The sequence below is a fragment of the Cornus florida genome, unplaced genomic scaffold, assembly GCF_030987335.1.
Source record: "Cornus florida cultivar Cherokee Brave unplaced genomic scaffold, ASM3098733v1 CherokeeBrave_3.0.0_Hap2_Chr09, whole genome shotgun sequence".
NCBI classification, from domain to species: domain Eukaryota; kingdom Viridiplantae; phylum Streptophyta; class Magnoliopsida; order Cornales; family Cornaceae; genus Cornus; species Cornus florida.
In genome coordinates, this window is record NW_026775579.1 from 45,064,626 (window position 1) to 45,190,305 (window position 125,680).

The window sequence follows — 125,680 nt, forward strand, 5'->3', positions numbered from 1 at the left end:
TGCAAATCAAAACAACTTTATAATCCTTTTTGAGTGGACCGGCATCAAATATGTTGCTATCTAAGCTAACTAAAAAAATGATCACATCTTTACCCTCAAGCTAGCACACAAATCTAGTACCGATCATCAAGACAAAGAGTGGACCTTTTATTAAAACTTTATTGTTCTAGGTGCACTTATTCTTTTCACTCGATTTTTTTTTTTTTTTTTTTTTTGCCTATTCCTAAAGATCAAAGATGGAAGCATGGTGTAATGCATTGATCTATTAAGCTTTCTAGCGATCCATGAGGTCGAATGTTAGGTCAATGACTCCCAAACCAGACGGCTTTAGGGCATTAGGTGTTAAAACACCCTTAAGGACTTACAAGCTCAAATCAACTAGACTACAAATCAAAACAATCTCCATCTAATCATTTCCCACTTCTCACCTTTTAAAAGAAGTCCTCACTTTTTTATTTTATTTTATTTTATTTTATTTTTTTTGTAATTCAATTATTAACCTAGAGTTTGGGCCCTCCACCTGTCGGCACAAGAAATTCAGTGCTTGATGAAGCTAGAATCCCAGCTACTTAGTGAAAAGGGTTTGTTATCCACCTTTATCAAGAATGAAAGCTTTCAATGCACTATTAGCCTAATTGGGATATAACCAATTCAATAATCAACAAAGCATGTACCCCACAAATAAATGCTAGTGTGCGCCTGTGCTAGTGTAAAATCTTAGAGTGAATCTCAAAATAATCACAAAATCAGGATGATGTGGACCACAAATGCAAGCAAAATATCAAATTTTCGAAAAATTTACTTCTAAATGACATCCACAAGGCATACAAGGAGTATTGGACTGTCAATTCAAGCAATTTTTAAATTTTAAGCAATATAGTCCTCAAAAGATCAAAATCACAGCTAGTCATGGACCAATCATAGAAAATCCCTCAAATACACAAGTTATGCTCAAATTTTTGAATTAAAACCGAACACTACAAATAACACCCATTACCCCCAAACTTAAACGGCACAGTGTCCTCAATGTGCAAAGAGAACAAAGGAAAGAGTATACCAGTACAGCTAAGACAAAAAATGGTCGGAACATAAGTATCCAAAGTGGGTAGTACAACCCCCCCCCCCCCCCCCCCCAAACTTGGAATTGACTGTGGTCCTGAAAAGATAGCACTAGGAGAAAAGCTAATCAGAAAACAAAGGGGATAATAACAGTGCACAGTGGACATGCAAGTGTAAATGGGATAATAAATGAACTAAGGAGAGAGGAAAAAGGATGGTCCTGAATAATTTTGGGTAACACTCTCTCACTGAGTCACTGGAATGCACCTGATAATGGAGTCAAGAACAGATAGATGTATCTATATAAGAATCTGACATCCAAACATAGCATGCATAGAAAGAGAAAAATAATGTACAGTACATCACAGTATCAGGGCCAACAGACTGGCTGCAAAAATATCGTAACAGTATAAAAAATAGCAGGTATCACAGATATATATAATAAGATGAAACAGAGGTATAGAGATCAGGCAAAGGAAGTAGGGCGAGCGGGGTGTGATCCCTGGATATCTCTGGATAAATCCTGCAATGCAGCCAAGACGTCTAGGCGGAGAGTAGTCACATCAGTGCTGAGGGAGGCCACATCTGACCAAAAAGAGATAACCACGACTTCCAAAGTCTGTATACGCTCTCCTAAGCCAGGTGTCAGAACTAGAACGTCAAGGATAACTGGATCATGAAACTGAGGTATATCCTGACCCTGCTCCTGAGAATGCAATGGCAACCCTGCCGGAGAGTGATATGGTGACTCCTCTGGAGGCTCTTGCTCTAGATCTATGTCCGTATGTGCGTCCGTAGCCGCCGGTGGGTCTGCTGGATCATCTGCTGCTGCCTACTCTGCCATCTCTGTCTCTGTTGCCTCCTCTGCTGCCAAGATGGTCTCCTTCTATAAGCTCTTGATAAGAGCATTGTAACTCTTGTTCCAATCCTTCTTGCCATAGTGGCAAGCCCCTGACTCAGTATGCTCCACTGGATGGAAAGGGTAGTGCTGATCTCGGAGGATCTGAGTAATAAGATGTCCGAAGGGGAGGAAAGTGGCTCGGCCAGGCTTGGCTTTGCTGATGTAGCTCGTATAAAATCTCATCATAACACTCCAAATGAGTGCAGGAACAGAGAACCAATGGCCTGTATAGAAGGCATAGAGGGCTGCAAGAAAGTCTGAACGCTATTGGATCTTATGGCCTGCCATAAATACGTTTTGGTACAAGACCGAATCAAAGAACCATAAATCATTGGGCAGATAAGTTCGAGTGGCGAATGTCTCGCCACACTGTAATGGCTAGTCAGAGCAACGGCTATATCTGCATCAGATAGCCGCCTGAGAATAGGATAATGAAGGCTGGGAGGGCAGATATGCGGGCATTGAAAGGATGTGGCCAATGACTCAATAGGAATGTGGATGAGATGGTCATCAATAGTAGTCCGCAGCTTTGATAGGTTACTTGGGGCCGGCCGGAGGTTCTGGAAGAACAACTGAACGAGCCTCGGGTAAACTGGATAAGTGACTGGAGCAAAAATGGCTTAAATGCCCCGCCGCTCAATATCATCAAAGGCTGCCCAGGTCAGAATCGACCGGGAAAAGAATGCAATGTCGAAGACCAACTCATGCGCCACCTGAAGGCGTGTATATCTCCTGCTAAGTCTGTCTCGGATCTGGCCTGGCAGTGCTGGTGTTGGTGAAGGAGGTGGTACATGCTCAATCTCATCAGAAGAAGATGATGTGGATGCAGAAGACTGTAGTCTGGTATCAGCTGATGAGGACTAAGCTGTAGCTGGCTCTGGAGCTGGGTCCTGAGCATGGGAAGGCTCTGTGGGCTCCTCTATACGCTGTCGCACTCTGCGCTTATACTGCCTACAGGCGACAGTCTTTACTCGAGCCATGGCCTACAAAAAGAAAAGAAAACCTGCAGATAAAGTTAGTACAGGAATAAAGAATTAAAGTACAATATATAGAAACATATATGTCAAGTAAGATAGACAACTCAGAATAATTGACATGAATCTATGCAAGTTGTAATGTAGCCAAGTATAGACAATGAATAAGTAAAACATGCTAAATATGACAGAATAAAATGCACCTAATGTGGAAAACACAAGCATTAGGCAAATATAAGATAGCATGGAACACAAAAGATGGCATGTGAAGTGGGTATGCAAATCTATGATGTTCGATCGATCATGAAAAAATGAGATCGATCCAAGTTGGATCGATCAGGAATTGAGTGAGATCGATCTTTCTCTGAACGATCAGAGAAAAACGTGATCAATCAAACTCTACAAAAATATGAAAAGTCACATATCTGTGATGTGGACAACACGGGGGGCACCTAAGCAAGCTTGTGGGTCCCTCTACACTTCAACACATCAACATTGGTCACTTATGTAGGCACGTGGCCCCCGAAAACAAAATCGGAATAAAATATATACAAATATATATATATATATATACATATGTATCACATGCTTTGAGACTTCAAAAATAGGTAGAAATCAAACATGGAAACTCAGATCTAACATGGAAAACACGGAAAAATCAATATTGAAGCTTAAAGTTGAAAATAAAACTTAGAACTTACCAAACCGAATGAGAGAAGTGGAGATGAAGAGATGAAATGAAATCGGAAGCGAAAGATGGAGTTCGAATACTTGGGATGGTCGCCGGAGGTTCGCCGGAGGTGGGAGAGATGATGAGCAGCGGTGGAAGAAGCTAGGGTCTGAGATCGATCTTGAAATCGATCCAAATGACCTTCGGCTTCTATTTTTAAAAACTGTTTCCGACATATTCGATCGATCACTAAGAAATCGGATTAATCGAACAAAGATCGATCTGAAAGGGACTCAGATCGTTCTAACCTCACAAAACGACAAGTACTTTTTGAAAATTTTTGAATTTTTGAAAATGAAACAAATTTCAAAATTAAAAATATTTTTGGAGTTTTTGGAAATTAAAACAAAATGTTTTTGGATTTTTGGAAAATAAATAAAAAATAAAATAAAATAATTTTTTTTGGATTTTTGAATATATATATATATATATATATATATATATATATATAATTAAATTAAAAACACAATTAAAAAAGATGTCAAAGTCAACAGGAAGCAATGAGATCGATCGAATATAGATCGATCAAAGTTTGATCAATCCAACAGGTGAAAACCTGCAGACAAGTTCGATTGATGCACAGAGAGGTGATTTTTCATGGGTTCAAAATTTTTTTCTAAGTATGGATTGAAGATCAATCTGAGGAAAATCTCGATCGATCTTGGAACACTCAGATCTATCGGAAATGAAGTTCGCACGATACATAGAGAGGTGAAATATGCAGGAAAATTACGCACGATGGAACAGAGATGATTGGATGCAGGGTTGGTAGTTCGATCACCGAACCTCTTTCGAGATCGATCGAACAGGCACAAAATGCTTAATTTGAAAATGACAGTGCATGCATTCTCAACCAAAGTTCCTAACAATGTGTATGAACCCAGAATATATCTAGACGACGTAAGAAATGAAAGTTTAAATAGAAATGAGGGAGGAATAGGGTTGTAAACCCTACGAAGCGCTAGTGTTTAACGTCTCTAGCAAGACGTTGGGCTCTTTTAGCCTGGATCAAAAATCTTGTTGTGCATCCCCTCCTTGACGAAGTAAATGTCACTTTGAATCCCACCCAACAAATTGTTCCCTAAGCAACTTGTAGGATTTGAATCAAAGGAGATTAACGATCCTTTGTCCATGCTATTCTTGGGCTTCCATGCCCTTTCAACACTAGCTTTGCACACATTTTTCTTTGAGCTCTTTTTGGTTAGCAAACCATGGGAATGTTTAACATCAATCAAAGACTCAACTTTATCAAGTTCATTTTCAACACACTTCTCCACAACACACACTTCTTCATACTTAGCCATTGAATTCGGGGTTGGATTAAAAATGTTCAATTTCACTTTCATATGCCCAAATGATATTTTCATTATCCCCGTCCTACAATTTATATTGGCATTTGTGGTTGCCAAGAAAGGACGGCCAAGGATAACGGGAATTTGGCTTTTGGGATTCGAAACTGGTTCTGTGTCAATGACAATAAAATCAACAGGGAAGAAGAACTTATCAATCTTAATAAAAACATCCTCAATGATACCCCGGGGCTTTTTAATGGATCGGTCGGCAAGTTGCAAAACCACCAACGTCGGTTTTAAGTCTCCTAAGCCCAATTTAACATACACCGAGTATGGAAGAAGATTTACACTTGCTCCTAAGTCTAAAAGAGCCCGATTAATGACATGGTGACCAATGATACAAGAAGTAGTAGGTGAACCGGGGGCCTTAAACTTTGGGAGAGTGTTGTGTTGTAAGATGGAGCTCACTTGCTCGGTCAAGACTACTTTCTTTGGTGCTTGGCGCTTATTCTTCCTCTTTTGGGTGCAAAGATCTTTTAAAAACCTGGCATAAGCCAAAATTTGCTTAATTGCATCCAAAAGTGGAAGATTGATCTTCACTTGCCTAAACACTTCAATTATTTCATTCACTTTGGTCTTTTGCTTTTCAAGAGAAATAGACCCTTTCAAGGCGTCCGGAAATGGAGCCTTTGGCTTAAAGTTTTTTTCAAAATCTTTTGTCATAACATCTTCAACACAAGTATTCTTCAAACCATTGTTTAAATCACTTTTCAAATCATTTTTTAACATTTTCTCACAAAGATGATCATGCACATGCAATGAAGGAGGAATAGAATGTGAAACGGGATGGGTGTCAACTTTTGGTTGTACCGGTTCATTCTCTTCATTGGAAATGCCAATTTGATTTTCCACAATTTTCCCACTTCTTAAGGTTGTCACCGTATTAACATGTTCAATTGTGTGACCTTCATTGGTTTCTACAACAAATTGTTGTTTTGGTAGGGCATTTAGAGACGTCTTCCCTTTCTCTCTAGCATTTAAGGTACTAGCTATTTGCCCGACTTGGGTTTCTAGCTTAGCAATGGATTAAGAGTGGGAATAAAGCAATTGAGTGTTTGCCTCCAAAGTACCCAAAGCGGTCAACACTTTCTCCTCAAAAGTGGGACTCCTAGAATTTCCTTGGAAATAAAATGATTGATTAAGAAAATGAGAATTAGAAAATTGGTTTCCATGTGATGATTGAAACGAAGATCTATAACCTTCGGAACCTTGGCTTTGTATTGGAGGCGAAACATACTTTCCTTGAAAACCACCTTGGGGAGGGTTTGAAACTTCCCCTTGGCTTTTCTAAGAGAAGTTTGGATGGTTCTTTAATCCAAGATTGTAGTGTGAGCCATAGGGATTATACCCTTGATTGACAAATGCAGCATTAACTTGTTCATGATATTCATTTTGCACATGTTCATAGGGACAATTGGAAGTAGTATGTAAGACACTAGAACAAGTCATACAAGATTCATTAGATGCATGATGATGAACATGATTAGGGGAGGAAGACAGTTGATTTTCCGAATTGTGGTTAACCAAAAATTGATCAAACCTTTGAGTTAAAGATTTCACCTCAACGGCAATGTCATTCGAATTGTCATCTTGATATAAGCCGACATTCTTCCTTCCACCTAGAATTTTACCAGTTTTAGAGGACAAAGATCTATGCATGGAATTTTCACTCATACTTTCATACAATTGCTAAACATCATTCTCATATTTATCAAGGTAAGAACCACTCATAGATGCATCTACCATTCCTTTTTTATTATCCCGTAAACTTTTGAAGAAGTATTGGACTAATTGCCATTTAAGAATGTCATGATGTGGACACTTCCTAAGCAAGTTATTAAATCTTTCCCATGCCTCATGAAACAGTTCCCCTTCCCCTTGAGAAAATTCACGAATGGAAGTTCTCATAGCATTGGTCTTTGATACCGGGTAATACTTCTTCAGGAACTCTTGTTGCATTTCTGCCCAAGAATTTATCAAAAAAGGTCTAAGATTGCTGAACCAATATTTTTGCTTTATCCTTAAGCGTAAAAGGAAAAAGTTTGAGTCTTAACACTTTTTCTGGCATGTCCGTGTATTTCACGGTGGAACACACTTCATGAAACTCATCCAAATGTTTTTACGGTTCTTCACTTAGAAGTCCATGATAGTTAGGAAGCATTTGAATGGTTTGCGGTTTAATCTCATAGTGATATGCTCTAAAAGGGGGCAATTGAATGCATGTCAGTGCATTGTATTCATTTGGAACATAATGATCACACAAAGCAATGGGAGGATTCCCAACCGATGGTGCTAAACGAACACCGTGATTAACTTGAACCATGGGAGGTTGTGGAACAAAAATTGGCCGAGGCATTCCCAATGGAATTTGGCCTTGTTGTTGTGGTGGGATGAATGGTCTAGGCATGCCTAATGAGACTTGAATGTTGTCATGATGCACATTAGGGTGGAGGATGCCTTATTAGTCTATGTGACCAAGGTCCTCCACATGGTCATCATGTTGCTCCTCCATTGATCAAATAGAGTGATAAGAACTACCTTTTCCCCTAGGATTACGAACAACCGATTCAAGATGGAAATCAAATGGGACAAGGGTAGGATTTAATAACCTACGACCATGCATGCACTAACAAAACAAATAACAACAAAATAGCAATCACTTCGCCTCCACAATAAATCAATCAACAAATCTCCACATACAATGATTCCATACTCCCATGCTTGAACAATATGCCAAGAAAAGTAAATTGCCTCCATGCGGGCTTACGATTTATCTAAGAATTGAAAAACTTGCCACCATGCGGGCCGACGATTTAATTAGAGATTGAGTTAGAAAGAACTCACAAAGGGTCCTTAAGCAACTTCAATTCATTTTTCAATTTTTCCGCTTAGTTTTGCAAATTTTAGATTTTAACCCTTTTTATGCTTTACTTAGCTTAGCTCCTTGCTTTCAATTCTCCTTTGCTTAACTTCTTTTGCTCAAATTCACCAAGCCAATCAAGAACAAACACAATAAGTAACTAAAAATAAAGTAAATAAAGACACGATCAAAAGAGTACTAATTCCTAATTGTTTCCAAAACACGGCGTTGCCAAATCAATCCCCGGCAATGGCGCCAAAACTTGGTGTGTGTCTTGCCGTAGTCGTGTTAACACCAACAAGTTGCAATAAAAGTGCGGCCAAGTTTAAATTTATAAAGTGCCACTATTAACTCTAACTACTAATATAACTAGGGTGAGTATGGATCGTCCTAAGGGATTGAGGGCTATGTTAATATGGAAACAAGATCGGATTAGTAGGTCGAGTGATTAAAAGATTGTTTGTTGGTTAATTAAACTACAATGTTAATGAATTTAATACTAAACAACTAAAGTAAATAAAAGGGTAGAGAACAAGAAAGAGAGAGAGGTCTTGGGATCTAGAGGTTACCACTAAACATCACCATTCTAGACATTCAATGTGTAATAAATGAGGGGAAACATGTGTTACAATTCAAAGAGGTGTGATTAATTGAATCAACAAGTATGGATTGACTAATTAAACACACATTGTCTAGACAACCTAGTAAATAGCACAATATATCAAACTAAGCCATTAATCCTTCCTTTAAACTCATAATCAACACACTAACAAGTTAGAGAATTATACTACTTGCATTCATAAGTATGGAACATCAAACAACAAACATGGATTGTCCTCACATCTAAGAAAGTAAAGCAACTACACTACTTCTATGCTAAGGACATAAAAATTAAACTAATTAAACTAAGGTAGAGGCATAATCCATCAAGAAATGAGTATGAACCATTAAACAAACCACAAGAGTATTATATTTAAGCACTATGTTTTGACAATCTCTAGATTCATAGCATCAATATACATAGACATGCATCAATATCACAAAACCAAGAGATAAACAGATGAACATCTACTTTAGCATACATAGACATATGGATAGAATGAAATGATCAATTGGAAGTATTAATGAATACAAATCATTGTAAAAACAAGATTCATATATAAATCAAGTGTCAAGACAACATTACAACACAAATCCCCTCTAAATACAAAGCATTAAAGTCTAGAAGGCATGCTTAGGGCTAACTCTAGCCCCAAGAAGATGTTTAGCCACTTATTGATGTAGTCATCCAACCCTTAAGGGCCATTTCCATGGTAGAAATGCTCTTCTTTTTGATGGAAACCCTAGAAGAATGGAAGAACTCCCAAAATAGTGTATGTTTCTCTAAGTTCTAGCATCCTCTCCAAGATATGTGATATGAGATTCTAAGTTATGTTGAGATATGATGTAAAAATGGCTCAAAATCCTTATATAAGTAGCTCAAGTGTCACACCCAATAGTCAAGTCTCGTGCACTAGGGTCCCTTCAATGATTGCACCACAAGCCATCTTTTAATGAGATGGACTCTGTTTTAATTCAGACTTAAGGAGGTTCGATCGATCAAATTCAGATGAGATCGATCGAACTGTGGCCAGATCCATCGAATTATGGCCAGATCGATCAATCCATGGCGGCGCCTTTTTGGAATAAGACAAATCTGAGATATTTTTAGGATATTTTGGGAAAAGACAAAAGTGGTAGGTGGGGAAAAGATCAAAGAAGTTCGATCGATCTGGAGAAAGTTGAATCAATTGAAGATGGAAATTCTTTGAGGATAAGGACAAGGGGTCTGATCCATCTTGGTGAGGTGAGATCGATCAATGTGAGATCGATCGAAAATATTCCTGATCGATCAAAGATGCTGATTTCCACCACTTTGCTTCCACTTTCCTTCATTCTTCCATTCAGCTTGAGATTGTTTCTTTTATGCTCTAATTTGGATGAATTGACTTATTTTGGGGATAAGCACCTGAAAAGGGCAATAACATGAAATTAGTCTAAAACGGGAAATTAAGATAGATAAAGGTCCTAGAATACTTGAGCTTAAGGGGTTTAAATGCGCACTTTTCAGCGCTCATCAGCAATCATGTCCAATCGCTGGTATAGGGTCCCCAAAAACAATGGCCCTAAAGGGATCGCTATTCCACTTGATATTTTCACTGCTATCAGGCACCATAGACTTATTGGCGCATCGTCCGGTGTCCCTGGGAATACATACTTTGACAACCAGCACAGTACATACGCTGCCAGTTTTGCAAGGTGCCTAATTTTGTCCCCCTCAACGGATGAACGCTTTGACTTGTCCCCTTTGAACGATGGTTGTAGATCTTTGAACCAGTATCATATCCAGGACCCTGCTGCACTCTTTCTGGCCCCTTCTGCCCTCTCGTTGCGCATGGCTCCCTTCGCACTAAAGAAAGAACCATAATTTTTGGTCTTCTCTAGACCCTATTTTAGCGCAGCCATTATACCCTTCTTTACAGCATCCATCACCAAGGGCATTGTAAACCCCCTTCCCATGACATGTAGGCCCAGCAATTGGGCCACATCCCCTAGCATGGGTGTAAATTCTCCCCATTTGGCAACAAAGGTGTGTGTTGCACTACACCTTGACAACAATAACTCTAGCCCTGGACCGTCGCGGGGCACCTTCAACTTACGAAATAGACGCATGGCTAGCGCAACTCGTGCTTGACGCAGCCACTGTATGTATATCTTGTGACTAAAAATGTGCTCTGACCATTCCTCCCACCCAGCACGGTCGTGTCGTAACACCCCAAATTGCAATGAAAGTGTGGCCAAGTTTAAATTTATAAAGAGCCACTACTACCTCTAACTACTAATATAGCTAGGGTGAATAGGGATTGTCCCAAGGGATTGAAGACTATGTTAATATGGAAACAAGATTGGATTAGTAGGTTAAGTGATCAAAAGATTGTTTATTGGTTAATTAAACTACAATGTAAATGAATTCAATACTAAACAACTAAAGTAAATAAAAAGGTAGAGAACAAAAGAGAAAGAGGTCTTGGGATCTAGAGGTCACCACTAAACATCACCATTCTAGACATTCAATCTATAATAAATGAGGGGAAAAATGTGTTGCAATTCAAAGAGGTGTGATTAATTGAATCAACAAACATGAATTGACTAATTAAGCATACATTGTCTAGACAACCTAGTGAATAGCACAATATATTAAACTAAGCCATTAATCCTTCCTTTAAGCTCATAATTAACGCACTAACAAGTTAGAGAATTATACTACTTGCATTCATAAGTATGGAACATCAAACAACAAGCATGAATTGTCCTCACATCTAAGAAAGTAAAGCAACTACACTACTTCTATGCTAAGGACAAGAAAATTAAACTAATTAAACTAAGGTAGATGCACAATCCATCAAGAAATGAGTATGAACCATCAAACAAACTGTAAGAGTATTCTATTTAAGTACTATGCCTTGACAATCTCTAGATTCATAGTATCAATACACATAGACATGCATCACTATCACAAAACTAAGAGATAAACACATGAACATCTACTCTAGCATATATAGACATTTGGATAGAATGAAATGATCAATTGGAAGTTTTAATGAACATAAATCATTTTAAGAACAAGATTCATATATAAATTAAGTGTCAAGACAACACAAATCCCCTCAAAATACAAAGCATTAAGGTCTAGAAGGCATACTTAGGGTTAACTCTAGCCCCAAGAAGATGTTTAGCCACTCATTGATGTAGTCATCCAACCCTCAAGGGCTATCTCCATGGTAGAAATACTCTTCTTCTTGATGGAAACCCTACAAGAATGGAAGAACTCCCAAAATAATGTATGTCTCTCTAAGCTCTAGCCTCCTATCCAAGATATATGATTCTAAGTTATGTTCTCTCAACATATAATTATATAAAGATATGATGTAAAAATGGCTCAAAATCCTTTTATAGGTAGCTCAAGTGTGACACCCAATGGTTAGGTCTCGTGCAATAGGGTCCCTTCAATGATTGCACCATGAGCCATCTTTTAATGAGCTGGACTCTGTTTTAATTCAGACTTGAGGAGGTTCAATCGATCGAATTTAGATGAGATCGATTGAACTATGGCCAGATCCATCAAATTTAGGCCAGATCTATCAATCCTTGGTGGTGCCTTTTTGGAATAAGACAAATTTGAGATATTTTTGGGATATTTTGGGAAAAAGACAAAAGTGGTATGTGAGGATAAGATCAAGGAAGTTCGATCAATCTGGAAAAAGTTGGATCGTTCGAAGATGAAAATTCTTTAAGGATAAGGACAAGGGGTCTGATCCATCATGGTGAGGTGAGATCGATCAATGTGAGATCGATCGAAAGTGTTCCTGATCGATCGAAGCTTGCTGATTTCCACCACTTTGCTCCATTCTTCCATTTAGCTTGAGATTGCTTCTTTTATGCTCTAATTTGGCTGAATGGACTTATTTTGGGGATAAGCACCTAAAAAGGGCAATGACATGAAATTAGTCTAAAATGGGAAGGTAAGATAGATAAAAGTACTAAAAAATTCTAGCTTATGGTGTTTAAATGCGCACTTTTCTACGCTCATCACATCCCCAAACTTAAATATTGCTAGTCTCTAGCAATGAACTACAAAGTAAAGGAATGAAATGAATAACTAATTAACTATGAACTAGAAAGCAACAAATGGAAAATGCCACTTTCGTAGGGAACACGATTGCATTTAGCATATGCAACAAGCCTTTTAAACCTCTAGGTTACCCCTAGTGGATGAGTGAAGTCTTGTGAGGGTTTCCAGAAATGATACCCTCAAACATTAAGCTCATCTGACTAAAGAGGCACCAATATTGCAAACAAACATTAGGAAAAAACTACCTCAAGTATGCAATTTTTCAACACTTTCCAAGCAATATTCCAAAATCTCAACATCAAACAAGCAAGTATGGTCCTCCACACATCAAGAAAATGATCATGCAAATCAAAACAACACTAGAATCCTTTTTGAGTGGACCGGCATCAAATATGCTGCTATCTAAGCCAACTATAGAAATGATCACATCCTTACCCTCAAACTAGCACACAAATCTAGTACCGATCATCAAGACAAAGAGTGAACCTTTAATTAAAGCTTTATTGATCTAGTTGCGCTTATTTTTTTCACTCAATTTCAATTTTTTTTTTGTTTAATCTATCCCTAAGGATCAAAGATGGAAGCATAGTGCAATATGTTGATCTATTAAGCTTTCTAGTGATCCATGAGGTCGAGCGTTAGGTCAATGACTCCCAAACCAAACGGTTTTAGGGCACTAGGTGTTCAAACACCCCTAAAGACTTACAAACTCAAATCAACTAGGCTACAAATCAAAACAACCGCCATTTAATCATTTCTCACTTCTTACCTTTTGGTAGAAGTCCTCACTTTATTTTTTTATTTTTTAAATTCAATTATTAACCTAGAGTTTGGGCCTTCCACCTTTCGGCGCGAGAAATTCGATACTTGATGAGGCTAGAATCTCGGCTACTCAATGAAAAGGGTTTGTTATCCATTTTTATCAAGAATGAAAGCTTTCAATGCACTACTAGCCCAATTGGGATATAACCAATTCAATAGTCAACAAAGCATATACCCCATAAATGAATGCTAGTGTGCGTCTATGCTAGTGTAGAATCCTAGAGTGAATCTTAAAACAATCACAAAATCACGATGATGTGGACCATAAGTGCAAGCATGATATCAATTTTTTGAAAAATTTACTCCTAAATGGCAACCACAAGGCTTACAAGGAGTATTGGACTCTCAAGTCAAACAATTTTTAAATTTTAAATAATATAGTCCTCAAAAGATTAAAGTCACAGCTAGTCATGGACCAATCATAGAAAATCTTTCAAATACACAAGTCATGCTCAAAATTTGAATTGAAAGCAAACAATACAAATAAACACCCATTACCTCCAAACTTAAATGGCATAGTGTCCTCAATGTGCAAAGAGAACAAAGGAAAGAGTATACCAGTGCAGCTAAGACAAAGAATGGCCTGGACATAAATATCTGAAGTGGGTAATATAACTCCCCCAAACTTGGGATTGACTGTGGTCCTGAAAAAATAGCACTGGGACGAAATCTCATCAGATAACAAAAGGGATAATAACAATGCACAATGGACAAGCAAGTGTAAATGGGATAATAAATGAACTAAGGAGAGAGGAAAAATGATGGTCTTAAAAATTTTTGGGCAGTACTCTCTCTCACTGAAGTCACTGGGATGCACCTGATAATGGAGTCAAGAACAGATAGATATATCAATATAAGAATCTGACATCCAAGCATAGCATGCATAGAAAGAGATGAATAATGTACAGTACATCACAGTATCAGGGCCAACAGACTGGCCGCAAAAATAGCAGTATCAAAATAATAGTAACGTATCACATATATATAAAATGATGAAAGAGAAGTATAGAGATAAAGATCAGGTAGAAGAAGTAGGGCGAGCAGGGCATGATCTCCAGATATCTCTGGATAAATCCTGCAGCGCAGCTATGACATCTGAGTGGAGGGTAGTCATATCAGTGCTGAGAGAGGCCACATTCGACCGAAAAGAGACAACCGCGTCCTTTAAGGTCTGTATACGCTTTTCTAGGCTAGGTGTCGGAGTTAGAGTGTCAGGGATAACTAGATCATGAACTGGAGGTATATCCTAACCCTGCTCCTGAGAATGCAATGGCGACCCTACCGGAGAGTGATATGGTGACTTTGCTGGAGGCTCTCGCTCTAAATCTATGTCCATATATGCATCCGCAGCCGCCAGTAAGTGTGATACCCCTCAGATCCGAGACATGGGTTGATCAGTCCCAAGCCCAAACCCGAGGGAATATCAAACAATTAATATTTAAAACGAACACAGACTATAAAATAAATTAAGAAAAAATATTAAAAGCTGAAAGATCTCTAAATATAAATCCTTAAATATTTAAGATTAATAAAATCCAAATCCTTCCAAAACCTCCAACAGTTTAAACAACTCGGGAATCCATCTCTAGTGGACCCCTAATAAAAATCCAAACTGAAATGTAAATAACTGAAAGAACATCCAAAGCTAAACCATGGAGAGAAGTCCTACATCGTCGAAAGAGTGAGTGATAGTCTCTGCTCAGCACGATCAAGCCTACGACTGGAACTGTCGAACACCTGAAAAATAGAAGTGGGTTAGGCCCACAAACAAGTTCTATCCTACTACAATCCGAACAGAGACTTGATACGCATGTACATCCTAAACAACTCAACAATAGCTATGTAATCCGTACATATATATATCCACACTACGGGACTCTCACTGGACTATGAAGAGGGTCTCAACCTGAACAGAAGGCAACATGCAAAACGCATTTGAGTGGGCATGAGTACCTAAGCCTAAACAGGGTATACCTCAACCAACATAGCCAGCTACGCATCTTACTACATATATGCTCCCTGACCGTCGATCCTGAGACTCAAGCTCATATCGCAGTACCAAAAATATATACTTAAAGTCCCATCATATCCATCCAAAAGCAATCCAGTTTGTCATTCAGCTTGTGCAACTTCTTTAACTTAATATAGATGGCAAGTAGTCCAGTTAGTTATTCAGCTTGTGCAGCTTCTTTAACTTAAATATAAGTAGGATTTTTTTATAATCCATTCCCTTATTCCATATAGGTAGGATTTAGTATTTTGAAACTAATCCATCCCTAATATGCCATCATCCCATACCGATGCATACAATCCATCCATCTAGCAGTTGATAATACAGTCCATGCATGTAAATATCAACTAATCCATAAATCCAACAATTGAGAATAAAAATATTAAATTTAAACATCAATTGTTCCATAATGAGCATACCAAAGTTATGTATTTTAATATGTTGATTTTACACTACACAACCAAAAATCCAGCAATTGACAATACAACAATATATATAAATATCAATTTATCCCCATAATCCGTACAATTGAGAGAACATAAATAAATTTCTACATCAATTAATTCCATAGCAAGCATAATAAACATTGGCTAATTATCATGCTCATATTACCAGTCCAACCATTGATGCGATAAATGCTGAAATTTAAACATCAATTATTCCTTAACAAGCATAATAAAAATATATAGATTTTAACATGCTTATTTTATACCACTAATACATGATTAGAATTTGATAATTATTCACAGGAAATTGCTAGAACAACATAAGCAATTTGAACCACTTGCAACCACTTACAGTTTGCATAACTTGCTAAGAACTGTTTACTGTTCAACCTATAAACCCTAAGTGGTTTATTATTCATTCCCACACCCTCTAGAGCTTTAATACAACCTCAAAACTCATCTAGGTTCCCATGTACAGTCCCTGAATACTCCAGAAAGACCAAAAACCAAACCCAGAAGCAAAAATATGCCAAAAATGCATCAAAATGGGGTGGAGCCGCCTCCCCCACATGGGGAGCCGCCTCCCCCTTGAGTGGAGCAGGCTCCACACCATGTGAAGCTGCCTCTACCTGCCTTAGAGCCGGCTCCACCCTTGTGGGGAGCCGCCTCTACTCATAGAAACCCCTACTGCTTGTTTCCCTCACCCGTTTCACCTACGGCGACTTCCATTCCTTCTGTCCTCCATAGTTAATGTTCCTACTGGTTAATACTAAGTCCCAGTGTATTCTAGAGATTTTAAAAATCATTAATTAACTTCAATTAGAACAAGAAATATGCAAGGAAGAATTAAAACAAGCAAACACTAAACATGTAAACACATATAATCACAGATGAACCTAAACATGCAAACCAGATTAATCTAACATTTATTTACTCCTAGAATTGTAAGAGAGATGTAAAGAACACAAGTTAAAGGGAAAGAGTTAGGAATAGAACTTGCCTTTAAGATTTGGTTCAAAATCTCAGCGTCGTCTTCCTAAGGTTTCCGGCGAACGTTCTGTTTTCTCTCTCTATCTTCTCCTTGGTTCAACCCTGGAACAACACCCCATTAATTCCTCCTTGGTTCAACCTTAGTCCTAGCTAAACCCTAACCAAAGCACTCTGTTTCTCTCTATTTCTCTCCGTCTCTCTGTATACATGAATAGGATTTTTTTATTTCTAAACCCTAAGCCGACGTCTAATGATAAATTTATACAGGCTTAAGGAAAACCTAATTCCAATCTTAAGAAGAGACTAAGTCGGCTAACCGTGAAGAAATTAAAACCCTAAAATAATAATGAATAAGAAACCAATAAAACAATTAAATCAAATTTTCACGTAAAAACATATTAAAGAAAAAATAATAATAATTAAAATAAATATTCAATTAAATAATTCGATTAAATAAAACAAATACTACAATTAATTCAATTAATTAACAATAATTAAAACAAATAAGAAAATAGCCAAACAAATACATAAAAATGCAAAAATTACAATAAAACCATAAAATAAACTACCGTGACTATCCTTTTAAAATTAGGGGTATTATAGTGGGTCTACTGGATCATGTTCTGCCGCTGCTGCTACTGTTGCTACCTGCTCTGCCTCCTCTAACTCCGCCGCCTCCTTAGCTGCCAAAATAGTCTCCTACTCTAAGCTCCTGATAAGAGCATTATAACTCTTATTCTAATCCTTCTTGCCATAGTGGCAAGCCCCTGACTTAGTATGTTCCTCCGGGTGAAAGGGATAATGCTGGTCCCGGAGGATCTGTGTAATAAGATGTCTAAAAAGGGGGAAAGTGGCTCGCTTAGGCTTGGCCTTGCTGATGTAGCTCGCATATAACCTCATCATGACACTCCAGATAAGTGCAGGAAAAGAGAACCAATGCCCGGTATAGAAGGCATAAAGAGCAGCCAAAAAGTCTGAACACCGCTGGATCTTATGGCCTGCCATAAATACATTTCGGTACAAGACCGAATCGAAGAACCAAAGATCATCGGGCAGATAAGTCCTCGTGGCGAATGTCTCGCTATCACTGTAGTGGCCAATCAGAGTAACGGTCATGTCTACATCAGATGGCCGCCTGAGAATAGGATAATAAAGGCCGGGAGGGCAGATATGCGGGCATCGAGAAGAAGTGGCTAATGACTTAATAGTGATGTGGATTAGATGGCCATTTATAGTAGTCCGCAGCTCCGATAGGTTACTCGGGGCCGACCGGAGGTTCTGGAAGAACAACCGGACGAGCCTCGGGTAAACTGGATAAGTGACTAGAGCAAAAATGGCTGATATGCCCCGCCGGTCAATATCATCAAATGCCGCCCGAGTCAGAACTGACCGGGAAAAGAAGGCAATGTTGAAGACCGACTCATGCGCCACCTGTAGATGTGTATATCTCCTACTAGGCCTGTCTTGGATCTAGCCTGGTAGTGCTGGTGGTGGTGAAGGAGGTGGTTCATGCTTAGCCTCATCAGAAGAAGATGATGCGGAAACAGAAGACTGTAATCTGGTATCAGCTGATGAGGATTGAAATCGGGCAAAATAGATATATATAGATATATATACATATATATATATATGTGAGTGTTTTGAAACTTTATATATAGCAAGAAATCAATAATGGAATCTCAGATCTATCATGGCAGGTCTCAAATATAGAGATGAAGCTTTGGATTCGACAAGAAAGTGCAAAACTTACCAAATCGGGTGAGAGAAGTGGAGACGAATGAGAGCTGACGAGATCGAGTGCGAGGATGGAAGTTTTGAAGCTCTGGAAGCTTGCCGGAGATTCGCCAGAGGTTGGGAAGAAAGTGGGCAGTGGCGAGAAAAAGCTAGGGCCTGAGATCGATCTTTGAAATCGATCCAAATGACCCTTCGCTTCTACTTTTAAAAACTGTTTCCGACGAGTCTGATTAATCACTGAGAAATCAGATCAATCGAACAAAGATCAATCTGAAAGGGACTCAAATCGATTTAACCTCGCAAAACGATAAGCATTATTTATTTATTATATATATATATATATATATATTTGGAAAAGAAAAAAATAAAAATCAAATTAAATCAAATTAAATAAAAGTAAAAATCAAATAAAAATCTTTTTAGAATTTTTAAAAATATTTTTGAAATAAAAATACAATACAATAAAGTAGAGGAAAAATATTTTTGGATTTTGAAAAATTTCTTAAAACTAAAAATATTTTTGGAATTTTTGAGAATAAAATAAAAAATTCAAAATATTTTTGCATTTTTGTTATATTAAATTCAAAATTCAAAGGGCAGTCAAAGTCAAAGTCAACAAAGGAACACAGATCGATCAATCCAAGATCCAACTGGAAGAGACTTCGATCGATTCAACAGGTGAAAACCTACAGACAAGTTCGAACAATGCACAGAGAGGCCTTTTTCATGGGTTCCAAAAATTTTCTAAGTATAGAATGAAGATCGATCTGAGAAAATCTCGATCCATCTCAAAACACTCGGATTGATCGGAAATAAAGTTCGCATGATACTCAGAGAGCTAAAATATGCAGGAGAATTACGCTCGATGGGACAGAGAGATGATTAGATGTAGGGTTGGCAGTTCGATCGATCGAACCTCTTTTGAGATCGATCGAACAGGTGCAAAATGCCTAATTTGAAAGTGAAAGTGCATGCATTCCCAACCAAAGTCCTTATCAATGTGTATGAACCCAGAATATATCTAGACGACGCAAGAAATGAAAGTTAAAATAGAAATGAGGGAGGAATAGGGTTGTAAACCCTACGAAACACTGTCTTTAACAAGACGTTGGGCTCTTTTAGCCCGGATCAAAAATCTTATGATGGATCCCCTCCTTGACGGGGTAAATGGCACTTTGAATCCCACCCAACAAATTATTCCCTAAAGAACTCGTTGGATTTGAATCAAAAGAGATTGACGGTTTTTTGTCTATACAATTCTTGGGCTTCCATGTCCTTTCAAACTTTGTTTTTGAAACAACATTTTTAGAAATCATATTGGAAGATGAACTTTTGGAAATTTAACCTTCAAGCAACGACTCAACTTTGTTACATTCATTGTCAACACACTTCTCCACAACACACACTTCTTTATGCTTATCCATTGAATTTGGGGTTGGATTAAAAATGTTCAACTTCACCTTCATATGCCCAAATGAAATTTTCATTATCCCCGTCCTATAATTTATGTTGGCATTTGCGGTTGCCAAGAAATAACGGCCAAGGATAACAGGATTTTGATTCTTGGGAGTTGGGACCGGTTCCATGTCAATGACAAGGAAATCAACGGAGAAGAACAACTTATCAATCTTAATAAAAACATCCTCAATGATACCTCGGGGCTTTTTGATGGATCGGTCGGTAAGTTGCAAAACTACTGACGTCGGTTTTAAGTCTCTTAAGCCCAATTTAACATATACCGAGTAAGGAAGAAGATTTACACTTACTCCTAAGTCAAGAAGAGTCCGATTAATGACATGGTCACCAATGATGCAAGAAGTAGTAGGTGAGCTGGGGTCTTTAAACTTTGGGAGGGTGTTGTGTTGCAAGATAGAGCTTACTTACTCGGTCAAGACAACTTTCTTTGGTGCTTGGCTTTTGTTCTTCCTTTTTTGGATGCAAAGATCTTTTAAAAACTTAGCATAAGCCGGAATTTGCTTATTTGTATCCAAAAGTAGAAGATTAATCTTCACTTGCCTAAACACTTCGATGATTTCATTCACCTTGGTCTTTTGCTTTCCAATAGAAATGGACCCTTTCAATGCGTCCGGAAATGGAGCTTTTAGCTCAAAGTCTTTTTCAAAATCATTTTCGACACAAAAAGTTTTCAACTCATTCTTCAAATCACTTTTCAAATCATTTTTTAACACTTTTTCACAAAGATGATCATGCACATGCAATGAAAGAGGAATATAATGTGAAACGGGATAGGTGTCAACTTTTGGTTGCACCAGTTCACTCTTTTCATTTTGGACACCAATTTGATTGTCCACAATTCCCCCACTTCTCAAAGTCGTCACCGCATTGACATGTTCAATTGTGTGACCTTCATTGGTTTCTACAACGAATTGTTGCTTTGGTGGGGCATTTAGAGGCGTCTTCCCTTTCTCTCTAGCATTCAAGGTACTAGCTATTTGCCTGACTTGGGTTTTTAGCTTAGCAATGGATTGAGAATGGGAATGAAGCAATTGAGTGTTTGCCTCTAGAGTGCCCAAAGCGGTCAACACTTTCTCCTCAAAAGTGGGACTCCTAGAATTTCCTTGGGAATAAGATGATTGATTAGGAAAATGAGAGTTAGAAAATTGGTTTCTATGTGATGATTGAAACGAAGACCTATAACCTTGGGAACCTTGGCTTTGCATTAGAGGCGGAACATACTTTCCTTGAAAACCACCATGGGTCCCCTTGGTTTTTCCAAGAGAAGTTTGGATGGTTCCTCTATCCTAGATTGTAGTGTGAGCCATAGGGATTATTCCCTTGGTTGACAAATGTAGCATTAACTTGTTCATGATGCTCATTTTGCACAAGTCTATGGGGACAATTGGAAGTAGTATGTAAGACATTAGAATAAGTCATACAAGATTCATTAGATGCATGATAAGTATGATTGGGGGAGGAAGACATTTGATTTGCCGAATTGTGGTTGACCAAAAAATGATCAAACCTTTGAGTTAAAGATTTCACCTCGGCGGCTATGTCATTTGAATTGTCAACTTGATATAAGCCGACATTCTTCTTTCTACCTAGAAGTCTACCATTTTTAGAGGGCAAAGATCTATGCATGGAATTTTCACCCATACTTTCATATAATTACCAAACATCATTCTCATATTTATCAAGGTAAGAACCACCCATAGATGCATCTACCATTCCTTTTTGATTATCCGACAAACTTTCAAAGAAGTATTAGACTAATTGTTTCCTAAGCAAGTCATTAAATCTTTCCTATGCCTTATGAAACAGTTCCCCTTCCCCTTGAGAAAATTCACGAATGGAAGTTCTCATAGCATTGGTCTTTGATACCGGGTAGTACTTCTTCAAGAAATCTTATTGCATTTTTGCCCAAGAAGTTATCGAAAAAGGCCTAAGATTGTTGAATCAATATTTTACTTTGTCTTTAAGGGTAAATGAAAAAAGTTTGAGTCTTAACACTTCTTCTGGCATGTCCGTGTATTTCACGGTGGAACACACTTCAAGAAATTCATCCAAATGCTTGTACGGCTCTTCACTTGGAAGTCCATGATAGTTAGGAAGCATTTGAATGGTTTGCGATTTAATCTGATAGTGATGTGCTCTAAATGGGGCAATTAAATACATATTGGTGCATTATATTCATTTGGAACATAATAATCACGCAAAGCAATGGGAGGATTCCCAACCGGTGGTGCTAAACGAACGCCGTGATTAACTTGAACCATGGGAGGTTGTGGAGCAAAAATTGGCCGAGGCATTCCCAATGGAATTTGGCCTTGTTGTTGTAGCGGGATGAATGATCTAGGCATGCCTAATGGTACTTGGATGTTGTCATGATGCACATTAGTATAGAGGATGCCTTGTTGGTCTATATGACCAAGGTCCTCCACATGGTCGTCATGTTGCTCTTCCATTGATGAAATGGAGTGATGTGAACTACCTCTTTCCCTAGGATCACGAACAATCGATTCAAGATGCAAATTAGGAGGGACAAGAGTAGGATTTAATAACCTATGACCATGCATGCACTAGCAAAACAAATAACAAGCAAATAGCAATCACTTCACCCCTACAACAAATCTCCACACACGATGATCCCATACTCCCATGCTTGAACAATATGCAAAGAAAAAGTAAATTGCCTCCACGCGGGCTCACGATTTATCTAAGAATTTAAGAACTATGCATCACGCGGGCCGACGATTTAACTTGAGATTGAGTTAGAAAGATCTCACAAAGGGTCCTTAAGCAACTTCAATTCATTTTTCAATTTTCCGTTTAGCTTTGCAATTTTTAGATTTTAACTCTTTTTGTATTTAGCTTAGCTCCTTACTTTCAATTCTCCTTTGCTCAACTTCCTTGCTCAAATCACCTAGCCAAATAAGAACAAACACAATAAATAATTAAAAATAAAGTAAGTAAAGTAAAGATACGATCAAAAGAGTACTAATTCCTAATTGTTTCCAAAACATGGCGTTGCCAATTCAGTCCCCGGCAACGGCGCCAAAACTTGGTGTGGTCGTGTCGTAACACCCCAAATTGCAATGAAAGTGTGGCCAAATTTAAATTTATAAAGAGCCACTACTACCTCTAACTACTAATATAACTAGGGTGAGTAGGGATCGTTCCAAGGGATTGAGGGCTATGTTAATATGGAAACAAGATCGGATTAGTAGGTCGAATGATCAAAAGATTGTTTGTTAGGTAATTAAACAACAATGTAAATGAATTCAATAATAAACAACTAAAGTAAATAAAAGGGTAGAGAACAAAAGAGAGAGAGGTCTTGGGATCTAGAGATTACCACTAAACATCACCATTCTAGACATTCAATGTGTAATAAATGAGGGGAAACATGTGTTACAATTCAAAGAGGTGTGATTAATTAAATCAACAAGCATGGATTGACTAATTAAACATATATTGTCTAGACAACCTAGTGAATAGCACATATATCAAACTAAGCCATTAATCGTTCCTTTAAGCTCACAATCAACAGACTACCAAGTTAGAGAATTATACTACTTGCATTCGTAAGTATAGAACATCAAACAACAAGCATGGATTGTCTTCACATCTAAGAAAGTAAAACAACTACACTACTTCTATGCTAAGGACATGAAAATTAAACTAATTAAACTAAGGTAGAGGCACAATCCATCAAAAAATGAGTATGAACCATCAAACAAACCGCAAGAGTATTCTATATAAGCACTATGTCTTGACAATCTCTAGATTCATAGCATTAATGTACATAGATATGAATCAATATCATAAAACCAAGAGATAAACGCATGAACATCTACTCTAGCAAACATAGACATATGGATAGAATTAAATGATCAATTGGAAGTATTAATGAACACAAATATTTGTTAGAACAAGATTCATATATAAATCTGTTGATGTGGTTTGCTCTTTGAATGATAAATACTAAGTCTTTGGGCTAAATGGTATCACCTATCTTGAGGCTTGTTTCTTGAATGACAAATACCATACAAGGACTGAATTGCATGTTGAAAAGGCTGCTGTAGCAAACAGTTTTGGTCCAAGGGATATGTGTTCTCAGCAAGGGCATTTCAGTATTTTTACCTACATCCTCAGGGGTATTTTGATCTATCTAATTTGCAGTGTATGATTGGAAACATTTTCTGAAGGTGCATTGTATCTTTGCTTCAGAAAAATTTGCTGAATATCATCATTTAGCTTGTATACACAAAATGAATCATTCCAAGGGCAATTTTGGTACTACATTGATATCTCAAGGCTGTTAAAGGGTTCACAGCAATGTGCCACGTGCACAGTGGTCCTGGTGAGAGAAAATTATGCACAAAAATACATTTCTTTGCTGTATATTTCAGCATTGTTCATTGACCTGTGAGGGCTGTAAAAAAAGTGGTTGGTGTGACAAAAGCTAGGGTTGTACAGGGATTGTTTGGTCCATTCATGGTATATAATTTCTGTATATATCCCTATCTATGATTGGCTAAATGGGGAATATTCTTATCCACACTAGGGCAACAAATTCAGTGTATAAATATACTGTTATAGAGCAGCAGCTACGTGTGCAAATATTGAGCCTCTTTTTAAATCTTGAGCTGCATTGAGTATGAAACTCGAGAGCTGAAAATATGAGTGACTTTCAGAGTGATTAATTGAAGTTCTGAGCTAATTTAATTTCTGAAATCACTATGAGATGCACTAATTCATTGAAGAGTTTCTGAACCTGTGAAGCAGAATTTTCTGATGCATTTATGTTGATGTTGAGGCTGGATTGAAGGGTCAAAATTGGTTGTAGAGGTTCCAGGTGCTATGTGAAGGTTGGAGCAAACTTGGGACACGAATTTACATCTGCAGAACTCAGGTATATGCGTAAACTTGCACAGAAAATTATTATGAGTTCACATATCTCAGTTTCAAGCTATTTTCTGGTTTAGCCTCTTGAAATGTGAAGAGAATGGTTGTATCTTGCTATAAGTTTCAAGTTAATCATTCTAGCAAGTTTTTATCATTGATTGAAGGCTGTTGAAGTTCACAAATTGCCAGAAATATAACCACCTTGTTGTTTGACCTTGTAAACCTAAGTTTCTAGGGTTTTAAGCCTGAAATTTGAGATTTGAGCAGTGAATATTCTTTACCATGCTATACTTACTGTTCTTACTATCTGAGCATGTGTATTATCATGAAATATGATTGAGGACTTCGAGTACAAGGCTGTGCAACTGTGAAATTACACTTCAGTCCTTGAGAGCAGGGTTTCTGCAGAAATTGATTGAGTACAGATTTTGGAGCTGAGTTTGACCTGTATACTGATGTGCTTAACTTCTAAGCTTTTGTGTGAAGTTGATACAATATTGTGAGAAGATTTTCCAGGTCTGAGAAACTATAAATTTTCATTTATACCCCCTGAACAGAGATGTCTCAGTTGCTGCAAACCTGAACCTGCTGTGAGCAGCTTAATTGATGTATTCAAGCTACATTGTTCTTTCTTGCCTATATTACTTGATTAATGTTATTGAGCAAGCTATATATACTGAGTTGAAGCTATGAATGTCTATGTTGAGAAGGATTTGAAGCTTATTAAGTCTTTAGTTGACAAAAGCTGAGATTTAAGATTTAAACTCTGATTTAGCTGCTGTGAGCTTAGACTTTGTTATATCTTGCTACTTTTAATTGTTTCTATAAACTGAGCAAGTGTATCTTATATATTGAAGTCTATGGGTGCAAAGTTTGGGGTATTATTGAGGCCACATTATTGTTTTACCCTTGAAAGCTTAAAAGGTAGGGTTTGTTGAGACTAAGCCCTTTGTGATCAGAAATTGTTGCCCTTTGTGATCAGAAATTGTTATTCCTTGCTCTATGTATTGAATATATCTCTTGAGCAAGATTGTATGAAGATGTCAAGGCTGTGGATACAGAAGAAAAGTCAGTGGTAAGGCTACAGGGTGATTTGACAGTTATACCCTTGCTTAGGGTTTTGAAGCTTTGTGTGCAGAAATCTGTTGAGAACTTGTTGTTCTTTGTCTAAGATTGTGTTGAGCAAGTTTGTTGATCTAAGTCAAGGCTGTGGGAACCTAGTGAGTACTTCAGTTAAAGCTGGATTCTGCCTTAGAAGGTATATTCAATTAATTGTAGAAAAGAGAAGTTAGGGTTTCACTTTGTTATCAACTTAAAGCTGTGTATTGTACTCTCATTTGTTGTAACAGCTTAAGAACATTGTTCCTGTTGTATTGACATTTTATTCTATTGTTGGTTGAGCTTAGAGAGCTTATTTGGTCCTGGCAGGGTTGCCTAGGACAGGGGGAGTGTTTGTATACACTTTATTGGGCTAGTGTGTGAAAGCTAGTGTCTACTTCTGATACAAGGGTGTGTGCAGAGAGTCAGACAGCTAAGTGTGTAACAGCTTGCTTGCAGCTAGTGGATGATTTATTGGCTGAGGCCATGAACCAAGGTTTTTCCCTATTGAGAGGGTTTTCCTTGTAAACCTTATGTTAGGTGTTTGATTCATGTTTGTTTGGTTTAGCTTTCATTGAAGAAAAAGCTTAAGTTGACCAATTCACCCCCCCCCCCCTCTTGGTCTAACAAAATCAAGTGCCAAGACAACATTACAACACAAATCCCCTCAAAATACAAAGCATTAAGGTCTAAAAGGCATGCTTAGGGCTAACTCTAGCCCTAAGAAGATGTTTAGCCACTCATTGATGTCGTCATCCAACCCTCAAGGGCCATCTCCATGGTAGAAATGCTCTTCTTCTTGATGGAAACCCTACAAGAATGGAAGAACTTTCAAAATAGTGTATGTCTCTCTAAGCTCTAGCCTCCTCTCCAAGATATATGATTCTAAGTTATGTTCTCTCAAGATATGATGATATGAAGATATGATGTAAAAATGGCTCAAAATCCTTTTATAGGTAGCTCAAGTGTGACACCCAATGATCAGGTCTCGTGCACTAGGGTCCCTTTAATGATTGCACCATGAGCCATTTTTTAATGAGCTGGACTCTGTTTTAATTCGGACTTGAAGAGGTTCAATCGATCGAATTCAGATGAGATCGATCGAACTGTAGCCAGATCCATCGATTTTAGGCCAGATCGATCAATCCTTGGCAGCGCCTTTTTGGAATAAGACAAATCCGTGATATTTTTGGGATATTTTGGGAAAAAGACAAAAGTGGTAGGTGAGGATAAAATCAAGGAAGTTCGATCGATCTAAATAAAATTGGATCGATCGAAGATGGAAATTCTTTGAGGACAAGGACAAGAGGTCTAATCCATTATGGTGAGGTGAGATCGATCAATGTGAGATCGATCGAAAGTATTCCTGATCGATCAAAGATTGCTGATTTCCACCACTTTGCTTCCACTTTGCTCAATTCTTCCATTCAGATTGGGATTGCTTCTTTTATGCTCTAATTTGGCTGAATTGACTTATTTTGGGGATAAGCACCTAAAAAGGGCAATAACATGAAATTATTCTAAAACGGGAAAGTAAGATAGATAAAGGTTCTAGAATACTCGAGCTTAAGGGATTTAAATGCGCACTTTTTAGCGCTTATCACAGCACATGGGCCCACTGGCGCCTTGAAATGCATAAAACAATAGGGATATATCCCCTGTTTAATGGCAAATCGGTGCACACAGTCCGCCGGTGGCGGAGCCCCTTCTTCCACGGTGACCTCCTCTTCCATCAACTGGGCCACCCCACTGTCAATCTCGTGTCTGGCCATGTCTCCAGTAGACGTGCAGAACCTATCCCCCGGCCCAAAGAACGGAGCTCTCTTCCATTCTTCCTCTGACGGCACTTCCAGCACTGGTTCACTGGTTTTGGTCAACTGTTTCCTCTTCATCATTTTGTCAAACACCTTCACTGCTCGATACTAATGTTTTCTTTATCACTTTCACACGTACGTGTATCACTCCCAGCAATTAACCAAGCTCTACCCCTCTCACACAGTGCTTTTTTCGTAAATCTCTATTCATAACTTTCTCTTCCTTTCTCCATACCCAACCCTTTATATAGACCACAGTTAAGGCGTTGCAGAAGACGAAGAAACAGTACCGTCGTGTTCACCCACTAACCACTCATTAAAAATATAACTGCCAGTAGCCGAATAGGCATCGTTTCCCAAAAACATCAATCAATGTGTCTTTATGCACGTGTCGTTTTGTCTTTATATTTCAAAATTCAAAACGCCACGTGCAGGGGGACTAAATGTGGATGTGGTTCAGCTACGTCACCAAGGGCTAGGTAAAGATAACCCCACTATAATACACAAACGGTCAACACTTGGACAAAAGCCACGTTAGCGAAACAAGTAATAATTAACCTCTGGGCCTCGAACCTTGGTCCAACTCAGCAATCGGTCGATGGGCCTTGAACCTCAAGTCGACCTAGCCACAAACTGTCGATCGACGGGCCTTGAACCTCGATCCGACCTAGCCACAAAACTGTCGATTGACGAGCCTTGAACCTCGATCCGACCTAGCCACAAAATTATCGATCAACGGGCCTTGAACCTCGAGCCAACCTAGCCATAAACTGTTGATCGATGGGCCTTAAACCTCGATCCGACCTAGCCACAAATTGTCGATCGATGTGCCTTGAACCTCGATCCGACCTAGCCACAAAACTGTCAATCGACGGGCCTTGAACCTCGATCCGACGTAGCCACAAAACTATTAATCGACGGGCCTTGAACCTCGATCCGACCTAGCCACAAAACTGTCGATCGACGGGCCTTGAACCTCGATCCGACCTAGCCACAAAATTGTCGATCGACAGGCCTTGAACCTCGAGCCGACCTAGCCACAAACTGTCGATCGATAGGCCTTGAATCCGACCTAGCCACAAACTGTCGATCGATAGGCTTTGAACCTCGATCCGACCTAGCCACAAAACTGTCGATCAACGGGCCTTGAACCTCGAACCGACCTAGCCATAAGCTGTCGATCGATGGGCCTTGAACCTCGATCTGACCTCTGTCGATCAACGGGCCTTAAACCTCGATTCAACCTAGCAACAAACTGTCAATCGACGGGCCTTAAACCTCAATCCGACTTAGCCACGAATCTCGATCTAAGGTAATCCAAAGTTACTAATTGAAAGACTCGAGGGGTCACGAGTGACAACCTTAGGCTGGAGTAATGAAGAGTTATGGTAGGACTCTCCAGGTGACATTGGGATGTAGAAGGGATTTTGGAATGGAGGATGGAAAATTAGTAATGTCTTGCTCACTAAGGCAAGGCCCAGTTTTAAGATAAGAGCAAAGACAACTGGAATAGTACAATTGCCTTTACAGCCTGCCACTTTTGGATCATTCAACAGGAAAGGTACACCTGGCAGCATCTCCAGAAATGTAGGGATTAGGGCAACATGATCCAAGGGAAACAGGACCCTGACCCGTTCTTAAACTGGAGGCTCCACAATGTACCACCTGACTGACCTATGGCTACAAAAGGAGACACGGACAAAAGAGGAAAGATATAGAGAACTGACGGCAGCTTTTTCCCTACCATTGCTCAAATTCTCTCACTGGACTGGTTTTCTCTCCCTTCTTCCACCTTTCTGCATTCCTCACATTGTTTAGTGGTATATTCCCAGATCTCTTTGACTTTTCCAGGACCCACAAGAAACAGGTATCTACAGTTAATTATTTTTCAAGCTCATTAATTATTATAATTTTTGAATTTTTCATTGTTTGGTCGATGAAAAATAATATCTCTCTTAAAATTTGAATTAATACAAATATATATATATATATATATATATATATATATATATATATATTACTAGTCGCACTCCTGCATGTATGGGAATGACCTAACCATTTATTATAGCCCTTGCATAAATAACTTAAATAATTAATTTTGTTGTTTCTTGAGCACAAGTGGTAATTCATTAAAGTAGATTTCTTCATCTAACCAAAATCTCTTAAGATCTTCACAAGAAATGAACTGAGAAGAGGTGGCAACATCCAGAAAAGAAAAAAATTAAGACGAGATGCCCCAACTTAAATACTTATATGAAATGTTTTCTCAATCAGATGGCTTTAAAAATGGAAAACAAATTTTAATATTTCAGGGTAGATGCTGAATTCCTAATTTGATTGCTTTTGTTAATTTATTTCTTTACCACACACTTTGAAAGGTGACACAACCCATTTTTTTTTTTTTTGGTATAAATTAAATACAAAAAGTAAGAGCATGAAACAACAAGAAGTTCAGATTTGTGAATTGTTGTCTCTCCAATGTTGTTCTTGAAGTTTGTGGACGTGGTTTAGGCCACGTCATCAAGAGTCAAGTCAAACTGACCCCACACCAGTTCCAGCTTTGAACAAAAAGATAAAATGACCAACACCTAGTCAATGTCAGGAACCTATCTCAGCAAAAGCAGTTGTCGATCGATGGGCCTTAAACTTCGATCTGACCAAGCCACAACCTGTTGATTGATAGGCCCTGAATCTCGATCCGACCAAGCCACAAACTGTCGATCTACGGGCCTTAAACCTCGATCTGACCAAACCACAAGCTATTGATCGATGGGCCTTGAATCTCGATTTGATCAAGCCACAAACTGTCGATCGACGGGCCTTGAACCTTGATCTAACCAAGCCACAAATCGTCGATCGATGGGCCTTAAACCTCGATCTGACCTAGCCACAAATTGTCGATCAATGAGCCTTGAACCTCGATCCGACAGAGCCACAAATTGTCGGTCGACGGGCCTTAAACCTCAATCATACCGAGTCACAAATCGTCGATCGACGGGTCTTGAACCTCGATCTGACCTAGCCACAAACTATCAACCGACGGGTCTTGAACCCCGATCTAACCAAACCATATTCTTTCAAGTAAAATGAAAGACGAAGAATAATGGTAAGACTAGGGGGAATGCAGAAGGGACTTTGGAATGGAGGATGGAAAATTAGCCAAGTCTTGCTAAAGCAAGACCCAATTTGAGGATAAAAGCGAAAGATAGGCTAGAGTAAGTACAACCACCTTTACAGCTAGCCCCAATTAGGTCATTCAAGGAAAAGTGTACACTTGGCAGCATAACCGAAATGATAGGGATTAGGGCAATATGACCCATAAAGGGACATGGGCCCTGACTCATCTGATCCGGAGGCCCAACAAATACCACCTGAATGACCTAAGGACTATAAAGAGGTAGCAAAAGCAGGAAAGAAAGGACAAGAATTTCGAAGCTTAGACCATGTACTCCAGACTTTGTCTTCTCTACCATTGCTCAAGTCCTCAGATTGGATTGGTTTTCTCTCCCTCAATCCACTCTTCTGTAATCATCGAAAAACAGGTACATACAAAGTTCTTCTACATGTATAGTTGAATGACATATAACAAAGTGATGTAAGATGTTGCGCTTAGAGGATGAGCCTTGACGCATTGGTAATATTGCTTTATTATGATCACGATTTCGAAACAAGGAAACAGATTACCATGCACTGGATTTGCCCTTGCCCTTTCCCTAAGTAAGATGTTGGGATTGTTACTCTTCAAATACTGAGTTTTGAATTTGTTCAGTCTCAAAGTGAAATCAGAGCAGAGGATGTGCCTTTTGCCTTCACAGTGGCAAGGGCATAGTCGTAATCTGCCTATTCTTGTAATTATGGATTTATTTATTCTACTGTATTTTTTGACACAGAAATTTTGCTTTTATGATTGTTGACTGATATGATATTGAGTTTAGCTCATGGTATTTGTCCATGTGATTAAACCAGCAAATGATGAGTGCCAAATGTATACATACACAACCAAAGACACAAAAAGAACACCCATCCATTGCTGTCTACAAATACATGATACCCCATTGATGAACATGCTTTTTTACTAAACAAGATATTTCTACATATGTAGATGACGTTTATAGCACTTGGATTGGAACAAATTTCTTTTGGGATTTGAAATTGGAAAAGGAAAAGAAATGGGATTGGAAAAAAAAGGGCAAATTTGATAATTTAAAAGCTTACAACTAAATAAATTTGTTCTAATAAAATTTAATTATCTTGATCCAATCCTGAAGTAGCTCAAGTTTGTTCCTCTGCAAAGTTGTGCCTCAGAAAAATTTGAGTCCAAGATACACCAGTTGAAAATACACAGCGCTAGTTAATTGGTCGCTGGAGCAAGTTAAACCACTTTGAATTAAAAGTGAACAGGTTGATTTCTTACTGGACAAATTTGTACCAGTCAAAATGCAAAATATACCAGTTGATTTTACCCATTACATAAATGAATTTACAAATTTTCATACCATTCAGGTTCTGAACACACTTTGTGCTCATTTCTCCATACAATGCTCTAACATCGACACGTCTCTTCTTAATCTAAGCAAATTTTGTGCTTCCTTCTGATGTTTTGGAAACTATTCGCATAAAAAAAATTGACTTCTCACTTTGTTTTGGCTGCTTTTTGAAAACAGTGTGGTTAACAAGAGCATTGCAATTTTTATAATATTTTTGTACACGAAATAAAACAAAATGATCGATAATTTTGAACAGAACCATACATTTTTAATGACAAGACAAACAAAATGAGGTAAGTTTATTCCTAAATGGAAGAAATTCTATAGTCGGCAAAATGATTCTACGTAATATAATATATATACACAAATAAACCATAAAGGTTTCATTGTTTCTGCAATCATCCTAGGCATGTAACAGATAAACCATGGACTTGCACGCAATGCTTCTGAGGCTTATGGTGAAAGGGGTGATACTAGCAGTAATAATAGCTAGAGTTGCTACCACTCAAGGCATGCCTGGCTGCAAAGATAGATGTGGGAATCTCAAAATTCCATATCCGTTTGGGATGAGCGAAGGCTGCTACCTAAACGAGTCATTTCTGATCACACGTACCTACTCCAAAACGTATCTGAACGGTAATTTATCTGTCCTGAACATAGCACTAGAGGGTCAACTGCGAATTTTGTCCCCGATTGCCTCTGATTGCCAGCAGGGTCATTACACCACCAAGGATCAACAGCTTTCAACTAGTTTCCCCCTCTCAAGTACAAGAAACAAGTTCATTGCCGTAGGCTGTAATACTACAGGAGCCATCATTGTTTTTCTGGGGAAAACTTACACATCCGCGAGTTGCAAGTCTTTTTATAACATGACGTATAAATTAATCAATGGATCGTGCTCAGGCACGGGCTGTTGCCAGACCTACATTCCCAAAGGATTACGGGACTTCAAGATAGTGGTAGAGAACTATTTTAGCATTGTGGATGTATTCAACTTCAGCTCGTGCAGCCATGCCTTTGTGGTTGAACAAGAATATTATGACTTCTCATCACTAGATCTTTATAGCTACTTACCCAACCTCAATCCATTCCCTATGGTGCTAGATTGGGCAGTCGGTGAGACAAAATGTGAACAAGCTAAAAAAAACAAGACAGGTTATCTATGTCAGGAGAATAGCGAGTGCTATGACTGGGATGATGGTGCAGGATATCGTTGCAGATGCTCCAAGGGTTACCAGGGGAACCCATACCTCCCAAACGGTTGCAAAGGTACTTATTTTGTATATCGTTCTTCTGGGCTTTGGAGTTTTTGCACAAATATATATATATATATATATATATATATATATATATATATATATATATATATTATATTTTTTTAATTAATCGTTTTCAGATGTCAATGAGTGTGACGATCAAGGCCACAATGATTGCACACACATCTGTAGGAACACTGCTGGGAGATATGTTTGTCTTTGTCCTAAGGGTTACCATGGAGATGGCAGAAAAGGTGGACAAGGTTGCTTGCAAACTAAGGCCACTGTGGGTAAGTAAAGATAAAACTGTTTTGTGAACCTCATAGAAAGTAGTCTCTAAAATAATAAAGAAACATCTTGATAACACTACGCGAACCATTTAGTTATAAACTTGAATGCACTTGATAAAGTGCCTCTGTTTGAAGTAAAACGTGCAATTTTAAGAACCAAACACATGCTTCATTTTTTCTATCCCCCCAATCATACTATTTGTCAATTATAAGCAAAACTATTTGAGATTAATGTTTCACCCCACTTAAATATAGGCATGCGCATGAGCCTTGTGTTTATGTTTGTCATCATCTCTGTCTTTTATTGGGGAGTCCGCAAAAAGAAGATCATGAAGCGCAGAGAAACTTTTTTTAAGCAGAACGGTGGTATAATGTTACAACAACTGTTTTCCAACTGCAAAAGGAAAGGTTCTGCTCAAGGAGCCAAGATTTTTATGGAAGAGGAGCTCAAGAGAGCAACAAACAACTTCGGTGATGGCAATGTTATTGATCAAGGAGGTTATGGCACAGTTTATGCAGGAACTCTAAAAGATGATTTGGTTGTCGCCGTCAAAAAGTCCAAGGGGGTAGATCGAGGCCAAAATGAGCAATTCGTTAATGAGGTAGTTATTCTCTCCCAAATCAAGCATCCAAATGTGGTGAACCTCTTGGGTTGTTGCCTAGAAACACTAGTTCCCCTACTAGTATATGAATTTATCACCAACAACACCCTCTTCCACCATTTACATGATGAAGGTCGTGTATCCTCAATGCCATGGGAACTGCGCTTGAGAATAGCAGCAGAAACTGCTGGAGCACTTGCGCATATGCATTCTTATCCAATAAATATAATTCATAGAGATGTCAAATCTGCCAACATTCTATTGGATGATCATTACACTGCAAAAGTATCCGACTTTGGAGTTTCAAGATTGGTTCCTTTAGATCAAACTCAACTACCCACATTGGTGCAAGGGACATTTGGTTACTTAGATCCCGAGTACTTCTATTCAGGCTTATTAACCAAGAAAAGTGACGTCTATATCTTTGGAGTTGTCCTTGTGGAGCTACTAACTGGGAAGAATGTTCTCTCTCTAGATAGACCTGAAGAGGACAGGGGTCTAGCAATGTATTTCGTTTCTTCACTCAAAGAAGGTCACTGCTTCGAATCCTGGAGGATCAAGTGAAGAAAGAGGGACATGCTGAGCAGCTAAAAGGAGTAGCTGAGGTAGCAAAAAAATGCTTACGATTGAAGGGACGCAAAAGGCCTACCATGAAAGAGGTAAAAGAGGAGCTTGAGGCATCGAGAAACTCCAAAATCAACTGTGGATCAGAATTAGACCATATATATAAGAAATGAAGCCCTAGTTAGTGAACTATTCAACTACACACAAGCAATACGTTTAGTCTAAAAAACCCAACGTATAGAAGGTTGATGGTGGGCTAATAATTGGTCTTGTGGATTGCAGTAAGACACCAATATGCATACTTATCCTGAAAGAGAGAAATTTACTGTTTTCTTTATTGTAATCTTGAATTGATTTCTTCACAATCCCATACAATGAACTGTGTATCCATAAATGACTAAGATCATACATACATGAAAGAATCCCCGAAGTGATAGTTTCAGCTCCAAATTGTAAGACATTTTGATTTGCCCCGGCTTACTCAGAATGAGAAGTCCAATAAATCAGTCCACTGCAAAGAACAATATTTTTGTTATTGGAGAGAATGACACAGGAGGGCATATTTTTGTCCATCTCTTTCTGGTTGTGCTCGAGAATACTACATCATACAGTCATGAATGATGTGAGAATGTTTTCGAATATGCAGTGTGGTTACACATACGTGTGTGTGTGTGAGAGAGAGAGAGAGAGAGACATTTAGACCAATGTAACAGAAAAGAGACCCTGGCAATTAGAATGACATGCTCAGGCAAATGCCATCAAGTGCATTTAGCTTATGCAATCACATGCAGTTTATTTCACACTTGTACAGACAGATTGTCATACCAAACTCTATGTCCTAGCTCGATCAGTTGGTATGACATAATATTGCATAATTATAAGGAGAAGTATAACAAGAGTTTCAAATACTTTGATATAATGAGAAATGTATCATGTCTAGTTTCCAAAGTTCAAATCCATGCGACATAAATCTCAATTATTTCATGTAAAGTTTAATCTTATAAGTTAGAAACACAGAATATTTGATGGACACACGCTAATGTAAGGTTTAATCTCAATTGTAAGGTTCAAATACTTTGCTATTCAACTAATGATTAACACAGGCTCACAACAAAAGGTGATGGCTTGGTCAGGCAGTTCTTTCCCTTGTGTTATCTTATTTTATCCTTTTCCCAACAGAAGAGAGATATTGAAGATGTCTCTAATTGGTGCATGATGTATACATGATGGGGACAGCTTTTCTATGTTTTTAATCTATACAAACAAGTCCACAAACATAATTTTCAAAAAAGAAAAAAAAGAAAAAAAATGTCCACAGACACTCAATAATGTTAACTGGAAAAACGGAACACAGGAAGCAATCTTGAAGCTTAAAAAAAGGCAATTACCTGATCAACACGAACACACACTGCAAAACACCAGCAGTTCCTGTCCACGCTGAAGGACCAGTTTTCACAATTGAATCTTGAGTGAATAACCACCCTAACAATGCAACATGAGTAATAAAGATCAGGAAATTGCAGGTTGAAGATTGAGTCAATTGTGAAAACTGGCCCTTCAGAGTGGCTTAAAAAGATTCAATTGTTGGGATCAACAGAATTAATCCTCATTATTTTTGCAATTTCCGAAATTGCAGGTTGAAGCTCTGGCTTTTCCTTGCTTATGTTGCATCTTTTGTCTCTCTAGCGGCTTCAGTAGGTTAATTAACTCAAGATTCAATTGTGAAAACTGGCCCTTGCTTTTTTAAGCTTTAAGATTTCTGGTTAAGCTTAATTCAATCAGTTCAATTTTCATTTTTATTTCTTTCTCTCTCTCTTTTATTTAATTTAATTTTTTTTTTTTTTTTTTTTGGGTAAAAAACAATAATAGTATTTAAGAAACTAGGCTTCCCACTATTGTTTGATTTGAGCCATTAATGCAACTATAATGAGAGTACCAATTGTTACAATGCACCTTCAGACAAGAGGGAGAAATTAGCATACTTGTATCTTTAGAGCCTTCTTATTAGAAAATGGTCATCAGTATGTCTTCCTTGAAGAGTGGCGAATGACCAAAAAAAAAAGAAAAAAACAAAACAAAACAAAACAAAACAAAACAAAAAAATCAGCATTTCCCATGGTGAGGGTTCGACTCGAGCAAAATAGGTGTGTTAAGTGACGTGGATGAGTTTCTTGCCAATGATTAAAAAAAAAAAAAACATACCTAATCAAGTCTCCATTGCTCCCATGTGTAACTTAGCCACCTTCTCTTCCAATGCTCCTTTCACGCACCCATTTGGGCATTTATACAAGCACCTTGTGGTTTCCATGTTCTCCCAACTCATGGAATGAACTGGTAGCCTGGGGGCATCACACCATTGGAAGGGTAATTCGCGGGATTACAGAGCACCCACATCTCGTCTGGCACTTGCATCCCTTGGGCAGAGCGTAATTGCAGAGTATTCGAGAAGAAAAAGCTTAGGGAAAATTCTCATCCTCGAATCAACCAGATTAAAATTGATGGCTGATACACCCATTGATACTCCGATTGACAGGCTATTGTATGCGAATAGGATATTCCTTGCTCCATCCTTCGTCCTCCACCGCGGCCTCCGGATTGAAACTTCAATGGTGAATAAATTCACTCTGCAATTGCCTATAATTGCTGTATCACCGGAATAGTGACTGCACTGGTCATGGTTGGTTACCTTTCGGCTTTTTGGGTCCATTAGTTGGGTTCCATGTAGCAAGGTCTTGGACACGGATACCGATAGATAGACACGATAAATTTTAAAATAGTAAGACACGTATAGCTTGGACACCACTGTATATATAAATATGAAAATTTATTTATTTGGTAATAATATTATAAAACTTAATTCATTTCTAATTTTTATATTAAGGGTGTAAGGACTTTTATATTATATATATAGTTATTCCACTACTTTGTCACAGTATTTTTATTTTAAATGAACAAATATTATATAATAATTCGCTTTTGATTGTATGTGTATAATGTTAATTTTTCTGCAAAAAAAAAGTTGAATACTTTAAAATATATTAATATTATTTTTAAGATTACCAGTTCGACTTGTATTATAAATATTTTTGAAATGTCGGAAAAGTGTCCAAAATAATAAAAATTTATTTTTATTTATGAACACGTATATGAAGTGTAGGCTACGTATCTGAGGAGTGTCGGTATCCGACACGGGTACGACTCCTTCCTAGAAATGTACGTGTTTCATATTTTAGGTTGTATATACTATATACTTAATATTAATATAATTTTTTTATCTTTAAAATAAAATAGAGAAATTAGATAGTGTAGAAATGAGAGAGTGATTGAGCGAGGAATATCGAATTCTAGGTCAGAGAAACATAAAGGACTTAAAAGAAAGTTTTTGTCAGTAAAGAGAGAGAAATCGGAGTCAAAATGGAGAGAAAGTGATCGAGTTAAGAGAGGGTTTGGTGAGACAATAAATTGGCATAAGTTTGTTGTATGTCCTGGTCGAAGCATTAATTTACAAAAAAATATGTAAAATGAAATCGAAAGGATGGCTAGAGAATTATTTTTCTTGAAGTTTGAATTTTCTTTATCCCAATGCAATGATCTGGTCAAAGAAATGCAATCTTTCTTCATCACCCAAAATTAAAGCCTTCTCACAAAAGAATCTCACCATCATGAATGAACAAAATAAAAAGGAAAAACAAAATCGTATTTTATACATAACACTTAAATTTTAGTCCTTTAACTTGTCAAAAAATATAAATTCAATACTTAAATTTTTAATCTTATTAAACATCACCTAATTCACAAGTGTTGGTATTGAGTGTCTTGTTGAAACTTGTTCTTCGGTCCAAACGTGTTCGTGTTTAACTGCCTTATTCAATTGATTTTCGGTTAAGCTTAACTAAATCAGTTCAATTTTCATTTCTCTCCATCTCTCTTGTTAAAAAAAGATTAATACTCCCTCTGTCTCAAAAAAGATGTCCTGTTTTGAAAACCGTAACTCACAATCTGTGTGTCACGATTTCCAAAACACTTCTTAAATACTACTCCCTCTATCCAAAAAAACATGTCATGTTTTAGAAACTGTGACTGTGAGTCACGGTTTCTAAAATAGGACATCTTTTTTTTTTGTGAGTCACGGTTTCCAAAATAAGACATCTTTTTTTTGTGAGTCACGGTTTCTAAAACATGACATCTTTTTGGGATAGAGGGAGTAGTATTTAAGAAGCTAGGCTCCTCCACTATTATTTGATGGTCTTTGTGAGTTTTCTATGTGAATTTTGTGCTATAGTATGCTAATTGTGTCTTTATTTTGCTAATTTCCCTAGATATATTTATTTCTTGTTAGTTTCTTGCTTCTTGGATACCAAAGTGATGAATTCATGATCGAGTTGTGTTAAAATTTGGCTTAACATACTCTACTTGTTGATAATTTGACAATCATATGTGATTATGATCATGCTTGTGCATTTAAGCTTATTTTCATGATATATAGTTGTAAGTGGAGTAATTCACACTCTTGTTGCTTAATTTGATATTATAGCATATCTAATGTTAGAATATATATATTGTTATCATGTATAGGTTTACCATATAGGGTTTAGGTTTACTTGCTCTCCACACATGTAGTCTCCTATATAAACCCCTATGTATTCTCATATTATTCACATCAATATAATACCGAGTTCTCTATTCTCTCTTTATTTCTAACATGGTATTGGAGTTTTTCGATTATTGGTAAACAGTTTATCAGTTTATTGTAGTCATTAGGGATGGCACCATTAGCTCCATCCTCGGCGGTGGTCAACCAGTAAACTCACGTTTCCACACTCTAAGATCTTCATATGCCCCCGTCCAAAGAAGCCTCGTTGTCTAAGTCTTCTTTCGAAAAACCCAACGAGATGCCTCGTTCAGAGAAGCCCTGCCTAGGATGCCCCGTATAGGGAAGCCTCGTTGTTTAACGAAATGCCTCGTTCAGAGATACTCAACGTGATGGATCAGCTTTGTCACTACACCACCATGCGCCTCAAGTGGTAATCCTACTCTTCCATGTGCTTTCACGCGCACCAGCGGTAATCTCACACCTCAACATGTCGGATCATCTTCGTCACAGCACCACCTCGTGCCATCAATGGTCATTATACGCTTACACGCGCCTTCAACGAGGTGAATCTTCATAAATTCATCACCCATCAGTTTATAGTTATTACCACCGGGGACGGCAATGTCAACTTATTCACGTTCCGCACCTACCTCCAAGATCTTCACAGATCCACCCTACGTCACCTGACATGTCAGCATTGGTGCAACATTAGACACATTCTTCAATGGTACCAGTAGTTGTGCCACATTACCTACCACGTCAGTTGCCACGCAGCAGAGGTGCCAGCAGTAGTGCCAAGTCACCTGCAACTTTAGTTGCCATGTCATCAATCATGTTAACGTCGGTGCCACGTCAACCACATTAGGGTGAAAGGATTATATATGTTCAAACTCAATATGGCTTCATATAACCCACCTTGACTTTGAGGGGGCTGTTATATATATATATATATATATATATATTGTTACTATGTATAGGTTTATCATATAGGGTTTAGGACCACTTTAGGTTTACTTGTTCTCCTCACATGTCGTCTCCTATATAAACCCCTATATATTCTTATATTATTCATATCAATACAATATAGAGTTCTCTACTCTCTCTTTATTTTTAACATCTAATATGTTTGGTAATATGGTTACTAACTTGTTAGCAGGATACTATGTTATTGAATTTGGTATTGGAAAGCATGATCAATACAATGTTATAATCATTTGATGGAATCCATAATAATTTGCGTAATGAACATGTTGTGCTCACTCATCACACATGCATTATGTGGGGGTGTGTAGTGGTTTATATGTAGGGATAAATTTTCAAAGTTTTGTGGACCAATGTTTGTGAAAAATCAAAATTGTCAGCAGATACCGTTTCTGGGTAGGCTAACCGACCTAGAGGGTTGAGTATTCTAGGCCCCAAATGGTGTTAAAGAATTCTATCCCAGAGATAGATTACCAACTTGCTCGTGGTGAAGACAGATACCTTACCGAGTCGTTTTGACGGTTTTGGTGTGGGTCAAGTCGGGATGAGCATGGTGGTTGGTGTATGTGAATTCATGACATGTATTATCCACCTAGCATTGAAGCATATTGGTTCCTTATTTTTTATGTCATACTTTATAAGATTCTGTTATATGATTAATGATGCTCACACATTAAATTTTAAGAATTTTCCCTTCAAATAATGATCCCTTTTTCCTATATTCCTCTTCTCTGGAATGGCTATAGGAGGTGTGTGTTAGAGCATCTCTAATGTTAAAAGCTATTTTCGCATGCCAAATTTATATTTTGACAGGTGTTACAGTGTCAAAATGCTACATTTTAGCAATTCTGTTCCAATAACGCATTTCATGCAAAATGCTATTTTTTGACACAACCATTATTTTTTTTCAACTACCATTCCCACTATTCATATTTGCATTAGTAATATTAATATTAGGCACATTCCATGTCAAATTGTAGACATTAGAAGGAAACTAAAATTAAACCTAATTAAAAAGAAGCAAAAATCTAAAATAGTTAATTGTGTAAAATTAAACCTAGTTCTTGTGATTCTACTGAAAATCCAAATGAAACTGGTTGGGACAGTCAAGTCAATTCATCAATTCCTATTACAGAGAACACAACAACTGAATTAGATGAATTATTTCTTCCAAGTCATTTTAATAGTTAATTGTGTAAATATAGTATAGATCCTCGTCCAACATAGCTTAAAAGTTAAAAGATGATCTAGTTGAAAATAATTGTGTGTGTGGTGCGTAGAGAGAGAATAAATAATTGAATCTCACTTAATTAATCTGATCTATTCACTACAATGTTTTACCAACATTAAAATAGCAAACCAGCAAACATCTAGATTCTATTCCAAAAAAAATAAAGCATCCATATAATTGCATAAACTATTAGCATAAGTTCAACATCCATACAATTGAAGCTTATCCAATAACAAAAACACATTGATTTCCCACAAGATATGATTCTTGGCCAGACAGCAGCATAATAATACACATAATGGAAATTAATCCAAAAATCACTTCATATTAATACACATAATGGAAATTAATCCAAAATTGACTTCATATTAGGAGGCTGGAGCTTAAATTAGCAATTACCCAATAAACATACTTGTAAAACAGATCATTAAGTATCAAAACCCAATTGGGAAATCGCAGAAAGAATACCTAAAGGAAGCCAATCAACAAATCAACACTGAAATTGAATTGAAGACTGCAAAATACATATACACACACATGGAAATCAAATCAACACAAAACATATGCACAGAGAGAGAAATTTGGATCCCAAATACAAAGCCCATGCTGGATTTTTAGAATGAAATTGAAATTTTTTAAACACTGGGCAGAGCAAAAACAACTAGGGAAGTAACCAAACTAACTAACCAATTTTGGGAATAATCATCGCAACCATTACAATGAGTAGAAATAGAAAACAAATATAGAATCAAGAAACAAAATACTAGTGCTTTCACATACCAGTAAAATTGAAATAATACATGAGGTTTGTGAAGAATTTGCAAATTAAAAGATGATGAAAACTTACCCCAGCCTTACCAGGGATTATGCACTGCCACACCATCAGATTCACTGAACCATCGGGAAAAGTCTCTGGCTTTGTAACAAAACCCTACAATCAAACTCCTCGATTATAACGAATTCCGAAAAGCTAATTCAAAATTAAAAACGAAAAGAGAACCTAGATTATATACAATCGTTATATATAAATAGAGAGAGGGGTGAGGGGTGGTGTGCCGAACATGAGGGTGATTCTTCCGCCATGCTTTTCGCTCCTCGGCAAGATGACCACGCGCAATACCTCCAGACATTCTTCAGTTTCTCTCTCTAAAATTCTCTATTCTATATATATATATATATATAATTTTTACAGAAGAAAAAGAGCAGCCCTCTCTCTCTCTCGTCCTCCTCGTCTGTTGCTGCCCTTCTCTTCTCTCTCTCTGTTGCCCTAGAGACATATGAGCGAAATAACAATAGCCATTTCTTGTGCTACAATTGGTACTAGAATTGGCAAAGTTAAAATTTGGCAAGGGAAATGACAGCCCATTGGAGAGCCCAATTGAAGCCCATCTGCTATATTTTACAAATAACAGCCCAAATAGCATTAGGTTGGAGATGCTCTTAGCCACTCTTTACTGGGCAAGTGTTGCTTATCCTATAATATTTTCAGGTAACGGGAAGAAAGTGGACGAATCCACAATCATAAGCTTATAGACTCTTGGTTTATCTTTTGTGCTTGGGTAAAAGCCTGATTTGTATCCGTTCATGATTTGAGTCCTATGGATCAGGGTCGTGAAATGTAGGGTTTGTAAGAATTAAAATTAAAAAAAAATTCACCTAGATTTTAAAAGGGTAAATTACATTGGCGTGCTATGAGGTACAAATAAATTACTTACTAGTAGAATGTTTATCGTTTATTATTTTGACCTCCCCTAAACCTGTTTGCCGACTGCCACAAGGTGATTTTGAGTGTAAAAAGTCAGTAATGCCATTATATAATATAATATATTATATTAAAAATATTTGTTAATCTGAAAATTTACGTGACACGTGTGTAATTTATTCAAACTTTAGAGGAGGTTAATGTAATTTACCCTACTGTCTTTTTATACAAGGAAAAGATAAAATTGTCATTTTATAAAATTTGGACCAGAAGAAAAAAGGTAGGGGTGTTGTTGAACACACATGCCAAATCATAGTAGAAATTAAAATAATAATGCTCAACTACCTAACCGTGTGTACTTTGCTGTAACGTTTCCAATTTTTATCATTTTCCATTTTCTGGGATTTTTCTGATTTTCTGGATTATTTTAAATCCTTGTCTCGTTTTACATGCCGGACATCATTGGGTGTGTCGGGTGTGTTTGAGAGCTGGCTGGAGCATTTCCCTGAGTTCAGGACTCTTGGAAATGCATTGGTTGCCATTTCGGTAATTTTTTTTTTTGTTTTTCAAATTAGGAGGTCCTAGGTGGGACCTGCTACTGGGGTTGTTGTGCACAGGGATTGTGTCATGGGTCCATTGCATTTCTTACATCATTATTTTGTGTACATTTACCTAATTGTATGATTATTGGTGTGGTGATAAAGTGGTTACTATATATATATATATATATATATATATATATATATGTTAAAAGGGGTGAGATATTTATAAAGCTGATGGGACCCACTAATGTTTTCCATTTTTAATGGCCATAAGGCCATTTCTGCTGACTCAGTTCTCTCACTCTCTCACACCACTTCTCCCTCCCTCAAATTTCTTTTCCTTTTTCTTTTTCTTTTTTCTTTCTTTTAAGCTTTAGATTTCTCCTAAATTTTTCGGCCAATCGGTAGGGTTTCTGGTCTTGGTTCCTTGATGGAAAATATTCTTCTCGTTGTTCTCTATTACATAGTCAAATGATTTAATTTTTGGAGGAGAGGTGATTATTTTACGAATTTTTGAAATTTTTAGTTCTAAGGCTTTGGAGGGGATTATGGGTCACTTGGAGTCGGATTCTGGAGACACGCCTTTGGAATAGTAAAATCTCCTCGTTGTCGGCTACGTACCCACCAAACAATTTTCCGTTACGCCATTGTTGACCGGCATTGACGTTGTTGATCAGCGTTGACTTTTCCGACCGGGGATGCATTTTGGCTACTTTTGAGGTAGGAGTGTTTAATTTCTTTAATCCTAGTGAATTTTTCCCCTTAAATATGCTTATAAACATATTTAATTTGATTATTTGACCTATGGTGTTTAGGGTCTTATATGATAATGTGAATTATGTGAATAATTGGCTCAATTACATATTCCTTGAGTTGATGTGATGAAAATATATTCAATTTATACCTTGATTTGTTCAATATGTTTAAATTGTTTATTTAAACATGAGGTATGTGTATATTGTTGAGAATTATTGATTTACTTCAGATTTCATTGTTAATATTAAAATTGTGTAGCATGAAACATTCATGTATTCCATTGGGAAAGGAAAAGGGGAAAAATATTTTTGAAAAGCAAAATAAATTGTTTTGGGATAAAAAGTTTTGGAAAAGTGTTTGCAAAAACCCAGACGCCTAGTGGTCTGCGGCATTAATGTAGTCTAGAGGGGACTAAGGAGAAACCTTAGCGTGGTTGAGCTACCTAGGCCGGATACTATGCTTAGGCGTTGCTTTGTGGTCGTGGATAGTTAGCCAATCCTCTTCTCGTGAAGCCTTGGAGTCTCCTTGGGTCGGATTGCACTAACGGTTTAGAAAGGTGAAACTGTATTATTTCGGAAATGGGGAGCGACATTTCATGGCATGGCATATCATTGGCATATATGGCACACTTGGTAGTCGGATGATTTTTGTATGTATTTGTTGATATTATTACTGTTTTACTTGCTTCCCAAGGCATAATCTCGTTCACTTGTATTCTATTCCTTATGTGGGTTCACGGGGTCGTAAGAGGTGTGTTTTAGACACATCCTACTGAGCGGTTGGCTCACTCCATCATATTATTACATTTTTTAGGTCATGGGAAGGAAGTGACGGATGACGCTCCTCCACAAGTTTGAATGGGTTAGTAGACTATTTTGACATCTTTTGTATTTGTGATATAATTTTTTTGTATAAGCCTTGGGATGGCATGCATATCATGTATCGACGTTGGAATTGACCATAATATCTTTACAGAACCTTAGGTTCGGGTAAGGATCCGGTTAGCAATTCAAACCCTCAAGTTCGGGTCGTTGCATTTACCTAAACTTTACAGGAGGTCAGTGTAATTTACTCATTGTAAAAAGTATTTTAAAGAAAAAAATTTCAAAGAAAAAAAAAAAAAAATCAGAGGCAAAAAAATGGTGACAGTTTTGAAAAAATAATTGATGAGATTTGAAAAATAGCTAAGTGAAAAGATTATACCTTTTAACTTACTAATCTCACCTCTCTACAAACCTCCTTTTACCTATCTACATATATATATATATATATATATATATATATATATATACATGTAAGCACAAAATTTATTTCCTTTTCAATCTTTTTACACCCGCACATAAAAAGTACATAAGAAGTAATTCATCTCATTTAAATTTGAGTTTATTTCAAAAACACAAACGTAATTCATTTTTAATTCCAACTCAAATTCTTTTCTAATTTCAATTCCAAATTTAATAATTTAATCGGCTTAGTAATTAAAAAGAAAGCCAGGTTAATCTTCATTAATTACTCATTTTGCATGGCTAGAGTGTTTTTAAAAAGTAAGATTGGTTAAAATGTAAATATGAACTAGCGGACCAATGGCATAGCGGTACCAGACATCTGTTTTCTAAAGAGAGATTAGGGGATTCAAGTCTTAGTGGATGTATGTGTGTGTGAGTACTAACTAAAAAAATAAATTAAAATGTAAATATGAACAATTAATTGATTTTTTTTTTTTTTTTTTTTTTTAAAAAAAATGGTGTTCATTAACATAAAAAAATTTTGGTTCAAAAATAATTATAGTTGTTGTTGTGGAGTAGATTTAATTACCTAATTCTTTAAATGATAAGCTAATTATTTTTCAAGCTCATTAATTATTATAATTTTTGAATTTTTCATTGCTTGGTCGATGAAAAATAATATTACTCTCTTAAAATTTGAAAAAAAAAAAAACATTTATGGCTAGTCGCGCTTGCATAAATAATTTAAATAATTAATTTTGTTGTTTCTTGAACACAAGTGGTAGTTTATTGAAGTAGATTTCTTCATCTAAGCAAAAACTCTTGAGAGATCTTCACAAGAAATGAACTCTTCTCAGGCGTCCACATCTAGAAAAGAAAAAAATTAAGATGAGATGCCCAACTTAAATACTTATATGAAATGTTTTCTCAATCAAATGGCTGCAAAAGGGAAAACAAATTTTAATATTTCAGGGTAGAAGCTGAATTCTTGATTTGATTGCTTTTGTTAATTTCTCTTTGTTTACCGCACGTTGAAAGGTGACACAACCCTTTTTTTGTATAAATTAAATAGAAAATTGAGCCCATGAAACAATGAGAAGTTCAGATTTGTGAACTGTTGTCTCTCCAATGCTGTGCTTGAAGTTCTTCTACATGCATAGCTGAATGCCATATGACAAAGACATGTAAGATGTCGGTTTTAGAGGGCGAGTCTTGACACAACGGGAATATTGCTCTATTATGATCACGAGTTCGAAAGAAGGAAAAACATTACAGTGCATTGGATATGCCATTTCCCTATGTAATATGTTGGGATTGTTACCATTCAGTAACTGAGTTTTGAATTTGTTCACTGCCAAAATGAAATCAGAGCAGGGCATGTGCCTTTTGCCTTCACAGTGGGAAGGGCAAAAGTCTAAATCTGGTTATCCTTATAATTATGGATTTATGTATTCTACTGTATTTTTCCACACATATTGAGTTAAGCTCATGGTACTTGTCCATGTGATTAAACCAGCAAATGATGATTGCCAAATACATACATACACAAACACACAACACAGACACACAAAAACACACCCATCCATTGCTGTCTACAAATGCATGATACCCCATTGATGAACATGCTTTTGAACTAAACATGATATTTCTACAAATGTAGATGATGTTTATAGCACTTGGATTGGAGCAAATTTGTTTTGGGATTTGAAATTGGAAAAGAAATGGGATTGAAGAAAAAAGGGCAAATTTGATAATTTAAAAGCTTACAACTAAATAAATTTGTTCTAATAAAATTTCACCAATTTTCACGGGATTTGAGGACACTATGTTTTGGAGTTTCAAATTCCGTGAATCCAATTCCATTTTAAATTTGATTCCCAAATCTAGGAATTCCATTTTGAATTCCAATTTCACCAAATCTGAGCATTTCAAACAAAGTCTGTGGAGCTATTAAATTAAGGTGGTAGTTGCACATAAATTTACCATGTGATCAACAACAATCAATAACTAAACAAAAAAAAAATTAGGTGCTAAAAGGCAAACCATCTGATATTAAAAAAGGTCATCCTTTAATTTCCAAACTTTAAATAAAGATTGGCATACAAAAAATTAAGTTTCTTATGATTACTGACCTCTTTTATCCCTATCCCACCAAAAAAATTTAAATTTGAAAAGAGAGAGAGAGAGAGAGAGGGCCATGACCTTTTTGGCCTTTTTTTTTTTTTTCACCATTTATCTAAACTCTACATTTTACTTAGAAAATTAAAACAAATAATTTACATTTTTAATTCCCCCAAGATATTAATTACCTCAAATTAATTGGAGTCTGTCTTGTTCACACAGTGGTTGGTTGAAGAAAATGATTGTTGGGTATATGAATTTGTTGAATCTTTAAACTTTTGAGTGCCACCCCATGAGCAGCAGACCTCCTCTTCCAAAGGTTGACTTCATCACGGCCCTCCCCGGGTTGTTGCACCTTCTTGATCACCGGCAATGGTGGATCCATCTCCGCGACATCCACCACCGGATGAACATAATTATTAGTTCTTCTTTCATAATTATTAGTTCTGGTTTCATCTCTACACTTGGACCTTCTTCTCGGACTACCCATGATCATCATCTCTCTTCTACAACTTACACCAGTACTACTAGTTCTAGTGGTGGTGGTGGCTGTGGTGGAGAGATTTTTGGTAGAAAAGAGCCTTTTGAGCTTGGAGTATGGTGTGAGGTTGTGGTTGTCTTTGGTGGTGGTGGTGGTGGTGGTGGTGGTGGGTCTGGTGGGAGTTGCGTAGGCAATGATGGTGGTTTTGTTGTTTCTGATCTTGACTTGGCCTACACAGCTGACTCTCGGCGACGAAGGGTCCTTTGAGGAGGAGGTGGAGGAGGCGGAGGAAGAGGTGGTGGAGCGGTCGTGCCATCGGGAGAGGTGGACATCTTTGATGGATGGGCGTGAACACAAAATTGGCAAGTATGTGGTGTTGTTATGGAGGTTTTGATGATGATGAAGATGGTGGTTGTATCTATTCCCCATTTTTCCTAGCCTCTTGATCTTGATCTTGATCCTGGTACTACTCTGTGTGTGTGTGTGTGTGTGTGAGAGAGAGAGAGAGAGAGAGAAGTGGTGGAGATGGTGATGGATGAGAGGAGTGGTGGATTGGAGGGTTGATCTTGTAAAAGACTTTCTTATATGCGTGGGGGGAGAGAGAGAGAGAGACTTGATTTTGTCAAATGTAGTTGTATGTTTTGGACAAGGCTATTTCTGTAGGAGTATATTTTAAGATAACATTAGAGTAAAGTCCATAGTAAAACCTTATAAGAAATATATAGAATTTTCTTTTAAAAATCAAATGAGCAATGGATTGTTATTAGTTTACCCCTAAGAGAATGTTATAAATATAAAATATGAAGTTATTCCCATACAAAAATAGTGACACTTGAACAATTATTGATTGAGTTATATAATAATGTTTTTCTAATTTGACAAATTAAAACGATGGCTACAAGGGCAGAATGCATATTAATTAATTTGCTGTATAAGTCCAATGTGTCTATGATGCATTTGTCTCCTTGAAATTGAATGAGTCATGATTTGGATTGAAGTTTTGAAATTTGTATGCTGAGACATTTCAGTTGTTCACTTCCACACCCGAAAAATAAGAAAGTATTGAGTTTGGTGGGAGACAATTCCTAGGGGTGAGAGATGGGGGAGATGAAAACCATTCTCTAGGTTTTGGAGTCTTCTGCAATCTTCATGCACATGCCTGAAGGCTACTTTGTTGGCTTTGAATCTTTTTGATAGACTAGCCTTTCATACAAAAGGGCATTTTAGTAAAATAGACATATTATATTATTTATGACTTAAAATAATTTTTTGTGACCGCGTCTCAATCCTATGATAGAAAAAGTTCAATCCTATTATAGAAAAAGTTCGATATTTATAAAGGGATGTCTCCTACCAACACACATGCATATAAAACGGACAATGTCTTCCTAAGTATGAAATGTTAAATCTTGATTTTTGGTTTAACCTAATGTTGATGAATAATGTAGAGTCTAATAAATACTGTATATTGGTTTAATCCAATGTTAATGGATAATGTGAAGCCTGATAAATACTATATACTTTGCCGAGCACAATACAGGATATTTTGACAATTTCTGTACTTGTTATGTTATCTTTAAAAGGTTTAAAAGAATGAGAAAATTATGGCATAGCCTTTCCATTGAGTAAAATCATATATATATTTATATATATATATATAGAGAGAGAGAGAGAATAACTGAAATTCTATTACAAGTAAAATTTTACAATAAGAAAACTAAATAACATCAAGAAACTACCAGATAAGTATAAGAAATTAAAAAATGTGAGATTATCATATTTTAACTAAGTCAAATCTTACAATAAGGAGACTAAATAATAATTAGGAGACTAGCTAGATAAGTATAAGAAATTCAAACTAAAAAATCCTAAGAATCTAAGATTATCAGATTCTAAATAAGTAAAATTTTACAATAAGGAAACTAAATAATAATTTAAAAATCATAAGAATGCGAGATTATTAATTTTAACTGAACAATAGTAAAAATTTGTGTGCATTTATTGTGTATTTGATATTCTTTATGTGTTTTCTGTTTAATTTCGCAACAAATACTCGTAGTTATGTTTGGCTGCAAGAAATTGAAGTCTTAGAATTGAAATTGGTAGAATTGAAAAAAAAAAAAAAATTAGTTTAATTTTTTAAATTACTATTTTCAAATTTTACCAATTTTAATTTTAAAACTCTAATTTTATAAAACCAAACGCAAGTTAGTATGATTAAGAGGTGGATACAATATATAAATGAAACTATTTATAACAAGATTGTAGGCAAGACAAGCAGTGGATAATGACTTTTTTGTTTTATGAAAAAAGTCTGAGATACGCATCTTAAAATATATAAATAAATACTTGACACTAATAATGACTTTTAAATTGGATGGTCGTGATTTGGCTTGAAATTTGAATGCTGAGACGTTTTTGTAGGTCTCCTCTCCCATACCCAAACAAATATATAAATATATAATTTAGTTTTTTGAGAGATTAATTTACCCAAGCGAGATATGGGGGTAGGAAAACCATTAATCTGGAGTCTTCTGCATTCTTCACGGGCATGCCCGGAAACACTTCGCTGGCTTTGATAGGCATTGCCTTTTCATACAAAAGGACATTTTAGTAAAATATTCATATTGATAGCAAATAATTCACGGGTGTCATCAACACCAATTATGTTTTGTAAGTTTGTCACATAAGAACAGGGGTGATAATTTGCCCCGTGGGAACGAATATTTGCCCTGCCCCGTTTATAATGATCTTAGAGAACCATTTAATGTAATTGGATGGAAATAATTTTTATTAGTAAAAACTCGCACGGGGACGGGGAAGGTCACCCTTCCCATCCAACTCCGTTTATATTTCTTATTTATTAATTTATTCTTATATATATATATATATATAAATATACATTTAAGTTATAAGTGTTGGAAAATATATGACAAAAAGAAGAAAAATTAAACCATCAAAAAATCTGAATGGAAGTTTATGAATTGATGGTTTTATAGGTCTTTCTGTATGAATTTCTCAATAAATTGTGCGTTATGCTTAGAAGAGAAAAGTGTTGAAAAATGTATATTTCAAATGACATTTAAGATATAATTAACCTTATACTAATATGTCATGAGATAATTAATAATATGCTAAAAATAATTAATTAAATATGTAATTCGATATTTAATTAAATATGTAAATTAAAATAATAATAATAAATAAAGAACCTGGACTACGACTAGTATTGAATACTATGTCATTAAGACAATTACAAATGGTACTGATGAACTCTGTGATGCTTGTCTCGTAGGATACAATGGTCTACAACCACCTGTAATAGCACTATAAACTCGTGGATACGGCAAACCTCCTCTGTGTAATACTCTCTCTGACTCAAAAATGTATCTTTCCTACATAAAGAATGAATTGGGTCCGATCCAAACCATTTGGCTTGGACCAATTGCAATATGACTCATTGCTATAAATGTTTGGTCCAATTGTTCGAACCATTTGACCATATAACTTGCAACCACATCCACTTAGGTTGGGTTCATGTTGAGAGAGGGAGAGTGAATGGAAAAATGAAGGAATTGCAAATGGCAGCTCAAGGGGGTATTTATAGAAATAGAAATGCCTTTTCGGATTGGGTGTGTCTCTTTATCATTGGACATAACTATTATATATGTCTCTTCATCATTGAATACAACCATTTATATGTGTCTCTTTGTCACTAGACACAATCATTTATGTGTCTATTTATACCAGACACACCCATTGTAATAGGTTGCAATGGTTTACATTGAATACGTTATGTCTATTGATTTTGGGTTGCATCTCTTCATCCCACAACTAATCAGTGATCACACTTGTTCAGTCAAAGGCATCTGTTGATAACTAATGAAACTATTTTCATTCAAAATTTCTAACAAAAAGAACCCTAAATCCTAATTTCACCATATTTTTCTTCATTTGTTTGGTCTTGTTAGATTTGAGTGCAGAAGTTAGGGAAACAAATTAATGGTGGGAGTTTGGAAGTAAATGGGACAGGGCGGGTGCCCGCGGGGGTGAGAAAACTTAAACGAGTGGGGTATGGGGTAGGAGGGTACCTCGTTTAGTTCATTTTCGGTGGGGGCGGGGGCGGGGGCGGGGCGGGGTAACTTAAACGGGGATAAGGGCGGGAGATGGTACATCCGTCCAAAACTGCCTGTTTGCACAAAGTAAAATGGATTTATATTTTATTAGACCCTATGATTAAGCGTCAATATATAATCAATCTTTGGTGATGCCATGCCATTAATATTGTAGCAGTATGAATGTATTTTTCTACGTTAGCTTACATCGAGTGGTCGAATGATCTCACATTAGTTAGTGAAGAAAGAAGTCTCAGACTTATACAAGATAAGGGTCATTCTATCTAATAGGTTAACCTTTTGAATTAAGTACTCCATCACAACAATTGGTATAAGAGCCAAGTCCAAGAAATTGTATGTGGACTCAAGATCCTTTAGCCGATGGGATGACCGGTGACGTTATATCTATCATAGTGCTTCATTTGAGAGGACATTGTTGGCTAATCGAACAAGTTTCACATCGATTAGCTGACGGATGACCAGTGACGTTATATTAAATTAACATTTTGAGTTGGATTCCCCTAACTCAATAACCTAAGACTTCTAAATATTTCTCTAAATCTTTTTATCAGAACACACACCAACAGAACTACTCATAACTCAAATAATGAAATATAATTTCTATGAGGAAGCATGCCCTAATATATATATATATATATATATTGGTATTCTTTAGTTATTTGTTTATTTATACTTGTGCTTGCAACCAAATCATTATGCCAAATAATTTGAGACCTAGCAAATGAAAGGGTGAAGGGTCTACCCTTTCTTTTCTTCAAAGTTTGTCTGCATGAGAAAAGTGATTAATTACACATGGGTTCACATATATGATGACGTTTGTTTGTCTGCAGTTTTACAGTATCAGTATATCACCAACCCAAGTAAATTACAGTGTACAAAAATGCATCTCACCAGAAATTTTGCTTTTTAAAACAATTGTCTTCATTATATTTGGAGTATTATATATATATATATGACGACACTTGTTTGTTTGCAGGTTTACAGTATCAGTATATCACTAACCCAAGTAAATTACAGTGTACAAAAATGCATCTCACCAGAAATTTTGCTTTTTAAAACAATTGTCTTCAATATATTTGGAGTATTATATATATATATATATATATATATATATATGATGACACTCGTTTGTTTGCAGGTTTACAGTATCAGTATATCACTAACCCAAGTAAATTACAGTGTACAAAAATGCATCTCACCAGAAATTTTGCTTTTTAAAACAATTGGCTTCATTATATTTGGAGTATTATATATATTAAATAGTAGGAGGTTTAGAAGCAAATTGGAGTAACTTAAATGCATTAGTTTTTTTTTTTTCCTCAAAAACAATTTTATTATACACATATATGTATGGGGTATGGTAAATTTTTAACCCACAATAAAAAAAATTAATGTGGGTTTTAGTTAAAAAAATTAATTACATGAACAATGGGCCTCTTTTTTTTAGGGAAAAAAAAAACTTTTAAACTGTATTTTATTTTATTTTTATTTTTATTTTTATTTTTCTAATCATAAAGTAAAAGAAGCCATGTGGGGTTGGAAATGAATGGTTGAGTGCTGAACTCAATCGAAAATTCAATTTAAATTTGAATTCACCTCCTGTAAAATAAAAGACGAACGCAATCATACATATATCTTTCACTCATGAAGAAGAGTGGGACTTGGCTAAACTAGCTCAGTGGTGAGCATGTGTGAGTACATATGTATGTATATATATGTGTATATATATATATATATGTGGATAAGAATCACTACTTGGTATAATTATTAAAAATTGTTTCGTTTGGTTGGAGGGATGGAAAAATGGACTGAAGGGAGAAGGAAATGGATAGATGAGACATCGTAGGAAAGGAAAAACGTCTCCCTCATATTTTGTTTGGTTGAATTAAATGAATTGTAGAAAAGATGGATATGGTGTCACATTTTTTTTGTTTGGTTGGAAGGAAGGAAAATATGATTTTTATTAATATATCCTCATTATATAAAATTACAAAAAAAAATTCCATTCCAACTTATGCAACAAGAAGGTTAAAAATAAAAAATAAAAATTTATTTGTTATTATCTTGTTTTATCTCTCCTTTTCCCCGGTTTTTTGCGGATAGAAAATTACAAACATTGATCCCAATTTTTTTTATTTTATTTTATTTTCAGTTCAGCCAAACATAAAAAATTTCTTTTATCACCCCCTCAATTTATCCCTCCAACCAAATATAAAAAATAATAACTTTGTAAAAGAGAGCGTTTTACTTCAAAATAAAGAACAACCTCTCTATATGTAAAGACAAAATTGTCTATACTAAACCTTGCAATAGTTAAAGTCTCATGTTAACTTTTTTTTGTTTTGTTTTGTTTTTTTTTTTTAATATTGATTTTTTTAAAAAATTGTTATGAATAAATAAATAAATAAAAGATTAAAATGACATAAATTTTCATTTCCTATTTTTCTTGAATTATGACTTGTAGCTGGTTATTGCTTCTTCACTTGGATATACCTAGTACACATGATCAAGCAAGATCTTTTACAATTATTTATATATCTACTAGCAAGATATTAAGAAAAAGTGGGTACTGGTGGGGTAGGTTGGAAAATCTGACCATCCACCGCCAATCGGTTCTGATTATCTCTAAAACCATGTTTGCAGTCCACGTGTACGGCCTTGATTAGTTTCAATGAATTGGACATGACAAACCACATGAATATCACGTGCCAAATAAGAAAATGTATATGAATGAATGAACCTATGTATACAGCCTAAGCCGACACCATGTTTGTCAGCACGTGGGTAGCGCACATTTGGGACCCTTCATCCTCACAACACATTTTCCTTTATTGATCTCAAATATAGATGGGGATGGATACCTTGTGCTGTGGTGGAAGGTGACATGTAAAGCCTCTATTTGGAGTAGTTGGTTTTTAGACTAGAATCAAACCCATTGCACATATTACAGATATGTTATATATGTTTTTTTATATACACACATACATACATACATACAAATATTGCATTGAGATGTAATAATTGATTATTCAATATATATATATATATATATATGTAGGTTTTTTTCATGCTAAGGATTGGCAATGATCCATTAGCTATTCCCACCAAAGTCTAAGGTGCCGAATTGTGTATAGATATGTCTGTGTCTAGATAGATGGTTTTAGACTAGAATCAAACCTATTGCACAGATTATGGGTATGTCTGTATAGATGGTTGGTTTTAGACTAGAATCAAACCTATTCCCACGAAAGTCTAAGGTGTTGTGTTTTTAATTTGGCGTTTAATTATGAAAGGATTAAGTGATTATTCGGTTAAGTTCGTAATTTGAATATTATTGAAAACGTTAAACATCATTATGAGAGGTAAAATTTTAAGTAGCATGAACATCACTCATCACTAAATACTGAATCTTCAAAATTCAAAAATATTTTTAAAAAATTTATTTTTTAATTACCACTTAAAAATTTCAGCATTTAAAATTCAGCTCTTAAAATTTTCAGTACTTAATTTTCAATTTTATAAAATAGCACGATTTCCCTCACTTTCAGCATTTTAAATTCAGCTCTTAAAATTTTTAGTACTTAATTTTCAATTTTATAAAATAGTACGATTTCCCTCACTCTTTTTTTTAAAAAAAAAAAAAAAAAAGAAAGAATTTCACAGTGCTTTTACCCATGGTCATTAGTCAAGAATCTTGAGGTTGGGTGTAACGACCCTCACCCTGGCCAGACACAATATTGTCCGCTTTTGGCTCACCCAGACCAGAGACTTCCCAGGGGGTCACCCATCCTGGTACTACTCCAAGTTAAGCACGCTTAACTACAGAGTTCTAATGGGTTCACGGCCATCACGGCTTTAAAACACGTTGTGTCATAGAAGGGTGTTGAATCTACATATAGCACATGCCCCATCCACACCCAGACGATGTGGGATTGTGCACCTGTAGCTCGCCCAGTGTGGTAGCCTACTGGTGCCCCATGCACACGCTCACACACACCCGCCCACGAGGTCGCCACAATCACCCCCCCTTTGGGGCCCAACGTCCTCGTTGGCCACACTTCCGGCTGGGTCAGGCTCTGATACCATTTGTAACGACCCTCACCCTGGCCAGACACAATATTGTCCGCTTTTGGCTCACCCAGACCAGAGACTTCCCAGGGGGTCACCCATCCTGGTACTACTCCAAGTTAAGCACGCTTAATTACAGAGTTCTAATGGGTTCACGGCCATCACGGCTTTAAAACGCGTTGTGTCATAGAAGGGTGTTGAATCTACATATAGCACTTGCCCCATCCACACCCAGACGATGTGGGATTGTGCACCTGTAGCTCGCCCAGTGTGGTAGCCTACTGGTGCCCCATGCACACGCTCACACACACCCGCCCACAAGGTCGCCACAATAATGTAATACCCCGATATTTTTAAAGGATTAATTAATTAGGACTAATTACTTTATTTTATTCTTCAATGATTTATTTTATTTTATTGAGTGCTAGATTAATTATCTTATTTTAATTAAGTTATATTTCGTGATTATGTATGATGATTGATTGTTTGTGTGGTTGATTATTGATTGAATTATTAGTGTGTTGATTTTATTGGTATTGTGTGACTTAGTTGTAAATTCTTGTTTGTTTATGTACTTCATGTAATTAGTTATTTTAATTTCAGTATTTAATTAATTATCTTATTTATTTAAATTAATTGGATTGGGTTTAAGGAAAGTTGGACCAAAAGAAGGTTATAATTTTAATTCATAATACTAGTTGGAATAGGATTTGGAATTTAAGGTGTATAAAAATACACATAAGGCTTTAGGGTTAAAGGTTTTACACGTTAGAAAAATAAAACAGACAGAGAGAGAGGAAGAAGAAGGGCTGACAAGGAGGAGGTCGGATCTGAAAAGGAGGACGTCGGAATTGGAAGAGATAATTAAAGCTTAAAGCGTCGGTTTCGTTTCGAAACCTTCAGGCGAGTTTTCTCTAACTTTCCTCTTAGAACTCATAAGAATTTCACCTTGAGTATCAAGGCTTTAATTAAATTTATTTGTTTAAAAATTATGGTTAGATCGGAATAATTAAAAAGTATAAACTATTATATTTGATTTTTAGATTATTGGATTTTAATTGATATATATAGGTGTTATGTATATTTTAAAATCAATCTATAGGTGGATTTGTGACCCAAGAGAGTTAATTATGGTTTCTTTATTTTCTAGAATTGTTCTGTAATTTTCTGGAATTTTTTTGATATTTTTAGGAATTTATTAGGATTTATTTTCCTATTATTTGTTAGGATATATATATATATATATATATACTAGGTAACTGGCGCATGTGGAGCGGCGGCACAATAAAGAATTGATTGTATACGCCAATTAGGGCCATTTGATTAATTAAACTTATGTGAATTGATATGGTGCATCGCGGCGCATAAAACTTTGGTGCGCATGTGTATCTGGACCATAAAAGTGGTCTGGTCAACTATGGGATTATTTGGTGTATTGCAGACCATGAGAAGATGGTGCACTCGCTGATCTGGACCTTAGATCTATTATAGTTAATAGAAAATAATCTAGTGTGAGCGTGTTCATTTGCGCACTCATTTATGACCATTGGATGCGGCATAAAGGAAGTGATGGATTCAGTGTGGTGAGCTCACGGTAGCTGAAAGAGCTTAGCCAATACCAGCACACAAGGAGGCTTGAATCCAGCGCGTGCAAGTGCATAGTAAGCACGTGGGCGCGCGTGGGAAACTATGTTGGCCTAATTCGACACTAGAAATTAAAACGGTCATAACTTAGTCATTTTAAATCGAAATTGGGTCATTCTTGAGCTCAAATTCAAGGATTTTTCGTCTTCTTTCCAATGGTACCAATTTCATTATCAGATTCCCATCCTACTAGGAGATATTTATGTTTTAGTGAGAAAGTGTCGGAAAACTATTTAAACCAATATGGAGTATTTAAAGGAAACTATTTGACATATTTAGTTGCACTAATTTGTGTAAATATAATAAATTAATAATTTGTTAGGGAAGGAAGTGTATATATATATATATATATATATATATATATATAATTATTTATATATGGGTATATATAGTTTAATTTGTCTATGAGTTGTATGGAAGGATGAATATATATATATATATATATATATATATATATATATATATATATGTATGTATGTATGTATGTATATTGATTTTAAATAATCAAGGATTATTAAAGAAGGTGTTAAACACATATATACATTAAATAACATATGTGTAGGTATATATATATATAAATCATTTAAGATGATTAATATTATCATTCTTATTTGGCATATCTTAATAGGCTGGTTGTTAAATTAATGATATGCGTATAATATGCATGTGATGGCTATGTATGATTTAGCGTATTGTTAATTTTAAAGTTAATTCATGGTTAAAGTGTAGGCATGGATGAATTGTCAAATGATTAAATATATTACTTAAATATTTGTATGAATAGAATACATATATGGAAAGTATGGATGAATTGCTAATTAAATGTATGAATAAATATACCTGTGGAGGCATGGTTGAATTGCCAATGTATAAATATACATACACGGAGGCATGGTTGAATTGCCAATGTATAAATAAATATACTTATGGAGGCATGGTTGAATTGCCAATATATAAATAAAAATATTTACAATGGCATGGTTGATTTGCCAAAGCATAATTACGTTGTTATGTGTTAGATGATTAAAATATCATCTATGGTTGTTGTATGTATGGATTGGATTAGGGTTAGATATTCTTAAATGAGAATAGTTTAGTACTTACTGGTTAGTGTATTATTTTACATTAATAAAATAATATTGGGGAAGACGTGGATGATTTGTCAAAACTTGGATTTTGGATATGTGATTTAAACAATTTAAATCATTATCGGGTTGGGATTAAATAGAGTATTTCTTTTATTATAATTTGTTGTTTAAATGATTAGACAACTGACTAGGATGGGATTAAGGTCAAAGGAGTTTTTATAAAATGAAATGGTAGATTGGTCTAGGTATGAATATTATTTTAATAATTATTTAATAGGTATGGAAATTTAATAAACCTATTAATGGATGTGATTAGTATAGTATATATAATTATATATAGACATGTATATCGTGCTTTATTAAAGTTAAAACTTTATTAGGTTTGGTTTTGATCAGAGATGATCTGCTTATTGGTTTTCAGAGGCCTGGTAGAGTGAACTTGCTCGTAGGGTTTAACCCACGATTTATTTTTCAGGTTATTAGAGGTTCCAGTCTCGAGGTTGAGGATCCGCAGCTGGGAGACTGTCATTCGTCTATTCATCTTGTGTACTTTTAAATAGTATTGGATTATTGGATAATGTTTTAAGGGGTCCTTGAGTTATAGGATTTCCGAATTGTAATTGTTGGAAAATCATTAAGTAATATTTATTTATTAGTTTTCTTCAGCGGTTTATTTATTCTTTATTATTCATCTTTGTATTCTGTGCTTGTTAAATACTTAAATTGTTTTGATATCCCTTGATTTTGTGCGCGGACTTGATCAATCCGTGTTCCAAAATTAGGGGGTATCACATTGGGTTAGGACTGAATTGGGTTGAGCCAGCCCAACTTGCATCCCTAATCGTGAGTTAGTAAATTTTAGAAAGAGAAATCAGTTGAGTGTAATATAGAATAAATATGTGTTTATTATGTATTGGGTGAAATATGGGTTGAATATAGGTCAACCCATCTTGACCCTCAAATTAAGTGATTAAAAATTATCCAACCCATTTTTGACTCATTTTTGATATGGTTCATCCAAAATCATTAAAAAAAACGGGCGAATATGGACGGGTTGATAGTTTCTGACTCATTTTGCCACCCTTAGTCGAGATTGTATTATCTCTCCTTTTCAAAAAAATAACTAAAATACTAGAGTGTAAAAACAATTAAAACTATATATTTCCTTTTTTCTTAAATTATGTGCTTATTCTCTTCTCTTTTATTCAACTGAAAAAAGAAAAGAAAATACACAATTTTTAGGGATGTCTTGTCAATCCCTTCCATCCAATTTTCTTCTTCCCTACTTGGTAGAGCATTAAACATTTGTATCATATATTTTGATACACCATTCTCGTATAGATACCATGCTATAACTTCTATCATTCATTATATTACAATGACAAGAAAAAAATCAAATTTTGTCTCCACAAATAAATAATTTAAGTAGCCATAACAATATCAAACTATTTCCATACTACTTGGGGAAAAAAAAAAATTTACTGGTCGTGAATTTCAAAGCCTTTGTTTGATTTCTTCTGAATTATCCTGCAATTTAATCCCAATTGACTCCTTAATCCAAAATAATTTTTATTGAATAAATTGAACTCGATTCATGGAATCCTTCATTGACTTATCCAAGTGACAAATAGGGGATCAACTAATCTAGGACACCTACATTTTGACACACATATATAGTTCCTATATATATATATATATATATTTATTTATTTATCTTTGACAAATTAAGAAGATGGGAATTCGAACACAAACACATTCATTTAAAAAGTTGAACCCTCTGTCAACTAAGCTATCTAACTAAAAAAAAAAAAGACACATTAAACCAACTTAGGTATTGGTAATGTCCTATTTGTTCGTCTTTGATTCAGTTTCATAAAGATCTCAAGGGTATTTGATAGTTTTGTCAATGAAAAAGACAACTTGATTAAGAATTTACCAAAAACGATTAGTAAAAAAATTAAACCACTAATTCAGTCATTTCCTAGTCACATTCACTTTGAACCACGTTTCGGGTTACCATTTGGAGAAAGTCAAGTCAATTGTTAGTGGGCCAAACGCGAAATAACATAAGAAAGATAAAGACAGTTATCTTTATCTCATTAGTCAATGCATGTGGTTGGAAAGATAAAGACAGTTGTGACATAAATAAAATAATGTTGTCCTAGTTACACATTTTCTAGGTAATATTTTTGACTATTGACCTTTTCTTTTCAAGTGGTGTGAACTCAACAGAGCCACAGATAAAAAGGGAAAATAATAGCTTAGGAAAACAAATATGTGGAAAATGAGAATATGTTCCCCAAACGTAAATAAAAAACTAAATAAAATTTACACATTTCATATTCATGTTGAATTGTATTAATCCGACCATATAGTCTCAGTACTTACTAGTCACCAAACACCACTTTCAAAAAGAAAAATGAAAATCCTAAAGCGACAGACACTGACATGTATATATATATATATATATGTATAAAATCAGGGAAAAAAAGAAAATCGTTTGATCTTAAAGGAGATTTTCGCAATTCCCAATTACTAAGGTGAAGTTTTGATCAGAAGACTTGATTTGATCCATGTAAAGCTTTAAAAAAAGGTCGAAACAAAACCCACGATGATACAAAAATAACAAAATACACAATCAGCATAATTTCAGCAACCAGGAACAAAATTCACTCCATCCATATCAAATTCATATAAAACATGTATGTATATATGTATGTATATGAATAAAATCATGGGGGAAAGGAAAACCGTTTGATCTTAAAGGAGGATTTTCGCAATTCCCAATTATTAAGGTTAAGTTTTGATCAGAAGCTTTATGAAAAAAGGTAGAAACAAAACCTACGATGATACAAAACTAACAAAATACACAATCAGCATAATTTCTGCAACCAGGAACAAAATTCACTCCATCCACATATCAAATTCATATAAAACGTGAATGACCAAATCAAAACTTAAAAGCTTTGTGTCATCATCTTAAGGAGTCACATTAATGGTACAAAAATGGGAAACAATTGTTGCGCGACAAAACTAAATCAGAAGTAAAATTTATTTGCAAAGAGGCTGTACAATTAGACCATTAACCTCAGTAGCACTTAACCCATATATATTTGAAGTTCACAGGGAAATAAACACATACTATGCACAATTACAAATCACATGGGACCTGTAACTGTTTTATATATTGTTAGGCTTGTGGGTATCCAACCCAAAAGTAAACCTATTAGGTGGAGTGACCCTTGGATGGATAGAACATCACTGGCCTTCCTGTCTTCCCGCTAGCTAGGGGATCTTGAGTCCACATGCGGCTCTTTGGGACCTAGCTCTGATACCAATTATTGGACTTGTGGGTATCCAACCCAAAATGTTAACCTACAAGGTGGATTGACCCTTGCCCTATATAACTCCCAGATTTCTTTGTTTTCTAACTGATGTGGAACTCGTTCAACTACCCAACATATACGACGTTCATTCCCATAGAGGCAATGAGCCTAAGCCTAAGTGCCTAACATACTCGGGTGCAGTCAAGGAGTTCCTCCTATACACAAGACAAGGAGCTAACAAACACTTCCAATACAAATTACATTACCTTTTGTGATTGCTGCTAATCAAAGGTGCTGGGAAGTGTTAGCTGCATATAGACCTAACCGTTTGCATTATTAGGCGAAGTGACTACCCTTGAGCTCGAACCTCCATTCTCAAGCTAGACAGCCCGAGCCTTAAACACTGCAACAAGCAATGGCACTTGCACACTTCCTATCTAGAATGAGAAATTCGATTGGCAACACTTGCATAACCCATGCCATCCTTATATTTCACCACATCACGTACATTGATAAATGAGAAACATATACGAGAAGAAACGAAAAGAATTCCAATTGATGGAGGAAAACAAGAATGGGAATTTAGTTAACATACATTACCTCCAATGCTATATGAATTCCTGCAATGTTGGTCAGTGATTCAAGTGCTGTCAAATCTTCATTGGGGCAAATTTGCATCTTTATGGAAATACAACTTCTCTATATTTTTCTCAGTTGAAATGCCAAATCTTGTTTCTTTCTGATTTCAGCATTCACTGTTCCTATCGCTCTCGATTTTAAAAGAAAAAGTAGCGAGAGATGATAGTTTCTGATTGCTACACAACATACAGACGACCTTACTGGAATAAATACACAACATAGAGACATGATAGTCACAAAAAGCAAGGATATCACAGAAAAGCACCGACAGCCACCATTGCATTGAAACGTTAACATGTCTATTGATAACATGATATGAGATTTGTCATCGCGAAATCTCATCATTTTTCTCACCTTGTGATTCGACTGCTTCATCTTGCAGCAACTTGGATTCAGAATTTTCTACTCTGAACAATGTAAGACCATCTGAATCATCAACTGTCCTACCGGTATCATTGTTTGTTTCATTATTCATCTCTGCTGCTCTGTTATCTTCAGATTCCTTCATGGTCTCAGAATGGAGTTCAGATTGACTTTGTGAAATGAACAAAGGAATTGGAGTTTCAACACCCAATCCTTTAGAAAGACAAATATACTTGAAAACGAGAGCTTTGTAATTGTTTAGTAAGTCTTCCACATCATTGACTGTTAGATCCCCGGATTGGGAGAACAAGTATGGGAAATCCCTTAAGACTTTGCTAACCTGATCCTCCTTCAAAAGCATACTTGCCCCTTTGTTCTCCAGATCTGAGATAGATGGATCATTGGATAGTGATAACTGTTTCGCATATATTTCCTGCTTATTCCCAGATTTCGTTTCAGACAGTTCGGGTGAAAAATGAGGTTGCATTGAAGGCATCTGATGTTTTCTATCACTTTGATTGAACAGATCATCTGAATCTATTGTAAGGCCTGAAAGAAGTGCTTGAGCAAATTCCATGTTCTTTTCAAACTCAGTTTCATCCATTGAAAGGGCATTTGCATCAATACTCAAAATGAAGGCCTCCACCGAGAGCATGTTCGTGAAGAAATATGCTGCTTCTGCAACTAATCGAGATTGACGCCTGTACCGTTGTATATACAGCAAATTCGAGTGCAGTTGAGGGGGGTTTGCCTATATGATAATCATCATGCAAAACCATTTTGTGAATTTAAAGATTATATATGCCAGATAACATCCGCCTTATCTAAGGTGGTATACATTTATTATCATGGTTTCCTTATCTAAGGCCACATAACAGAAGCAAGCATGTTCCACAAAAAGGGAAGGTCATAACACCAGAAAGCTTCCCAAAATTCAATCTCAGCATTACAAAATGAAAAATGACCATCATTACAGCTAACCGTGAGCAAAAGAGGTAATTCTATAGAGATTATTGTACAATCCATCTACTTTACTAGATGACCCTCCAACATTAGTCCAACAAACAAGAAAGGGGAAAAGAGAAAAAAAAAATATGCTAACAAGACTACAAGCCTAAAGTGTCATTTTTTACTAGCCTACTTCGTCCTAGGTTCTAGTCCAATAATTTTTATGTTAAAATAACTAATTTTCCATTTCCTGGCACAAAGACAAGGAATTGAGTGGCTTCTCAGAGAGGGGAAGCAGACTTGGGAGAAACACGAGATAAACATAATATATTCAACACACACACACAAAGAGGAGCAAATTTTCATTTGTGATGAACAAGGAATTAAAAGAAAGTAGCAACCGCAGATGAGAGCGCGAGGGTGGTGTCGGAATGGTATCAGCCAATGCAATTGTGAAATATTTTAAACCTCATAAATCATGCTCAAAATGAACCAAAACATAACTTTTAACTCTAGAATCTAATAAATTTTTTAAATGAATTTATTGAAAACATGTGCAGAATTTCTTTTTTTAATTCAAATTTTTTTTTTTTTTCCTAGAAAAAATTACTTATGTAAACCAATATATGTGAAGTATCAAGTATTTAATTACTTCTTATTTAAATTTAGTTGTCTACAATTTTGATAATTTTCAGATTTTCTAATTTACTTGTTATTTACTTTGTTTTTCCACAAAATAAAGAAAGATTTATGAAGACTAATCTACACATAATACAAGTTACTTATGTACAATATACATCATACATTTTTGTAGTTTAGTAATATACGTACACAAGCATCTTTTAATATAACTAATATAACTAGGTTAAAATATCAGACAAGTAAAAAAGGCACAGAAAACTAAAAAAAAAAAAACTAAAATTAAGTTTACAATAAACAACACGAAAAGAATATATTTTCATGTTGTATGCATGCAAGTCAATTACACCCTTCGTGAAAATTCAAAATATTCGAAAAACCAGTAGATCAGGACATGCGTGGCAAGATCCACAAATATATTATGTTAGATCTAACATAAAATTATGATCCAAACGGTTATTTGCAATATTGGAAAGCTTTGATCGAAGATTTACGGCCAACTCATCTTTTTTGTTGTTTGATGTGTTTGGAAGTTGTTTAGAGGCTGAGAAACTCAATCAGAAGAGAGAAATGAGAAAATTGAGGGGAAAAGGAGGGTTAAACAACTAGATGGATAAAATGGCATGCCATGGTCTTGATGGCACATCCAAAACATGCCGAATTTGTCGCAGTTCCAAGGCTCACCACAAGATCATGCCGGGTAGGTGTTGACCCTAGCTGAGTATCTTAAGGTTTTACTGAACCACACCAAGTTAAATTCCCTCGTTATGAATTCACTCAACGCAACAAAACTTTTTCTCAACTGCTTGAGATCGGGTACATGAATCCTATTTTTCCATTCAAAAGGCTATATCCTTGGTCAAACTACTTTTTACCCTATCTTTTCTTACAAACTCTATCTATATTGATGTTGGTCTTTCCCTTCCCCTAATATTACCCTCGGACCATGTAACTCTTCCTAACTGAAGCACTTAAGGTTTTCTTTGCCCATAACTTTGGTTATTAATATACACTAATAGAAAAAATCCCCTTTAAAAAGCTTGCCAATTGCCATGAATCTTTTTCTTTGCTTGATTAAGGAAGAACAAAATGGGCAACCATGGAAAAATGTCTCATTGTGCATGATATTTGTTAATGATATTGTCTTGATTACTAAAACTGGAGCAAAATTAAGTTCCAAGTTAGAATTTCCTATTCTTAAGTAACAAAGCAATAAGAAGCAGACGGCAGACCCTTATCCTCACCCTCCATTTAAGATTCCAAGATAGCATTTTTACTACGGTGCTACAACTTTGGAAACTTAGAATTGTGAACAGATTTATAATCCCGCAGGCTTATGCAAATCTCAATTTATTTTAGGGTAAATTACATGGACCACCCCTGAGGTTTGACGTAATTACACAGACTAACCCTAATCTCTCTTTCTCTGACTGTGTGTGTGTGTGTGTGTGTGTATACGTATATGTATATGTATGTATAGATATATATATGTATATATATATATATATATATATATATATATATATATATATATATGAGATTACTTGAGAACCCAAGTTACCCAATATAACAGCACCTTCAAGTAAAAGCGTAAAATTACTGGGGAGATTGAAGTCGTCGCTGAATACCCCATTGGAATAGAATTGGATGAAAGTATAATTCACTACGTGAAGGGGGTCTCTATTGTTATTCGTAAGTCACTTCGAGATTTGTTGCATCAGATTCCAAGTACAGAAGCTCAAATTAAGGTAGTGAACTGCTTGTTTGTTAGGATTGGTGATGTTGAAAAATTAGGGTTTGACCTGAATCAATTGCACATGAGATCATTACCACCACGTGGAAGCGAGACAAAGGTGATCAGAACACCTGGTTTCACGTGCGCGACCCATTCCTTAGGCTTATTTTCCTCAACAAACACGATCGGGTCAACTCGCCGGCCACTCACCAACGCCAGTGTACCCTTGCTGCTTGAAATCCCCTTCAGCCCATCCTCCATTTCCTTTCCCCAAGGCCTCAGATTCAACAAGCTCGAGTTCAAGCTCCCTGTCCAAAGGTACCACCACCGGAGCCTCTCCGACGCCAAGTCGGACTTGGCATAGTTGTTGTGTCAGTGCTGCGTCAATGGCCCCATACACATATTGCAGTTACGAAAACCCAAAATTAGACCTAATCCACGCACACTACACAAATAGACATATATATATATATATATATATATATAAAGTAATTGATAATCAATATGAGAATATGAATTTGCCTGAGTAGTGAGGGGTTTCATGACTTGCTTAGAACCTGGTGGGCCATTGGTATAAGGGCAATTATTTATTTATGTTGTGTTCGGTAAGAAGGGAAGAAGAGGTGTGGAGAGAAAATAGGAAGGAAGTAACAAACTTCCTTTGTTCGGTAGAGATGATATAAGGAAAGAAAGGAAAATAGGAAGGATCCTCCTTTACAAATTTTCATCAGCCCAAAAATGGGTGGAAGAAAAGAGGGAATACAAGTGGACTATTATAGAAGTTTTAAACTAAATACTATCCTAAATTATACAAGTGTTAAATTACAGCACTATCCTCTATAAATTAAAATATTATACATATTATTAGATATATAATGATAAAAACAATTAAAACTTTCTCTTTCCTTATCTTTTAACGAACATAGTAAATTATAAGCTTATTATCTTCTCTTCTATCCAACTGAAAAAAAGAAGGAAATACACAATCTCTTCCCTAGGAATGTCTCATCCATCTCTTCATCTCTCCCTTCCATACAATTTTTTTCTTTCCTACCGAATAGAGCATTAAGGTTGAAATGTGTTTTACAATTGATATAAGGGCAATTATGGTATTTAATCATTTAAAGTTGTATGATGTCAGCAATTTCCGTCGTTGACTAACGATGACCGCTAAAAAGGGAGGTCCGTGTTAGAAGGTTTGTTTTTTTAGGGGAGGTCAGAATAATTTTTAAAACCATAGGGGAGGTCCGTATAATTATGGCAAACCTCAGGGGAGGTCCGTATAATTATGGCAAACCTCAGGGGAGGACCGTGTAATTTACCCTATATTTAATATATGTGATATCCTGAATTTTTAACAAAGCTATGTTATTAGTAACATGAGTTAAGGTTTACTTAAATTTATGTTGGATTAAACCAAATGAGATGGCAACTTTTGCATATTTTACCATATCATTGTTTATTGTGAATTATTAGATGGATCATTTGAGCGAAACCCACAGATTTGTACTTATGGGTTTGGTACAACTTATGACGTATTTAATTATAGCACGATGATGAGTGGAATATAGAAATGAAGTAAAATGTGGTAGAAAAGAACAAGATTGATTAGTGGTGGTGAAAAATAGACATTTAGAAGGAAATAAAGATTTATGATCTTGTGGGAAAACGTAAATTATGAGGAGTGATAAAGTTAGAACAAAATAAATAGGAAATGAAAAAAAAAATATTTTGTGTCATCAAATTAAGGAAGACAAAGACACTCGTAGTATGAGTAACTCACATGGCAATACATAGTTACTATGTGTTGCCATGTGTGGTGTTGCATGTGTCCCATATATATACATATGTCATAAAGCTTACAAGAGAAGCTTTGACTAAGTCTCTAGGGTAGTGCATACACACACACATATATATATATATAGTAGAAATGAGAAAGAGAAGAAGAAGAAAAAAAAAAAAAAAAAAACAGGCAAGAAGGAGACACGGCCAGAGAGAGAGGAAGGAAAGAAGAAAGAAAAAGAAAAGGAGAGAGAGGAAGAGAAAGATAGAAGGAGATAAAGGGAGAAAATTGGGGAAAGCTAAAAGAGGTAGGTTTCCTAACTTTCTCAGCTTTTGAATATATATATTTATTTATTTAATTGTGCTAAAAAAAATAGTAATTTTAAATAAGTATTTCTTCACATGAGAAATGTGGATTCCAGTTGTTAAACTACCTTGTTGAGCATGAAATTAGTTGAAGAATTGTTAGATTTTGAAGTGAATTCTTGTGCAGAAAAACTGAACTAAGCAGTATGGTACAAGGGCTGAAATTCCTATACTTAGACTTGTCATTTGTAAATGTAATTTTGAGATATTAAAGAACACTTGTTAAGAGTTTACAAGTTTTTATTTGGCTCCAAATTGTGGAGTTTTGAAATTATTATGGATTTTTGAAGTAGAAGGTATTTTGCAGTGAAATCTGTCTTAATAGCAGAATTTTTCTTACTGTTTTCTTCCCAAACTGACTCAATTGACAAAGTTATTTATTTAAGTAATAGTCAGTGAGAATTCTATTTTTGGTGAATTTTTAAAGAAAACATGTTTTTGCAGAAAATTTATATAAGTTTTGGACAACTATCCCGCCGTATCCTGAAAGTGTCCAAAATGTATCCTTGCTGTGTCCCAGCTGTATCCAACCAGAAAATAAGATATTCAATTTTCAGTATACTTCTAGCCGTATCCAACATGTGTCCGGTCCGTATCCGCGTATCCGACAAGAATCCGAGTGCCCAATACTGCCACAGTACCCTAAGAGAAGCATCCGTGCTTCCTAGGAAGAAGATCAACAGATTAACAGGTTTCTCTTGAGAATGGTTTGGGATGTTTTTGCCACTTGCGGAATTTGATGCTATTTCATGCTCCCGATGAGCGGGGTGTGACAATATATATATGGGGCAGCATTTTTGGGAACAAAATAAATAAAAAAATGTGATTTCAAGAGGGAAAAAGACTACATGTTACCATCATATCCTAAACACTAGGGAAAATACCAATAAAATAATTGAAGTGATGTCCATGCTTACTGAACTAAGCAACAAGCTGACAAAAGGGTACCAATTAGAGAGAGGACTAAATATTTTAATATGAATAAGGAACCAGATACATGGTGTGAACAGAAAAAATAATTATCAAGTAAGCATGCAACATTTTACTGACCTTACCTTTATAGTAACAAAAATAAGAACTGGAAGAAATTCATCAGCTCCAGGAGGATTCTCATTCGAAGCAATAGAAGCATTTAGCAGTATGTTGTTGATGACCTTGCAACAGTTGAGGATACAGACAAGTTTATCTCTTGGTGCTTTATACATATTGATCTTTTGCAGCTCTTTCTGCGCAAGCTGCCAAATGAAAGTACAAATACAGCATGAATTGAACTGAGCTAACAGTTTATTACCATTTATTTGTTCTTAAAATCAGACAGAACGGAACCACTTGGAACGGCAAAGAAAAAATGCCCGGTCGATGCTAGCCTAAAGAAAATAGATTGAAAGAAGAAGAAGAAGAAGAAGAATAAGAATAAAGGATTTAACATGAAAAGCAAGCAAACATCAGTTCTGGAAACTCCACCCATTAACATCGTGCTAAAAATTTGTAATTGATAATTGGACATATTTCCATAAATTTCATGTCAACAGAAAGCAAAAGATTAAATCTGCATTTTTGAATATTCCTATTACCTAAAGTTATAAGATGCTCTTCATGTGAAAATTTGAATAAATAAAGATGCAAATGGTTATCTGTACATAAATTTGAAGGAAATTAACGTTTAGGATAATTGAGGAGATGATAGTTGCAATGAATCTTTAAAAATCAAATTTATGTTATTTTGGACCAGTAAGCAAACAGCAAATGGAAATAAGCCGCATAGAAGTGTCAAGTGGAACTAAGCTGTGTAGAGGTGTTCTTTCTGTGATATGAATTGGAGGAACCTCCTCCAATTTAATGATATGATAGGGAAAGCAAAGGATCGTTAATGTAATATGTTACCACAACACTTTAAAAGGAAAGAGGTAATACACGTTCCAAAAAAAAGCACAGTTTTAGCATTGCTCCTGTCAAATCATAGTGTTGGAAGAGATTGCTCCAACCAGGCAGAATCCCAACTTTTAAGCATCAACCAAACTCACAGGATACAAAACACAGGCATGTATTACAGCAGTGCAGGCCCCTACCACCTATGATATGATGTTAATTACTAGCTCCTCGAAAAGCTTCTACTATTGGAATGGGTGTAAAATAAAAAATATATATCATCAACATTGTAACCCCAGAGCGGTACAGTTCAGCATCATGTATGTGCAATTTTGACTAGAATAGATATATCTAATAGCAATTATAGATACAATTATGTATTGGCAACCTTTGATGTTTCAGCCCTCAGCCCACAGCTCATTATTAGCCTGTTTAGTTCAATATAGAATCCTCATCTTAATAATAAAATAAATACAATTTCCAAACTATAGCTTGCTACAGTTGGTACTGATATACTAGCTCCTCGAAAAGCTTCTACTATTGGAATGGGTGTAAATTAAATATATATATATATATCATCAAAATTGTAACCCCAGAGCAGTACAGTTCAGTATCATTATTCATGTATGTGCAATTTTGCCTAGAATAGATATATCTAATAGCAGTTATAGATACATTTATGTATTGGCAACCTTTGATGTGTCAGCCCTCAGCCCACAGCTCATTATTAGCCTGTTTAGTTCAATATAGAATCTTCATCTTAATAATAAAATAAATACAATTTCCAAACTATAGCTAGCTACAGTTGGTACTGAGATTGAACTAAAAATTGTTTGAAAATGGGAACTCACATGAAAGAAAGGCCTAGGATTCAAGGACAAGGAAAATGTAGCACTCCAATCACAGACAAAAGCATAAAATGAAATACCAAAAATATAAACAAGGGAATGATACAGTCCATAAGAACGTTAGAAAAAGTAAATTTAAAGAAAAGAAAAAAATTAGACTTGCTTCTATTTCAAGACACGGCCCACTTGGGACCTTGCATAAATAATCAGGCTTTAGCTTCAATGGAGTCCCATTTTATGTTAGTTTCATGTCAGAATGCTGGCTACAATAGTGATTCATGAGTCATATTGTGGGTCAACCCATCACATTGAGTCCTTAAAATTAGTATGTTTACAAGAATTTTATGAGTCAAAAAGAATTATAGAATCAAGTCCGCTTAGAGTTAGAATTAGCCAGAAGTTTATTTAGAGAAATGTAATTCTTTCAATTCAATCGAGAACAAGTTTAGGAAAAACTTCAGAATCGTTTGAAACTATTATGGAACTGCATGATACAATTCAACCCCTAGATATGATGCTTACCAACTCCATCTTAGTTCTTTTACTATTTATTCTTCACTTTTTACGCCTGTAAAATCTCACACCCATTTCTACCCTTAAAAATTCTATCTATCTGACAAGCCCTAATCCTTTCCCTTTTTGACTATTATACGCAAGGCTCCAAAATTAAAAACATAACCCTAATTAAGGTTCAAAAGCGAAGTCCGGCTCTTCCATTATCTTATCAAATCCCCTATCAACACTAATCATTTCCATATTCCATAGCCATTTTCTATAACACTCAAAACTCTTCCAATGGATGTTGTCCAGAGATTCCAGCAGTTCTTTCGTTGAAATTTCCCAGATGCAAACACTACTAAACCTTAGCCAACTTCAACCCCTCACCACCCGTAAAGCCTACAACATTTTTCTACATGTTTTAAGACCTACATCTATATCTTCCTTGACAAAAAGTCTAGTACACGGTCAATAGAAAAAGGCTAATCATTCCCTTTACTGGGCTGCCCTGCTTCAATTGGTATCAGAGCTAACAAAAAAAATGTCTTTGTACTTGTCCCACATCCAAGACACAGCAGCAAGATTACCTGTGGTGCAGTTTCAGCACACACAACTACGTATGTGCCCAAAGGTATCTTTGTTTGTTTATGTAAAAGAACCCTACTGGTTGTCCTCCATAATTATGCCTTTCCCCAACAACCCCCCCCTCCCTCCTCTCCTCTTCTTTCCCTTTTTTTTTACTGGGCTGCCCTGCATCAATTGGTTTCAGAGCTAGCAGAAGAATGTCTCTGCACTTGTCCCACATGCAAGACACAGTAGCAAGCATGGGTTACCTGTGGCACAGTTTCGGCACACAACTACATATGCACACGAAGGTATCTTTGTTTGTCTATGTAAAAGAACCCTACTGGTTGTCCTCCATAATTATGCCTTTTTCTTTTCTTTTCTTTTTTGATTCCATGAGACAAAGGATACAATGCTCATCCTCTAATAGCTGTATCATCACAGAAGAAAGTACGAACTTCATAAAGGGTTCCACAATCAAAATTCAGAGTAGAAATGTCATTCTGCATATTCAAATAATCATGGAAGAGGAAAACCCTTAAGGAACTAAAATGATGATCATGAGTCAATATGCCTTTCACGCCAATAAGTCTCCAACAAGCAGACCATTGGTAGACAAAAGGTTTCAGCATTTTACAGGGAAAAAATATCACCTCACACATGCATTTCTCTACTCACCAACCATGATGTTTCATTTTGAAAAGTCGGCTTAATATCCAAATTCTCTGGCCGAATGAATTGTTGAAGTAAAGCCATTTTTTTATGAAGTTGATCATCAACTTTTACATCATCTGGAAGTGAAGCAAATACTCGGGTAAATAACTTTGTCATCACATACTTTTCCAAACCCTGTAATGAAAGATATATGTGCACGTCAAGAAAGATATTTAATTAAAATAAGATATTGACAGGAGAATTGCATAATATGAAAATGAATATATATATAAGAAATAAATTATAGAATAGAGACCTTCCAGAAAAATTGAAATATAAGAAGTTAGAAATAAAACAAACAATGCATTCTTTTACCTTAACGGTAGTTAATAATATGTGACGACACATAATCTAGTTGCATTCCAATAAGGACACGATTTTTCAGACATTGGAACTTTCAAAATTTGGACCTAAAGATAAGACTACATGTTTGTATGCATCTTCTATGTATGCAAATGTATTCTATTGAGTGTCTACTCTACATTAATCCATTACTGTGTCTAAAAAAACCACTAAGAATCAAAATGATAAAAAAATAAGTGGGTCATTTCATTATAGGTTTTGCAGAGGTCTAGTTCACATCTTCTCTAGCACTGTATTGGTGTAAATATAAGGGGTTTCTTCTGAGTGTGTCCAGAGTGTGCCAAAACAAATTGCATGAAGACCGCATATAATGGTCAAATCACATATACTCGCCTTAGTAACAGCATAGGAACATACACACACACAAAGAGAGGGCACACAGAGAGAAACACGTGTTTGCATGGGACACGTACACACACACAGAGCATATGCCAATCAAACCCAATAACAGGGAGAAAAAGATTGAATAGAATATAGAATATACACATTAGGGCTTATGTAATTAGCAAATCTCACAGGGGTTGTGCGGGATATGCGGGGTGTTTTCCTGGTTATTTCCATTATATATATATATATATATACATATATATGAGGCATTAGGGTGAGGAGAATGAGCAAATCGACAGTTTCTTTCAGCCAATTATCCAAAGGTTTTCTCCCTTCATCTAATCCTAATTTCTACATGGTATAGAGCATGATCCTGGGTGATGTCTTGCAGCTCCATTCCAACTCGCCTTCATCAATCGCCATTGTCAGCTTCTAAGATATTGATACCAGAGATCGTCGTCGCCATCATCAACCTCTAAGAAATCAAAACCAACAATACGCAATGGAACTGCTATGGGCAAAAGGAATAAATTGAAAACAGATTGGTATTGTGTCTGCTATTCTGGCAATAGCGAAGATCAACAGGGTATCCCTAAACCACCTTGTTCTTCAAAACCTTTCTTCCAACTCATAGAAAATCCACTAAGAAAGGGGAAGAGATATTTGCTCAAAAGAAACCCTTCACAGAAATGCTATCACCACTTTCCCTCTTCCCGTAACCTTTTTTCTGCTTCAGCATAACATATGTCAAAGAACTATAAGCCATTTCACCTGCACGGCATAGGATAAATCCTTGTGTTTCTGATTCCGGACCTAAAATATGCTAGGTCCATAAAAGACAGGAAATAGCCCATAAAGTTAGCTAGTAAGATTTTTTTTTCCCAATTTCACCATTTCCATGTATTTTTTCAAGGTTTAGACAGCAAAACCATTAAAATTTCTCACATCTAGTTCTGATCTTTTATTAAGATATTATCAAAGATCACATCCTTCACTGTCTTCTTCTTCACTAAAACCATTCCATGACTGCTACACCAGTTCACACACACACGTCATTTGATATCTCTAGAGGCATAAAAAATTAAGGCCCTCCATGTATTTTATTTATTTAACAATCTCTTGACACATCCTCCATTTTTCCTCCGTATTGTTGTTTTCAACCCATTCTCTTTGGTCATAGCTTATTAACGAAAAACAATTCAATCTGATTGAAATATTTAGCACTCCTCTAATGTGTATATATGGCATAATGGATTAAAAAAAATACAAAAATGAAATTGAGTAGCTAGAATTAATGCCTTGTTTTTTATTATTACAATTATATATATGTATATGCCAATCAAATATGTGTGCTATAATCTCACACTCTATTGAAACTTATTAGATAATTCATAATACTGTGAAAAACTACAAAAGGCCGTTCCTTTCATAACTTCAGTGATTAACATGGACAGCTGAAATACTCTTCAATGCTCCATCTTGAAATCATTGTAACCAAATTGGAGTTTCACCGATTCATGTTCATGACAGGTGTGCAGGAAATACATATGTGACTGTGTGTATGCACATACGTGTGCCAAAGGACACAAATCTTAAGTTGCTCATCGTGGGGCAAAAGACAATGCCTCCGGTCCTCGCCTTTGGTAATCAAAACCGTTGAGCAGTAGACTTTCTCATATGCATTGCGGTTTTGTTCTTTGTTATTTATTAAGGCCAGATGCTCCAATTGATATACTTGCACAGGAATCAGAATAATTAAGTGGCATTCATTTCTATTATTACTTATCTGATAAAACAAATTTCTGTGCCCTCTTCCTATACAGAACTTACCCCCTCCCCCTGGGAAAAAATATATATTTACTTTTTTAGGAATGAGAATTTCCGTGAGATAACAATTGGTGACCAAAAAACTGTTCTTAACTCGATTGGTTATTAAAACTCTTCAACAAAGTAATGCAAGCTATAGTGCTATACTACATGTATCAGCACCTTTATCATCGATTGAGCAAAATGTAAATTTTGCCTTCTATGGAAGTTCTATATTGACCACCGCTAATGCTTTCATCTATATCATGAGGTCATGCATGAGAAATTAGAAAAGAAAAAGGGTAAGAAAATTACCAGATAAGAAAGAACGTAATAAATTCATCATCCAATTAAGAAAACAACTAATAAAAAAGTTAACTCACTTCACCAGCACTCTCTAACTCCTCCTCTGAGCAACCAGCCCAAAGTGGGTGAGCTCTGAAAGCTGCTTCCATATTGTTAAGGAAATCCTGTACAGCGGCACTGTCCCTTTCTGGATCAGGAGCATTGTTTGAGAAGGACACAATAAAACTGCCACATTCACATGTTCCATTCAAAACCTTGCATATAATTGCTTTACAACATATATGCATACAAACTTATATATTTAATTATGAAAAAAAAAAAACTTATATTTATGTATGAATTTTGCTACTTATATATATATATATATATATATATATATATATATATAATACAACAAAGTACTGAGTGTCTCTCTTCTATTAGATAGAAGGTCCGGTGTCTCACTGGTTCACATCTCAATGCATCCAAAGGAGTGAGTATGGTTATTCACATCAGTGCATATAGCAACACTCTTTATTTATTAGTACTTTTTTATTTTATTCTTCCAATTAAGTATCTTTTTTAATCATGAAACAGTGTAACGGTCAAATTATAAATAATTCATTTCTTTCTTTCCTCTTTTCCTTTCTATTCCATTAAATAACACAAGAAAATAACGCCTCTTTTTTTTATATCATCATCCTATCCAAGTTCCATCTTTAAACTAGCATAATTGTAGAGTAGCCATTGTTCAAAAGTAATGATAGAAAAGCTGATTAATAAATGGAACTGATAATTCATCATACGGTTACCGCAACAAAGGACCCAATTTGGCGACAAATTGTGTCCATAAATTTTCAGGGGAACCAAGATAAGCTGAATACACACCAATGGTTGTTGCCAAAGGCTAAATGGTATGTTCAATACACAGCATTGGTGATAGCCAAAGGCAAATTGTGTGAATATTATTTCCCTGTAAATGTAAGCTCAAGGGACATTGAGCAAAGAAATGGCAGATTAAATATGATCCATTTCTTATAATTCATAACTTCCAACTTCTTTCAATTCAACCATTTCCATATGGAGCAGTTCTATGCCCAAGGACTCCCCAACATTTGACTGAATTCCTTACAAGTCAGAGAACCCAATAGACCCATATACTGTACAATGCCCACTAATCGAATCTTGAATCAGTTCAAAATGTTCAAAAAAAAAAAATTTCCAATTTTATATATAGAGGTAAATATACACATATATGCAGAATTGACTAAAATAGTTATTAGCATTAATTGTTTTAGCTAAAAGAACAAAATTAATTTATACTTTTAACAAAGGGTCATATTTATGTAATTGTGACTATAATATAGTGTAAATATGGTTTGAATCGGAACCTTTTGATGGATTTGACACAATCGGCGGCGGACGGTTGTCGCATGCGCTCCAGGAAGTCGTGCCACGTCAGAGGCGCCGTCGACGATCCGAACACGTCGGCCGTCTCCATTCTCCGCCGTAAAACCACTGAAGGTCCGAGATTCCAGAATCGCAGTACAGATCAGATCGTCGGAGCTGCGGCCGGCATCGATGATTGAAAACAAGGGAGGTCAGAGCAGTAGCTTAAGTAGATATAGATATATATATATATATATATATATATAGATATATATCTATAGAGAGAGATGGTCATGGACTGCAAAGAAGAGTAGTGGAAAGGATCCCAAGGACAGCCCTCTAAAGAATGGGCCATATTGTTTCAGTGGTCTACACCGAGTCCGGCCCACTATATTTATTTTCTTTTTCTTTTCTTATACCCATGTGATATTCGTGTTTTTTTTTTTCTTTCTCTAATTTTTGTACTATTGCACTGTATTTGGTTTGCTTTTGTTTTTTTAATAAATCATTAAAACTAATCATCCATAAAATATTGCGATAAAAGTCCTCTCCCCGCAACAGTAAATCTGTCATAATCCTAGCCGGTAAAGATAATTTGGAATACACCTTATAAAAATATTGTAAGATTTGACTTTATGTCTCAATATTTTTCTAGCGTACATTTCAATTTTTTCTTCACTGACTGAAATGGATGTATACCATGTACTATTGCGCCGAAGAGGATTTTAAATCCAAAATAATGTGTGAGACTTATTTCCCTTTTTCCAGTAAGTGAAATGGTAGTTAAGACTTAGTTGGTGTTTGGGATTGCTTCTTTATTATTGAAAAACATTTTCATTCAAAAAATTTGTGGTGCAATGTGTTTGGTGAAAAAAAAAAAAGGTCTTAAACAGGCAGAGGTTATATCTAAAAAGTGCGTTTAAGTGAAGTTAGAAATAGTAGTTTTTAAAATGTTTTTAGGTAATTAATTTTCTTGTATACAATTTAATTTCTTTATATTTTTTATAAATACAATTTTATCCTTTTTACAAATAAATAGCAAATGGGACTCTGTAACAAATCCTAGTTTATTTTGAGAGTCTTCGCCGCCTTCCAATCTCAATAGTGCATCACCATAACTTGTATCGTATCATGTATGCATGATTTGAAATGCCAAATAGCTATAGTAGACTTATTCCGGATCTTCTTCGAAGATAACTTCTAGTTTAATTGATTGGGTTGGAAGAATATAATTTCTTATTCGAAGAAAATGCCTAGTAGCCTGCGACAATTGCTTGAGTGGGAACCAGTATTAGAAACCTTTTCGCATCATCAGCATCAACGGCTCAAATTATGAAGTCAGTTTGGACGTGTTCTTTACATGACTAGCCTTTCTTTACATGACTATCATTGTTAAGTTGCATATGTAGTATATCAGAGAATGTCCTCCACCAAAATCTGATTCTCCATCATTCATGGTCTCTCCACCCTATCAGGCCAAATCAGAACCAACTCCAACAGATTCTCCTCCGTTGGAATAACAGATGATGCAGTTAAAATTTAGTTTTATAGTTGAGAGATATTATGAACTCTTCCTGTAACAGATCATGCAATTAAAATTCAGTTTTATAGTTGAGAGATATTAAGAACTCTTCTTGTAACGTAGTCAACAGCTAAGTGTATATATATACACCACCTCATGTAAACTAATTATCAATTAATTAAAAAGAAACCATTCAGTTCATTAAACTCTTTATGGTATCAGAGCGATCACTCCAACGGGATTGATCCTGCCTTCTTTTTTTTTTTTCTTCACAAATGGCATCTGACTCCCCAAACAGCAATTCTCAGCCCATCGTTGCTGTTCCTCCCAACTCTACACATAATTTGAACCCATTAATGCAGCAGCACAGTTACCTCTAAAACTAACAGCATTCAACTACTTCTCTTGGAAGGCTCAGTTCAATGCCCTGTTCTTCGGATTGGATCTCCTCGACTACCTTAATGGTTCATTCCCGTGCCCCTCTCTAACAATTGACAACAATGGTCAATCCGGTGCCAATCCAACTCATCTCTTATGGCGGCGTCAAGACAATCTCATATTGCATGTTATTCTTGCTTCGTTAAGTGAATCGGTAATTCCTCTGGTCTCTTCTGCATCATCAAGTCAGGAAGCCTGGACTCGTCTCTCCCATCTCTATGCCAACCGATCCAACTCTCATATCATCCACTTGAAGGACAAACTCACCATGGTTACTGGTGGATTGTCCTCTGTCACAGACTTCTTCATATCTATCAAGAGGATTGCTGATGAACTAACAATTCTTGGCACTCCCCCAAGTGATGCCGACCTTCTCGTTTATAGCACTATGGTCTCGGCTCTGCTTACAAGGAACTTATCGCTGCTCTGCGAACAAGAGACTCTGTGATACCGTTTAAAGAATTATTTGATAAGATCATCGATCATGAGGCTTTCATTCTTCACAATGAAACACATAATCCTGATCCCAGCCCACATATTGCAAATCTAGCAAAAACCTCTCAGCCGCCCTACCGCTCATTCAAACCTACCATTTCCTCCACTGCTCCTGGTTTATTACCAAATCCTTCATCCGCAACCAAACCTTACAAAACCAGTACTCCTCATCACAATACTTCTCCTCCCAATTCGATTTTTTGTTAGCTTTGTGGCAAGCGTGGCCATGATGCTAAAAATGTTTCAAAATTTTCCCTCACCTACGACCTCAACGTCCCTCAGCTAATCATGTCATAACATCAGCCTCTACTGCAAGCCCGTGGATAGTAGATTCTGGTGCCTCGCATCATGTCACGTCTCAAATGTCGAATCTCTCTCTTCATCAACCTTATGAGGGTCCCAATGACATTGTCATTGGTGACGGTTCAGGTTTGAAAATTACTCATACTGGTTCTCTATCTTTTTCTCCTTCCTTTACTTTATCTAATGTTTTATGTGCTCCTTTCATTAAACAAAATCTTATTTCTGTATCTAAATTATGTCGCTCTAATCACACTTCTATTGAATTTTTTTCTTCTCATTTTCATGTCAAGGATTTATGCACGGGGACTATCCTACTCCGCAGAAAGAACATGCATGATCTTTATGAATGGCCGACTGCTGAACGTACAAATAAAAGCTCCGTCGTGGCTCTCTCTACTGGTGTGGCTGTCAAAGCATCTTCGGTTGTCTGGCATGGGCGGCTCGGTCATCCCTCTTTTAAAATAATCAAGTCACTTGTTAATTCTGGTTTAGTGTCTCTTTCGTCTTCTATTTCTCCTGACTTTATCTGTGAGTCTTGTCTTTGCAATAAAAGCCACCGTCTTCCCTTTGGTGAGTCTAGTCTAGAAAGTCATGGCCCCCTTGATTTGGTTTACACTGATGTTTGGGGGCCCTCTCCAGTCAAATCTGTTGATGGTTTTTATTATTACGTAATTTTTGTTGATCAATTTACAAAATATGTTTGGCTCTATCCCTTGTGTTTGAAATCTGATGTCTTTACCATTTTTCGCCACTGCAAGGTAGTCGTTGAGAAAATTTTCAATTGTTCAATAATCTCTGTTTATTCGGATAGTGGTGGTGAATATACTACACTTACGGATTTTTTAAGTACTATGGACATTCAACATCTCAAAACACCCCCACATACACCTCAACACAATGGCACTGCCGAAAGGCGTCACAAACACATAGTTGACACTGGTTTTACTCTTCTTCATCAGGCAAAAATTCCTCTAAAATATTGGTCTTACGCTTTTCAAACTGCAGTTTACCTAATAAATCGTCTTCCCACTCCTGTAATTAATTTTTCCTTTCCTTACGAAAAATTATTTTCTCGAAAACCAAACTACAATAAACTCAAAGTTTTGGTTGTCTCTGTTTTCCTTGGTTAAAACCTTACACCCCTAATAAACTGGAACCTAAGTCCTCTCCTTGTTCCTTTCTTGGTTATTCTCCTAATCATAGTGCTTATTTTTGTATGGATATTAAGACCAATAAAATTTACACTTCTCGTAATGTTCGGTTTGTTGAAACCCATTTTCCTTTTTCAAAACAATCATCTTCCACTGATTTCTCTTTCTCTTACACTGATTGATTTTTATCTTCCCTTATTTTTTTACGTTCAACTTCTTCAACCCCGTCTTCAGCAACGACACCCATGCCCGTCACTGAGTCACAGTTGCTATTCGAAGACCTCACGGCTGTTCCACTAACACTTCTGCCTAGGCCATCCATAGAATCATCGCCACAAAATTCAGCGGAATCAGGTAACTCTGCGAAATTCCTCCTCTATAAGTACTCCTACGTCTTCATTTCCTATGTCCAATTCTCACTCTACATCACCTCAACAACCTGTTTCTTTCTCCTCCCACCAAGAATCCACTGTACCCACACCCACTCAACCAAAACCACCCTCTCATGGCATGACCACTCGCTCAAAAACATCATCTTCAAACCAAAGCACCCATATCAAGTCTATAGGAAACGTGCTAATTTAAAAAAAATTTCGAGGGATTTTGATTCATAAATCTTGATTCATCACATAGAGACAAGTTTTAAGCAAAAAAAAAAAAAAAAATGATGTATCATTCAATTAACAGATTAAATACTTACATCAAAGGTCTGAGTAAACCTTTAAAACTTTCCTCTAAAGTGAATGTTCTCACTTATTGTAGATCCCTTAGCAAGATGTCTTCTCCTTGGATCTCCATCTTCTTGGTAATTGTTTTGCCTTTACGAATCACTCAAATGTCTCCATGAATGACCTTGGAAAACTAAGCTTGTGGGAGCCTCCATTAGATGAGAACATAAACCCTAATTTTCTAGAGAGAGAAAATATATTCCTTTTCTTTTTTTCTAAAAATCATCCCTAAAATATACATAGACCATGTATATTTATAGGCAACATAAAGATAAAGAAAAGGAAACAACAAATCCTTCTCAATCTTTAATTCACATGTCTCAAATTTAATATGATTCCAATATCAAATTGGGCTATGAGTAAGAATTCATTGGGCCGATTATTTTATTGGCTATAATGAATTAATAATTGGCCCGGTCCATGGACCCAATTCAATTAATTTATAAATTAATTTCTACTCCACTAAAAGAAATTAATTGAACTCCAACTAAATAATAAATAACATCTAAGTCAATATTGCACTTTGACCCCTCTATGCATAATTAGTTATCGGATAAATAAAGCCATCAATCCGACTACTTAATTAATATATTTATTTTGATACCTTTGATTATTTCTGATTCGATCACAATAAAACATTTGTTTAACAAAAATAATAATTTAAATAAATAAATATATAATAAATCATTTTGTCTAAAAACACACGAATGCCTTCGAATTTACTTTGTGATCAACCATAATCAATACAAAATAAATACAAGTAGTAATGATGCAAATATTGAAAATATAACCCTCTAACTGTTAATTATATAACTACCCAAAGTGTCGGTCTAAGGATCCCGAAGAATCCGCCGAACAAATTAAAGTAATTATTAATTAATAAAAGAGTCTATAATTTTCTCATACTTAAGAGTCAAATGCCATGACGGTGATAGAGAGCAATTGCATACGACGACTCTCGCAATATATCTCAACCTAACGCAGATCCAGTTCAAATCTTAATTAATTATGAGTCCATCCATAATTACCGACTATAAACCATTTATGATTACTATTTATATTCATGTATTGATCGCCATCACATACATATATAAATATCTCTTGTAATTAAGAGGACACTATCAATTCTATAATAAATCGAAACATAATAAATTGAATTCACCAATTGTACAAAGCATAAATATTTCAGAAACGTCAGGAACATATGTCACTTTAATCCAAACAAGAATTTGCTATGCCAGGGCTTATAAATCCCAACAAAGTCAACACATGTCATCCTCTGCCTGATTCTATTAAACCCACATGTGTTACTCAAGCAATTAAATATGTTGAATGGTGGCATGCTATGTCCGATGAGCTTACTGCACTTCTTCAAAACGGTATATAGGAGTTCCTTCTTCTCCCTTTTAGAATGTTGTTGGTTGCAAATGGGTATTTCGAATAAAACGCCACCCTGATGGCTCTACCTCCAAGTACAAAGGTCGTCTTGTTGCTAAGGGATGTCATCAACGCCTTAGTGTGGACTTTCATAATACTTTCAGTCCGGTTGTTAAACCTGCTAGTATTCGGCTCGTTTTTAGTCTTGAATTATCCAATGGGTGGTCTCTCCACCAATTGGATGTGAACAATGCCTTTTTATATGGTACACTTTCGTCTATATGCAACAACCTATAGGTTTAGTGGATCGAAATTATCCGGCCTTTGTGTGCAAACTTAGAAAAGCTATTTATGGTCTCATACAGGCTCTGCGGGCGTGGTATAATGAATTGAAGGAGTTCTTGCTCTCCTATGGGTTTGTTAACTCCAAGAATGACACAACCCTTTTTATTTATCATAAATCCTCTATCACCCTTTAGTTTTTGGTCTATGTAGATGACTTGATCGTGACCGGCAACAAAAATGACTTTCTTGTCCGCTTTCTGCATGCTCTAGCCAACAGATTCTCTGTAAAAGATCTTGGCGATCTCAATTATTTTCTTGGCATTAAAGTCCTTCCAACTAAATTCGGGTTTGTTTCTCACTCAACACAAGTATATCCGTGATTTGTTGGGACGGACTAATATGTCTGGTGCAAAAGAATGTGCAACGCCCATGTCCTCCACTCAATTTCTTCAGCTCAATGATGGCTTCCCTCCGACAGATGCTATAAAGTTCAGGTAAGTGATTGGTGCACTCCAGTACTTGTCTCTCACTAGACCAGATGTTTCTTATGTAGTCAACAAGCTAGCCCAGTTCATGCACACTCCTTGTGAGAATCACTGGACTTCTGCCAAAAGAATTTTGTGGTATTTGAAGTCCACCATCCATCATGGTCTCTTTCTCAAACGTCATCAGAATCTTCACGTTTTAGCATTCGTGGATGCAGACAGGGCTGGTAATTGCGATGATCGCACATCCACTTTGGCATACATTGTCTACCTCAGCGGCAATGCCTTCACCTGGTGTTCTAAGAAACAAAAGAGTATTGCCCGTTCCTCTACCGGTCAGAATATAGAGTGCTTGTTTCTTGTGCAGCCGAATTATTTTGGATAAAAAATTTACTCCATGAGCTGCATATTACTTGTTCATTACTTCCGCAAATCTTTTGAGACAACATTGGTGCGACCTATCTCTCTCATCGACAAGTTTAGAATTATGAATTCTGTGGTTACTTTTCTACACCTCGTTCAAAAATAATAAAAGAAAAACCTGCAAAGACTAAATTAACAATTAAATAGTGATAAGCAGGGTCGAACACACATCCAAGATTTGAACTCAAAATTAAAACCAAAATTGAAAGAAGAACACTTTTAAAACAATTTAATGATTTTTTTTTTTTTATACTAATGAACTAAAAATAAAATAACTAAATAAGACGAAATAAATTCTGATCAAATAATAAGAAAAATCTCAGGGAAAGAATCCACCACCACAGTTTACTATAAATAAATTTGTATATTTATCTTTATGTAAATTTTCCTATTGTAAGCAAATCACTTCACCAGTCCAATTACAACTTGGAAGGATGAATGAAAATAATAGCGTGAAATAACAATTGCTTGAAAACATATTTTACTTAATTTGAAATATCTTTGGTAAATAGAAATAGTCATTCTCCAAAAAAACACAGAATAGAAGAGTAGAGTAAGGGTCTCAAAAGAAAATTTCATAAAAGAATTAAACTAAATTTAATTATATTTCAGCCATGGTGGCTTCATCACTCCCTTGAGAAGGGGTGTTTAAGCTAGCATAATAAGAAAACAAAATAAAAAAATAAAAGCAATCTTCATAACAAAAATTATAAGAAATAAATTGAAGACAGAAATTCTCTAAATTTTATTATTTTATCTCACTCACAATGTACCTCAAACCTCCTTTACATATGTCCCTATTTATAGAGTTTACAATGGAACGATCGGGGGGAGAAAATTCTAATTACAGAAGTAAAAATAATATAAAATAAAATAAAATCTGCCTTAAATCTTGCTGCTTTCCAATTTAGCTTGATATCCTTGACTTGACGTACTTTCCAATCTATCTTGATATTTTTCAATTTGGCTTGATCTTTGCTGATTTAATGGAAAAGGCAATTTCTTAATTTGACTTTGATTGATTGTATAATCCCATATTTCTGTTATTTTTGTCTCTTTTCTTCTTATTCCGAAATCAGCTCCTATAAAATATGAAAAGCAGATATAAGCATATTTATTTAATAAAAAATATTAATTAATCATTTATTATTAAGTATAAAAAAACAAGTTTTGTGCGCTTATTACTCATATCTCAATTGACTATCACTTCGTTCGTGATCATGTTGCTCGTTTGGTGTTTCTCACATATCATCTAAGGGTCATCTTGTCGATGCTCTCACAAAGCCTTTGTCCTCCATTCTCTTCCGCCAGTTAAGGTCCAAGATCGGTATCTCCAACAGGAGCACCGTCTTGCGGGGGCATATCAGATAATCTCCTCCACCAAAATCTGATTCTCCACCATTCACAGTCTCTCCACCATATCATGCCAAATCAGAACCAACTCCAACAGATTGTCCTCCTTTGGAGTAACAGATCATGCAGTTAAAATTCAGTTTTATAGTTGAGAGATATTAGGAACTCTTTCTATAACGTAGTCAACAGCTAAATGTATATATATACACCACCTCATGTAAACTAATTATCAATTAATTAAAAAGAAAACATTCAGTCCATTAAACTCTTTATAGTATACTTTATTTATATAGTGTTATTTTATTGGCCAGATTACAGTAGCTTCTTCATGTAGTTCCCACTCCTATTTTTATTTATTTATGTATTTTTTTCTTCTAGAACAAGACAACTGGTATTCTGATTAATCTTTGGAAAGCTATAATTACATTGAGTTAGGAGTTTTAATTTACAAAGTGGTCTTAAATGCGTTTTACTGACAACAATTTTATAACAGTTCTATTATTGATAGTACTTTTATAACAGATTTACTAGCACTTTTATAACAGCAAAAGCACTTTTAATATTTTAACAGCAATCCCAAACGAGCTATTAATAGCACGTAATTTGTAGAGTCTGAAAGTTTTTTAAATAAATCCTCATCGCCTTCTTTGTTTTTTCCTAAGTTAATGGAGCGGACTATTCTGTTGTCTGATCTAGAGCATATTCTATTATACACTATGTTGCCTTTAATATTTAATATTTTAAAATTATTTTTAATTATTTGATTTTATGTTAGTTTTGGTCTGCCTCACTTTCTAATATTACTACAAACTACTCTTTCTTTTTTAATGAGAGCTGAGCCAGGTGACGTTATTAAATTATTAATTCTAAACTCTCTTTCCTACCTTACTCTATCTTTTCTATTCAACCCTACCATTCACATCTATATTCTCATCTCAATTATGGAAATGTATTACAGTATAATATATTTATCAAACACACACACACACACACACACACACACACATAATCTTAATCATAAAATGAGTCCATATTATCCCACTCATGATTTGTTTGAAGAAAGCTGATTTTCTCTTGTAATCTTCAATGTCACTTGGGAGCATTTATGGTCAAATTTTATACTAATGCTTTGTTTGGTTGGAGGGAGAGAAAAATGGATGGAAGAGATAGAGAGAGGTATGGATGAGGAATCCTTAGGGAAGGGAATGTGTTTCTCTGATTTTTTGTTTGGTTGAATGGAATGGATGATAGAAATGATGGATGAGATGATCCTCTTTTTTTATTTGGTTGGAAAGAAAGGAAAATTTTTATATATATTTTACCAATATAATCTCACTACATAAAATAATAAAAGGTAGATTCATTTAAGTTTTTTTGAAACTGTTAAAATTGAAAATTGCATATTTGTAGGTAGTTATTCTTTTTCTCTCCTCCCTTCCCCTCAAAATTGGACGGATAGAAAAACATGAAGAAATGAGACATGCTTCCTCCCTCTCAACCCTTCCCTCCGACCAAACATGAAAAGCTTCATACATCTATCCCTCCTCAACCCTTCCCTCCAACCAAACATAGCATAAAATTAAAAAAGCTTATGCGAGAAACTTTCGCCATAAATGCTCTCAAGTGACATTGAAGATTACTAGAGAAAACATGATTTCTTCAAACAAATCATGAGTGAGATGATATGGACTAATTTTGGGAGGCGATATTCGCACTCCACTTTTCTACAATTGCATGCCAATTTAAAATGAAAATGATTATTCTAACCCTAACTTCACCCCTAGCTTCGAGATATGATCGGTCTCTCTCCCATCTTTAATATTTTTAGTCTCTTCGACGGACCCCAACCCAAAATATATATAAATATAAATAAATTATCTGATCCCCCCCCCCCACAAAAAAAAAAAGAAAAAAAAAAAAGAAAAGAAAAAAAGAGAGTTATCTTTGTTGAAAACTTATCTTTTGAAACTAAAAATATTAGTTATTTGTGTTATCTTTGTTAAAAAATTATCTTTTGAGACTAAAAATATTAGTTATTTGTGTTTGAATAAATTATTTCTTTTGACCAAGTCCCCCCACACCTATCTCTATCTCTCCTAAATAAATCATTTATTTTGATTGGATTAAAAAAAAAAAAAAGTACTAAAGAAGATAAATAAGTTAAAAATATATATAAAATTTATTGTATAAAGAATAGTTATGGTATTTTTAAATACAAGATAGTGCATTAATGAGTTTATGGACTTTTTGTCATTTTATTTAAAAGAAAAAGATAAGTGGAGTGTAAGTATAGAAAAGTGGAGTGTGAATGTCGCATTTCTTATTGAATTAGTAATTTATAATGTCGTTGTCCAACTCACAAAATTATTTTTAATGAGTGTCGCCCTCTTTTTAATGAGTGTTGCCTCCCGCACTCAAATTCTCTCTTATTCCCGCTATCGCTTTATGTAACTCAGGTCTTTCTCGTATGAGTAAGTATAGTGTTAAGTTAAAAGGGAGAAGAAGAAAAATATGTGTAGTGTTAAGTTTAATAAAGGCAAGGAGGAGGAAGAAACAAAGAAGAGTATAATTGACAAATATAAGAATCAAAATGTTGATTAATAATATTTTAATTAAATACAATCACAAATGTATCTGAAAAAAAAAAGAAATTTTTTGAAAAATGAAACAAAAATTAGAAAAGGAAAAATATATGGTGTACTTGAAGAATGGGGAGATATGTAACTTCTTTTTTTTTTTGTTTGAAAAAAAAAAGAAGAGATTAAGCGTTTCCCTATTTTTGTTCGGTTAAATGGAAGAGAATGGAAAAAACCCTCTTTTTGTTCGGTTGAAAACCGGTATGATAAAAGAAAAATAAATTTTTAAGTTTTTATCATTAAACTCAATCCTTACTTTATTTATGAAATTTATTAAATATTATTTATGAAGGATGATGAAGTAGTTTAAAATTTTTGTAATAGAACCGAACATATATAGAGCAAAAATATATACGCATATATAATAGGTTGGAGCAAAGACATGGTGATAAGTCTCTATGCCTCTCATGGTGATGAGTTCTCTTGTTACATTTTATATTTATTAAACATTATAAAACCAAAATTCATTCACAGAGTTGATCCATTTTTTTGAACATGCAATTTAGATGAGTTCTTTTGTTACATTTTAGATTTATTAAACATTATAAGACCGAAATTCATTCATAGAGTCGATTCATTTTTTTGAACATGCAATTTTACTTGAAACAATGAAACCTTACCAAGGAGGGTAAGACAACAGAAGTTACAAACAATTAATGGCTGTTCCACTTTATTATGGAATCGACCTTCAATGCTTTCTCAACCAACCCAACCAAAATTAATATCCAAGATACAAGAAAGAAAGAAAGAAAAAAGCTAAAAACAATTTAAATCTAAACCGATTGTTTGATTAAGAAATCAGATCCTTTGCACCTTATCAGCCTTCACCACCGGATTAGCCTGTGCAATGGCGTCTCGTCCCGCACCCTTATAATCGAAGGGGCATTCGTGCTTTTCTGGGTACCTGTGGTTCCCACAGAACGTGCTCCCGCACTTGCACGCGAACCCCAACACCCCTACCTTCTTCCTGCAACTCCAGCACCTGTTCGACGGCACCTTCGGGGCCTCCGTCTGATGATCAACGCCAACAGTCGGCACAACCAACGGTGCTGATGATGATGATTTGGTCGACGAAGATGGCCCCACACGGACCTCTCCTGAAAACACCGTCTGATTCTGATTATTCACCAGTTTGTCCATGGCGGCTATAGCCGAAGCCGCCTGCTCTTCCTTGACGCGAAGGTCTCTGAAACACTTGGAGCAGAGGTTCATAGTCGCTGGGTTGCCGAAGAAGCCACAGCCGTTGGCGCATGGAGCCGGCTCAGATGGTTGAAAACTAGTGCCGTCGTCCATCTTGTTCCAGCTATCTTCAGAACCCATATATTATCCTTCTTTTCCTTCAAATTCAGAAAACTAGGGTTAGGGTTTTACCAAGTCAGAGAGCAGATTACTCTCAAGTCTTACGCGTTCTTGAATTGAATCCAAAAACTGTGACGCCTTGCGTTTATTTATAATAATTGATGGGCTAGTTGGGTCAAAGTCCTTCTTTATAATGACAGTGGAGTTCTAGTTTCCTAATATACCCCTCCTCCAAGTACTTCTAGGTTGTTTTTCTAGTTCTTTCCAGAAAGGCGACGCGTTAAACCAAAATCCAACTTGCCAAACAAGACACACTTTCCGAACTCCCATCCAATTCTGGAACGAGTTTGTCATGTTAATATACGATACGATAATCCAATTATCAGGATAAAATTTATCAAAGTGGATTTAAGTGTTGAAAAGTTGTAGACATGAAAGCATAAGAATTCGGCCGGAGGGGAAAGGTCCGGTTGAGTTTTTAATAATCATAATATATATATATTTTTAAAACAATGAACTTCTATTCATAACATTGCTCAAGTTTTTAATAGTATGGATACTTTCAAAGTCAGATTAAAGAACGAATCCTTCCAATTTTATGGATGACATAATCCATAATTTTGTAAATTAAATATCATGCAAATCGTTTCGATTCTAATTGAAATTTACTCTTACTCTATTTATTTTTTATTAGTTTAAAAGTCAGATGTATATGACTTTTTTATGTGAGCCGGAGATTATATCATCACGTCATTCTTCACTAACGTAAATTTAGTCAAATATATCTAATTGTCGAACTCACCATCATTACTCATATTATTATTAAATCTCCTCTAGTATTTTGTCACTCTATTTAGTCGGTCTATTAGGTTTGATCTGGGAGTACGAATATCATCAATATGGTGGTTGATCAATGTTTCTAGTTTCAGGTTATGCTGCAGCTGTTCTATTGATCTGGTTGTTGATCAATGTTTACAATATATTAGTTCTATGTAAATAAAATCTGCATGTGTGAGAGATTTCTAGCCAACAACTACTAACTTTTTAATCCTCTTATTCGGACTCTTTCATCCTTTTTATTCTTCTAACTTTCATTTCTCCTAATTATATGACCTCTCCTTTTAGACTTCTTCTAAATTTACACTCAATATAAAACTCGACACATTTTACAGCTTTAATCATCAAATACTATTGGCCTGATTGGTAGATTATTTTTAATCACTATTCTGTTACTATATGGAATATTAATATTAATATTGTAATATACTATATGGAATAATAAAATTTTGTTAAAATAAGAAAAAGAATAATAATAATAAATTAATAATAATAATAATAATAATAGAAAAGAGAAAGAATAGGAGGGCAGTGACAAGGTCATGGCAAGGATGTGATTTTTCCGTTTCTTTTTTCCTGAATGCTCAATGCAAGAATGTTTGGAGGGGGAAGGTCCATTGAGTTATTAATAATTATAATATATATTTTTTTCATAAATATGACAAAATGGATTTTTTTTTTTTTTTTCTTTTGATATTTCAAAAAAACTCCATTCCACTCTTTTCTGATGTGATGATTTTTTTAAAAATGAATTTCATTTATTGATTCATAACACCGGTCATGTCTTCAATGGTAACAATACTTTAAAAGCTAAATGAAAGAACGAATCCCTTTGATTTCTTGAATGACATAACCGACATTTCTGTAAATTAAATATCATGCAATTCTTTTGAATACTAATTGAATTTTACTCTTACTCAATATGAAATAATAATAATAATAATAAAGAAAAAATATATATAGGAGGATTGTGACAAGGTGATGGCAAGGATGTGATTTTTCTTTTTCTTTTTTCATGAATGCAAGAATGTGAATTTGATTGTAGGTGAAATTACTACCACCATAGAAGTAGATTACTCCGTCATAGGCCCCATGTGACTATAATTGTTGCCTAGAAAAAATTTAATTAGAAAATAGACATTGTATAGTGCCACATTTAAAACTTGCCCTAAACAAATTCAGATATATTGAGTTCCATCAACTTAAAATATATGAACTCCAACACGATTTACTGGAGCAAATGGGGCCAAATTTCTCCTTTGGCAACACCGTGGGGGTGAACAAAATTTCTTTTTTTTTTTTTTTTCAGCAATATTTCAACGAAAAGTCAAAATTTTCTTTCAGCAACACTTTGACAGTGAGCAGAAATTTTTTTTTAGCCGAATATCAGAGGCGAGTAGTTTTTTTTTTTTTTTTTTTTTTTTTTTTTTTTTTTTTTTTATCAGCAATACCTTGGGGGAAAGCAATTTTTTTTTTCTTCTTTCAACAATACGTTGACAAAAATCCAAATTTCTCTCTCAGCAATATCTCGATGGCGAGCAGAATTATTATTATTATTTTTCAGCGACACCTCGAAGGCGAGCATAATTTATTTATATCTTCCAGCCACACCTCGACGACGAACCGGACTATTCAGCGACGCTTTTAAAGCAAGTCAATTTATTTATTTATTTTAGCGACACCTTGACGGCGAACCAAAAATCTTTTCCTTTGCAACAACATTCTGGTGATGGATCAAATTTTCCTTTGCAGCTACAACTCTGGTGATGAACCAAAATTATTCAGTGACTCCTTGGCGGCAAGTCAAAATTTTTTATTTTTTTCAGTGACACCTTGATGGCAAACCGAAAAACTTTTCCTTTGCAATGATACTCTGGTAATGGGCCAAATTTCCTTTACTGCTATAATTCGGTGGTGGACCAAAATTTCTTTTTCAACTACACTTTGGTGACGTGCCAAGTCTAAAGGGTGCGACGCGCACTTTTAAACATCGCATGATAAGTGACAACAATATCTTGGGAGCAAGCCAAGTTAATAAATTGCGATGGTAACTTTTGATATCTTGTGACGAGCGACAGCAATATCTTGACAACAAGCCAAGTTGATTAAAATGGCAAACACCTTTGATATCATGCGATGAGCATACTTTACCATATTTGTAGCTCTCCCGTGTGTATTTTTTTTTTTTTTTTTTTTTTTTTTTTTTTTTTTTTTTTGTAAACAGTTTATACTCATGTCAAGGAGTCTTTGTTCAATATTTTTTTTTTTTTTTTTTTAGTTGTATAAAATTTCGCGTCACCAGTTTTCTACTTCTTTTTTGTTTTTATTTACCCCTAATGTCTCTCTCTTTAGTGGCAAGGGAATCAAGAAGGTCGCAAAGGGATTGAATTTTTTTTTGGAGGCAGTTTATATTCATGTCAAGGAATTTTAATTTTTTTTTTTTTTTTTTTTTCCTTTAGACTGTTTATACTCATATCAAGGAGTTTTTTATTTTATTTTTTCTTTCTTGCAAGCAGTTTATACTCGTGTCAAAGAGTGTCATAATTTTATTTTATTTATTTATTTTTTTTGCAAACAGTTTATACTCGTGTCAAGGAGTTTTTTTCTTTTTTTCTTTATTTTGTTTTGTTTCAGGCAAACAGTTTATACTCGTGTCAATAAGTGTCATCGATAATTTATACTCGTATCGGGGAGCACTTGATTTTTAATTATTATTCAACTTTGCAAGAATCATGCCCCCTGTGACTTAGCACTTTCGTTTGAAGTTATTGTAGTAGCATGGTGCGTTTCTTGATGCAAGTCTCTGGAGATAATGCTTGTAATGAAAGATGAAGCTACTTCGTTGTCCGAGCTAGGAAATATTTTATCTTCTTCTTCAGACTCACTTCCCTTGTCTTCAAGAAGGCTGTCGGGTATATCCAGAACATCTTCTCTTGTACCGTGACTTGTACGTTATGCTAAGCTCCATATCATGTGCTCGTGTGATGAGCTCTTTAAAAGTGTGGGGTTTAATCCCTTGTAGGATGTATAGAAGCTCCTAACGCATGCCCTACATACACATTTCAACTGTAAAAAATTTATACCAATGATCTTTGCAGTCAAGACTTAGAGCTCGCCAACGATTTATGTAGTCTACCACAAGTTTGTTCTTCATTTGTTTGGTATTAGTAAGCTCTAAAATGCTGACTATTTTGCGAGTACTGTAGAAACGGTTGAGAAATTCTAGCTCTATCTGCTTCCAACTGTCAATACTCCCAGCTTTGAGGTCTGTGTACCAATCAAATGCATTTCCTCTGAGGGAACAGACGAATTGTTTGACAAGGAGATCTCCGTTTGTACCAGTATTGCCGTAAGTTTCCACGTAGTGTGCGACATATTGCTTGGGATTGCCTTTTCTGTCAAATTGTTGAAGCTTTGGTGGTTGATACTCGGTTGGCATTTTTAAGTTGTCAATTCTTTCTGTATAAGGCTTTGAGTACATGCAAGCACTTTAAAGGACGCCACTATATTGTTCTCTTATGCAATTCATTATCATGTCTTTAAGTTATTGGACAGAAAGTGAGGCGACAGAGGCAGCTTTAATTACTGGGTTGGTGGACATGTCATTTTGATTGTCAATTGGAGTGATCTCTAGCATGGAATCAAAAGGAATTTGGCCTTTGCTTGACTCAGCATTATCGTCACGTAATTTTAACTTTTTTGTCAGCGAGGTAGTTTTCAGATCTTGCTCCTTGAGAGTCTGTTGTAATCTTTTAGTTGCACTGGCCATACTCATCAATTGTTCTTCGTACGAGATAATACTCATCATCATTACTGGCATAGTGATGGAGTCAGAAAAAATCTTTGGCCTTGGGTGGACTAACCTTGAACTTGGATTTGACAACAATTTCTCTGAGATAAGTTGAACGTACCTCTAAGTTTGCAAAAACCTTTCCCTTGCCCCCCAAAGAGGCAAAAGTGTTATGTGTTTGATTTATTGCTTTGATGGATTTGACGGAGTTGACTCTCACCACATTGGGTTGCCTTTTGACGGGAACGGATGCTTTGGCTATACTCCGCATCATTGGACTTGCAGAGATGTTGATACCACTTGACGAAGTTGCAACCTTCTTACCACATTTTGTGGTGATATTGATATTGTTTTCTATGATTGCGGTGTCCATAGTGGTGCTCTTGCTCTTTGTCTGAATTTTGTCGGAAACCATAAATTCTCACGGTGAAAATTTGATGTAAGAGAAAGAGATGAGAGGCAAAAGATGTTCCACCAGACGTGCCAGAAATTTGTACACACATATTTTGTATTTGCAAATAAAAGAATGAAATAGGGAGCAAATAATAATTTATTAATTTCTGAAAATTGAGTATAATCCTCCGAGGTATGCTTTGCAAAAGAAAGAAAATATCCTCTGATTCGATCTCTTTTATTGGTTGGATCCAAGGGCTGGTGGAGTTTGATTTTGAATTGATTTGTTAAAAATCTTCTTCAATTTGTACTTGAGGAAGACTGACGATGATTTCTGATCGAGGGCTGATGAAGCTTGATCTCGAACAGTGTTGTTTAGTGATTCTTCAAACTTGTTGAATCGCAGAGAAAAGAACGGCATGATTTTGATATACTTGTTGTTCTTTGTTGAATTTAAGGAAGAATGACATGACTTTGATGTACTTGTTGTTCTTCGTCTTTAGAGAATTTGTTAAATTTGTGGAAGAACAGCAGGGCTTTGGTTGTGCTTGTTGTTGTTCTTCTTCAAGGATTGGGTGTTGGGGATGAATGTCAGCAGAGTTTCTGTAATGACCCGGTCATTTTCCTTCTATTCTTTTTTTTGGTAATTTCCTTTTCGTCCTTTTCCCTAATTTGTCTTTTTTCCGTTTATTGTTTTTCATTGCATAACCTCACTTTTCATGCTCGGATTTGATTCCGGCTTTGTATGCATCCGTGATATTTAATTTCCAAGATATTTGTATTTTTACTTTCGTAAAAAAGCATGCTGATTGCTTACTTTTTCGTAAAGGGTATGGATGCATACTTTCTTGGAAAAATTCTTGATTTTTGGGGTTTTAGTGTAATTATGTAAAATAATTATTTTTCGTCTTGGGGACCATTTTACAGATTAATTTGGAAAATATTTTGGAAAAATGAGCTTTTTGTAATTTTTGAAAAGTGTGACCAGTGTTACACTCTTATGGAGCCACTTGTTGGCATTGGGGTGGAGTCACTTGAAAGCATTATCTTTTTGACATATGGAGGGTGAAGATTCACGCACTTGTTGGCCTAGGATAGGTGCACTTGTTGGCTTTGATGGGTGACAAGTATAGGCTTAGGATTAAGCCTAGGAAGGAGTCATGGATTGGTGACAAGTGTAGACACCAAATTGAGTCTTGCATTGTGTGTGTGAGAGAGATAGTATAAGAACACCTAATGAGTAGAGGAATACTAGATCCTCCACCCACCACATTTCATTTTATCTCTTTCATTTCCCTTGTTCTCAAAATCAGAACTTAGCCTCCATTAAAGAAAAGTTTGGTTTAGAGCTTATTATTTCATTTTGGCCTCCTTCCACTCACCTTAGACCTTTAACCTTGAGAAGTAAAAGTTTCCTCTCACTCTTCTCTATAAAACCCTAGTTTTGTTTTCCGTTTTAAGCTTGGTTGCTTTGGATTATAGAGATTCAATTCTCTATTGAGGTAAGGGTGGTAGTATGTTTATGCTTTAAGTGTTTTATGATCCTTTGGGGTTTAATATATATTGTGCACATGCTTTTCATATTGTAGTCTTACATATTATAGGAAATCATTACATGTGACTTAGGATTTATTGATTTAAACATATATGATATGTATTTATATTGTGTAGAATTATTGATGTCATATACAATTCTTATTGACTTGAATTGTTATATTTATTGTGATGATAATTCTATATTATTGTTGAGGCATGATTTAATTGATAAGTTGGTTGTATTGTATTGTACATTATATCATGATGAGAACTTGTCATTTATTATGCCATTCTAGACTTGGAAACCTAAGACATGGTTTGTGTGGTTTCAAATTACTTGTGCATGGAAGGTGGGTTACATGCCTTGATTTTGTATATAATTTTTGAACTTAATCATGATTGTGGATTCTCTTGGGACATTGTTACGATTTTTATGGCTAGAGTTTGGCTCTAGTGTGGGAGGTTTGAGTTCTCCTTGAACATAGACGTTAAGTGGAATGATCCATTGTATTTGTGTATATTAATCTTGCAATGATATTGAAACTTTAGGATATACGCATATGCTTCTTCCTACGAGTAACTTGATTACTCACCCTAGTTGTTTGGGTTATTTTACAGGTAAGGAGACTATATTCTCAGATACTTATCATCCTAGGAGGCTTATGAGCACTTTGGAATATTTTCGTGTTTTGACATGCACTTGTTTATCATGTTTTACTTTTGGATGTTATATTTTTGCATACCATTGATGTATGGTATTTTAGAAGCTAAGATGGCTTCCTTGATATGTAATGTGTATCTAAGTACACTTTTTAATGCATATTTTGTATGTATAACATGAGACCAAGAGCCATTAATTTTTAAAAGTTCACAAGTATGTTTTAAACTTGTTTTGGATCATTTGGAATGCATGTATAGCCTTAAGGTTAGCCTTATACTTGTTTCTGTTTCATCGTTCGACTGATTGTTACTTTCTGTTTCGTCGTTCGGCTTATTGTTGCTTTCTGTTTCGTCGTTCGGCTGATTGTTGCTCTCAGTGTTGAAGAGTGCCGAAAAAGCGCTCAGCAGTGGTGAGTACCGAACGGGCGCTCGGTGCTTTGGCTTTGGACAAGCGCTCATCCATGCCTCAGAACCTTTCCTTTCTTTCGCTTTGATCACCTTTCACTTCCGCATTTTGGATCCGTTATCGGGTCATCTTTTGGTTATCACTGACGCATCAGGTTTATAAAACTTGGGCCATCACAGTTTCTGTACTTCTGTACTTCTGAGTTTCTGAATTTCTGCACCCCTGAATTTTTGGCCTTCTGGACTTCTGAGTCTTTCAATTTCTGGACACCTTCCTCCGTGCCTCTATTTATAGACTTCTTGAATGAATATGATGATGGCATGTGTCCTTTCTTGATAAGGACACAATTATAATTGGGCCGAGCCAATTATATTGTGATAATTATTCCAAAATATATTTCAAGACTCATTCACCCTCCCTCTTTCTTTCATACTCGTAGTCATACTCACTCAACTATATCTATAAATAAGAGCTAGTCCACCCCCTTAATGCTCATGTATGTTTGTGTTACATAACTTTAAAGTTACTAGAGTTAAATGGAGATACTCATACCCTTCCATGTTACCCTACGTTCAGCGAATGACCTAGACAACCCCCCGTCAAAATTTCTAAATGAGGGCTTATGCAAAGGTTTCTCTTAGCGACCACCTAACAAGCGAGAAGAAAACCCCGGCGGACCAACCCGGAATGGAACCATCAAGTGCAATACATTGTATATTCAGGACTTGAAGGGTGGGTCTCTTCTAAGGAAAGTGAAGTGGCAGTAGTTGGTACTTCATCGTTTTTATTAAGAAAATCTGGGGCGGAGCCAAGATTGCAAAGTATGGGGCTAATGCAATTTCCTCCATAAATTTTAGCCTTCTAAAACAAAAAACGAAAATAATTTTCTGCCCATAAATTTTGAGCTACAAACCCAAAAATCTCCACCTTGGCTCAAAATTCAATCTTCACGTGCTTCTCTATAGCTCCACCTCGAACAAGGATCTCTTCATAACTCCATCTTAATTAAAAATTTCTCCACTTTGAGCAAAAACACTATAATGAACTTGAGAAACACTCAAACAATCTCCACCTTTTCTCAAATTCATCATTCTTCATTTATTTTTCTATATTCTCTATCCACCCCATTGGTGTTCAATCTTCAACTCATCTTCGTCAATTGTTTTTCTGGTTCAAAGTAACAAACATCTCCTCTTCACTTTTCATATTCCCCTTTGCTCTTTATTGAGCTTAGAGCAAACCACTTCATTCTTCACACCCCTTGCCCTATCTTGAGAACTACCACCCACTCTTGGCTTGTTCCCAAAACTTGTTCCTCATGGGCTTCACCTCTATCACATTTGCCCAATCTTGAAAAAGAGCATCCTCCAGCTTGTCCCAAGATTTGTTCTTCATGGGCTTCACACCATCACCTTCTTTATACCTTCGTGCCATCATCAACTCTGATTGAATCTCCATAGCATCTCACGATCATTTTTTGCTCTGACAAATTTCGCAGCAATCTTCTTCTACTAATCTTCAGGACTAATCACAAGCTCTAGCGCACCATCGGCTTTAATACCAGTTGTTGGGGATAATTAACTCCCTCCAATCCATTCAACAGCCGGCTATTGTTGAGAGTTAAATCCCTCTTTCATCACACACAGCGGAAACATCATCACATAACATCAACAAGCATATATGGAGATAACAATCATACACATCAATGCACAACACAATATTTTACTTAGTTCACCCAACTCTAAGGTTACATTAATAGGAGAGAGAGATTTCACTATTATAAATCAAGGAAGATAACATATAATCACATGTCAAAACCCCACTTACTTATTCATCATCTCTTATGAGACTACATGTATACACTCGGGAATTATATATACTCTCCCATCTCCTCACAACATTCACCCTTAAACCCCTTACATCTTTTTTCTCTTCTCTCTCTCTTCAAACCCCTCACACCCATCTCTATTTATAGAGTCTTCAAACCCAATTCCTTATTAGATAAATATTCCTCAACTCGCCTATAAGAAGTTACCATAATGATCACAACTCTAAAATTGAAACATAATGGGATACAATTTTCTCCACAAATTTTAGCCTTCCAAAACAAAAAAGGAAACTAATTTTCTGCATACAAATTTTAAGCCACAAACCCAACAATCTCCACCTTGGCTCAAAATTGAATCTTTACATGCTTTTCCATAGCTCTACCTCGAACAAGGATCTTTTCATAGCTCTATCTCAATTAAAGATTTCTCCACTTCGAACAAAAGAACTATGATGAACTTGAAAAACACTATAACATATCATAGTATTAGTTCCAGCTCAAACTCTGTCCTTGATCACCCCCTAGCCATATCCCTCTGCTTTAGAAGCTTTCTCCAAAAACCAGAACTGAGAGAGGTTAATTTAAAAGTCCAGAAACTTTTAGCCCTGATAAGATACCTATAAGTCCAATCCACCCAAAAGATGTTCTTCCTAGAACATAACTTCTATATATATTTGAAACTTGAAACTCTATTAGCCAAATCAATACAGTCAAAACCAAGTCCACCATTTGATTTAGGTTTACAAATGGCAGACCATGCAACCTTAGCACCACTCTTCTTCAACTTAACCCCTGACCAGTAGAAGCTTCTTAAGATTTGATTTAACTTGCTCAATGACTTTCATAGGTAGATTAACAACAAGCCAAGTTGACAAATTGCGATGATCACTTTTGATATCCTGTAACGAGTGACAACAATATCTTGACAACAAGCCAAGTTGATTAAAACAACGAACACCGTTGATATCATGCGATGAGCACACTTTGCCATATTTGGACCTCTCCTTTTTTCTTTTCTTTTTTCCTTGTAAGTAGTTTATACTCGTGTCAAGGAATGTCATAATTTTTATTTTTTTTGTAAACAGTTTATACTCATGTTAAGGAGTTTTTTTGTTTGCTTGTTTTGTTTTGTTTCTGACAAACAATTTATACGTACTCGTGTCAAAGAATGTAATCGACAGTTTATGCTCGTATTGGGGAACACTTGATTTTTAATTATTCTTCAACTTTGTAAGAATCAACTTCCTTGTTCAAGTTGTGACGGACAGATAGAGTTTCCTCAAATTTCTTGTGCTTGAGAGTTAATGTTCTTGTCGAGTTCACTCTTCTACCAATGGTTCTTTGACTCAATACCCCATGTGACTTAGCACTTTCGTTTGAAGTCATTGTAGTAATATGGTGCATTTCTTGATACAAGTCTTTGGAGATGATGCTTTTAATGAAAGATAAAGCTACTTCATCGTCCGAGTTAGGAAGTATTTTGTCTTCTATTTCGGACTCACTTCCCTCATTTTCAAGAAGGTTGTCGGGTATATCTGGAACATCTTCTCTAGTACCATGACTTGTTATGCTAAGCTCTATATCATGGGCTCGTGTGACGAGCTTTTCAAAAGTGTGAGGCTTAATCCTTATAGGATGTATAAAAGCTCCCAACGCATGCCTTGCATACACATTTCAACTGCAGAAATTTTAGACCAACAATCCTTGTAATCAAAACTTAGAGCTCGCCAACGATTTATGTAGTCTACCACAAATTCGTTCTTCATTTGTTTGGTGTTAATAAGCTCTAACATGCTCACTATTCTGTGAGTACTATAGAAGCGGTTGAGAAATTCTCATTCCATCTGCTTCCAACTGTCAACATTCCTAGCTTTAAGGTCAATGTACTAATCAAATGCATCCCTTTAAGGGAATGAATTGTTTGACAAGGAGATCTCCTTTTGTACCAGCATTGTCACAAGTTTCCACAAAGTGTGCGACATGTTGCTTGGTATTGCCTTTTCTGTCAAGTTGTTGAAGTTCTGGAGGTTGATACCCAATTAACATTTTTAAGCTATCAATTCTTTTTGTGTAAGGCCTTAAGTACATACGAGCACTTTGAGGGATGCCACTATATTGTTCTCTTATGAAATTCACTATCATGTGTGGAAGTTGTTGTGATACCCTCAAATTTTCGAATGCGGGTTGGCTAGGCCCACGCCCGAATACCCGAGGATATCAAAAATAAATCAGCAACAATTGAACACAGAGTACAAAAGAATAAATAAGAATAAATAAATTGCTGAAAGAAAATTAAAATGATAATCTAATAATGAAAACCTCAGAATAAATTTTCATTGATCAATAAATCCTTCTGCTACAATTAATCCTCCAAAATAATACAACTCAGGAATCCATACTATGTGGACCCCTAGAAAATCCAAACTGAATAAGTAAGTGAAATAATTATTATATCTGAAAACTGAAACATAAACGAATCTCCTAAGTAGAATCAGAAGAATGAAGTAGACTGATCCCTGCTCAGCACGAACAACCTCTACTCCTGATTAACACCTGAAAAATAATAGTGGGCCCAGCCCACAAATAAGTTCTACTCTACTACAGTCCAAGGAGAGATCCAATACACGTATACACACACACACACATATATATATATAGATACACACTATAGAAACCTCACTAGACTATAGGGTTGTCTCAACCTGAATAATAGGCAACATGCAAAACGCACATATAGTGAGCATGAATACCTAGACTTACCAGGGTACAAAACTACACTATATCTAACTACACATTCCTAGCAATATACGCACCCTAACCATGATCCTGAGACTCAAGCTCATATCATGGTATATAACTATATATATATAATCCGTCCTATCCAAACATAAAATAAACCATGGTATGTCATCCAACTATGATGTTGACCTGACACGAATATAAGTAGGACTTAACATTTTAGTTAATCCATTTCCTTATACATGAATAGGTAGGACTTAAAGTTTTTAGTTAATTCATCCCTAAGAGCATCTCCAATGCTAAAAGCTAAATTCGGATGCCAAATCTATATTTTGATAGGTACTACAGTGTCAAAATGCTACATTTTAGCAATTCTGCTATAATGGTGCATTTCATGCAAAATACTATTTTTTGACACAACCACCATTCTTTTTCAACTACCATTCCCACCATTCATATTTGCATCAGTAATATTAATATTAGGCACATTCCAAGTCATATTGTAAACATTTAAAGAAAACTATAATTAAACCTAATTAAAAAGAAGCAAATATCTAAAATGCAGTAGGTCAAAAAAGGACCAAAAAATAAAATAAAATAAAAAGAGATAAAACAAAATGATATAAAAGAAAATAAAATTAATGTGATAAAAAATTCTTTTTTTTTTTTTTTTTCCTGAATGGGGTATTTTATAAAAAAAAAATCAAAATAGTAGTTCAATTACAACAGGAGAAATTCTCCAATACGTAAAAGAAAATGGACTAACCCATTTCCAACCATCCTAATCTGAAACTAGGATACATTAAAAAAAACTAAGAAGCCTATCAAAAAATTCCAGTAGCAGCAGCTCCCTGAGCAACAACCAATCAAGAAAAACCAACAAGAAGTCATTGGTGTCGAAGATGCAAGCAACCAATCAAGGCATACCAACAACAACTCATTGGTGTTGAAGATGTAAAGTGAGAAAATCTTATCTCTCAAACCACAACACAATGTAAAACAATCTCTAATCCTACAATGCAATCTTGTAAATTGCGGAAAAACTGGTACACCACACCCTCATTGACCATATAGTCTTTGCACTATCCCAAGAAATACTCATATCCACGATCAGATCGGATTGCTTTGATAAGTTTACCTAATCTGTGCTCCACATCAGTCTTGACACTTTCAGAATGTACCAAAAGTTTAAGACTCGTGTCGCATCAAATAAATTTATCTAAAACGTGAGTAAACTTGCTTGGATGTTCATAAGACTACACGTGTCTGTGTGTACCGACTCCAATTGTTCTTTATGTCTATTTCATTTGGCTGATTAAGCCCTTAGAGTTCTCTATCTTTCAAAACAATATTCACAAGTTTGGTTTAGGCTCCTCTGCTTCACTAGGTAATAAACCTTATTTGACCAATTTTTGAATCTCATTTTAACTGATTACAACCCAATAATAGACACTAAAAAATACAATGAGTCAGGAATAACAATTTTTCTCTTAACATTCAATCTAAAAGATGCAACATTAGTTTCTACATCCTGCAAATCTTAAGAGTTTGTGATTATAGTACATTAACCATCTTTCAATACACCAAAAACAATCGCATATCTATTCAATTTTATAAAACTAGTTTTACAAAATAACAATCTAGTTTTTTATAAACCACAAGTGAAACAAGAATTAGATAGCGTCTAACTTCTGTGCATAAAGATAGTTCTCTATTACTAATATCCCCATACTCTCTAATTTCAAATGTAATACTCCCACTGACTTAGCTACAACCTTGACATCAGGTCAAAAAACAAATATATATCCATATCATTGAGGCTTCTGGATTCCTGAAATCCTTGTAACAAATTGCAAACATGTTTAGTGGCTCCAGAATCTATCCATCAAGAATTAATAGATACAACCACATAACATGGCTTAATGATTAAATATATATTTTCCTATGCCACGTCATTGCTTAGACAGTTCGTCCTTCAGTATCTTAGTTAGCGGCAAAAGAAACAATTTCCTTCGCCCTCAACGTACACTGCCTTATTCCCTTTAACCTTTTGAGATACTCATGTTTTGGTACTAGCCTAGTCCTATTATCATCCTTCTTCTTTCCTTTGCCCGTCCACTTGGGCCTAGAAGAAGATGGTATAGACTAGGTTAGATTGATGGAACACGCATATTATTAATTATTCCTTCATCTGTTACCAATTCTATAAGAATATCAACGAGTGTGAACTCAAACTGATTCCTTATTTAGTTTACTCTGAAAGAGCCAAACCAGTTTGGTAACAAGGCAATAATCATGTCAATTTGAGACTTACTATTCAAGTCAGCCCTATTGACCTCCAGTTCAATTTTTTTTTTAAATAATAAACAATCATTTTCAAAATACAATTTCATACTGGAGTTCCTTAGGCTATCTTGATGGTGATCAAGTCTGACATAGTATGTAGACACATGCCCTATCTAATCTCACTAAAACATCTCATTAAGTATCTTAAAGTAAAGGAATTAAGTATAGAAGTATTAAATACATTTTGTACCGTTACGTTGTGAATAAAATATCTAAGTTCCTTTTCCAGTCATTATAAATGAGGTCCACATACATTGAATATGTTAGCAAGCAGATAAAATGGATTAGACATAATTAATCTGAATATAAATGCATTCATACAATATGCAAGGTGAATTATTAATACTATCATGCATATTTAAAATTAAAATGAGTTTATTAACCATATAATATAATAAATCTCAATTGAATAAGAGATCATTATCATTATTGGTGAACAATCCCTTTTAATTAATGCGGGTCCCTCAACTCTATAGCATAACAGATCAACCAATCAATATGTCAATAACTTATCTTGTTGGAGGAGTTCATTATTACTATTGTTGAGATTCATTTGCTATTAGGCGAGCACTTCCATTAAAATAGTATGTGGGTCCTTTAACCACTATATGAAAAATCGGATAACCAATACGCCAATAACTTATTTGGTTGACGAAGTTCATTATTGCTATTGGCGGGCAAATCCCATCATCTCCATATCTCTTAAGACAATGTCTTGTCTAACTATATGAAATGATTCCCGATTATGTTTAGCCTTTCCAAAATCACCTAGTGTAGACCACTCCGTTGGGGGGCTAACACTATTGATTTTAGATTGAGTGTATAACGCTAATAATACTCTAACGAAAAATAAAACATTAAATATGTTGTCATTATAATCTAGACTCTTTAAATCATGCGTAGGGCCTTATTTTTAAAGATCTAATTACAATGAACATTTAATAATTTTATTTTCATGAGACAACCATTCTTGTAATATTAAGACTCTTCAAATCATGCGTGGGGCCTTATTTTTAAAGATCTACTTATAATGGTTTTAATAATGAAGGCCATGGGGCAATGTATAAAAATCCCCGCTCCCACTCAATTTTTAATCATTCATAATTAGGGTTTTTATTTTATTCAAATACATGATATGATACATGCAAAACGTCTTGATTTTAATCCAATTAAATTTAGAAAATATTTGGACTTTAAATGATTCACAAATATTTAACTTGAGGAACACTTTAAAAATAATTTACAAAAATAATTTTTCGTTTCCCAATAAGTGCCCTCAAATTAATTAGTAATCAAATCCAATTAATTTTTATAATTTAATTAATATAAATCAAGTCATTTAAAAAAATATCATGGATCCAATGCATGAATAATAATAATTAACAATTATCTAATTCCATGCATCACATAAATAAATAAACAACAGACAAAAACAAATTAAATGACCAACGGATTCAGCTTTTAACATTCAATTGTTCTAATAACTACACGAGGGTCTTCTATCAGCTTGTGAACACCTACAGGGAGCTAGAACTCGTTTGGAGAAGCAAAACGCCGCTTGGAACGCGCCCGGGGGGCCCCACACGCGCTCACACGCGCGTGAGGCAAGCAGCAGGACACTGCACGGGCCTCTACGCGCCCCCACGCGTTGGCACGCGCCCGGGGCGCGTGGAACGCGCCTGCACGCGCTATGTGTGCGCGTGAGACGCGCCTGCACGCGCTTTGTAGATGCTGCAGCGCATGATTCCACGCACCTGTCTTGTACTTGGGCCACATCACTCGGCACGTGCAACTCACGTGCATTCCCATTGGGCGCTCATATAGCGCACCATGGAATGCGCTGCATAGGATCTTTTTTGCTTCTGATCTTTGATCTGATGGCTGCTGGTGCGCGTGCATATGCACTGCGCCACATCGGATCATCCTTCCACCTTCCGGCAATGTCCCTAGCTGCTGGCATTACTCCGGCCGCCGGAAAATCGCCGATAAATTTTAAAAAATCAATAAAAAATCCCAAAAAATGAAATTAAGCCTCAAAAAATTCTAGAAAAAATCTAAAAAATTCGAAAAAATTCCAGAAAATTACTGAAGCATAATTTAACCCTTTCGGACCCTCTTGAAGCTTCATAGCATCCTTTGATGAAGATTACATGGCTTTAAAAATATTTACAATTTGAAATACAATGGAAAAAAAAAATTTAAATTACATCATTGAACTTTCAAACGGTTAAATCAAAGCCTTAATTACATTCATCCAAAGATAAAATTACATTCAATATATCTATAAGCTTTATCCATGGCCCAAACACACATTATTATCCATTCACAATTATACATACATCATCATATATCAATATATTAATTCATACATCAACATACATCAATAAATAAATATATGCATATCAAAATTGGATCCATGAATGGTGAATTTTAATAAAAACATGATCTCTAGTAATAAATCAAACCATGCTCTGATACCACTGCAGGGAAACGTGCTAATTTTAAAAACTTTTCGAGGGATTTTGATTCATAGATCTTGATTCATCACATAAAGACAAGTTTTAAGCAAAAAAAAAAAAAAAAAAAAAAATGATGTATCAGTCAATTAACAGATTGAATACTTACATTAAAGGTCTGAATAAACCTTTAAAACTTTCCTCTAAAGTGAATGTTCTCACTTATTGTAGATCCCTTAGCAAGATGCCTTCTCCTTGGATCTCCATCTTCTTGGTAATTGTTTTGCCTTTAGGAATCACTCATATGCCTTCATGAATGACCTTGGAAAACTAAGCTTGTGGGAGCCTCCATTAGATGAGAACATAAACCCTAATTTTCTAGAGAGAGAAAATATATTCTTTTTCTTTTCCTAAAAATCATCCCTAAAATATACATAGACCATATATATTTATAGACAACATAAAGATAAAGAAAAAGAAACAACAAATCCTTCTCAATCTCTAATTCACATGTCTCAAATCTAATATGATTCCAATATCAAGTTGGGCTATGAGTGTGAATCCATTGGGCCGATTATTTTATTGGCTACAATGAATTAATAATTAGCTCGGTCTATGGACCCAATTCAATTAATTCATAAATTAATTTCTACTCCACTAAAAGAAATTAATTGAACTCCAATTAAATAATAAATAACCTCTAAGTCAATATTGCACTTTGACCCCTCTATGCATAATTAGTTATCGGATAAATAAAGCTATCAATCCGACTACTTAATTAATATATTTATTTTGGTACCTTTGATTATTTCTGATTCGATCACAATAAAACTTTTGTTTGACAAAAATAATAATTTAAATAAATAAATATATAATAAATCATTTTGTCTAAAAACACATGAAAGCCTTCGAATTTACTTTGTAATCAACCATAATCAATACAAAATAAATACAAGTAGCGATAATGCAAATATTGAAAATATAACCCTCTAACTATTAATTATATAACTACCTAAAGTGTCGGTCTAAGGATCCCGAAGAATCCGCCGAACAAATCAAAGTAATTATTAATTAATAAAAGAGTCTATAATTTTCTCTTGCTTAAGAGTCAAATGCCATGACGGTGATAGAGAGCAATTGCATACGACGGCTCTCGCAATATATCTCAACCTAACGCGGATCTAGTTCAAATCTTAATTAATTATAAGTCCATCCATAATTACCGACTATAAACCACTTATGATTACTATTTATATTCATGTATTGATCGCCATCACATACATATATAAATATCTCTCGTAATAAAGAGGACACTATCAATTCTATAATAAATCGAAACATAATACATTAAATTCACCAATTGTACAAAGCATAAATATTTCGGAAACGTCAGGAACATATGTCACTTTAATCCAAACAGGAATTTGCTATGCCAGGGCATATAAATCCCAACAAAGTCAACACATGTCATCCTCTGCCTAATTCTATTAAACCCACATGTGTTACTCAAGCAATTAAATATGTTGAATGGTGGCATGCTATATCCGATGAGCTTACTACACTTCTTCAAAACGGTATATGGGAGTTCCTTCTTCTCCCTTTTAGAATGTTGTTGGTTGCAAATGGGTATTTCGAATAAAACGCCACCCTAATGGCTCTACCTCCAAGTACAAAGGTCGTCTTATTGCTAAAGGATGTCATCAACGCCTTGGTGTGGACTTTCATAATACTTTCAGTCCGGTTGTTAAACCTGCTAGTATTCGGCTCGTTTTTAGTCTTGCATTATCCAATGGGTGGTCTCTCCACCAATTGGATGTGAACAATGCCTTTTTACAAGGTACACTTTCGTCTATATGCAACAACCTACAGGTTTAGTGGATCGAAATTATCCGGCCTTTGTGTGCAAACTTATAAAAGCTATTTATGGTCTCACACAGGCTCTGCGGGCGTGGTATAATGAATTGAAGGGGTTCTTGCTCTCCTATGGGTTTGTTAACTCCAAGAATGACACATCCCTTTTTATTTATCATAAATCCTCTATCACCCTTTAGTTTTTGGTCTATGTAGATGACTTGATCGTGACCGGCAATAACAATGACTTTCTTATCTGCTTTCTGTATGCTCTAGCCAACAGATTCTCTGTAAAAGATCTTGGCGATCTCAATTATTTTCTTGGCATTGAAGTCCTTCCAACTAAATTCGGTTTGTTTCTCACTCAACACAAGTATATCCGTGATTTGTTGGGACGGACTAATATGTCTGGTGCAAAAGAATGTGCAACGCCCATGTCCTCCACTTAATCTCTTTAGCTCAATGATGGCTTCCCTCCGACAGATGCTATAAAGTTCAAGTAAGTGATTGGTGCACTACAGTACTTGTCTCTCACTAGACCAGATGTTTCTTATGTAGTCAATAAGCTAGCCCAGTTCATACACACTCCTTGTGAGAATCACTGGACTTCTGCCAAAAGAATTTTGTGGTATTTGAAGTCCACCATCCATCATGGTCTCTTTCTCAAATGTCATCAGAATCTTCACGTTTCAGCATTCGTGGATGCAGACAGGGCTGGTAATTGCGATGATCGCACATCCACTTTGGCATACATTTTCTACCTCAGCGGCAATGCCATCACCTGGTGTTCTAAGAAACAAAAGAGTATTGCTCGTTCCTCTACCGAGTCAGAATATAGAGTGCTTGTTTCTTGTGCAGCCGAATTGTTTTGGATTAAAAATTTACTCCATGAGCTGCATATTACTTGTTCATCACTTCCGCAAATCTTTTGAGACAACATTGGTGCGACCTATCTCTCTCATCGACAAGTTTAGAATTATGAATTTTGTGGTTACTTTTCTACACCTCGTTCAAAAATAATAAAAGAAAAACCTGCAAAGATTAAATTAACAATTAAATAGTGATAAGCAGGGTCGAACACACATCCAAGATTTGAACTCAAAATTAAAACCAAAATTGAAAGAAGAACACTTTTAAAACAATTTAATGATTTTTTTTTTTACTAATGAACTAAAAATAAAATAACTAAATAAGACGAAATAAATTCTGATCAAATAATAAGAAAAATCTCAAGGAAAGAATCCACCACCACAGTTTACTATAAATAAATTTGTATATTTATCTTTATGTAAATTTTCCTATTATAAGCAAATCACTTCACCAGTCCAATTACAACTTGGAAAGATGAATGAAAATAATAGCGTGAAATAACAATTGCTTGAGAACATATTTTACTTAATTTGATATATCTTTGGTAAATAGAAATAGTTATTCTCCAAAAAAAACACAGAATAGAAGAGTAGAGTAAGGGTCTCAGAAGAAAATTTCATAAAAGAATTAAACTAAATTTAATTATATTTCAGCCATGGTGGCTTCATCACTCCCTTGAGAAGGGGTGTTTAAGCTAGCATAATAAGAAAACAAAATAAAAAAATAAAAACAATCTTCATAACAAAAATTATAAGAAGTAAATTGAAGACAAAAATTCTCTAAATTTTATTATTTTATCTCACTCACAATGTACCTCAAACCTCCTCTACCTATGTCCCTATTTATAGAGTTTACAATGGAACGATCCTGGGGGGGGAGAAAATTCTAATTACAGAAGTAAAAATAAAATAAAATAAAATAAAATCTACCTTAAATCTTGTTGCTTTCCAATTTGGCTTGATATCCTTGACTTGACGTACTTCCCAATCTGTCTTGATATTTTTCAATTTGGCTTGATCTTTGCTGATTTAATGGAAAAGGCAATTTCTTAATTTGACTTTGATTGATTGTATAATCCCACATTTCTGCTATTTTTGTCTCTTTTCTTCTTATTCCGAAATCAGCCCCTATAAAACATGAAAAACAGATATAAGCATATTTATTTAATAAAAAATATTAATTAATCATTTATTATTAAGTATAAAAAAATAAGTTTTGTGCGTTATTACTCATATCTCAATTGACTATCACTTCGTTCGTGATCATGTTGCTGTTGGGATTTATATGCCCTGGCATAGCAAATTCCTGTTTGTATTAAAGTAACATATGTTCTTGACATTTCTGAAATATTTATATTTTATACAATTGGTGAATTCAATGTATTATATTTCGATTCATTATAGAATTGATAGTGTCCATTTGATTACAAGAAATATTTATATATATGTATGTGATGGCAATCAATGCATGATATATAAATAGTAATCATAAATGGTTCATAGTCGGTAATTATGGATGGACTCATAATTAATTAAGATTTGAACTGGATCCGCGTTAGGTTGAGATATATTGCGAGAGCCGTCGTATGCAATTGCTCCCTATCACCGTCATGGCATTTGACTCTTAAGCATGAGAAAATTATAGATTCTTTTATTAATTAATAATTACTTTGATTTGTTCGGCGGATTTTTTGGGATCCTTAGACCGACACTTTGGGTAGTTATGTAATTAATAGTTAGAGGGTTATATTTTTAATATTTGCATCATTGTTACTTATATTTATTTTGTATTGATTACGGTTGATCACAAAGTAAATTCGAAGGCCTTCGTGTGTTTTTAGACAAAATGATTTACTATATATTTATTTATTTAAATTATTATTTTTGTCAAACAAATGTTTTATTGTGATCGAGCCAGAAATAATCAATGGTACCAAAATAAATATATTAATTAAGTAGTCGGATTGATGGCTTTATATATCCGATAACTAATTAAGAATAGAGGGGTCAAAGTGCAATATTGACTTAGATGTTATTTATTATTTAATTGGAGTTCAATTAATTTCTTTTAGTGGAGTAGAAATTAATTTATGAATTAATTGAATTGGGTCCATGGACCGGGTCAATTATTAATTCATTATAGCCAATAAAATAATAGGCCCAATGGATTCTCACTCATAGCCCAACTTGATATTGGAATCATATTAGATTTGAGACATATGAATTAGAGATTGAGAAGGATTTGTTGTTTCCTTTTCTTTATTTTTATGTTGCCTATAAATATACATAGTCTAAGTATATTTTAGGGTGTGATTTTTGGAAGAAGGAAAAAGGAATAAATTTTCTCTCTCTAGAAAATTAGGGTTAGTGTTCTCATCTAATGGAGGCTCCCACAAGCCTAGTTTTTCAAGGTCATTCATGGAGGCTTATGAGTGATTCCTAAAGGCAAGACCATCACCAAGAAGATGGAGATCCATGGAAAAGGTGTCTAGGAAAAGGGATCTACAATAAGTGAGAACATTCACTTTAGAGGAGAAATCTAAGGTTTACTCAAACCTTGATGTAAGTATTCAATCTTTTAATTGAATGATACATCATATTTTAATTTTGCATAAAACTTGTCTCTATGTGATGAATCAAGATCTATGAATTTAAATCCCTCGAAAAGTTTTTAAAACTTGCACGTTTCCCAACAGTGGTATCAGAGCATGGTTTGATTCATTACTAGAGATCATGTTTTTATCAAAATTCATCATTCATGGATCCAAAATTATATTCATATATATTTTTTATTGATGTATGTTGATGTATGATTTAATATGTTGATATATATTGATAGATAATGATGTATGTATAATTGTGAATGGATGATGATTTGTGTTTGGGCCATGGATGAAGCTTATAGGTTCATTGAATGTAATTTTATCTTTGGATGAATGTAATTAAGGCTTTGATTTAGCCGTTTGAAAGTTCAATGATGTAATTTATTTTTTCCATTGTATTTCAAGTTGTAAATATTTTTAAAGCCATGTAATATTCATCAAAGGATGCTATGAAGCTTCAAGAAGGTCCAAAAGGGTTAAATTATGCTTTAGTAATTTTCTGAAATTTTTCTGAATTTTTTGGAATTTTTCTGCAATTTTTTGAAGCTTAATTTAATTTTCTGGTAATTTTTCTGATTTTTCTGAAATTTTTCGGCGTTTTTCCGATGACCGGAGCTTCGCAGGCGGCGAGAAGAGGCGTCGGAGGAGGCTAGAATCACATGTGGCGCAGGGATGGTGAGCTTGGAGCGTGAGGAGCACGCGTTAGGAGAAAGGACTTAAAGAACATGTTGGCGCGTGAGATGCACGCGCCAGCCAAAGCCACATTCCTCCACGGGCGTGCAGGCTCGTGCAGGCGCGTCCCACGCGCCCCTGGCACGTGGGGGCGCGTCCCACGCGTCCCAGGCGCGTGGGAGCGCATGTGGGCTCGTGTGTTGTCCTTCTGTATGCTCCAGGCGCGTGTGAGCGCGTGTGGGGTCCTCAGGGTTAGTTTCAAGCAGTATTTTACTTCTCTTAACGCGTACAAGCTTCCTATGGATATTTATAGACTGTTGAAGGACGCCCGCACAGCAAGAATAGTTTTTAAATGTTAAAAGCTAAGTCCATTGGCCATTTAATTTGCTTTATCTGTGGTTTAATTATATATATGATGCATGGAATAATTTAATACTGATTATTTATTATTCATGCATTGGATCCATGATATTTTATTAAATGACTTGATTTATATTAATTAAATTATGAAAATTAATTGGATTTGATTACTAATTAATTTGAGGGCACTTATTGGGAAACGAAAAATTATTTTTGAAAAGTATTTTTAAAAAAGTGTGCCTCAAATTAAATATTAGTGAACCATTTAAAGTCTAAATATTTTCTAAATTTAATTGGATTAAGATCAAGGCGTTTTGCATGCATCATATCATGTATTTGTATAAATTGAAAACCCTAACTATGAATGATTAAAAATTGAGTGGGAGCGGGGATTTTTATATATTGCCACATGGCCTTCGTTATTAACACCATTGTAATTAGATCTTCAAAAATAAGGCCCCACGCATGATTTGAAGAGTCTTAATACTACAAAAATAGTTGTCTCATGAAAATAATAATATTAAATTTTCATTGTAATTAGATCTTTAAAAATAAGGCCCTACGCATGATTTAAAGAGTCTAGATTATAATGACAAGATCTTTAATGTTTTATTTTTCATTAAAGCATTAATAATGTTATACACTCAATCTAAAATCAATAGTGTTAGCTCCCCAACGGAGTGGTCTACACTAGGTGATTTTAGAAAGGCTAAACATAATCGGGAATCATTTCATATAGATAGACAAGGCATTGTTTTAAGAGATATGGAGATGATGGGATTTGCCCGCCAATAGCAGTAATGAACTTTGCCAATCGAATAAGTTATTGGTGTATTGGTTATCCGATTTTTCATGCAGTGGTTAAGGGACCCACATACTATTTTAATGGAAGTGCTCACCTAATAGTAGATGAATCTCAACAATAGTAATAATGAACTCCTCCAACAGGATAAGTTATTGACATATTGATTGGTTGATTTATTATGCTACAGAGTTGAGGGACCCGCATTAATTAAAAAGGATTGTTCACCAATAATGATAATGATATCTTGTTCAATTGAGATTTATTATATTATGTGGTTAACAAACTCATTTTAATTTTAAATATGCATCACAGTATTAATAATTCACCTTGCATATTGTATGAATGTATTTATATTCAGATTAATTATGTCTAATCCAATTTATCTGCTTACTTACATATTCAATGTAACTGGACCTCATTAATATTGACTGAGAAATGAACTTAGATATTTTATTCACAACGTAAGGGTACAAATGTATTTACTACTCCTAAACCTAATCCTTTTACTTTAAGATACCCAAGAGAACATTAATGCGTTGAATAAGTGAAATAAGGTAAATGAGATGACTTGGTGCAATATTCTAGAGTTTACCTCGAATACGCTCCAAAGCTGACATTTACATTATTTTATTTTCTTCAAGCATCATGTTAAATGTCAATAAGATGTTTTGGTGAGATTAGATAGAGAGTATGCAAAAGTACTATGTCAGACTTGAATAGCATCAAGATAGCCTAAAGAACTCCAATATGAAATTGTATTTTGAAAATGATTGTTTATTATTTAAAAAATTAACTGGAGATCAATAGGGCTGACTTGGGTGGTAAGTTTCAAGTTGACATGATTTTTGCCTTGTTACCAAACTCGTTCGACTCTTTTAGAGTGAACTAAATAAGGAATCAGTTTGAGTTCATACTCGCTAATATTCTTATAGAATTGGTAACAAATGAAAGGATAATCAAATAGTATAAATATTCCTATCAATCTAACCTAGTCTATACCATCTTCTTCTAGGCCCAAGTGGAAGGGCAAAGTAAAGAAGAAGGATGATAATAGGACTAGGCTAGCACAAAACATGGGTATCCAAAAGGTTAAAGGGAATAAGGCAGTGTATGTTGAGGGCAAAGAAAACTGTTTCTTTTGTCGCTAACTAAGACACTAAAGGACAAACTGTCTAAGCAATGACGTGGCATAGGAAAATATATATTTAATCATTGATCCATGTTATGTGGTTGTATCTATTAATTCCTAATGAATAGATTCTGGAGCCACTAAACATGTTTGCAATTCATTGCAAGGATTTCAGGAATCCAGAAACCTCGATGATATGGAATATATTTGTACTTGACCTGATGTCAAGGTTGTAGCTAAGTCAGTGGGAGTATTACATCTGAAATTAGAGAGTATGAGGATATTAGTATTAGAGAATTATCTTTATGCACAGAGGTTAGACGCTATCTAATTTTTGTTTCACTTGTGGTTTATGAAAAACTAGATCGTTATTTTATAAAACTGGTTTTATAAAATTGAATAGATATGCGATTGCTTCTGGTGCATTGAAAGATGGTTAATATACTATAATCACAAACTCTTAAGATTTGCAGGATGTAGAAACTAATGTTGCATATCTAGATTGAATGTTAAGAGAAAATTTGTTATTCCTGACTCATTGTATTTTTTGGTGTCTATTTTTGGGTTGTAATCAATCAAAATGAGATTCAAAGATTGGTCAAAGAAGGTTTATTACCTAGTGAGGCAGAGGAGCCTAAACCAAACTTGTGAATCCTGTTTTGAAGGATAAATAACTCTAAGGGCTTAATCAGCCAAATGAAATAGACATAAAGAACAATTGGAGTCGGTACACATGGACACGTGTGGTCTTATGAACATCCAATCAAGATTACTCACGTTTTGGATAAATTTACCTGTTGAGACACAAGTCTTATACTTTTGGTATATTCCGAGAGGGTCAAGACTGATGTGGAGCACAGATTAGGTAAACTTATCAAGACAATTTGATCTGATCGAGTATATGAGTATTTCTTGGGATAGTGCAAAGACTATATGGTCAATGAGGGTGTTATATACCAGTTTTTCGCAATTGACGCTAAATTAATTTAGGTGTCAAATAGGAATAACAGAATTCCACTTAACATGGTTAGATCTATGATCAGTTATGCCACATTATCTCTTTCATTTAAGAGTTTAGCGTTAATGACATCGATGCGCATTATGAACTGCATTCCATCTTAGTCTGTCTCAAGGATACCGTTGAGCTGTGTTTTTGACTAAATCTTAGTTTGAATCACATGCACATATGGGGTAGTCTTGCACATGTGCGCTTGATATGGACAAGTAAGTTAGAAACAGATCATATGCATGATAGATTTGATAGCTACTCTAAAATGTCACTAGGACGGATTATTTTATGATCTCAATGATAAAAGTTGATTGTTTACACTCACTGTTTATCTATAGGAGAATCATATTATGAATCACATACCTAGTAGCATAGTGTTAGAGAATATGGTATGAGTACCAGATGTACCATATATGAACACATTTATTATAATAGAGATTGAGAATAATATATGAATTCCCTATTGATGCGTTAGCATCATCTAGTACACAGATTCCTGCATCGGTACATTGATGTAGTGGGAGGATTATCATCCAATCCGACAGAATCATGTTTTTAGGTGAGACCGTTATGGACATCCCTGTTAAACATGAGTTGGACCTAGTAAGCTACACGGAAGCGTGAACCGATATGGATACAGATCGTTTTGGCGAGTTACTATGAAATCAGAGTTGGAATTTATGTATTCTAATAAATTATGGGATCTTGTAGAACTTTCTAGTAGGGTGATACCTATGGAAAGCAAGTTAATCTACAAGAAGACACTAGAAGATTTCTTAGTGAATAAATCATGAGTGTACAAGGGAATGTCATTATTTTTCTGATTCTATATATATTGATGACATCCTACTCATTTAGGATGATATTGAAGTTTTGTCATCAATAAAAAGGTAGTTGTTCAATTACTTTTAAATGAAGGATCTTCAAGATATAAGCTATATTCCTAGGATCAAGCTTTTGCAAGATCAGGTTAAAAGGAAAATAGGCTTATCTTAATAACCCTACATTAATAAAGTTTTGACCAGGTTTGGTATGCATAACTCAAAGAATGAGTTCTTGCTTTATTGATATGGATTGCTCTCTCTAGTAAGTAGTTTTCCAAGACTAGCAGAGGAGATTGAGTAAATGAGACTGGAACTATATGCTTTGGTATTTGGAAGTCTCATATATGCCATGGTCTATACCAAATAGGACATCCGCTACATAGTAGGATAGTCAAAAGATATCAATTCAATCCTGGACTTGATAACTGGTCTGTTGTGAAAAATATCATTAAGTATCTAAGGAGGACCAAGGATATCATACTCATTTATGGATGTGATGATATGGTCCTAGTCAGGTATGCTAGTTCAGATTTTCAATCAGAAGTAGATACTATGAGGTTCATGACTTAGTGTATGTTCACTTAATGGAAGGGGATTGTTAAGCAGATTTCAACTGCTGACTCAAACCTGCAGGTGGAATATATTGCAGCCTTAAAGGCGGCAAAGGAAGCCTATTGGTTTGATCTCACTGATTTGGAGGTTGTGGAGTATATTAGCCTGCCTATTGAGCTATGTTGCGACAATAGTGTAGAAGTAGTCCAAACCAATGACACAAGGTTCTATAGAGGAACAAGATACACTGAGAGGAAGTATCATGTTCTACATTATATTGTCCGGCAAGAAAATGTACTTGTAGCTAGAACATTGCATTGGAACACAACTTTGTTGATCCATTATCAAAGGTGTCATTGATCAATAATTTTGATCATCATCTGGATAACATTGGAGTTAGGTGCAATTTGAATTGGCTATGAGGGCAAGTGGGAGCTGTTGGGATTTATATGCCCTGGCATAGTAAATTCCTGTTTGGATTAAAGTAACATATGTTCCTGACGTTTCTGAAATATTTATGTTTTATACAATTGGTGAATTCAATGTATTATATTTCGATTCATTATAGAATTGATAGTGTCCATTTGATTACAAGAAATATTTATATATATGTATGTGATGGCAATCAATGCATGATATATAAATAGTAATCATAAATGGTTCATAGTCGGTAATTATGGATGGACTCATAATTAATTAAGATTTGAACTGGATCCGCGTTAGGTTGAGATATATTGCGAGAGCCGTCGTATGCAATTGCTCCCTATCACCGTCATAACATTTGACTCTTAAGCATGAGAAAATTATAGACTTTTTTATTAATTAATTGAATTGGGTCCATGGACCGGGCCAATTATTAATTCATTGTAGCCAATAAAATAATAGGCCCAATGGATTCTCACTCATAGCCCAACTTGATATTGGAATCATATTAGATTTGAGACATATGAATTAGAGATTGAGAAGGATTTGTTATTTCCTTTTCTTTATTTTTATGTTGCCTATAAATATACATGGTCTATGTATATTTTGGGGTGTGATTTTTGGAAGAAGGAAAAAGGAATAAATTTTTTCTCTCTAGAAAATTAGGGTTAGTGTTCTCATCTAATGGAGGCTCCCACAAGCCTAGTTTTCCAAGGTCATTCATGGAGGCTTATGAGTGATTCCTAAAGGCAAGACCATCACCAAGAAGATGGAGATCAATGGAAAAGGTGTCTAGCAAAAGGGATCTACAATAAGTGAGAACATTCACTTTAGAGGAGAGATCTAAGGTTTACTCAAACCTTGATGTAAGTATTCAATCTTTTAATTGAATGATACATCATGTTTTATTTTTACATAAAACTTGTCTCTATGTGATAAATCAAGATCTACGAATTTAAATCCCTCGAAAAGTTTTTAAAATTTGCACGTTTCCCAACAGTTGCTCGTTTGGTGTTTCTCACATATCATCTAAGGGTCATCTTGTCGATGCTCTCACAAAGCCTTTGTCCTCCATTCTCTTCCGCCAGTTTAGGTCCAAGATCGGTATTGTGATACCCCTCGGATCCGAGATACGGGTTGATCAGGCCCAGGCCCGAGCCCGAGGGAATATCAAAGAATTAAAGTATTTATAATGAACACGGAATACAAAATGAATTAAGAAATGAAATTAAAGCTGAAAGGAACTAAAAACAGAATCCGCAAAATATTATAATTATTAAAATTCATCAAACCCAAACTCCAAAACTCCATCAGTTTACAACTCGGGAATCCATCCATTGGACCCCTTATTTAAATTCTCTAAGCGATACTGAAATAATAAAAACAAAATCCAAAGCTAACATAGAGAAAATTCCTACATAATGGGAGGAGTGAATAGCTGTATCTGCTCTGCACGTCCAAACTCTAACCCTGGAACTGACGAGCACCTGAAAAATAAAGAAGTGGGTCAGGCCCACATGCAAGTCCTGATCTACTACAATCCAAACAGTAATCCGATACGCAGATACATCCTAAGAAGACTCAACAATATCTAGAGTAGTCCATATATGTATATAGTACACACTATAGGACGCTCGCTAGTCCAGTAGGTCTGTCTCAGCCTGAATAGAAGGCAACATGCGAATACGCACCCGAAGGTGGGCATGAGTACCTAGACCTACCAGGGAACAACACCTATGTCCAGTTATCCATCTTAGGCAATATACGCGCCCTAACCATGGTCATGAGACTCAAACTCATACCACGGCACCATATAATATATATATAAAGTCCGTACTCCTCCTAATACAAAATACCATCCATCTATGTAGTGGTCTGATATATGTATAACAAATTCATCCTGAAACCATAGTAGGTCATTCAATTCTCAATTGATATGAGACAAGTAGGTGATGGACTTAACCTATATGATTAATCCATACCTTAATCCAAGTTAGGTAGAACTCAGTGTTTGAACAAGTCCATACCTAGTATGTCACCGTCCCATACCGGTACATACAATCCTCCAGTTAACGAAGTTGATAAAAACAAGAATAAGTATTTATCAACCATACTCCAGAATTAGCATAAATATAGTTTAACATGTATATAACCAACTTATGCATTCAATATAAGCTTTAGGATCCCAATTACAGTCCGTTAAATTGATAAAGTAGAGTTACACAGTCTACCTCTCCAAACAGTACCATAACTGATGCAATGTAAAACAGATTTTAACACCAGTTGATCCCAACTAAACATACATATAACAATACCACAGTATGCTTATAACACAGCTGCAAAACATGATTTATAAATCCAAGTCATGCAGAGAAATAAAGTTCCAAAAATAGTAAACAACAGAAATTAATTTTCAAATCATCCACCCACGGGTTCACTGTTTAATCTTAGATTAATCCCGTCCTCAATTCCTACTTGTAATCATGCTTCCAAACATTTTTACAAGTCTTAAACATTAAATTACAACATCCAGTAGCCTTTAAATAATTTTAGAAAAACCAATTTCAGCCAAAAGTCCCTAAAACTTCAATTCTGTGCATTTTAAGATTAAGCAGGCTCTAAAATTTGGAGCCTGCTCTATTTTTCTTTTAGAGCCGGCTCTAAACCACTTAGAGCTGGCTCTAAGACACTTGGAGCCGCCTCCAAATAAGTTTGGAGCCGGCTCTAAGGTATTTGAGAGCCTGCTCTCTTTTCCCCTAGCAGCCGTTGTCCGTTCCAGCTTTATCTTCTCCAATTCCGGTGATTACCAGAGCCTCTGTAGTATGTTTTAATTCTTATTCTAGGTTCAATCTCAGTCCTAGGTACATATTAAACCACTGATATTCAATGATAACATGCATGGAACGTAAGTTTTGAAACAACGATCACAGAACCTTAGTCTGAAACTTTAAGCAACCCACAACAGATTAATTTGGTGAAAATTCAATACTGTGTTAATTACGTATTCAAGGGTTCGTTTAATGTCTCAGACCAATCCTCAAACATAAATATATATTCACAATAAGAATTTAACACCAGATTTAAAAACAATCCGCAACAAGATTTTAGTTAGCACTTTAAATCAACACTAAACAGTTTAATTCAATGGAACTAAAAACTGATTTAAACCTGCATATTAGATGAATCATACATTCGTTTCATCTATTTTAATCTTTGATTAATCCCTGGAGTCTTCCTAAACATGCACAGAACACAGATTAAAGAGATAGAGAAGAACAAGACTTGCCTGCAGTTTCAGATTTGAAACTATAATTCACCGTCTCTATAAATTCCGGCAACGTCAACTTGTTGTTATTAACCTCTGCCACTCCTAGTTAGGACCAGAATTCCTCCTTGAATCCCTCTCTTAATCTCCTAAAGTTTCTCTCAGTAAACCACATAAGCTCCCTCTCTGTTTCTCTGCCCTCACAACTCTCTGTACGACTCTGTTATTGAAGGTGGTGAGTAGGGTTTATCAAAAACCCTAGACAGATATATACCCATATATTTATAGAGTTATACCAAACCCTAAATTAATTCAAGCCCTAACTAAATCCTAACCGGCCCATAAAACATAATTAAAACCTGTGTTGGCCAAATAGTCAGCTAAATAAACTAAACCGTAAATTATAAAACAGTTAATTTTACATAAGCACGTAATTAAGAAAACTTAAGAAACACAATTAAATAACCAATTAACCTAAAATAGTTTTATTTAAACAATTAATTCACGAAATGCAAATAATCAAGTAAATAATTTATTAACCAAATATTTAAAACAATTTAATTCAAGTAATGCAATTAATCCAGCAAACAATTTATTTAAACAAACAAAATACAATTTAAACAATAAATTTAGTAAAAACACACATACATAATTAAAATAAATGCCAGGACTATCCTTTTTAAAATTACGGGTATTACAGGTATCTCCAACAGGAGCACTGTCTTGTGGGGGCATATCAGATAATCTCCTCCACCAAAATCTGATTCTCCACCATTCACAGTCTCTCCACCATATCATGCCAAATCAGAACCAACTCCAACAGATTGTCCTCCTTTGGAGTAACAGATCATGCAGTTAAAATTCAGTTTTATAGTTGAGAGATATTAGGAACTCTTCCTATAACGTAGTCAACAGCTAAATGTATATATATACACCACCTCATGTAAACTAATTATCAATTAATTAAAAAGAAAACATTCAGTCCATTAAACTCTTTATAGTATACTTTATTTATATAGTGTTATTTTATTGGCCAGATTACAGTAGCTTCTTCATGTAGTTCCCACTTCTATTTTTATTTATTTATGTATTTTTTTCTTCTAGAACAAGACAAATGGTATTCTGATTAATCTTTGGAAAGCTATAATTACATTGAGTTTGGAGTTTTAATTTACAAAGTGGTCTTAAATGCGTTTTACTGACAACAATTTTATAACAGTTCTATTATTGATAGCACTTTTATAACAGATTTACTAGCACTTTTATAACAGCAAAAACACTTTTAATATTTTAACAGCAATCCCAAACGAGCTATTAATAGCACGTAATTTGTAGAGTCTGAAAGTTTTTTAAATAAATCCTCATCGCCTTCTTTGTTTTTTCCTAAGTTAATGGAGCGGACTATTCTGTTGTCTGATCTAGAGCATATTCTATTATACACTATGTTGCCTGTAATATTTAATATTTTAAAATTATTTTTAATTATTTGATTTTATGTTAGTTTTGGTCTGCCTCACTTTCTAATATTACTACAAACTACTCTTTCTTTTTTAACGAGAGCTGAGCCAGGTGACGTTATTAAATTATTAATTCTAAATTCTCTTTCGTACCTTACTCTATCTTTTCTATTCAACCCTACCATTAACATCTATATTCCCATTTCAATTATGGAAATGTATTACAGTATAATATATTTATCAAAAACACACACACACACATAATCTTAATCATAAAATGAGTCCATATTATCCCACTCATGATTTGTTTGAAGAAAACTGATTTTCTCTTGTAATCTTCAATGTCACTTGGGAGCATTTATGGTCAAATTTTATACTAATGCTTTGTTTGGTTGGAGGGAGAGAAAAATGGATGGAAGAGATAAAGAGAGGAATGGATGAGGAATCCTTAGGAAAGGGAATGTGTTTCCCTGATTTTTTGTTTGGTTGAATGGAATGGATGATAGAAATGATGGATGAGATGATCCTCTTTTTTTATTTGGTTGGAAAGAAAGGAAAATTTTTATATATATTTTACCAATATAATCTCACTATATAAAATAATAAAAGGTAGATTCATTTAAGTTTTTTTGAAAATGTTAAAATTGAAAATTGCATATTTGTAGGTAGTTATTCTTTTTCTCTCTTCTCCCTTCCCCTCAAAATTGGACAGATAGAAAAATATGAAGAAATGAGACATGCTTCCTCCCTCTCAACCCTTCCCTCCAACCAAACATGAAAAGCTTCATACATCTATCCCTCCTCAACCCTTCCCTCCAACCAAACATAGCATAAAATTAAAAAAGCTTATGCAAGAAACTTTCACCATAAATGCTCTCAAGTGACATTGAAGATTACTAGAGAAAATATGCTTTCTTCAAACAAATCATGAGTGGGATGATATGGACTAATTTTGGGAGACGATATTCGCACTCCACTTTTCTACAATTGCGTGCCAATTTAAAATGAAAATGATTATTCTAACCCTAACTTCACAAGTGAATAGTTATTTATTTTTAAATTACACAACCACCCTAGGTTCTAGATATGATCGGACTCTCTCCCATCTTTAATATTTTTAGTCTCTTTGACGGACCCCAACCCAAAATATAAATAAATTATCTGATTTCACAATAACAAAAAGAACCCCCCCCCCCCAAAAAAAAAAAAAGAAGAAAAAAAAAAGAAAAAAAGAGAGAGTTATCTTTGTTGAAAAATTATCTTTTGAGACTAAAAATATTAGTTATTTGTGCTTGAATAAATTATTTCTTTTGACCAAGTCCCCCCACACCTATCTCTCCTAAATAAATCATTTATTTTGATTGGATTAAAAAAAAAAAAGTACTAAAGAAGATAAATAAGGTAAAAAATATATATATAATTTATTGTATAAAGAATAGTTATGGTATTTTTAAATACAAGATAGTGCATTAATGAGTTTATGGACTTTTTGTCATTTTATTTAAAAGAAAAAGACAAGTGGAGTGTAAGTATAGAAAAGTGGAGTGTGAATGTCGCCTTCCTTATTAAATTAGTAATTTATAATGTCGTTGTCCAAATCACAAAATTATTTTTAATGAGTGTCGCCCTCTTTTTAATGAGTGTTGCCCTTACGTTCTGATCGTCTTCTATTTTGCCGTTTTTACGCTCCCGCACTCAAATTCGCTCTTATTCCCGCTATTGCTTTATGTAACTCAGGTCTTTCTCATATGAGTAAGTATAGTGTTAAGTTAAAAGGGAGAAGAAGAAAAATATGTGTAGTGTTTAAGTTTAATAAAGGCAAGGAGGAGGAAGAAACAAGGAAGAGTATAATTGACGAATATAAGAATCAAAATGTTGATTAATAGTATTTTAATTAAATACAATCACAAATGTATCCCAAAAAAAAAAAAATTTTTTTGAAAAATGAAACAAAAATTAGAAAAGGAAAAATATATGGTGTACTTGAAGAATGGGGAGATATGTAACTTCTTTTTTTTTTTTTTTTTTTTTTTCAAAAAAAAGAGAGATTAAGCATTTCCTTCTTTTTGTTCGGTTAAATGGAAGAGAATGAAAAAAACCCTCTTTTTGTTCGGTTGAAAACCGGTATGATAAAAGAAAAATAAATTTTTAAGTTTTTATCATTAAACTCAATCCTTACTTTATTTATGAAATTTATTAAATATTATTTATGAAGGATGACGAAGTAGTTTAAAACTTTTGTAATAGAACCGAACATATATATAGCAAAAATATATACGTACATATAATAGGTTGGAGCAAAGACATGGTGAT

At 35.2% G+C, this 125,680-nt stretch overlaps 4 protein-coding genes and 1 long non-coding RNA gene across 12 annotated transcripts; all 5 read right to left on the minus strand.

The window, feature by feature from the left end:
* Positions 1-14,237: 14,237 nt before the first annotated feature.
* Positions 14,238-43,172, minus strand: LOC132273790 (SUMO-conjugating enzyme SCE1-like). 8 transcript variants are annotated; one of them, XM_059774857.1, is made up of 4 exons: positions 42,851-43,172; positions 42,696-42,768; positions 22,897-22,935; positions 14,238-15,107 (listed from the first exon to the last, which is right to left on the minus strand). In XM_059774857.1, exons 1-4 carry the CDS (start codon positions 42,965-42,967, stop codon positions 15,085-15,087), a joined length of 252 nt encoding a protein of 83 aa, XP_059630840.1. In that variant the 5' UTR covers positions 42,968-43,172; the 3' UTR covers positions 14,238-15,084. The 8 variants fall into 8 exon arrangements, 6 of the variants coding, with proteins under 6 accessions (XP_059630840.1, XP_059630838.1, XP_059630842.1 ...); XR_009470253.1 differs by lacking the exons at positions 14,238-15,107; positions 22,897-22,935 and adding exons at positions 35,345-35,542; positions 36,420-36,513 and having other exon boundaries at positions 42,685-42,768; positions 42,899-43,159; XM_059774854.1 differs by lacking the exons at positions 14,238-15,107; positions 22,897-22,935 and adding exons at positions 35,345-35,542; positions 36,420-36,513 and having other exon boundaries at positions 42,851-43,162.
* On the minus strand, positions 36,847-42,678 carry LOC132273791 (uncharacterized). Its single transcript, XR_009470254.1, has 2 exons — positions 37,234-42,678; positions 36,847-37,062 (listed from the first exon to the last, which is right to left on the minus strand). It is a non-coding gene; the product is annotated as an uncharacterized LOC132273791 (long non-coding RNA).
* Positions 43,173-48,110: 4,938 nt separating the features above from the next.
* On the minus strand, positions 48,111-49,277 carry LOC132273266 (uncharacterized). The gene has a single exon (XM_059774259.1). It carries the CDS (start codon positions 49,092-49,094, stop codon positions 48,399-48,401), a length of 696 nt encoding a protein of 231 aa, XP_059630242.1. The 5' UTR covers positions 49,095-49,277; the 3' UTR covers positions 48,111-48,398.
* A 14,285-nt stretch (positions 49,278-63,562) lies between these two features.
* Positions 63,563-78,341, minus strand: LOC132273792 (vacuolar protein sorting-associated protein 9A-like). The gene is made up of 5 exons (XM_059774860.1): positions 78,065-78,341; positions 76,772-76,919; positions 73,857-74,027; positions 70,455-70,634; positions 63,563-64,680 (listed from the first exon to the last, which is right to left on the minus strand). The coding sequence occupies exons 1-5, from the start codon at positions 78,172-78,174 to the stop codon at positions 63,892-63,894; spliced, it is 1,398 nt and encodes a 465-aa protein (XP_059630843.1). The 5' UTR covers positions 78,175-78,341; the 3' UTR covers positions 63,563-63,891.
* An 11,494-nt stretch (positions 78,342-89,835) lies between these two features.
* LOC132273267 (zinc finger A20 and AN1 domain-containing stress-associated protein 1-like) lies at positions 89,836-90,656 on the minus strand. The gene has a single exon (XM_059774260.1). It carries the CDS (start codon positions 90,576-90,578, stop codon positions 90,057-90,059), a length of 522 nt encoding a protein of 173 aa, XP_059630243.1. The 5' UTR covers positions 90,579-90,656; the 3' UTR covers positions 89,836-90,056.
* Positions 90,657-125,680: the final 35,024 nt, after the last annotated feature.

What these genes read in the sequence shown, in the direction of transcription:
- LOC132273266 (XM_059774259.1), bottom strand. Translation starts at nt 49,094, where the DNA reads ATGGGGAATAGATACAACCACCATCTTCATCATCATCAAAACCTCCAT.
- LOC132273792 (XM_059774860.1), bottom strand. Translation starts at nt 78,174, where the DNA reads ATGGAGACGGCCGACGTGTTCGGATCGTCGACGGCGCCTCTGACGTGG. An exon ending in TGTGTCAAATCCATCAAAAG is followed by an intron (nt 76,920 to 78,064) that starts GTTCCGATTCAA and finishes TGAATGTGGCAG; the next exon opens with TTTTATTGTGTCCTTCTCAA. An exon ending in TTATTTTTGTTACTATAAAG is followed by an intron (nt 64,681 to 70,454) that starts GTAAGGTCAGTA and finishes ATTATCATATAG; the next exon opens with GCAAACCCCCCTCAACTGCA.
- LOC132273267 (XM_059774260.1), bottom strand. Translation starts at nt 90,578, where the DNA reads ATGGGTTCTGAAGATAGCTGGAACAAGATGGACGACGGCACTAGTTTT.
- LOC132273790 (XM_059774854.1), bottom strand. Translation starts at nt 42,967, where the DNA reads ATGTCTGGAGGTATTGCGCGTGGTCATCTTGCCGAGGAGCGAAAAGCA. An exon ending in TCTATTTATATATAACGATT is followed by an intron (nt 42,769 to 42,850) that starts GTATATAATCTA and finishes GTTTGATTGTAG; the next exon opens with GGTTTTGTTACAAAGCCAGA. An exon ending in TGTGTGTTCGTGTTGATCAG is followed by an intron (nt 35,543 to 36,419) that starts GTAATTGCCTTT and finishes TGTTCTTTGCAG; the next exon opens with TGGACTGATTTATTGGACTT.